The following is a 135,241-nucleotide window of genomic DNA, read 5'->3' on the forward strand; positions in this document are numbered from 1 at the left end:
TGCTTTGACTTCCATAAAGCAGGCAGCAGTTTCTCCAGAATTGCCCCTCAGGGGGTCAAGAGAGGGGCTTTGCCAGCGACCTCTGACCCCCACCTCTATACTAAAGTTCTCTTACATCTACAGTCATCAGCAGGTCACCTTTTCCCACTGCTTTCTTCTTCTGACAAATTTGATTTCTGTCCAGTTTGAGTTTGACTTTCACTGGCAGGAAACATAATCCCCACCCGCCGTGAATCGTGCTCTCTCACCACATCTTTTGGGCTTCGGGGCAGTAAAACTAGGCGAGACGTAGGGTAAAACTGTGCGAGACGTAGGGAAGAAACCACTTCTCTTAATGAAAGATGGAAACGCCTCCAGTCACAAGCATTTGCTGGACAGCTAGTCACTGACTGAAGGGAGGGGCAGCAAACCCAGGGTCCAGGTTTCTTCTTCACACGTGTCATCTTTATTGTCACAACCTTCACACAAAGTAGGGATGAGTGTCCTCACTTCCCAGAGGAAAAGCAAGCAAGGTGGGAGGTGGAGGCAGTTGGCCCAGCCCTCCCAGTGAGGGGCAGGCCTGCAGACCACGTCCTGCCCGACTGCAAGTCAGTGCCCGCAACCAGTGCCCAGCACTGCCGCTGGAGCGGGGCTTGGAAAGGGATCCCAGCCTCCACGTGACAGGTGACCGCAGAGGCCCTGGCTCCAGTGAGGCTCGCAGAAGCTGGGGGCACAGTGAAGGGCGGGCCCTGCCACTGGGAGCGTCCCGAAAGCCAGGCTCCCAGGACCTAACCCCCAAGGGAGGGCTGGAGAGGGCTACCGCACCGAGGCACAGGGCTGCAAAGGCAGGAGGGATCCGGTCAGTCTCATTTCACAGAGGGGAGAATGCCTTCACACTGGATCCTGCCTTGGTGAAAAGCATGGTCAGTTTGGTGATGAGACTCTTGACCATAAGGGAACAGAGATGGCAGGGAGGAGGAGCTCAGCCTGCGCCCATCCCAAGGAACTCTCTCTCTTTTTTTCTTTTTTAAAGCATAGAGGAGGTTTACTGGCTCACACAACCAAAAAGACTAGGGTCTGACTAGATCTGACTGGGTCCAGGGTCTCAAACAATGTCATCAGGAATCCATCTGCATCCTTGTTTCGGTGTCCTTCTGGGTTGCCGTGACTCCCAGATAGGGGTCACCATGTGATGGTAAAGGTGGCTCACGGCCAGCAAGCTTGCATCCGACCAGCTTTAAAACCGCAGCTGATAGTGGGAAGCAGCCGCATAGCACAGGGAGATCAGCTCGGTGCTTTGTGACCACCTAGAGGGGTGGGATAGGGAGGGTGGGAGGGAGGGAGACGCAAGAGGGAAGAGACATGGGGACATATGTATATGTATAACTGATTCACTTTGTTATAAAGCAGAAACTAACACACCATTGTGAAGCAATTATACTCCAATAAAGATGTTAAAAAAATTTTTTTAAATAAAAATAAAAATAACACTAGACTTATTAAAAAAAAAACAAAACACCTCAGCTGAGAGACAGTGCCCCCGACAAACTCTTAACGCAAGCACAAGGACTAACCCCATCCAGTGACATAATTCGTAACAGCCGATGTTTATATAGCAACTTACAACACCAGTGAGGGAGATATTATTACACCCATTTTACAGATGATGAAACCATGTTAGAAGTTAAAGCAGTCGATGAGCAAATGCTAAAGCTGGGATTCAAAGTCAGGCAACCGGGCTCCGGGCCTGGGCCCCCGTCCACTGCACCACACAGCTGCTATTGGGTATGCTTTTGTTTTCACTGGGTATGTTTTCCCTCACAAATATTCAGTGAGTACATATCATGTGCTAGGAACCATTCCAGGCACTGGGGACACCACACAGAACAAAATCTCTACCATTAAGGAGTTTATAATCTAATGAGAGGAAACAGAATGAATAACTCTATGAGTGTATGTCTCACAGGTGAAAATAAAATATAAGGAATGTTGGGGACATGGTAGGAAGGGGGCGGCAATTTTCAACTGGCTGTACAAGGTAGGCTAATATTTGAGCAAATACTTGAAGGAAGCAAGGGAGGAAGTCAAAAGGGTATAATTGATTCAAAATTTTTTAACTTACTTTTTGAAAAAACTTAAGTAATATGCAGCCACTAGTGAAAAACAATGATTCTCTTTCATCTTTTGCTCCTTTAAGTTATGAGGGTGAAGGACGGAAGGTTAGGAAACACATCTCACTCCCGTGACAACTCCGTGAAAGATTGTTTCAGGTGTCCAGGGCTCGCAGGCCCCACTTATTTACAATCAATAAATAACAGTGGCTGATTCCTAAGAGTCACCTTTAAAGAAACATTCCAAAGAATCCTTTCAAAATGCTCCTTAGAGCCACAGTCTTCATGAAAACAACATAGCAACCCTCCCACATAAACAATAAACACACTAATCAAGCAACCATCCCCAAGGATAATTTCACACCTCCCACCCACCAAGCCAATGCAGCATCAGACAGGAGCTTGACAGCAGAATGAGGGGCGAGTGGAGAAGCTGCATTTTTCAAATGCACCGACGAACTGTACAAATGATCTAGCAGCGAGTGGAGACAGTGACGTGGGGCTCTAGACCAGCGGGCAGTGGAACAAACATGTTAGTGACAGAGGCAGAGGCATAATAAGGCTGGTCTTAGAGGTATAATTTTACCAAGGACACACTAGGCTCTACACGCTAGGATGCCAGAGGTAACAGAACTGTGAGAAGACAGGTAGCAATGAACACATATTTGAGGTTGCCACTTTAATTAGCAACGGTCAAAGGAGAAATAGCCTCAGGGGTCATGTCCAGTCAGACAGACCCAGGGGGCTCCCAGCCTTTGGAAGGCTAAGCACCTGAGGTTCTTAGAGTTCCCAAACCTATACTTTAAGCCTCTTGCCAGGACCTCACTAGGATACCTGTGATCTTGGAGCAGTTATAATTAAATAAGACATAAAAATACATAATCCAAAAGGAAAGGGGTCAGCAAGACAGTGCAATTATCTAGAACAGGACAAAACTGCCAGGACCTTCAAAGCTCTGATGTACCATTAAGGACATGTGTAGTGGGTGGTTTTTAACAATCCTTTCCAGAAACTATTTCTCTACCCCTGGGTCTCAAGAAATGGGGGACTGGTGCTGAGGCTACCCAAAGTGTGATTTTAAAAACCGGGGACAGATGAAGTAAATGAAACAAGCTCATATGCTTCTTTCACTCGGGACCTCTTGACGTTGTCTTCACGTAGTACATCCCGTTAGACTGAATAAGTTCAATGGCGTCAAGCCATCTTTCTTTCATGGTTTGTTTCATGGGGGCACCATCCAGAGACGGCATGCAGAGTGAACACGGCAACTGCAGTGTCATGGGTATGGGTCTACCCGCTCTAAATGGCGGCCCCAACACCTGCTGGTAAAAATGAACTCCTGGAGCAATGGCACGTGATAACGGCTCAGGTCACAGGTGTTCCCAGGGAAGGCCAGACAAGTGCTCCCCTGCCCACGCCCATTTGTCAGTAGTGACATCACTTGATGAGCTTTAGCTAGTGGGAACCAACTGCACAGCACAGGGAGAATAGCTTGGTGCTTTGCAACCACCTAGAGGGGTGGGATAAGGAGGGTGGGAGGGAGACGGAAAAGGGAGGGGATATGGGGATATACGTATGCATATAGCTGATTCACTTTGTTATACAGCAGAAACTAACACACCACTGTAAAGCAATTATACTCCAATAGAGATGTTAAAAAAAAAAAAAAAAGAAGCGACACCTCCATGTAGCAGTAACAGAGAAACAGATCTCATACAAATGCAAAAGCAGGAGCCGCTGCCAGAGCAGCCCTTCCCTGCAGGCCTCTCTGGGTCCCGGATGGTTCAGAGACCTCAGCAGGGGCTCTGTTTTTGCACCTTAGTTGCCCCCATTCTCAAGGCTCTGCTCTACTCACTGCCTCTCTTGACTTGCCTTCTTTTATTTATTTATTTATTTATTTATTTATTTATTTATTTATTTATTTATTTATTTATGGCTGTGTTGGGTCTTCGTTTCTGTGCGAGGGCTTTCTCTAGTTGCGGTGAGCAGGGGCCACTCTTCATCGCGGTGCGCGGGCCTCTCACCATCGCGGCCTCTTGTTGCGGAGCACAGGCTCCAGACGCGCAGGCTCAGTAGTTGTGGCTCACGGGCCCAGTTGCTCCGCGGCATGTGGGATCTTCCCAGACCAGGGCACGAACCCGTGTTCCCTGCATTAGCAGGCAGACTCTCAACCACTGCGCCACCAGGGAAGCCCCTGGACTTGCCTTCTTGATTCTCCTCCCGCTACTATCCTTATGACCCCTTTCACTCTGCCTTTCTTCTCCCTCTCAGTTTCTACCAACTCATTGTTTCTCTTTTCCATTTCAACTTACAGCTTACACCAGCGGTTCTCAAACTTCACTGCCCATTAGAATCACCAGGGCAGCTATAAAAATGTCCAAAGCCAGGCTGCACCCTATAACAATTAAATTAGAATCTTTGGCGGCGGGAGCCAGGCATCAGTTTGTTTAACTCCCTAGGTAATTCCGTGTAGCCAAGTTTGAGAGAGACCAGCTTTAAGCTGTTTTGATGCAAGGATGCAGAATTATAAGTTGGCTCGTATTCTAAATCAGAATCATCCAAACCAATTTTTTCTAGCTAACGCACCCTGATTTAGAACTGGGGAAAAGGATTCCACCATAACTTTTGTGTGATCTCAGGACGGAGACTTCATATCCTTCTACAAAGGCTCAAATAGAGCCCTTAATGGCTGGGCATGGAGGGGTGACTCCTGCTTGGAATACATTTGTCTGAAGTAAAACTATGTTATCCCAGGAATGAAACCAGGTCTTTTATCATCAAACCTCCTTCGTGGGGAACAATACAGCATTCCTTTGCATGTGGCTAGAGTTCAGTGCGTAGCCAGTGAGCATATGTAACCCAATGAATAAAAATAGCAGTTATCATTATGTGCTACAGGAAAAATGTCCCTTTTCTCATTACAGTAAGGGAGTCTTATTGCATGCCTCTTAGGAAACCTAATAATGTGTTACATGAATTTTCCACGGGAAGGAACAACTGGTTAGGAAATCAAATACTATACTTCTAGACAGTGACATTCAAACCTAAGACTCCAGGGAAGCCAAAAACTGCTCTGAGTCTGGTCCCAGCAGGATTGAAATACCTCCTCAAAGCATACTGAGCAAATTCCCATGATGCCAGGCCTCCTGGAAAAGTTTCTGGGGGTCGAAGGCCACTGCAGCTGCCTCCTTCCCCTCCTCTCAATCACTTGCTCAAGTGGAAAAAATGTTTAAGGGGTAAGTTACCACAGTTCTCAGTTATCCTGATTTCCTCTCTGGGGAAGTCTAATCCTGGGTCTTCAGATGGGATGCAAACCGTACCGCAGCTTGGGATCTGTATTCACGTCCCAGATATTTGCAGCCTTTGCACAAGTGAAAAACTGGAGAGAGCAGAAGAGCGAAAGGACAAGTGAAGTACCGGTGTGGGCAGCGGGGGTGAGAGGGTCATCACAAGCGTTAGGGAGGCGCGGAGGTGGGAGGTGCCATACTGGCGGCCACCACAACTCAGGGGTCTCGTCAGAGGGCACTGGGACTCGCACAGCCCCTACCTGCACCTCCACAGAGGACTCAGCCATACAGCACAGCATGGGGCCCTCTTTTACATCTTGAGAGACAATTCTTGGAACTTACAGGGGACAAAAATCTTTCTCATGTGGCTTCTGTGTCCGGGCGAGGTAGAAGAAGCCACATTTGTTGTGCACCTAGTGAGTACTTGGAGCTTCAAGAACAGTTTTGTGGGGCTTCCCTGGTGGCACAGTGGTTGAGAATCTGCCTGCCGATTCAGGGGACACGGGTTCGAGCCCTGGTCTGGGAGGATCCCACATGCCGTGGAGCGGCTGGGCCCGTGAGCCACAACTACTGAGCCTGCGCGTCTGGAGCCCGTGCTCCGCAACAAGAGAGGCCGGAATAGTGAGAGGCCTGCGCACCGCGATGAAGAGTGGCCCCCGCTTGCCGCAGCTGGAGAAAGCCCTCGCACAGAAACGAAGACCCAACACAGCCAAAAATAAACAAATTAATAAATTAATTTTTTAAAAAAGAACAGTTTTGCAACTGTCTATCAAAAGATTATTGTTCCTTTTCTATTTGTCCTCGGCTCATGCCTGCCCACCTGAGAATTGTTTCCTGACATCATAATTTCCCCAAACGCTGCGTACTGTGCCAAAGAACACCACCTTTTCCAATTGCTCAGCCTGTGCTACACACGTGTGCCCATAGAACGTGACCATTTAATTCAATGCACCAGGAGATGAAAGACACTTGCCTGAGAACCCCCTTCTGCAGTCAGAGGGTTCTATTCTGTATGCAGTCGTCCCGCCCAGGAGCTTTGACTTGTTTCAGAATCAGAACACTTCCTACTCAAGTTCTCCAGAGAACACGGCCTTTTTCTTTAAATCCTCATTCTGAACTTGGGCCTCGTTGGTACTATCTTTAAAACTACACTTCCTCTTAGCGAAAAGGTTCTAATCAGAAACTTTAAAGCCCTATGTTCTCATCTGCACAAACAAGTCAAATTAGTGCATTAAATAGAACAATCGTAAGAGTATGCAGTCGGGTAAATTTTCTTGAGCTGAGACTATGACAGGAGCTTCTCATGGAATAATGACTCAATATTTTATTCCAATGAACCGTTTTCATATACACTATCTTATTTTCCCCTTACAGGGAAAGATATTATTACTCTTCTCTACTTTAAGAAGAAACTTAAAGTCTCAGAGGGATTGAGCTATCCTCATGGTATCACGGCCAGCACACGGCCGAGCTCCAACTGGAATCCCCATGATATGGACTTCTCTTCCCAGGCTGTTTGCCATCTCACATCTGAGAACCGGCAACTTGGTGCTGCGCAGGCTGGTTTAGAGATTGCCAATTTATAAGGAAAAAAAAAAAAAACCAGATGCTTTTTATGCTCTAGAAAAGTTTCCACCCTCCCTTCAAACTTTGCTGCTTTAAAAGTAGGGAGTTCTGTTCAACTTACTTTTTAAAGCTCTTAATGAACTATTTCTTTAAATTGCTTTAAAACATTTAAAAAGAGACATTAGGTGGTTAAGCCAAGTAAGATTAAGATGATTTAAGAATACAGCTGCTTTTTTAAGGAAATAGAGCCAGGCAGGTGTGTGTGTGTGTGTATATGTGTTTTATAAAATGTAATCATGAGTTAGAAAAGGAACTGATTTGCAAAATCCTTTTTTTATGAATAGTTCATTTTGTATTCTTTAAGAAGGCCTTTAAAGCATTCCGTTCATTACCAGATACTTCTTACAAGATCACTGACTTGCAAATCCTGGGTGAGCTACAGTCTCACAAGTCAATCTAGACGTAAAAAGGTCACAGAAACCTAACACGGAGGTAGCAAGTGTGTGAGCCACCCACCCCATTCCATTCCGATAATGTCATCTCACCCTGCTAACCCTCAGAAATGTGGGATGGTCTCCTCAGGGGGAGCATGGGCTGAGGGCGGTGGTGAACTTAATTTCATCACCATTTTTGTTACGAGGGAGGAAGCAGCTGTAAGGCTACAAGTAGTTTTATTTCCAGAGGCTGATGGAGGGCCTTGAGTCAGCGAGTCAGCGGGGTGCACAAGGCAGTGAGATGCATTTCCTCTGAACTCCCCAGGAAGTTCAAGGTCAGTGGGGAATCGCCTCTCCTTTCAGTTTTTCCTAGATGAATTAAAAATCAGTTTATCTGGGTTTTTCTTGGTTTTGTTTTTCGCCTGTTTTTCTTTTTAATTAATTTATTTATTTTTGGCTGAGTTAGGTCTTTGTTGCTGCGCACGGGCTTTCTCTAGCTGTGGTGAGCGGTGGCTTCTCTTGTTGCGGAGCACAGGCTCTAGGTGTGCGGGTTTCAGCAGTTGTGGCACGTGGGCTCAGTAGTTGTGGCTCACGGGCTCTAGAGCGCAGGCTCAGTAGCTGTGGCGCACAGGCTTAGTTACTCCCCAACATGTGGGATCTTCCCGGACCAGGACTCGAACCCGTGTCCCCTGCACTGGCAGGTGGATTCTTACCCACTGCGCCAGCAGGGAAGCCCTTTTTGCCTGTTTTTTAAGCATCACGAATATTTCTAAATGAAGGAGGCAGCTGGGTGGAAAGCACTAGCTCACTGCTCGAGATGCCAAGACGCCCCAAGACCTGCTTCTCAGAGACCTCCATCCTCATTTTGGCTCTTCGCATGTGGCCTTGGGCGAGTCCCTACACATCTTTGGGTGCAGTTCCCTCATTTCTACCTCTAGGCAGAGCCGTGGGGTGAAAGGGACAAAACCTAGATTCTCACTCTGGCCCCTTCTAATTCTGATGATCCGATTCAGGACAGAAATTTGAGTCTGAACACAGGGCAAGTCACGAAGCCTGGGAGTACACATATTTTAGGCAAATGCTTATTGTTTGTTTGTTTGTTTTTACGAATTCAACCCTCCTTTCTCCTCAATTTCACTTTTCCCAGTAAAATGTGATCTACTTTTACCCCCTTCGTCTCCTCACACACGAACACATACATTCAGTCGAATAAAAAATAAACGTTCCCTTCCAACACGTCAACTCATAGACTAAATGAATGGGAAGGGGAGAAGCAGTATCAAATTTGCAGGGATGGTGGGAAAGTTCAGGAGTAAGATTTCATTTTAAAAAGGGTCTCACGTTTCCCCACCCTCTGTGTACTGTTCTGAATCAGACATGCTGCCCCCTATGCCCAGAAAGACCATTTCCCCACACAGCCTTCCCATTCACTGGGACCTCCAATTGTGTGCTGTGTTTTAGAGATTAAAATGGGCTTCTTTCAAGAGGTAACTTATTTCACAAATATGGAATTTATTTTCAGGAGAGTTTATCCTGTAATCACCTACACTATATACTGAACATACATATTTTCACTTAATTCTCACAACAATCCTCTGAGGCAAGAATCAAATTAAATGACTGTTTTCCAGGCAGCGTCGAACTTGCATCACCATCTCATGCATCCTTTCTCCTAGAAGGAAAGAATCTGACTTTCAAGTGGCTTACGTGAGCCTTGCAAAAAAAGTACAAAACATTTAACATGAAATATACACCCAAATTTTTCTTTGCCAAACCAACCATTGATACCAAACTTAGGAGTAGGATAGTATTCGCCAAAAGTAGCAACTTGATGCAGAAGGTTGAGAGGTTGGATTTACCAAGAAAAATGGGTGGTTGGGGCATTCTTATTGGGGTTACAATGCCCCATTGGTTACGGTGCCTTTCTGATGATCTGAGTCAAGACAGGAATTAGAGTCCCAACTCAGGGTGAAAACATGAGGTTAGATGCATATCCAGCAATTAACCCCAACAGTCTGTTCTGAAAGGGAAATGTAGTCTTTGATTTTTTTAATTTAAAATTTAGGTTTTCTGCAAACAGCAGTGAGTACTCCCTGTACCAAAAGCACCTTGCCATCACCCTCAGGGATTTAAATTAAACCTGAAGACCCTTTCCTTTGTCTTTAGTTTCCATTCATTCTAAATGTTACTGGCTCTAAGACATGCATTTTACACCCATCTGCCAAATAAAGTCTCTGTTGATTTTAGAGAGGGTTTGGAGTATTGACTCTTATTTGTGTACATGTCTGCTTTCTTAATTTACATCCTTTGTACTGTCCTTGCATTCCACGAAGGTCTTCCTTCTTCAGTTTCCCTTCAACTGAGAGATGTTTTTTTTCCTTTTCGAAAGTCTTTTCTTTGGCTCACTTCTCATTTTATCGTTTCTTCTCCATTTATCCACCACTAGCTGCAGACCTTTGTGTACTCAGCAGCAGACATATTCTCTGTCCTCATAAGCATCTACATCACCCCCTTCACTCCCTCCTCCCAGAGGACTAAACTCTGCCTTCTTTATGGGTCAGCAGACCTTCTAAGGTCACTGACCCACAACTCACTTGAGACTTTGCATTTCTCTTGTCACTGTAGCCTTTTAAGAAGGTGTTTTTACTTTTGATTGTTTTTGGTCACTGGGTAAGACACCCTCAAAACTTATCTAAACACCACTACCCTGCTCTGCATTCTTGGCATATTTATGATGGATGAGGAAACCTGCCCACCTGAGGTGCTACCCTCACCCGCCCAAAACTAACTTTAAGAAAAAAGGAGGCAGGTACAGATGGAACTGCTGATATATATACACATTTTCACTAGGCAAATGATTTCTCCAGGAAACAGACCCCCCAGTCACGTTTCCTGGAAGCCACCTCAATCTTTTTTAAAAGTATAGAGATCACTTAGGAAAAAAAGGAAAGCTAGTAAATGAAATAACAAGTCACCCTGTTAGAATCAAGTGTAAGGAAATGAAATCTCTGGACATGACATGGGCCAAGATATAAAGGTAAGACTTCTCAGGAAAGTGACAGCTCTACTAAGTATAGAGCCAGATTAATCCAGAGCATGGGGCTTCTGACCCAGTTCTCTGTAATGTAGGGGAAGAATGTCTATCCATGTCCACCAAAGCATGTTCATAAATCCCCATCTCTAAATATGTGTGAGAAGTAAAGACTGCCTCCTTCTCCCCAAACTCGGAGAGTTCAACTGTAAAAATCAACACATAATAGATGAGATAAGACATATTCAAAAGGCATCTTAGAGACAAAATGTTTCCCACAGCAGAAGCAGAGAGTGCAAGGACTCTTCAGTAACCTTATCGATCCCATTAGCATATCTAAAGAAAGAATGTGTCAATCAGAAAGGGGATTTGATGTGGAGGGCAGAGAAGAAACGAGACTGGAGAGGAGCACTTTGGCAGAAGGATTCCCTGCGGTCCAGAGAGGAAAGGGCTCTGATTCAGCAGCGCGAACGTCTGGCCCGCCTGGCAGACGCGTCTCTAATGGAAAGATGGGCCATCTGGCCATCAGCGCGGATGCCAGCACATTCTGGCGCCTCAGACCCACTCTTTACTCTTGAGTCTGAGATCAGCACGCAACCTCCTGACCTAATTATGGTCAGACTTCCTATGGTCCTTCCTTTTTCCTGTGGGGATAAAGTTTACTGATTCTTGGTCCCCTTGGGATACTTATTCCACTTACAGTTGTCTTCTTCAAAATGAGTTAATGCGTTGACCTTCTGGTGTATATCCTTCAATTTCCTATGAGTTTGGATGATGTGAATTAACATTCCTAAATTCCGTGAGATCCTGGGCACTGTCATGACCGGTTCTGTACTTGTCATGACCAGTTCTGTAAGGCTGTGGACCAGCCCCTTAACGGTGGTAAATTCACGAAGGGAATAAAAGGGTGAGGGCGGGAGATTCTTGATAACCAGGCGTCCAGCATATTTGGTAATATGGCAATAGTTCATATCGCCACATGCCTCTCCAACCCAATTCAGGATAATAATGAGCAAATACTGCACATCTACTATGTACTTACACTTTATACATTAAATCTTCAAAATGCCCTTTTGAGGCAGGAATTATTATTTCCTATTATTATTTTATAAATGAGAAAATTGAGGCTTATAAAGAGGCCCAAAGTCACACAATTTGTGAACGACAAGGACAGATTTCAACCCTAGGATTGTCTGTTGCCTGTTCTGCTGGAAAAAGTAATTCAAATCTCAGGTCACCATCAACTAGAAGGCATAACTGGAGGCCAGCATGACTACTTTTCATAGTAGGGAACAGGGCAGCCCTCTCCAGAGGTTAACCTATCACCAGAGTCCCATCAAAACATACCGAGAGTGTGGATTCCGCTGTCAATCCTCAACAGATAAATGCCAGTGTTCTCAAGTTGGACTTTGGGTTCCAGTGCCAAAGTGAGTTCAAAACCTTCAACACTCTTCTGGACACATGGAACAGACCTAATGGTTCTGAGCCTTGCAACCCATCTATTTGAGAAATCGGCCACTGTGTTTGGGATGACTGCTTGCTTTACTCAAATCTTGACCCACAAATAATGGACCTATGCCTAGAGCTGGCCAATAATAATAAAAATAATAGCAGCACCTGTTGTTACCATGAGTTACCATGTAGAGTATTTCATTAAAGCATTCTAATCACCTTGTAAAGTAGGTATTTTAATCCCCAATTAAAAATAAGGACACTGAATCTTCAATAAGTTTAAGTAATTTGCCCAAGATCACCTAGCTGGAAAATGGCAGCCCTAGAATTTGAACCCAGGCCTGATCTGACTCTGGTGCCTATGCTTTGAGCCACTCTGCATCACTGGCCACCAGAGAAGCAAGCCCTGAAGAGGAACCAGACACAGCCCAGCACGCTGCAGAGAGTCACTAGAGCCTGGGGACAGGGTGGGACCACACCCAAGGCTGTGTTTCTGTGGTTGGGAGTAGCTGCTGTTCCCCTGAGCAAGGGCTCACACCCTCGAGGAGTGAATGCATGCAGGCGCAGATGGACCCCTAAGAGGCGAAATGAGACATGATGAGAAGACCAGCTCACTGTTCACATCGGCATGGTTTGCTTAATGACTCCTGAAGTTCCACCAACTTAAACATTCTCAAGTATTATAACACTTAGTTGTCATGTGATGCAGCCAAAACCTGATTAATGAAGAAATATCCAAACAAGCAAAATATGTAAGCCCAGGACTTAGTAGGTCAAGGTAATAACACTCAAGTGGCCTGGTGAAGTGGAACCAGGAGTATCTAGGCTCCTTTGTCGCTCTTTCACTCACCAGCCTTGCCCTGTAACTTACTTAACCTCTTGCGTATAAAATGAGGATAATGATAGCTACCTCACCAGGTTCTTGCGCAGGTTCAATGAACATATTTACCTATGTTAATATAAAACATCTGCAGCAATGCTTGGCTTGTAATAATGATTGAAAAAATTTTTTAACCTCCTTCCCTTTTCCATATGTAATTCCATCACCATGAGTTGTTTTCCTGGAACTAAGAAGCTTCTTACTCTAAAGCATCATAACCAATCACAAGCCAAACCTTTTCCAGCTGAGGAACCACCACTATCACAACCAGAAAAACAAAACAAACCAAACAAAAGCAGGAATTCACTTGTTTTGACGACGCACCCCGAAAACCCCCGGGTGGGTGAGGCTAACGGAATGCCCCTAAGGCAACAAGCCCATGGCTTTCTCCTGTCCCACAGGGAGACGACACCTCATAGAGTCTGACCACATCGGGGATCAGGGTCATCAAGCCCGGAAATGTACAGGGAATCCTGCCAAGCCAACACCTGCTGGGAAAGCCAGGGTTTCACAAGACAGTAGTGTCTGAAATGTCTTCACAAGCTACAAGACGGGCAAGAAAAAAGGAGAATTGCGCGCGGGCTAGGGGCGGGGGGTACCGTCAGGATCCACGTGGTGAGGTTTAAAGAACAAGCTCTTTAGGGGAGGGGGAGGAGGAGGCGGAGGAGGAACCCGGCGCGCGCCCAGCCTACCTGCGCACCACCAGCCGCAGGGTCTTGTAGGATCCTTTCACCAGGGAAACGGCCTCCCTCCGGGAGCTGCTCAGCGTCACCTCGTTGATGTGCACCACCTCGTCCCCGGCCCGCAGTTTGGAGCTCACCAGGTCCGCTTTGCCCCCTTCTTCGATCTGCTCGGAAAGATGAGGATCCACAGGTGAGTCTCCCGGGGCCCTGCCTGGCCTCCCGCAGAGCCCGCTGCACCGGCTGCAGCCACGCCCTACTCCCACGGCCGGCTTCCAGAAGGCACGGATGGCCTCCTGTCTCCACACCTTCCAGCCCCCAGCCCGCCCACAGAGGGCGCTCGGAAACCTAGGCTGAAGGGGTGAAAGAACTCGGTTTCCATCCAAAACCGCTCACGACCTCCATCCAAAGTCCCTCAAAGCAACTGTTATATTCCTTTAGAAGTGGCGTTCTTCTTACTTCATTTATTTTTTATTGTCTAAAATGCTAACTAACTCATTGGGTAAATAAACTGTGGTACCTCCGGACAATGGAATATTATTCAGCACTAAAAAGAAAGGAACTAACAGTCCATGAAAAGGCATGGAAGAACTTTAAATGCATGTTATTAAGTGAAAGAAGCCAATCTCAAAAGGCTACATATGGAATGATTCCAACTCTATGACATTCTGGAAAAGGCAAAATTATGGCAACAATAGAAAGATGAGTGGTTAGATAGGTGGGAAGAATAGGCAGAGCACATAGGATGTTCAGGACAGTGAAACTACTCTGTGTGACACTATAAGGTTGGATACATGACATCACACCATAGAACATACAACACCAAGAGTGAACCCTAACGTAAGCTATGGACTTTGGGTGATAATGATGTGTCACTGTAGGTTCATCAGTTGTAACAAATACACCACTGTGTTGGGGATGTTGATAATGGGAGAGGCTATGCAAGGCAGTGAGGAGCAGGGGATATATGGAAACGCTCTCTACTTTCTGCTCAGTTTTGCTGTGAACCTAAAACTGCTATAAAAAACAAAGTCTATTGAAAAGCGGAATTCATTCAACAAAGTGATTCAACACTTGCTGTATGCCAGAAATTGTTCCAGGAGCTAAGGCTGTAACAGTGGACAAAACAGACAGAAACCCTTGCTCTTCTGGTGCTTAGGGCAGAGGCAGGAAGCAAGCACTAAACATAATTATCAAGTAACTGATGTGTTATGTTAGAAGTTGGTGAAGTGCTTTGGAAACCAACAGAGCAAAATAATGCTTGATCCTGTGGTGTGTCAATAATGACGAAAGGGAATAAAAAGGGAAAAAATAAAACAAAAACAAAAAACAAGTAGACAAACCTGACCCGTATTTTTTCTTTTTTCAATAATTACTCTCCAGAATTGCCCCCATGTTCAAAAACCTTCAGTAGGTCTCAATATATATAAAATAAACCAAATTCCTATAATTATTTTGTGAATTTGGTCCTCACTAGCTTTTATTTTAGCTAAAAGTAATACTTTATTTTTAAGATCATGTTCACTAATTTATTATTAAATCACTATATATTCATTAGTTTATTATAAAGGATGAAAACAATTCAGAAAGTGTGTAAAGGGAAAGGGAAAAGTGAATCTTACCCTGGCTCCCGCCATGTTACTCTCTAAAGGTAACCACTGTTTACAGTGTAGCTTATGAATTTCATATACAGATGGTCCCTGACTTACTATGGTTCAATTTACGATTTTTCTACTTTACAGTGCTGTGCAAGTGATACTCATTCAGTAGAAACTGTACTTTGCATAGGTTTTTTATTTATTTATTTATGGCTGTGTTGGGTCTTCGTTTCTGTGCGAGGGCTTTCTCTAGTTGCGGCAAGCGGGGGCCACTCTTCATCGCAGTGCGAGGGCCTCTTACTGCTGTGGCCTCTCTTGTTGCGGAGCACAAGCTCCAGACGCGCAGGCTCAGTAGTTGTGGCTCACGGGCCTAGTTGCTCCGCGGCATGTGGGATCTTCCCAGACCAGGGCTCGAACCCGTGTCCCCTGCCTTGGCAGGCAGATTCTCAACCACTGTGCCACCAGGGAAGCCCGAGAAACTGTACTTTGAATTTTGAATTTTGAACTTCTCCTGGACTAGCGACGTGTAGTCATGATGCTGGGCAAGGCAGCAGCCAGAGTTCCCAGTCAGCCACGTGATCACCAAGGTGGATGACTGATACACAGATAACTATTCTGTAACCTTACAACAATCCTGTTTTCACTTGCAGTATAGTAGTCGATAAATTACATGAAATAGTCAACACTATTATTAAACAGACTTCGTTTTAGATGATTTGACCAACTGTAGGCTGATGTAAGTGTTCTGAGCATGTTTAAGGTGGGCTAAGCTAAGCTAAGTGCAGTAAGTTAGATGTATTAAATGCATTTTCGACTTAACGATATTGTCAACTCACAATGAATTTATTTTGACGTAACCCCATTGTAAGTCAAAGAAGACCTGTATATACATATTTTTCTTTTTACAGAAATACCACACTATACACACCTCCTCAACCATCTTTTGGTATTTAACAGAGAGGCATTAAACTGAGGTGGTTAAGAGTTTGAGTCAGACAAATAGCCTAAAGGAGGAAGTCACTTATTCTCTCTAGGCTTCAGACGTCTCCTTTATGAAGCAAGGATAATAACAGCACTGCCTCCCAGCGCTGCAGAGAGGATTAATGAGATGAGCCACGTGAACTGGTAAACACGGTTCCTGGCTTATGGTAGGATTTCAAAAGTGGTAGCTATTGTTATCAAAAATCATGTATCATAAAGATACTTCCATTTATATCAGATTCTACTCTAACATCTTGGTATGATTCATTTAGCTATTCTTTATCGTTGGTCATTTCCCCCTGCTTTTCTATTCATCCTACTATCCCTGCCGACCTTCTGTAAATTCACCTTTCCCCCAAACACACCGGGCCCACTCTAACCTCAAGGCCCCACACCAGCAACTCAGATTTCCCTCTACCTGGATTGCTCCCTGCTACCTACAGCGCCCATGGACACCTATAAAAGCTGCAGTATACCCTCATGGTTAAGAGCTAGGGCTCCGGAATCAGACTATCTGGCTCTGTCACACACTTCCTAGCTGTGTGACTTTAGGCAGGTTATTTAATCTTTTTTTTTAATAAATTTATTTATTTATTTATTTATTTCTGGCTGCTTTGGGTCTTCGTTGCTGTGCGTGGGCTTTCTCTAGTTGCGGCAAGCGGCAGCCACTCTTTGTTGCGGTACGCGGGCCTCTCATTGCAGTGGCTTCTCTTGTTGCGGAGCACTGGCTCTAGGCGTGTGGGCTTCAGTAGTTGTGGCACGCGGGCTCAGCAGTTGTGGCTCGCGGGCTCTAGAGCGCAGGCTCAGTAGTTGCAGCGCACGGGTCTAGTTGCTCCGTGGCATGTGGGATCCTCCTGCACCAGGGCTCGAACCCGTGTCACCTGCATTGGCAGGTGGATTCTTAACCACTGCACCACCAGGGAAACCCAGGTTATTTAATGCTACTGTGCCTCAGTTTCCTCTTCTGTATGATGATAGTACTTACCACAGAGACTGTTGTGAGGATCAAGTGAGTTCACGCAAGTAAAGGGCTTAAACAGTTCCCAGCACATAGTGCGTATTCAATAAAGGTGGGCTCTAATGACTACCCATTCTTTGAGGCCAAGTTCAAGTCCTGTCTCCTCTAAGCATTTTCATGCCTCTCATCAATACCCACTCCACCCCTTTGTACCTGTAATCTGGCTTTTAAGAAGTATCCCCCTTACACACCATCGTAAAGCAATTATACTCCAATAAAGATGTTAAAAAAAAAAAGAAGTATCCCCTTTTCCCCCCATTGTCAGAGAACCAAATAAGGAAAATAACAAACTGTAGTGACATCTAAATAATGTGTTATTTTTATGCGACTTTAACATACTGCTTGTGGTTATCACACCTTGTCTTTCAGCGGAGATATTTCTGTCTGTGCCTATTCCCCGTCCATAGTCCCATCCCATCCCCAGCTTGGCTGTGAGCTCTGAAGATAGGAACCTAGACTCCATCTTTACTTACCCCGGAATGCCTCCCCAGAGCTTTGTGCACAGGACCTCCTCGTATTGGTTCACTCATGCAACAAAGATTCACTGAGCATCTACTGTGTGTCAGCTAAAAGCTGAGGGGACAACGACGAACACCACAGATACAACAGTCCCGTTTAAATTCCAGTTTGTAGAATTGAATCCCCTCCGTATTGTTTGCCAACGTTTTCAATAAGATGAGAACGAAATGAGACCTAGGAAATGACCAATTTCTTACATAAAAAAGGAAGTCAAGAAAAGCTCATTTGTGTAGTTTATATCATGTTCTTCTCATGACTGATTTAATGCGAAAGCAAATGTTATGAGGAAGAATGGCATAAAGAGTTTCGTTGTTCACTGTTCTGATAAACTATTTCCATAACACTTTGTATTTACAGAGTTTCTCATAATCTCTTCACTTTGTACAGAACTTTGAGGCTTAAAATGCTTACTTTTAACAAGTCAGGAAATTCCCTGGCAGTCCAGTGGTTAGGACTCGGCGCTTTCACTTACGGGGACCCGGGTTTGATCCCTGGTCAGGGAACTAAGATTCCGCAAGCCACGCAGCGCGGCCGAAAAATAAGAACAATTATTTATAAATAAAACTGAAAAAAGTGGGGGCTGGGATGATTTTTTGGTATGGTATTTATTTACTAACCATCAGTTGGGCACCTGCTCTACGAATTGTTTCTCAGGTCTCTCCAAACTCTCTCTGATTGATTCATGCTGTCTTCAGGTTTTAATTCCTACCAGAGATGACTTTTAGACCTTTCCTCTAACACTAAGCCCTTACCCTGTACTTTCAGTTTCTTTTTTCCTCTTCCTCCTTTTTCCTCCAAAGACCCCTCCTCCATCATGAAACTTCTCCTTATCAACCCAGATTGAATCTCTCTCTTTCTCCTCTAAACCATTTCTACCTGCCTGGAGACAAGCCACAGCACTTACCTTTGTCATGGGTATTTCTGACCATGCCCTATCCCCTCTTCTAGGTTTTAAACTCCTAGAGGTCAGAAACTCTTTCATCCCAAATATCTTTTGAGCATCTACCGTGTGTCAGGTGCTGTTCTAGGACTGGTGAAATGTCAAGGAAGGGAACAAACTTTATGTTCTCCTTTCTTGGAGTTTACATTCTAGTATGTTCTTAGTATATTTCATAGTTTTGTATTAAAATACTTGCACATTCATGGAGGCAGTTCAGAGAACATATAGTGATCCAAACAAGGCTGGGTTCTTTCTGTTCTTTGTGTGTTTCAATTCATCCATAAACACAACTCTCCCTGGGAGGCCAGGCAATTTCTAGTGAATCATAGGAGTCCTAGGAGGTCTGCTTGGTGCTAGGATTTACCCAGGGGTTCTACCCAGTAGGCCCAAGTGAGCCTTGAATTGAGCCAGTTGGGCACAAAGTGTAGACCCCTCATCTAACTCCTTTCAGCTAACCACATTAAGGGCTGCCATATTAGTCTGTGGGTTACCTGGGACCCCCACGTTGCCCTCCTCCTCCTCTGCCGCTGGCCCTTCTGCTGCCTTCCTATTTGGCAGCATCAGTGTCAGTGGGTATTCTACCTGTTGGTAACTCAGATAGTACACCTGTTTGCCAAGAAAGTTGGAGCTATTGGCTAAAACAGGGCTGTGAATTACCATAATCTATATTGTTGTCTCCAGTTACTATCACAAATGAGAAATTGAGATATTGAGATGCATTTGCTGATGCAGTGGTAACATAATTGAGTTCAATCTATTGAGGCTAGCTAAATACATAAATCTTTTGTTTTCTTAAATCTATGAACCAATCAAGATTCATGAATTTCTTTATTATTATTATTATTTTGGCTGCATTGGGTCTTCATTGCTGCACGCAGGCTTTCTCTAGCTGCAGCGTGCAGGGGTTACTCTTCGTTGCAATGCATGGGCTTCTCATTGTGGTGGCTTCTCTTGTTGTGGAGCGTTATCTCTAGGCATGCAGGCTTCAGTAGTTGTGGCACACGGGCTCAGTAGTTGTGGCTCGCGGGCTCTAGAGTGCAGTCTCAGTAGTTGTGGCACACGGGCTTAGTTGCTCTGCGGCATGTGGGATCTTCCCGGACCAGGACTCGAACCCGTGTCCCCTGCATTGGCAGGTGGATTCTTAACCACTACACTACCAGGGAAGCCCTGCTTAAATCTTAAGTTTATGTCGATTGTGCACACTGTTTATATAAAATCATTATTATAAACTATTTTTAAAAATTCGTATTTACAAAAGATTTAACAATAATTCTCCTGAACGATTCATCAAAGAGGATTATACCTCTAACCTCAAGCTCTGCTGATACTGTCCGTCAATAAGACTCAGTGAAAAATGAAGCTTAGTGTTTTAAACCTTTGGACCAATACTTGAGCAGCTAAAGAGGTCACTGGCGTTGTTTGTCCAATTTCACCTGCAGAGAATTTACTCATTCCAAGAATGTGATTGTCCACAGGTTAAATGACTTCAGATAATGCACCATGTACAACTGGGTGGGAAATCCCTAAGCTAACAAACTAGGGAGAAGGCGATTATACACCTGGAAAATAGCACACTTCTTCCCTTCTCAAATCGTAAATGCATCCACACCTGTAGGATTAAATTGATTTTGCTCTTACGACCATGTGAGGGGTTGGTTTTTGAATCATTTATAGTCTTTCACATTGCGGGACATTTACCACCTAACATAGTGCCTGCACATAATTAGTGATTGATAAACATGTGTTGAGCAAATCTGGGGAAGCTGACTTTAAAGAAATACAATACTGGGTGATACATGCCGTGATAGAAATATATTCAAAATACAGGTATAGGCAAAAAATAGGTAAAGGGGAGAGTTGTCTGTCCATGTCAGCAGCTGAATGAGGCATGTGAAGGGGCAAGAAGTCAGGCCCATCTCCTCCCCTCTCTCTTTTTTTTTTTATAAATTTATTTATTTATTTTTAAAATTTTATTTATTTGTTTATTTATTTATTTATGGCTGTGTTGGGTCTTCGTTTCTGTGCGAGGGCTTTCCCTAGTTGTGGCAAGCGGGGGCCACTCTTCATCGCGGTGCGCAGGCCTCTCACTATCGCGGCCTCTCTTGTTGCGGAGCACAGGCTCCAGACGTGTAGGCTCAGTAGTTGTGGCTCACGGGCCCAGCTGCTCTGCGGCATGTGGGATCTTCCCAGACCAGGGCTCGAACCCATGTCCCCTGCATTGGCAGGCAGATTCTCAACCACTGCGCCACCAGGGAAGCCCTCCTGCCTTCTCTCTTAACCCTGGTAGCCCAATCTAAATGCGGAAGCACAAAGCTGCCATTGGGACGGGTCCTGTGTTCTGCTTCTCCAGGCTTGTGCCCTCCAAAACCAAATGCCTCGACTCTCTGCCCCCCAGTCCTGTCCTTCATCTTATCACACAGCATCAGCTGCAGCATCACCGCAATCAGAAGCACGTCATGGGCAGCAACCTAGCGACCGTGTTGCAACTTCGATGAGATCAGGTCACGCTCCTCCGCATGACCCTCATCTCCGCACTCAGAACGGAAACCAAAGTTCTCCCTGTGCACCACAGACCCTGCTGGATTTGGCCCCCGCACCTTTCCACTTCCTCCTGCTCTCCTCCTTGCTTACTCAACACCAGCCCTCGGTCTCCTGGTGGCATGTGGAGTTTGTCAGGCGCGCTCCCGCCTCAAGCAGGCCCTTGTACCTGCTGTTCCCTCAGCCTGGGATGCTTTTCCCTCAGGTAATCACTCGCCCTTCTCCCTCACCTTCTCCAGGTCTTTACACAAATTCAGCTTCTGGAGGAGGCCTTTCCTGACCACCCCTCTAGAATTACAACCTCTTCTCTTCGTTCCCATCTTTCCTTTTTTTCTTTAGCACTTCAATCATGATCTAACTCACTATACTTTTTGCTTATGTGTCTTGTTTATCACCTGTCTCCCCAACAGAATGTCAGCCCCATGGGGGCAGGGACTTGGGTCTGTTTTGTTCGCTGCTGTGTCCCCAGTGCTCAGGACAGTGGACAGCATGGGGCATAGAGCTTGCTCAATATTTATTGTATGAGTGAATGAGTCCTCATCATCATTGCTAACAGTTGTCGAGTGCCTTCTGCGTTTCAGTAACTTTACTGCATCATCTTAAAAGTCACAAAGCCTCTGTAAGATATTATAATCTCCTTTTTCTAAACAGTAAGGCTCAGAGGGGTTAAATGACCTGCTCAGGGTTGCAAAGTCAGTAAAACAGCAGAGCTGAGGCTGCAAGTCAGAGGCCACGCTCGCCAGCCTGCCGCCTTGAGAATCCCCCAGGTCTTTGTCCCCACACTAACACTTCTTCACTTGTAGGCCTGATCCTTCACGTGCCCAGGAAACCTGACACCCAACACGCCTGCCTTCTGACCCTCCTCTTTCCGGGATCCTAAGAACTCCGGAGCTATTACATGAGCTCACAGGTTCAACAGAATTCACAGCTTACACATGAGAAAGAGTTGGCATTTCAGTGCCACTGGGACAAGGAGAAGACCTGGCCAAGTAAAACTGAACATGGAATGGTTTCCATTTATAATTCTATCTGGAGTTTTAATTAAAATCGAACTCATCCTGTAGACATCTACCACAATTGAATTTCACCTGCGTTCTAACGTCTGAATTCTTGAGTGATTGCTTTTCCTTTCCTGACTACTTTCATTCCTGGATGATCCCAAGGGAGGAGTATGGGGAGGAAAGGGTAATTCAATAACTCACAGTCAACCCAACGAAACATACAATTTGTTTGCTGTTTTGTGCAATTGGTGATTTGAGGAGAGATACACTCTCCATAACTGCAAAAATTATATTAAAGGAATAAGAAAGTATAGAAAGAATAAAAAAATAAGTAGATAAAGAAATCTGTGGGACTTCCCTGGCAGTCCAGTGGTTAAGACTCCATGCTCCCAATGCAGGGGGCATGGGTTCAATCCCTGGCTGGGGAACTAAGATCCTGCATGCTGCGCGGTACGGCCTGAAAACAACAACAACAACAAAGAAATCTATTAAAAATCTTTCAAACAAAGCTGTTGGAGAGCTGCTGCTTTTTTATTCACTTGGAATTATCGTTACAACCTGGTGGGCATTCTTGGTTTTAAGCTGTACATAAAGTAGGGACAATGAAATAAAGTGAAATTAATAAAAGTTCCTCCAAGGAACTATATCTGGTTCTCGGGTCCTATGAAATGAACAAGCATTTCTTGGACCCCAAAACTAATCGCTGGACTTTAAACAAAACAGAGAGACACCCCTACGAGTTGCACTGAGTGACATGAGGATACAGGTATGATGCCTCCCTTTCTCATCACCTGCTTCTTGTCTAACCCCAAATCGTTAGGTTTATACTGTTGAAGACTCCTTTTTCAGGTCATAAAATGATGTGTATTGTAGTGGAAGAAAGAAAACTGGGTTAAGAGTCAGGAATCCTGTGCCCTAATCCAGACTCTGGCCCTTTTTATCTGTAGGGTCCCGGATGAGTCTCTCATCCATAACATGACCTGTTGGTCATCTATTCCCACTTAAGATGACCAGCAAGGAAAATTCCACAGTATTATTTTAAATTGGAATACATATACAACAGTTACTATTTAAAACTATATAGTCACTTTCTTTTGTTATTTTCTAAATAGGAGGTATATTATTTCTTTTTTTAAAAAAATAAATTTATTTATTTTATTTATTTATTTTTGGCTGTGTTGGGTCTTCATTGATGCCTGTGGGCTTTCTCCAGTTGCAGCAAGCGGGGGCTACTCTTCGTTGTGGTGCGCGGGCTTCTCATTGCGGTGGCTTCTCTTATCGCGGAGCACAGGCTCTAGGCACGCGGGCTTCAGTAGTTGTGGCATGCGGGCTTCAGTAGTTGCGGCTCGCGGGCTCTAGAGCGCAGGCTCAGTAGCTGTGGTGCACGGGCTTAGTTGCTCCACGGCATGTGGGATCTTCCCAGACCAGGGCTCGAACCCGTGTCCCCTGCATTGGCAGGTGGATTCTTAACCACTGCGCCACCAGGCAAGTCCCAGGAGGTATATTATTTCTTTTCTGAGGCTCATAGCCTGGATGGAAAGCCCAAGAACAGAGGTGGAAGCAGTGTGGTGTGTAAAAAGTGGGGGCTCGAGAACCAGACCACGTGGGTAAGAATCTCAATTCCAATACTGAGTGTTCTTGGGCAAAATATGCATCATGTCTGAGCATCCATCTCTCTTTTTTTTTTTAATTTATTATTTTTTTGGCTGTGCTGGGTCTTTGTTGCGCGTGGGCTTCCTTTTTAGCTGCTGTGAGCGGGGACTACTCTTTGTCGCGGTGCTCGGGCTTCTCATTGCGGTGGCTTCTCTTTGCTGCGGAGCACGGGATCTAGGTCTGCGGGCTTCAGTAGTTGTGGCTCGCAAGCTCTAGAGTGCAGGCTCAGTAGTTGTGGCGCACGGGCTTAGTTGCTCTGCGGCAATGTGGGATCTTCCCGGACCAGGGCTCGAACCCATGTCCCCTGCATTGGCAGGTGGATTCTCAACCACTGCACCACCAAGGAAGCCCACATCCATCTCTTTAGCCTCAATATGGGAACGAGAAGACTAACCACACAGAGTTAGTGTGAGGATTACATGAACTAACACATTGAAGTTTCCTTACACATAGCAAGGGCTCCGTAAAAGTGTTTCCTGAATTACGGGGTTTTGTGGTTTTATTTAATAAGTTTAATACTTTTCCGACTGTTTCCACCACAAGAATGTGGTGGCAACTGCAGAGACCAAGGGGAAGAAATTTGCTTGGAGGAGGAAACAGGATTTACTTAAAGTCAAAGAACAGGAGTTAACTTGATTTATAAGTGAAACAGGAGATAGTCTTTCCTTTGGAGGGAAGCTTTTATTTCAGAGAGTGGTCCCAGGGCAGGAAGTTACCCAGTGACACCTTATGGACCATCCAAATGAGCTGCAGCCCCTGAAAACCTAGACATGCCCACAATTCTTGATTTACTGCTCCCTGGGCAGAAGGATCTGATCTCAAAGGTAGGATAAAAGTCAAGCTTCACTGAAGCCACCTCAGCCACTCAACAAATCATTATCTTGCCGTTGTGGAGGTCAGAAGTCTAAATCACGTCTCACTGGGCTAACACCAAGGTGTTATCGTAGCTGTGTTCTTTCGGGGGCTTGAGGGACGAATCCATTCTCTTGCCTTTTCTAGCTTTTAAAGGCTGCCTGGTGGCTCGTGGCCTCTTTCCTCTATCTTCCAAAGCCAGAGATGGCCAGTCCCATGCTACCTCGCTCTGACACTGACTCTTCTGCCTCACTCTTTCCTTTATGAGGATCCTTGTGATTACGTTGGGCCCACCCAGATAACCTAGGAGAATCTCCCCAATCTCAAGGCCAGCTGAATTAGTAACCTTAATTCCACTTGCAATCTTAATTCCCTTTGCCATGTAATATATTCCTTGGTTTAAGATGTAGACAACTTTGGGTTGGGGGCATCATTCTACCTATCATAACCACTAACTAGCTGTGTGATGATAGGCAAAGTTATTCCTTTCCTCTAAACCTCAGTTTACTTTCCAGAAAAACAGGGAAGGTGATGATCATAGCACCTACCTCTGGGGATTACTGAGAGAATGAAAGTAAATTATGATAATGAATGAAAAGCTTAGCACAATACCTGACGCGGAGTAAATGATCAATAAATGTTAGCCTTTATCATCATCATCATTTACAGGGGGAAGTAGGTAAAGAGGTTATACACACTCAGTCCTCCACCCCTTATTGCATGCAATAGAATGAGCATCACCATAGAGGCCTGGACCCCTGCCTTTCCCCCATCCTCCCTTTGCCCACCCCTGTTTGGGACACTGAAGTAGGGGAAAGCCCAGCAAACACGATTGATAGACAAGGGACCACTGCACTCCAAGTTGAGCCCTTGAGCTCCTGGTGTCTGAACTCTCTAGGTCAGCTCTCATGTCTTAGAAAGAGACATGTGAGGTTGTTCTAGCCCCACACCAGTTTCTGAGTCCCCTGAGTACGCGGAGGACCCCTGGGAACCCCTAGGCTGTAACATGAGCAAAACTCTCCCGTTCCTGGGGGGTGTGTCTATGTGCCTGTGTGTGCCCACCGTGCAAATCCCTGCCTTCTCAGAAAGTATGCTCCTATTGTTTTCCCTCTCAGTGGAGTCCCTGAGCCCCTTCAGTCATTCTGTGCCAAATCCCAGTGAACTCCGCTGAGCTTCAAAAAGGGGAGGCGCCTGTAGAGAGAACAAGAGGCCAAGGCTAACTGGACCCCAGCCAGGGCTCAATCCCCTGTTTCTGCTCCATTCAGATCAAAGACTTGGGCAAGTACTTTCTTTAAATCTACAGGCGTTTATTTATATTTTATTCCATTCCTCAAATAATTTCAGGCATCTTAGTTAGCATGGTTATTCCATGTTCCTAAGAAAGATCCTTTCAATTGCCCCATTTGCTTACATTCAAGTTATAGTGTTTCCATTCATTAGACTGATTCTGCTGTATTTATTCATGGAAATATACCATATTATGTATAATATACATATATGTATAGAACATCTATTAAAATGAACATATACAGAGAATATATATATAAACCACTTTTCAAAAATGAAAGGAGAACTTCTTTTCATTAGTGACATCAATGGAAAGCTAGGATCTTCGGAAAATAAATAAAATCTACAAATCACACGTGTGTTTCATGTATTTCATAAGTATTCAGAGGAAGTTCACTTCTTGTTACCAGTAAAATAGGAATGGGAATCACAAGCCAACAAGCATATATACATGGACACACATATGAAACATACATGCTTTATCTCATTTTAGATAACAATTTCCAACTCTTCCTTTATCAAATTTATATCGAACTTTCTGACATACTCAAATGATCAGGCTTTAGTTTCATCTTCTCTTTTTTTTCTACTCTTGGGTCTGGAAGAAATTCTAGTGGTCAAAAACTAAAATCAGGGGCAGCAAGAAGAAAAATGACAGATGTCTAGATGTTTCGAATGTTTGAGCATCCACTCCTACAAAAAGTGCCTTAGCTGTCAGATCTCTAGCACTTAGTAAAGATGCCTTAGTTCTACTGTTCTAGGATGAGTTTCATGGGTGCCTAATGGTTCAGTCTTAGGCCAGATATCCTTCTGCTTCCTAAGGAAAAGTCCACCTGAGCCAGAGAAAACAGTATGACATTCATTTTAACCTCATGAACTTTGTTTCCCAAAGATTCCTCTAGGTTTTTAGATTTATGATATTAAGAAAGCTTTAGCAAAAATAAAAAAATAAAAAGTTAAAAAAAATAAAGAAAGCTTAACTTGCAACAAGCAGAATGGTAGGGTGACAAGGGTGGCTATTCTTATTACTATTATCTTGTCTCTGCAACAGAATTCTCAGGGTTGGCTGAGCTAGAAGGACACCGGGTAACAAAACTCACACAAGCTCACCTCCTATACAAGATAATAATAGTATTCTATTAGTCACCGTTTTGAACTACCAACATTTTCAAGCTGCATAACACTCCGAGGCCAGAATGATACCCGAAAAGGAACTGGCCACAGGATTTCTTCACTCAGGAGTTCTGAACAATGATTTATTTACTTATCTTCTACCAGAGCCATATAGTGATTAAGCTCTGGAACCATACTGCCCGGGTTCAAATCCTGCCCCCATGCTTGGAAGCTATGTGACCTTCAACAAGTTATTTGACCTCTCTGTGCCTGTCTCCCTGTCTGTGAGGTAAGGTTAATAATACCCTTCATGGGATGGTTGTGAGGATTAAGTTAATGCATGTAAAGTGTTTAGAAAAATGCCATTCAGTAAATACCCAGTAATTGTTAGTTTCTCTCAGTACTTTATATTCTCTTCTGAAAATTAGGAATACTAATATCTCTTTCATATACCTCACAGGTTATTTCAAAGGTTAGGATTAGAAAAGTTTTATGAAACACTTTGAGACACATAAAGTAAATTATTAGAGTGCCTCTACACCAATCTGGAAGTTGGCTCGATAACTTCCACCATCCCTAGAAGAAGGCTTCTGATTAGAAGACAGACACTAGAACTGCTAAAAGCTGGAAATAAAACAGAAGAAGCAACATCAGCAGAAAGGCAAAAGAATGAAAACAGAAGGAAAAGAACATCTTTGGTCTGCCTACTATCTGTTAGGAGCTTGACACGTATAATATCATTTAATTCTCACCAACACTTATGAGGTAGGTATTTTGTTGACAACAAAACTAAGACCCAGAAGATTAAATAAGCTGCCCAAGGTCACAAAGTTATAAATAGCAGAGCCAAAATCCAAACCCAGATCTGTCCAAAGCCAAAACCCATCACACATTCGCCCACCCAACTATAAAACAAGCAGCACCCTACCATTTCAAACAAATAAAGCCGTCGTTGTGTTCGTGTAACTAAACAACAGAGAAGGCCAATGTGATATCAGTGATCAAGGAAAGTTACATGCTGGTCACTATAGTTCTCCACTTGACTAGTGAGCAACAGATTCTGGGGAAACTCCTTGAAAGGACCCCATCATACAACAGCTGGAACACTGCAGCCCTCCTAAGAGTTAGCTCTGCCGTGCTTGGCTGCATCCACAGAGATGGCCAAATGAATAGATAAAGGTGCCAGAAAAAGTATAAATATGTGTTGCATGAATGAATAAATGAATGAAGGAAAAGTACAATTGTCCCTTAACACTTAAGGATATTTTGTCCTTCACAAATACCCAAATTCCAGTACAGTCTTTCTAACCCCGCCACAGCCAACCCCAGATTTGAACTGCCTGCCACCAGATTCCCACCTGCTATGATGCTTCCTTGTTGCTGTCATCTGCAAACCCTCAGGTCCCTCCTCCTCATTCCCTGAAGATCTTTAGCCCTGGCTCACTGTCAGCCTCTCACCAACATTACTCCTACCAGAACACACGATGCCCATAACCTCAGACGATCCTCTGTCCTCCTTAACTCCCTCCTCCAAGCCCTCGTGGCTACTCGCTTCCACGGTCAGACCCTAGCTGTGTCATTACCTATGTGCAAACCCTCCATAATCCCAATTTCAAGCATCCCACTCTCTGACCACCTCCTCCTATCTTTTTTTTTTTTTGTAACAGCTTTATTGACATGTAATTCATATACTATAAAATTCAGTCTTTTAAAGTGATCAATTCAATGTAGTGTATTCAAAGAGTTGTACAACTATTACCACAATCAACTTTAGAATATTTTAATCACCTCCCCCCAAAAGACACCATACCTATTAGCCTTCACCACCACCACCCCCAGTTCCCCAATTCTCCCATTGGTCCCAGTCTAGGCAACCACCAATCTACTTGGTGTCTCTATTTATTTGTGTATTTTGAATATTTCATATCATACAATACATGGTCTTTTGTGCCTAGTTCCTTTCACTTAGCATGTTTTCAAGGTTTATCCAAATTGTAGCAGAATGAAGTATCAGAACTTCATTCCTTTTTATTGCCAAATAATACTCTATTTATCTATTCACCAGTTGATAGACATTTGGGTTATTTCCACTTTAGGGCTATTATGAATAATGCTGCAATAAACATTTGTGTAAAACTTTTTATGTGATGTGTGCATTCATTTCTCTTGGGTCTGTGCCTAGGAGTGGAATTGCTGGGTCATGTGGTAACCTATGTTTAACATTTTGAGGAACTGCCAGACTGTTTTCCAAAGTCACTGCACTATTTTATAATCCCATCAGCTGTGAATGAGGGTTCCAACTTTTCTACATCCTCCTCAACACTTATTGTTTGTCTCTGTTATTACAGACATCCAGGTGGGTATGAAATGATATCTCGTGTGGTTTCGATTTGCATTCCCTCTCCTCTCTTTTCAGTTCATTTGTTCTGATACTCTGACTCCAGCAGTTTTTTGATTCCATTCATTGTTCCTATGGCTCTTTCACTGTTTCTCACCCATTTCAAGGAAGTGCTCACTTCCTTCCTTATCCATCTTAATGTCCATGGACTATCATTATAGTCAGTCATTTTCATAAACCATCAACTCTTTTGCTCTTCTCTTTCTTCCTCATACTCACCTGGCAAAACCCCAGACTTGGTAGAATCAAGCTCCCCATCTACACCACACTTTTATCTGCACAGTTGAAAGTAGCTGGTCTCAGTTTAAATCCATGACCTTCAACCTCAAGTCAGCCCTTAATGCTACCTGACAATGCTAAACCCATTCACTCGACAATCCCCAAAGCCATTCTTCCTTCCACTCCCCTGGTCAATTTCATAGCTTTGTCAGCTTCAGCCCTTCACCACCAACCTCACACTGACTTTGCTTCCTATTTTGCCAAGAAAAGGGATGCAATCAGAAGACAATGCCCCAAACCCATACCACCACATGGACTTCTCTATTTACTTTATCATCTTTTCTGTTGCTAGGGCTGGACCAGCTATAGCGATGGTCCCTTTTGTGCCCAAGATCCCATCCTTTATCACCTACTCATAAGCTCTATTCCAACCATTGTCCCCTCCCTGGCATTCACACATTTTCCCACTCTATTGGATTATTCTCATTACTGAAAAACATTCTATTATTTCTCCCATGTTAAAAAAAGCAACCTTCCAATCCTACATCTTCCTCCAGCTATATTCCCTTTTCTCTCTATAGCCTGCATCTCATCTGAACTTCAGGCTCATATTTTTTTTTTAATAATTAATTTGTATTGGGGCATAGTTGCTTTACAATGTTGTGTTAGTTTCTACTGTACAGCAAAGTGAATCAGCTCTCTGTATACATATATCCCCTCTTTTTTGGATTTCCTTTCCTTTAGGTCACCACAGAGCACTGAGTAGAGTTCCCTGAGCTATACAGTAGGTTCTCATTAGTTATCTATTTTATACATAGTATCAATAGTGTATATATGTCAATCCCAATCTCCCAATTCATCCCACCACCACCCCTTTCCCCCCTTGGTATCCATACATTTGTTCTCTACGTCTGTGTCTCTATTTCTGTTTTGTGGGCTCATATATCTAATTGCCTGCTGTTGGATATTTATTTGGCATCTCAAATTTTACAAGGCTAAAATTAAACTCCTGGTGTTCCCCCTGAACCTCTTTTATGGCAAATAGCGTCACCATCTTCCAATTTCTCAGACCAAAAACCTTAAGCAGTCTCTTTCACATTAGACGCTGAATCTATCAGCAAAGCCTAAATTACTACCTCAAAAATATGTTCACAATCTGACCACTTCTCACCACCTACACTGCTACTGACCTGCTCTGACCTGCCACCATCTCTCAGCTGGATATTTAGTGGGATCCTAACTGGTGCTCCTGCTTCTGCCCTCGTGCCCCGTCTACTCATTCCACATCCCTACTCCATAAAGTATTTTCTTCCTTCCTTTCTTTTTAATTTTTCCCAGCTTTATCAAGATATTACTGACATACAACATACGTAAGTTTAACATGTACAATGCGGTGATTTAATATATGTCCCATAATGTATTTTCAGCACAGCAGCCAGAGTGATCATTTTAAAATTAAGTCAAATATGTCACTCTTCAGCGTAGCACCATCTAATGGTTTCCCAACCCACTTAGAGTAAAAGCTCAAGTCCTCTTAATGGCCTTCAAGGCCTTATGCAATCCTACAACCTGCCCCTCTGTATCTCCTCGACCTTTCTTTTATCACTCTCCCTTGGGGTTACTCTACTTCAGCCACCCTGGCTTTGCTGAGATTCCCTGAACTGTCCAAGAACACATCTACTACATGGTCTTTGCACTTGATTCAAAGTCTCGATGCAAAGACCAGGCAGCCACACGGTTTGCTCCCTCCCCTCCTTCAGGTCTCCTGCATTTTTCAGAAGTTTAGCAAAGCCTAAACTGATTCTGATTTTCCAAATCAGAAAATTGCTGGGGCAGGGTTAGGGGAGGTTGGAATAAGAGAAAGAAGAGAAAAGAAAAAGGATATTTAAACTTTGAGGTTCTCCTAAAGGCCAGGGTCCAGTTGCTTATTATTTGGCTTAATCCTCAACCTACAGGATGAGGATGATTATATATCCATTTTACAGATCAGATAACAAAGGTACAGGGGCATTAAGTCATAACCCTAACAAATCTCTAGTAAATGGTAGAGCTTGGTATCCAATCAAAAATCGAACCTCAAAACCTATCCTTGGCCCACGACATCACAGATATCCAGTTTCCTATTTAGTTGAGAACAAGTTGGGAATGGATGCCCATTACAAAATTCAAATATTTGCAATAGTAAGGAAATCAATATGGCTTATTTTTACAAATTCTTCACCTTGACTCTACCCTAAAATGAAACTTCTTCTGCGTGCTCAACTGTGGGTTAATTAGATTCCAGAGATTCCTGGCAATCTCTCAAGTAATCATCTGGGATCACTTTTGCATGATAAAAATTCCATAGAGTGGCGCACTGCACCCAGATGCTTGTCAGCAAATTTACCCCTTCCAGTTGCTAAGGAGGTATAAACAGAAGGTCCTGTCGGTGAAGGAAATGGAAGGAAAGTGATTTGTTAATGGCTTTACTCAACAGTGCCATTTCCAAAAGTCCATGCTGGGTGGCCCAAATATTTAGAAATCCGCGCTCTATAGACCTTTAACGATGAGTTGTAAGCCTGGGTCTCGCACAGATGCCTAAGGAAGCTTGGGGTGTCCGGCTCCCCCTGTTACTATGCTGTCGTAACCCATCCCCACATTCATTATCTTTCAGTTATCAGCTCGGCATTTCTTCCTCGCCCCGGCCTGTTCTTCTCCCCTGACCTCTGACTTACGTATTTGCTTTCCCCTGTTTGGAATCCTTGCTCAAACTAACTTCAATCACTCAAAAACTGTGCTGTGAGGATGGAGATGAATGCGGGGGGGAGCAGCGACAACCAAGAGACTTATACGGAATTGTTTGTGCTGTGCCTCCTGATCAACCTCTCCCTCCTGATTTAATGGTGATGGGTTATTCATTAAATGACCATGACCCATCAGTGAGAGGCCGGTTTCTATTGTAGGCTAGTTTTCTATAAACGGTAAATCAGCTAAATAAAATAGCCAATTTGAAATGTCTTATCCATTCTGGTTATCTCTGACAGTTGAAGTTTGGGAATTAAATGGTGGTCAGGATATTATGGAGCAGTCCTCTAAGTTTTATTAATTGCCATCAATAGGGACTTCTCTGGTGTTCTAGTGGTTAGGACTCTGTGCTTCCACAGCAGGGAACACGGGTGCAACCCCTGCTTGGGGAACTAAGATCCTGCATGCCCCGAGGTGCGGCCAAAAAAAAAAAAAAAAAAAAATGCCATCAATATAACGATAACTTCCAGTTGGAAATGCTTCCCAGGTACTAATTAATCTAAGGTTAATCAATTTAACGCAAATAACAATCTTGAGAGGTCAGTTAGTATTGCACCCATTTTACAAAGGAGGAATGTGAAATAATTTGCCCCAAAGTCCAGTATTAAATATGGGGGATTCAGACTCAGTTTAACTCCAAATCCATTAGGCAACACACCTTCTGATGGCTAGCAACATCCAATGAAAATATTAATTTCTTTCTACATGTACTGGTCTATATATATATATATAGAGAGAGAGAGAGAGAGAGAGAGAGAGAGGAGAGAGAGAGAGAGAAACTGCTCTGTCCTGGGCTCAGAACATACAAAAACATTTGATTTTCACTCCCTTGTGATCTAGCTGAAAATGAAAGGCCTATAAAAAGGAAGATAACTAGCATTGCAAGGTGGGTAGTATATCCAAGTGTCAAACATGAATTAGAGGGTTTCCCTGGTGGCACAGTGGTTAAGAATCCGCCTGCCAATGCAGGGGACACGGGTTCCAGCCCTGGTCCGGGAAGATCCCACATGCTGCGGAGCAACTAAGCCCGTGTGCCACAACTACTGAGCCTGCGCTCTAGAGCCCGTGCTCTGCAACAAGAGAAGCCACCACAATGAGAAGCCCACGCATCGTAACGAAGAGCAGCCCCCGCTAGCCACAACTAGAGAAAGCCCGCGTGCAGCAATGAAGACCCAACACAGCCAATACATACATAAATAAAATTAAAAACAAACAAACAAACATGAATTAGAAACAGGCAATGCAGTGTGTGTGTTCAGACCAGAGAAACCACTGAGGCCAGGCAGGACTAGGATGGTCTTCTGTGGGGAGAGGATATTGACCTGTACCTGGAAACCTCCTAGGCCACTTGCTATAGGGTTCTTGAATTATATAAAACTTGGGCCAGAGAGTAAATCTTTTCCATGGTCCGCAAGGAGGAAATTGAAACAAGGACAGTGGAGCATGTGTCATATTAAGGGCCAATTTTTCCTTTTAGAAACATGTTGATGGGTCATGGACTATATGTGCATGGCACAGACTTCAAAACAACTGTCTTAATGTGTAGACATTATTTGTTGTTTATCTGAAATTCAAATTTAGCTCAAAGTCCAGTAAATTTGTTTCCTAAATCTGGCAGCCCTATTCTCACCACCACATCCAGTTCAGGACTGCCTTCCTTGAATGTTTTTATTGACTCTGAAAAGAAGAACCTTTGCACAGGGGAAGAAGATGGTTCAACTTTGCAGGCCAGGACCTTGATTTGGTCATTGCAGCCAGAGGTGAGTTCGGAGGAGAAAACCTCACATGAATCAAACTCATAAAAGACTGACACATATATTCAAACCAATCAGACTTGTGATGTTCCAAGCCACCAAGCTTTTGCCGAGTGCCTGGAATGACTGTCTTCCTATCCCTCACCATTTGCTTAGTAAACTCATTCATCCATTTTTTATTTAGTCCGTTCATTCGTTGAGTCAGTCAGTATCGGTTAAGCACCTACTGTGTGCCAGGTACTGTATTGGCAGCTGAACATGTACACTTCCCTCGCTGTTCAAGCAAAAGTAATCATGGTGATAGCTGATACTTTTTAGGACTTGCCATGAGTTAGGCACTGGACTAAATGCTTTATATCTATTAAGACGTTTAATCTTCACATAGCACTATGGTGTATTTATTATTATTACTCACGTTTAACCAATAAGGACATCGAGACATAATGAGGTTTAAAAAAAACCCCATCTGTTTCCAGTCCAATAGTTAATAAATTGTTGGAGGCAGGATTTGAATCTAGCAGTTTCCGGAACCTGTATAATGTCTTAACACCATATGAAACTACTTTCTCTTTAAAACCCTCCCCTCTTGACTTTCCCTTTCTACAAGTTAGTCATGTCTCCCTCCAGGCTCATGTACCACTGTGAACTTCGTAAATGTCATTAATAAATCTGTTTCACTGCCTCATAGATTCTTAGCTTATATGTCCGTCTCCTCAATCAGACTGTAAGCTCCTCCAGGGCAGGAACGACACCTTATTCATTTTTGCGTCCTGAGCGCCTAGCACAGTTTGTGGCATAAAATAAGTGTTCAATACATGTTGCTGGGTGGATTTCTTGCCAGTTGTGGGAAGTTAGAATGGTTCACGTATCAGAGTCAATCTAGGAAAACGGAAATCACTCTAAGTATTAAAAACAGAGGGAACGAAACACAGGGAATTGGTTGTGTAGGTAAAGGATGAGCTCCCCAGGCACGGCGGGAAGCCACTACACCCAACCCCAGTCCCAGGGGGCAGGGGGTTTGCCCAGTGGAACCAAGGCAGGCAGGATATAATGCAAAAGACAAAACGTTGTCACAGACAGTCTCAGATCAAAAGACAGGAGAAATACCCTGACTCTGCCTTCCTCCCACCATCCAATCCAAGTATCCATCTCCCATTGGCTACACCCTACCAGAAGCCAGCTGACTGGGAAGACTGAGACGTGAAGCCTGCAGGGGTCAGCCAGGACTGGCTTTAGGGCACGAAGACCCAGGACAATGGGCAGAGCACCCATCAGAGATTGCACTTCTCTTGTGACCATCATGAGAAACTATGGGCTAACAATGCTGGCCATCGCGGCAGGGATGTTCCCTGCCGGGTAACAGTGACAAGTTGCCCTTGGGTGTCCCATCGTTGTCTAGGCTCCATGAGGAAACCACTCTTCTACCAACTTACTGTCTCTCCAGGTAAGTCTAAATTCAATTGGCTTGGGCTACATCTTTCTTTACGTTCCAACCAACAATGACAACAATAAACAGTTATTGAGCGTCTGCTTTGCGTCAGAATTTCTGCTAGGTCCCAGGGAAATAGAGGCTCCCATAGCGAGACACCCCACATGGCGAGGAATTCTCAGCCAAGGGGAAAGAGACAACTAAAAAGACAATTCCTCTGCCATGTGGTACGTGCTGTGACCACAGTAAGCACACATATTTGAACTTGGGAGCTCCAATGGGGGTCATGCCTTACCCCCAATAGCTTAGAAATGCAAGAAATAGATTAGTTCATGAGCGTTTAATCTATAAAATCAATGCACAATGGGTCAGAGTAGACAAGCAAAGACAAATGAAGGAGGTGGGATAACCTCTAAGGCACCACCCAGCTCTGAAATCCTGGGACTCTGTGCTCTACGCTCACACCAGAAGACTATCTTATGGTGCACCTACTGCATACCATACACTGGGCCAGGTCTTTCTATGCATAATCTCCTTTACTGGATCCCCAGGTCTCTGAATTTCACTCCATGGACACTTGAACCTTATAAATAATAATTTTATAGGTAGATAATGATGCAAGATTTTCTTCATTTTCCCCAGGTTCATAGAGCTAAATAGTTGCAGAGTAGGCATTAGAAAAGCACTCTCCAGATTCCCATCTCTGCTGTAAGACACTAACTACCCAGACACAGGAGTGCGGTCTGCAGTTGCAAAAATAAAACTTGGCTGAAGTAAGACTCTCTTAACTGCCACTTAACTGACAGCTTCCCAGATTGTGTGCAAACTGCTTTTAAAACAATTAAGTGCGTATATTTGGTTATTATTTTTTACATTCAAGCAGCCAATTGGGTCAAGAAGAGAGGTGGTGGCTTTATATGCTTATCACTTTGTTTTTTTAAATACAAAACCTGTGCAGGGTGTGTTACTTTTAAACATCCTGCCCCAGTTGTGAGCTCACTCTTGGCTTTTCCACAACAGTGTTCTTTTTTCTCCCCCCCTTTAAATTTATTTATTTATTTATTTATTTTTGGGTGTGTTGGGTCTTCGTCTCTGTGCGAGGGCTTTCTCTAGTTGCAGCAAGCGGGGGCCACTCTTCATCGCGGTGCGCGGGCCTCTCACTATCGCGGCCTCTCTTGTTGCAGAGCACAGGCTCCAGACGCGCAGGCTCAGTAGTTGTGGCTCACGGGCTCAGCTGCTCCGCGGCATGTGGGATCCTCCCAGACCAGGGCTCGAACCCGTGTCCCCTGCATTGGCAGGCAGATTCTCAACCACTGAGCCACCAGGGAAGCCCGACAACAGTGTTCTTTAAGGTGATGCCCAGAGACTCTTCACCTCTGTCTTTTGCCCACAGTCACCTATCTGCTGAGCTACTGGAGAAGCCAGCCTCTTGGAGCCAATGGGAGCAGCCTGAAAACAGGCTTTAGAGTCATGGGAACAAGGGTTTCTGACTCCAGCGACATCTGCTTTGGGTTTCTCTGGGAAATCACTAAACCTCCCTTAGGTTTTTAAAGTGTCCATTTCAAGTGAACTATACTTCTGCCTTTTATAGATAGACCTGCCACCTCTCTGACCCTAATAATACCCCTGCAGTCAGCACAGAATAGTGAAGTAAATTCTTATAAGTTGTCCATAAGTAAAACAAAACAAAACGATAGCTCATCAAGACTTGCTATATGAGGAAAGATAAAACCTGGCTCTAATTCTTCCTGTGTATTAAAAATCAACTGCAGGGCTTCCCTGGTGGCTCAGTGGTTAAGAGTCCGCCTGCCAATGCAGGGGACACGGGTTCGAGCCCTGGTCCGGGAAGATCCCACATGCCGCGGAGCAACTAAGCCCGTGCGCCACAACTACTGAGCCTGCACTCTAGAGCCCATGAGCCACAACTACTGAGCCCGCATGCCACAACCACTGAAGCCCGCACACCTAGAGCCCATGCTCCGCAACAAGAGAAGCCACCGCAGTGAGAAGCCCGTGCATGACAACAAAGAGTAGCCCCCGCTCAGCAACAAAGACCCAACGCAGCCAAAAATTAAACAAATAAATAAATAAATTTATTAAAAAAAAAAAAAAATCAACTGCAGCAGACTCTCATATTTGAGGAAATTATTTTATTCCCAATGGAACAGGAGGTTGAAGTGTTTATACTTTCCAGCTACTTACTGTAAAAGAAGGAAGTCTTCAAGAGCAAGTTGACAGAGAGAGCGGGGGTTGGTTCCAATGGCCATCAACATTGACCTTCCTGGAAAGGAATTATTTCTTTGATGGCCTTGCTCATGGCTTTCAGGATTCTTTTTGTGCAATGGAGTGGGAGGTAATTACCTTTCAGACATTTTTCAAATGCTGGCTAAATGGGAGGGCTGGGCAAGGACCTTGTGGATATTCTGTCATTTGTTAACCACTCACTAAGTGCTCTACTGAACACACTGCGGGGGGATCTGCATTTAAGCCTTAAACCAACCCCATGAGGATAAAACAGCTATGATTGACAGATGTGGAAGCTCAGATTATGGCAGTGTTTCCAATCTTTTTCCCATCACAGCACCTCCTTGAGGGCTGAGAGGACCAGCCGCTTGGCTCACGTGTACACCTCTCATGGTGCATTGGAGGGAGAGCTCGAGGTTGGACAGGGTTAAGTATCTTGCCTGAGGTAAGAATGAGGCTGAGCGGAGTTTAATTTTGTTTTTTTAATCTTATTTTATTTTTCTTAATACAGCAGGTTCTTATTAGTTACCTATTTTATACATATTAGTGTATATATGTCAATCCCAATCTCTCAATTCATCACACCACCACCCACCCTTGAACTGAGTTTTAAACCCAAGGCTGTGACTATAAAAACTGGGCTCTGGGGCTTCCCTGGTGGCGTAGTGGTTGGGAATCTGCCTGCCAATGCAGGGCACATGGGTTCGGGCGCTGGTCTGGGAAGATCCCACATGCCGCGCAGCAGCTGGGCCCGTGAGCCACAACTACTGAGCCTGCGCGTCTGGAGCCTGTGCTCCGCAACAGGAGAGGCCGCGATAGTGAGAGGCCCGCGCACAGCGATGAAGAGTGGCCCCCGCTCGCTGCAACTAGAGAAAGCCCTCGCGCAGAAACGGAGACCCAACACAGCCAAAAATAAATAAATAAATAAATAAATAAATAAATAAATTTATAAAACAAAAAACAAAAAAAAAACTGGGCTCCTAATCACTACCCTGTACTAGAGTGTACCATCAAATTATAGGTATGGCGTTATAAAATTCTCACAAACATCCCCAAAGGATGGATTATACTTGTCTTTATCTTAAGAGTGAATACAGATGAGTCCCTCTGTGACGCTGGTGTTGGGACATTGGCCAAACCCTCACTTTATTGGGTTATCCTATTAGATTATATTTTCAATGTTCAGTGCTTTTAGGGTTACCATTTGACTAATGTTTTAATGGAAATCTCATTGGCTACCTTGCAGGAAGTTTCCACTGTATGGTCACTCTGAGTGGGAGGGTATTGGAGGTGGAAATTGCAAAGCCAAGCAAACAGCACAGCCTCTACTACACCAAAAAGATGGGGAATCACTCCTTCAGGCTAATTTAATGTACCCCAGGGTAATCTGGGAAAGTAAGTACATTCCCTGGCAATTTTTCCTTTTTATACATCTGAGTCCACTGAGAAGCTGGTAGGAGGATAAGGAGGATATTCCTCCAAAGACCAGCTAGTCAGTATCTATCCTCCCACATGTGACCATCCCCGTCCACAGGATACAGATACAAAATGTGAGCAGGGCTTCTCATATGAGTTTTACTTGTTAGTCTGGTCCTCCCTGTTCTGTGTTCAGTTGACCAGAAGCTTGTATGGGTGTGAAAGATAAAGATCTCATGTGCTTTGTCCCTCTACCTGGAGACAAAATCTTTCCCTGGGTTTTCTTCCTCCAAGTCATATTTTTCATCTTGTGAGTGTTTACTGCTTACTCACCTAAGAATGTTAGATTCAATGTCAACAGAGAAAAGAGGAAAAGCAACTAAATATGTTAAGGATAACAGAACTACACACAAGTTTTAATCCTAAGGAAACTCCTCCCATTTCAGTGGTATTTACTCTCAGTTAAGCATTGAAGGAAGCAAGAGGTGTGTATCTATTAACAAGACCTTGAAGGATGGAGAGTCAAGCTGTGGCTGTGAGCTGCCCATCACAGCAGCTGACCTAGGCCTTGTTCAAGGAGCCTAGAACTTGGAGGTGCCTCTTCATGAAGCCGATTCCCCAGCAGAAAAAGGGACATGGACACAAAGTTGCAACACCCCACACTAAAAGTATTTAGCCAGACTTTACCCAATGTTTACCCAACAATTCCTTAACCTGTGCCTTAGAAAACTGGCCCATTACTGGCAGCAGAAACAGTTCTTGTTTACTACTAAATGCCTTCCGGTTTGTCTTGAAAGCAGGAGCTTTTTCAGACAAGGCCATTTTTTTTCAATGTTAAAAATGAGAATCTCTGAAGAAAAAAGTGAATATCCGATCTCTATATATCACTACTCACCTCAAGAGAATTGGACCAGGATCCCCACCCAGCAAAGGGGAAATTGTGCCAAATGTGTTTCCAAGAACAAAATCAGTAAGAGATAAAACTGAGTATACCATTCTGTTCAGTTTGTGAGAAAGTTCCATTGCATTGTTAAAGCTGAGAAAATGGTTCCAAATCACATGACTATAGTCAATGCCCAGACCTAGAGCAAAACTACTAAACAGTAGGGGTTACACCATAACCAAGAGATTTAAAAGAATGAAAATTACGTAAATCTGCCCCTCCCTCCAAACTTGACAGAGAGGTGATTTTAAAAAAATAAAACAAAGAAACTTTGCTTTTGCTGGGCTGAAAGAAAAACAAGAAAAAGAACAAGAGAGTAAATCATTGGTCAGGATGGCTGATGGAAAGTCCAACTGCAGGGGTAGGAGGGAGAGAAACCCTCCAAAGGGTTTGAGGATCTGGGAGCAGGAAGACTTGTGCCTCCATACCAACGGAGAGTCCTGCAAGGAAACATTCTCACAGAGAGCCCTGTGGCAACATGCAGGGCCATCCCAGAATAGCAATGGCCACAGGGCAAGTCCAGCCAGAGGGACTCTCTGAGATGGACGCCCCCCCCCCCCCCATTTCCTTCAGCATCAGAGCAGCTCAGAAGAGCAGCAAACGTCTTCCCATGGCTTCCCTCCTCCACTTCTCCCTGAGATGGGGCAAGAGTTTGGCTGAGAAAAAGACAATGGACTGAGAACAGCGTTATAGTGGATAGACCTGGAAGCCACAGGGAGGGGTAGACTACAGACATCAGCAGTGGGTGGCAGTGAGGACAGATGCCCAAAGCCAAAGCCAGCTCAGAAGAGGCTCTTCCCAAGAAGGACCTCTCAGGTGCTCATCCCCTAAATGTTAAGGTCATACATAAGAGTGCCAGGAACCAAGATCATTCTTTGGGAGAAAATTAAAAAAAAAAAAGTGGGAAGAGAAGAAAAATCTTGACTAAGAATTTACTCAAGGACTGGGTTTCCTGTGTCTAGAGTCACATCCTGATGGCTCTCATCATGGTGTGCTGAAGCCTCGGAGAGCACCTGCTGGTCTTGATTCACTGGCGAAGGCAATCAGTGCCCCCAGTAGTGCCCAGATCAGAAATGCCCTTGCTGGCTCCTAGATAGAGTGGGTTGTCAGGCACCTTTCCTCAAACCCCTCAGGAGGTTGGTACCTGGCATGGTGTATTAAGGACCCTATTCTCTTTCTTCTACAGCTACTACAAAGTTCTGGGGAAGGAAACGTTCCCAAAGCAGACTGCCATGGCAAGGGGCAAATTCTCCAGCAGAAGAGCTGAGAAGATTACGGGTATGTATGGGGGCTTGAAGTCACGTGGAGGGAGGTTTGTTTAAATGCTAACCTGTGGCATTTCCCTGGTGGCGCAGTGGTTGGGAGTCCGCCTGCCAATGCAGGGGACACGGGTTCGAGCCCTGGTCCGGGAAGATCCCACATGCCGCGGAGCAACTAAGCCCGCGCACCACAACTACTGAGCTTGAGCTCTAGAGCCTATGCTCTGCAACAAGAGAAGCCACCGCAATGAGAAACCTGTGCACCGCAACGAAGAGTAGCCCCTGCTCGCCGCACCTAGAGAAAGCCGGCGCGCAGCAACGAAGACCCAACACAGCCAAAAGTAAATAAATAAATTTTTTTAAAAAAGCTAACCTGTGTTTTTTTTTTTTTAAAAAAGGCTAGGATTTAAACCATAAGTAATTGAATTTATCTTGAATTAGAGAAATTTAGTTTTCTATTACCACGTAGAAGTTAGGGCTCATGAGTTAATTTAATTCAATTACAGAGAATAAAATTACTCCTCAGCTCATTGACATTTGTGTTAGTAAAAACTTACTCTCTCGATATATTTTAATGTAAATTCACTGTTACTGTTTCAATTTTATCTCAAATTTCAGGATGAGAGGCTTGATGCCCTCTTAAAGGAGTTTTCACCCTCAATGCAGGAATCAGAGGGGCCTTTTTAGAAGACGTAGTGGTGGGCATTGCAGTTGTCACCCCAGGATCCACGCCATCCTTCCTTCACTGTGAAGCAGCCCTGGTGATTGCATCTCCGGGTGAGCCCACCTCCACACTGCAGGGACCGGTTCAGGAAAGCCAACCCTCAGCCAGCTGGCACATGACCTTTCCCAGGTCAGAGGGGCTGGTTATAGGCGACCAGCCAGCCCTGAGGACTGGCCTCCTCTCTCTGGAGATGGACACTGAAACATGGAGCCGATCTCAGTTTGAAATTGTCACCATAGATGGTAAAGAAAAGATGTCTGACTAAATCAAATTGACTCTGAGACCACTGTTTCTGACCTTTCTAGTGCTGAGTCAATCTATCTCTTTTATTGTTTAACCCAGTTTGAGTTGGGCTTTGTGTTACGTGCAACCGAAAAACCCTGAAATGTTGCAGTTGGAGAGGGGACTTTCTCAGCTCCTGAATCTGAACGTATGAGTAAGGCAGGGCCTCACAATAGTTACCTCATACTTTAATGCCTTTTTTCTAGAAGAGTATTCAGTGAGAAAAAACAACAAAGGAATAAAAGCAAATTCTATGAAGTGAAAACCCCAGGGTATCCCTTATTTTCCATACTTATCTTCCCTCCAACCTGTGGCATAATTCTCCCAGTGACCTCTGCCCAATGGATCTATCTTGCTTTCCCTTCCTCCCTCTTCTTTTCTTCCTTAAAGACAGGAGTGGAGGAGGAGGACGGGTGTGGGGAGGAGGAGGGGGAGAAAGAGAGAGGAAGAAGGCAGGTCGGCAGGCACCTGCTTCCTGCTTCTGATGAGGTGCACGGAACATTCCTTATTAGCTCTTACATAAAACTAAGAATGTGTACGCCCATTGTTTGGGGGTATTGGGTGACTCCAAGAGAACAATCCATTCCACAAATTCCACCAACAACTCATGACCAGGTGATGCAAGCAGGCGAACACAATGCACACTGATTGTTCCATCTGTCAGGGATATCAGGGCTGGTGGCTACGGGATTATTATATTTCACTCACCCGGTTTCCCTCTCACACACCACTCCTAGACTCTTCCAGTCACCTCCCAGGCCAGAGTTTAGAACAAGCCACTGGACAGGACACTTATCAAAGTGCAAACATTGACTTTACAATGTGGCAGTTAAAAATAACTTGCCAGACCTCCAAGTGCGTCAAGGAAGGCTGTTGTCCTGTGTGGTGTGCCCAAGGCTTCCTCCTCAAGGCCTCCTCTCCCACACTCTTCTTCTTTTCTATTCATTTAAAAAAAAACTTTTTTTTATTGAAGCATAGTTGATTTACTATGTTGTCTTAATTTCAAGTGTACAGCAATGTGATTCAGTTATACATACATACATTCTTTTTCATATTCTTTTCCTTTACGGTTTATTACAGGATACTGAATATAGTTCCCTGTGCTATACAGTAGTACCTTGTTGTTTATCTGTTTTACTTATAGCAGTTTGTATCTGCTAATCCCAAACTCCTAATTTATCCCCTACCTTCTTTCCCTTTTGGTAACCATAAATTTGTTTTCTATGTCTGTGAGCCTGTTTTGTAAATAAGTTTTGTAAGAAAGTTTTGTAAATAAGTTCATTTGTGTCATATTCTAGATTCCACATATAGGTGATACCATAGGATATGTGTCTTTCTCTTTCTGTCTTGTGTCACTTAGTAGTGCACATTCTTCTATTTCCTTTCTGTGGCCGCAAAATGACGAAAGTCAAAGGGGACCACTGTCTTTAGGATGTCAGATTTTTAAGTTTCTGCCCTTTCCCATTGACTCTTTGCCTTTTTGGGATAGCAGACAAATCCCAAACTGGCTGGGGCACAGAGTAACAATGCACAGGAACCTACTAGCATTTATTTGTTTGTTTGTTTGTTTACTTATTTACTAGCATTTCTTTATTTCTTTATTTTTGCATCCAGAGGCATGTGGATCCTGGAAAAGAGGTACAATTCTCCAGACTTGGTTTCAGTTCCAAAGCTGACGAAGAGGTCAGGAGGACATCTGAGGCTAAAGCAAATCAACTATACTTCAATAAAATTTTTTTAAAAATAGCGCATAACTGGAAACAACCAAAATATCCCTCAGTAGCTGAGTGGTTAAACACACTGTGGTACATCCTGTAAAAAATTAATAAACAGAAACCTCAATTAAATAGAATCCAGAAGGGGGAGCTCTCACGCCCTGGAAGACAGCCACGCTCAAAGGGAAGAAGAAAAACTCCTTTCTTTCCTGTCAAGGACTCAGCCAATGAAAAGCCATGGACTCTCCGTTTACTGTAGCCTTCCCAACCTCCTCTTCCTTCAGTAAGTATTCATCCCTTGCCTGGGGACTTGCACGTGGCTCACCGAGGTTGCAAACCCCAAAATGCAATTCTCTGCTGATACCAAATAAACCCATCTTTGCTGGAGAAATAATCTGGCGGTCTATTTCTTTTAGGTCAACAATCCATACCATGAAATACCACTCAGCAATAACAGGGAATGACATTTATATAACATTCTCAAGATGAGAAAATTAGAAATGGAAAACATTAGTGGTTGCCAGGGGTTAGGGATGGGGAGAGTGATATGACATACATGGGTAGAATAAGGGGGATCTTTGTGGTCATGGACTAGCCCTGTATCTTGACTGCACTGGTGATTACATGATTTTATATATGTGATAAAATGGCATGGATTTATACACACGCATTTGTACCAATGTCAAATTCCTAGATTTGATAATGTACTGTAATTATGTAAGATGGGGGGATGACCGGAGGAAGAATTCACCGGATCACTTTGTACTATTTTTTGCAAATTCCCGTGAACCTATAATTTTTTTTTTAATACATTTTTTAAACCCTACTAAGAGTTCCTGGACCTGAGCCAGACGCTGTGAATTCTGTAGTTTGGGCTGCCCAATGCCCCTTCACCAGTGATCTCCTGTTCACTGTGCCACTCTTTGCCACTCCCAGCCCAGGGTTTTCCAAGTACCTGAGGGATGAGGCAGGGAGAAGTCATGTTTCATTAAGGGGGAACACTGATCGCCTGCGTTGATAACATGTAGACCCCCATCCTTCCCTCCAAGTCCACATTTCATTTTGCCTTTTCACTTTCACGTTGTATCTGCTGATCATTTTGCTTCCAAATGCCCTCGTGTGTAGCCCTGTTTCCACCTCCTTTGGTTACCCCCTCCGCCTTCTGTCTCCTGTCTGCTCCAATCATAGCCTCCAGGGGTTCTGACTCGGCCTGGTCTCCATCCTCCTCTCCCTTGTCTCTCATGAGGCCCCGAGGAGGTCCCAGGCCCACACCTCCCCTCTCCTCTGGCCCCCACCTCACCATCTCCGTGAGAACGGGGTTCCCTGTACCTGCGCCCCAGGTGCAAGTCCCCAGCACTCGCTGTGTCAGTGATGTCTGTTCTCTGCTGTCTTCAGCCTGACCTCCCTGCTGGCTTCTTCTCCGCTGACACACAGACTCAAGTTTCTCTCCTCTTATAAAAACTAACATATGCCCCAACCCTTTGCCTCTTGCTAACCATTGCTCTACCTCTCTGCTCTTGTCGGCCAAGTTTCTGGTAAGAATCTTCTGCCCTGTTTGGCTCTGTGCTTCCTCCCCTTAATGAAACACCCGGTCCTCGGCCATCTGGCCTCTGCCTTATTGAAACGGCTGGGATTCCTGATTGCAAAATGGAAAGGACTCGTGTCAGTCTCATTACCCTTGGGCCCTGTGTGCCGTCTCACGTTGCCATCCACTCCTTCCCCAAAGCACCCTCCTCTTGGACTTCCTGACGTCAGGCTCCTGGCCTTCCTCCCACCTCTCCGTCCACTTCTCCTTGGTCTCCTTGGCTGGGGCTTCTCCTTCTGCCCTGCTTCTCAGGTTCTATGCCCAGCCTTCTACTCGTCTCTACACTCCAACTAGGAAATCTCAAAATCCATGATTTCACTTAACACCAGTAAGTGCATGAGTCACCAGGCTAGGTCCGTGTTTCCTGCGCTTCAGGCACCTCCCTGAGGCCTCCGCCTGGCCCTTCAAGTCCAGCACGTCCAAACTGAGCAGATCCTTTATCCCCTCCACCACCCTCCGTCTGCAGCCCTTCCTTCTCTTCCTCCTGTATCCCCTGAAGGGAAGGGTGGCACCAACCAGCCGGTCACCCTGCCTCCCTCTTCCTCAACCTCCATCCAAACTAAGCCCTTCCAGTTTTAGCTTTCACAGCTCTCCCACACGCTCCCCTGCTCTGACATCCCTTGTTCGTTATCTGGCTTGTTCCACCAGACTCCCAACTGGTTTTTCCCCAGGCTTCTCCACACAAACAAAAATTTGGTCTGGTTATACTTGCTGAAAATCTCTCCTTGTCTCCTCCTGGTCTTCCTGGTGAAAAACAGCTGTCTCGATGCAGCATCCTCGAGGTCATGCTTCCTGCCTCTGTCCAGGCTCCACTCCCATCACACACACGCCCTTGGCTCCAACCATTCTCACCCGCTGGCAGTTCCCCAAGTGCACCCTCACCCCTGCCACTGACTCCTGCGCTAGCCTTCAGACTCGGCTCAGTTGGGTGTCGCTTCTCATGGAAACGCTTCCCAAGGTGCCCAGACTGAGTTTGCATTATTGTCTCTGCTCCTGACGCAGGTACACTGAGGTCGCCATGATGCATATCTCCACTGTGTCCTCCATGACGCTGAACTAGACTCACGGGCAAGGGTCATGTCCCCCACCTTTTTTTGCATAGCACTTTTTCCCGGATTTTATTTTATTTTGAAATACTTCAAATCGTTAGGAAATTTGAAATAATGGAACAATAAACTTTTATATACCTTTCACCAAAATTCACCATTTGTTAACATTTTGCCCCATTGTGCACGCTTCTTCATCTCCCACTTGCCCCCCCCCCCAAAGCCTTTATAGACTGTACTGGGTTGAATAGCATCCCCCCAGAATTCATGTCTACCCAGTACCTGTGAATATGACCTTATTTGGAAATAGGGTCTTTGCAGATATAATCAAGATAAGATGAAGACATACTGGATTAAGATGGGCCCTAATTCAATGACTGGTGTCCTTATAAGAAGAGAGAAATTTGGACAAAGACACACAGAAAGAATATCCCATGAAGACAGAGGCAAAGATGTAGCTGCAAACCAAGGAATGCCAAAGATTGCTGGCAGCCACGCGCAGCCCAGCCGGAAGAGGCAAGGAAGGACCCTCCTCTACAGGATTCAGAGGACACGTGGTCCTGTCACCACCCTGATTGCAGACTTCTAGGCTCCAAAACGATGAGAAAATAAACTTCTGTTGTGTTAAGCCACCTAGCTTGTGGTAATTTGTTACAGCAGCTTTAGGAAACTAATAAAATAATCTTATATGTGTACACACATATATATATATACAATATAGATATTAATATATCTATTAGTATAAAATATAAAATCAATGTATAAAGAAAATAGATACTACTATATTAACAGATATATTTTTTTTTTCCACTGAACCATTTGAAAGTAAGCTTTAGGCATCATGACATTAGCTCGTAATACTTTAGTAATATGTATCTTCTAAGAATAAAAACTTACTCCTATAAGTTACAATATCATTATCATACTGCAAAAATGTAACATTTATACAATAATATAGAATATATGTAATATAGACAATATATAATATAGAGAATATAATATATAATAATATGATATAGAGTAGATATTCAAACTTCCCAAACTTCCTAACAATGACATTTATAGCTTTTTTAAAAAATTCAGGATCAATCAGGGTTCATTCATTGTATTTAATTATCACGTTTCTAGAATCTCTTTATCCTGAAGTAGTTCCCTGCCTTTTTTCTTTTTTCTTTTCTTGACATTGACATTTTTAGAGTGTCCAGGTCAGTTTTGTATGTCACCCCCAAATTTGGATTTGTCTAATCGTTTCCTTGTGATTAGATTCAGGTTAAGCAAGTTTGGCAGGAACTACCAGGGTGATACTGTGCCCTTTCTTGTGCATGACATCAGGAGGGACATTGTGACATTTGATTTGATTACCAGTGTCCATTATTGGAATTGGTAAGTTTGATCATGTGGTTAAGGTGGAAGACTGTGTCTTATTGTATTCCCAGTACTTATCAATAGGCCTGTGAGCCCTTAAATGTTCATTAAATGAATGAATGAGACTGATGGATTACAGTGGTCTGTACTGAAACTAAAAATTTTGAAAATTTGGCAAAATATGCAATTTCTTATTAACCATCTACATCACCTCTTATTCGTGGACATCACTGGGGCACAGTGACTTTGCCATCCCCACTTCTACAATGTTATGTTCTACACTAAAGTGTGCAATCTATTGTGCAGGCAGAGTGGTATTGGCTTATATAAAACTCAACTGTGAGCTTAGGAGCCTTGGAGCATAGCTCTCTGGATGGCTGCATGAAACACTCAAAAACAAAGCAAATGACGTCTTACTGACTTGAACATCATTATTTTCTTCCAAGATATTTTATTTGGGTCCCAGCAATTTAGGCCAGTTTCCAGAGTTACTTAATATGTTTGTAATAGCAACATTATGAAATGTTAATTCTGAAAATTGTTATGTTTCTCTTTCAATACACATCCAGCCTTGCTTAAAACCCCAGGGCTTATTGCCTGTAAATCTGCTTCTGTTCATTGTATTTAATCATTGGTCACTATTTTCACAAAGACTCTCAACTTTAATCAGATCCTTAAAGGGAATGTCAGGCATTAGATCATGAACGATTTCAAAAATAAAAAGCTCTTGTTTTAGAACCAAATACTAATGAAGCCATGTGATTTAGCCAACTCTCCTGAGTTGAACGGCAGCTACAGAAAGCTACCCGGGATCCAAAAATGATGGACCTTGACTGCTTTAACAGAAGTGGTCGATTCTCACGCACATGGGAATGTTCTTCTATGATTTGTGGTTCTTAGTTTTAGGTGCTCAGATACGGGGGGAAAAGCTGTAGTGATTGTTCTAATTGGCTTGGTCTGAGTTAACTTCACACATTGAATGAGGCACAGGCAGAACCACACTGGTAAAGAGAGTTGATGAACTCCCCTTTGCTTCAGTGTTTACAGGGTACCTACCGCATGCAGCTCATGGAAAATTGGGAGGTGTTAATAGAAATTTAACTGAGTAGAAAACTGCGATCCATAGACAGCGCCTGTAGCACCGTATCCGCTCCTGGACATCATTCTAACAGAGAATGCAGACAGCCTGGATCACATTAGAGGAGTGTCACCTCGCAACGGTGTTAAGAGGGAAGTCTTAGGAGCCAAACCACCTGATTCAAAGTCAGGCTCTATTACTCACTAGCTGTATAACTCTGGGTACATTACTTAATCTCTCTGTGCCTCATGTATAAAATGGGGATAATACCAATACTTACTTCCTAGGGTTGTTATAAGATATTTATGAATTAATATATATATAAGCTGCTTAAAATGACACCTGGCATATAATATGTAACCAATAAATGTTGGTTATTTATTATTTCTAGTGTCATCATTATCATCACCAGGAACAAATGGTGAGAAGAAAGCAGGGGACAATGAGACGTGTAGGGACATAACTCGTGTCTTCAAAGGCTTGAAATGCTGCCAAGAGGAAGAGGGATTAGATGATTTCCATGTGACTCTGGGAGCACATATACTACTTCAAAGGGTATAAATTACAGAATTCAGAATCAGGCTCAATACATGGGGAACACCGTTTCAGTGGTTAGAATTATCTGAAGATCAGAGGCTTGCTCTTAGAGAGAGGTGTCCTAGGTTACTGGGGTATTCAATACCACCCTGGATGGTCCTTTGTGATTTAAGAGTTAGCTGGAAGACTAAATCAGATGGTTCAAAAGAACCTAGCCTTGTGAGTCTATCCTTAAATACACCATTACAGCATCAACCAGAATTTTAAAGAATGAGTAAAATATAAGAAACTCTACACAAATGAAAAACTCCTCTGTTGCAATAATGTCACAACTTACATCTCCCAAACCCACTCATTAGTCATTCTTCCCATTTCTACCAGATACCCACACAAACAGGAAAGAGCTGCAGTAAAGAGATTTCAACTGAATAATACATTCAGATGCACCTACAAAAACATAAGAAGCGCCTTATCTTATAGGAGTTTAATTTCTAAAATCCATCAGTGTATATGGTAAAAATCACATATAGACAAAATTGCCCAGAGAAATCTAGGAAGGCACCACCTTGGCAACTGCCTCTTTGTAAGCCCAGCACAGTTTCCCTCCAGTGTTGGAAATGATGTCTGCTTTTCTGACACAGCATTAAATAAAAGAGTTGGCTTGAATTTAAGTGCCAAGTTCTATGAAAAACATATATATTTAAAGAGTACACTTGGTCAGGGGGAAGAGATATTTGTTCTGTGAGGAGATGAGACCAATGAGATTCATGTCACCCACGCATTCTCATGTTAGGACATATACTCAGTGGGTGGAACGTCAAGCTGAATTCATTGCACCATTTATATTGCTATTTTTCTATTTCTTTGCTTTTTTTCTACTTATCCAATTGCACAGAGTTGCAGTTGCTGAAGTTAAATGCATTCCTCTGAACATTTAGGAGCAAGCCAGGGCTTCTTAGTCAGCAATCACTCTCTTTCAGTCCACGGTTTCTATGACTACTCCCTGGTCCCTGGAAATGCACTTGATTGCTTATCCAGCACCCTCCTTTCTTCCAGAAAAGGCATCCCTTCTTTGAGGGGCACTGCCCCTTCCCCACAGCAGTCGGTGATTCTAGGCTGCCACCAACCATAGTGCCTCACTGGCCACCTGAGAAGGCATGTGACCCAAGTCGGTCCAATTAGAAGCCTCCCCTGGGATTTCTGCGCTTGCAACCAGAGGCTAGTTCTCAGTCTATGGGTGTCAGGAAGACAAAGAAGCAGAGAGAGACAGTGTTGAGAGATGGAGAAAGGGTTCCTGGCTCCATTCCTGTCCTGGTCCCAGTAATCGCTATGGTCCAGCATGCCCCTGCCCTTCCCATGATGACCCAATAAAAATCTTTTTGCTTAACTGGGTTTACATTACTTCCAATAAAAGGAGTTTCAATACAGCCCTCAAGAATTTGATTCCTTGATCGGCACTGATCTCAGTATTCTCTAGTAAATGAGAGAGTACACAGAAATAGGCTTGGATGCCTGGTCCCATACTTGATACAGCACATGTGTGGAAATGTGTTCATTTTTAGGCAGGTTCCGTAGAGCCCTGCCAAATATGAAGCGTTGTTTCAAATCCTTTCAAATTATTTAGAGTATCTAATACATGGAAGGAAGGAAGGAAGAAAGAAGGAGAGAGAAAGAAAAAGAAAGAAAGAAAGAAAGAAAGAAAGAAAGAAAGAAAGAAAGGATGGAAGGAAGGAAAAAGAAAGACAGAGGAGGGAGGGAAAATGAAAGGAAACCATGGCTTAATGAGAACCCACTCTGCCTTTGCCTCTGTCTTTCAAAGTCTTCAGAAAAAAAGGCTCTTATTTAACCACAACAAACATTTCCTGGGTGCCTGCTGTGCGCAGGTGCTGACGTGGGCTGGAGGAGAACTGTCCACATGGACACACGCAGTCCCGCCCTCGGGGGGCTCAGCACCCAAAGGATTCTTGAGTTTGAGCCTCCTCAAATTTCCCTCTAACAGGTTCATTGATTCTTTTTCCCCTATTTATCGGAAACTGAGATAATTTGATATTTGATATGATTCTTAAGAGTCTAGTTCTCACTCTTCAGTAGGAACACACATACACACAATAGCAGAATAACCATCGTGCAATTTCTGAGAATTATGTGAGTAGACATTGACTTAAACTAAATAAATCTCTCACTTTCAAAGTTGTCCTTCTGGATTGAAAAAAGAAAACAAACCTGAATTAAGGAAACTTACCACCAAAAATTCACAGCGTTTACTTTGGAAGGAAAAAGGCTTCACATCCCCTTCCTACATGCAGTGTAGTAGATCGTTCAGTCTAATTCCTTTTACAGAGGCCTTGGTTCCACAAGTGGTCCAGGGTCACGTGGTTACAAGTTCCTGGCCCAGGTCCTACTCTGCAACCCCCTGGTCTTTTCCTCCCTCTGCTAGTGAACACAAGCCCTCATGGATCTGGGAATTGACAGAACACATCCCAGGATGTTGAAGAAATTTCCAAGCTGACCTCAGCCACTGACTGAAGCCTTAATGTCCAAAAATAAACCCTAAAAATTCTCTAGTAAATCAGCAACTCAACCAAGAGAAATGCTTTAAACTTCACTTGCATGGACAAGAATCCAAAATCTTACCTCTCCATCTAGCACATCATCTGAAAAAATGACAAGTTAGCCAGAGAGGAATTCTGAGAAGCCACCCAGTCAGGGCTTAGACTAGCAGAGCCGAGAACAGTCTACCAGGCACACAGGCTTGGGAATGTTCTGTACTTGGGACCCAGTTTTACTGCTGGGGACGGGGGAGGAGGGAGGGAGGGAGGAGGCCTCTCTGGACATCCTGTCTTGAACAGTCCAGGTAATTTGCCTACACCTATTCAATGCCCACTGCGAGCAAACCGGGGTGACTTGCCAGTTCCTAGACAATAACGGTGTCGTGTAGGATAGGCAAATACACAAACTCTTCTCTACCCGTGCCCATGGCAGGCATTTTTGAAGCCCAGGCAGTTGACACTTAGAAGAAACCTTACTGCTACCTTTGGATTTGTCCTTTGGGCATTGAGTATCTAATCCCTTTGTAAGATTGGGGGTGAGAAATTTACCAGTTCTGCTGTGTAGCACCAGGAATCCTGTTTGAAGACAGTTTTTTTTTTTTTAAATGGGAATTATTTATTTATTTATTTATTTATTTATGGCTGTGTTGGGTCTTCGTTTCTGTGCGAGGGCTTTCTCTAGTTGCGGCAAGTGGGGGCCACTCTTCATCGCGGTGCGCGGGCCTCTCACTATCGCGGCCTCTCTTGTTGCGGAGCACAGGCTCCAGACGCGCAGGCTCAGTAGTTGTGGCTCACGGGCCTAGTTGCTCCGCGGCATGTGGTATCTTCCCAGACCAGGGCTCGAACCCGTGTCCCCTGCATTGGCAGGCAGACTCTCAACCACTGCGCCACCAGGGAAGCCCGAAGACAGTTTTAATGATAATGAAATGAATAGAAGTCTCACAGGGTGGGAGAGGATTTTCTCAAGTGAGAACATCAGTAAATCATCATTGAATGCTGGGTATGATGAGAGTTTGGCTAGAAATAAAACTGCGTTGGCTAGCTCAGAGGAGGTTCCCAAGCCTCCCTGTAAAACTTTTTTTCACACATTTCCCTTGTGTTTGTGGGACTGGGACCGGCACTGCGGGTAGCAGATGTGATTCATGAAAGGACCAGGACCAGAACCTCAGAGAACCAGGACTGAAGACCAAACTCAAGGGCATTTATGGACTGGACTTTCTCCAGGGAAGAGCACTGGGAATGTACACTGAGACTCTGTATTTCTGTGATGTGCTTACTGCATAATATCTATTAGCCAATGGTTTTGGTTTCCTTTTTTAAAAAAAAATAATACTCTTTTTTTCATATAGCGTGATCAAAATGCTGTTACTGGAGATGGCGCTGACCCAGGCCATTCCGTGCAGGGATTCTTCCCAGTGCCCAGGTTGGGGCTCAGGTAAAGTAAAACCTGATGGCCTTGCAAGGGAACCCCAGTCTTTCACACCCCAAGCATCTCAGCTTATAGCTTCATCTACTATCAACACCGGGAACCAATAGGGCAAGGACATAGCATGATTTGGACTTTAGAAATATCATTTTTGTAATATGAAAGATGGATTTTAGGGGAGCATTATTAGAGACTAGAAAATTTATTACAAAGCTATTGTAATTGTATCTAACTTGGGAACATTTTGATCACCCCAAAAGAGAGCCCATATCCACTACTGGTCACTCCCCATTCTCCCCTACACCCAGACCCTGGCAATCACTAATCTACTTTCTACCTCTATGGATTTGCCTATGCTGGACATTTTATATAGATGGAGTCATACAATATGTGGCCTTTTGTGTCTGGCTTCTTTCACTTAGAATAATATTTTCAAGGTTCATCCATGTTGTAGCATGTATCAGTACTTCGTTCCTTTTTTTATGGCTGAATAACATTCCATCATGTGCATATACAAACTTAGGTTATCCGTCAACAGTTAACAGACATCTGGGTTTCCCTCCTCACTTTTTGGGAATTATGAATAGTGCTGCTATAAGCATTCATACGAACACTTGTGTGGATATATGTCTACATTTCTCTTGGGTATTATTTCTAAGAGTGGAATTCCTGGCCTCAGGGTAACTCTATTAACTTTCTGAGGTTCCAAATGGTTCTCCAAAGTGGCTGCAAAATGTTACTATGCTTCATATTTTCTCCTTAAATATTTAGCCAGTGAATGGCTTTCAGAAATTAAAAAAAAAAAAAAAACTCAGTTAAGTTGCCCCTTGCTTCCCATCAACCCTTCCTTGATTTTTTTTTTAACACCTTTATTGGAGTATAATTGCTTTACAATGGTGTGTTAGTTTCTGCTTTATAACAAAATGAATCAGTTATACATATACATATATCCCCGTATCTCCTCCCTCTTGCATCTCCCTCCTTCCCTCCCTCCCTATCCCACCCCTCTAGGTGGTCACAAAGCACCAAGCTGATCTCCCTGTGCTATGCGGCTGCTTCCCACTAGCTAGCTATTTTACCTTTGGTAGTGTATATATGTCCATGCCACTCTCTCACTTTGTCCCAGCTTACCCTTCCCCCTCCCCATATCCTCAAGTCCATTCTCTAGTAGGTCTGTGTCTTTATTCCCGTCTTGCCCCTAGGTTCTTCATGACCTTTTTTTTTTTTTTTTTTAGATTCCATATATATGTGTTAGCATACGGTATTTCTTTTTCTCTTTCTAAGTGACTTCACTCTGTATGACAGACTCTAGGTCCATCCACCTCACTACAAATAACTCTATTTCATTTCTTTTTATGGCTGAGTAATAGTACATTGTATATACGTGCCACATCTTCTTTATCCATTCATCTGTTGATGGACACTTAGGTTGCTTCCATGTCCTGGCTATTGTAAATAGAGCTGCACCTTCATTGATTTTTAATGTGGGTCATTGGTTCTCAATCCACTCAAGTGTTCTCCCCTGCTCCAGGAGTTGAAGCAGTGGAACTTTGTAAATGATCGGTTAATGACTGTACAGTAGTGGATCATTTTTCAAAGATCAATGTCTGACCCAGAGAAGAAAAAGCAAAGTCCCCAAGTCTTCTAAATTTCCCCCTTATCCTTAGCATTTTCTCAGTGCTTACCAGGTAAGGTCAGAGATTTGTCTCTGTGGATGTTTGCTAAAGACAATGAAATCATTTTCTCTTAAAGGCTTTACTTCAGCAATTACCCAGCTCTCCTTTCTCCCTTGAAGTAACTACCTGTAAATGTGATCAACAAGATAGAAATATTGTCTTTCCCCCGAACGTTAGAAGTGGAATAAGCCACCAGCTTCCCCTTCTCCCACAGCCAGCCTGAACAGATTTTTCTTGTGTTTAGCTGGGATTCTCTCCCTTAGAGGGTACAGCACACATGAAAACATCTATTAGGGAATCATGAAAGGCGTGGCAGTACAACAATTCCACGGAGGGTCCTCTGAGGTCAACGGAAATCCAGGATGTGCCTTTGATACAGAATCACCCACCTGCCCCAGTTCCCCAGATGGGAGCTGGGAGCCCAGCATCATTAAGGTAACTTAGCACCGGGCTGGCCTGGGGGTGGGTGGCTCACTGCAAAGTGCCAAAGCATTTTATAGGACTTGTTCACACAGACGTGGGTGCGCTTACGGTTTGGGTACTTTTACGAAATTGCCAACAAAGTCAGTTATGATCAATCCCCCTTCTTTCTTCCATTTTCCGCTTTAGCCCCTCCATAAAGCTCTCCCCAGTTAGTAACAGTTCAGGTCTGTGATAAGGTCTTTACCAAACTTTCTGCTAATTCTCCCTCCCTGGAAATGCCTCACCAACTTGTAAGAGAAATGTGTGACTCAGTGTTCGCGTCAGCGCTCCCCCTGCCCGGCCCGTTAAGGCCACGTTAGGTTTTCTTTCCTCTCCCCACCCGCACTCATTTTGGAGGTAATTTGGGTAGTGGCTCCCCTAAAGGCCACCAAATTCAAAGGTTACGCATTTTCTCGCTTTCTCCCTTGATCCCCAAGCACCCTGCAAAGGGTATGACCTCTAAAGCCAGCATGAAAAACAAGGGAATTTTATAAAATAGTCCACATTCCAAATCTACTAGTTTTCCTCTCTGCTTTCCTTGATTTTTCTGTTCTTACCACCTAGCAGGAAGAGAAGGAAAGAAGGAGAAGGATTTTCTCTGAAAATCAAAGCTCAGTTCATGGCCTGCCCTCCTCCTCTTGTCTGGAGATGTCCTCCCCAAGAAGACCTGGAGCATCCCAAGAATCTGCACAAATTCACAGTCAATCACTCTTCACCATCATGAGGAGCGAATCTCAGAAAATGAGTTGCGTGCCACTGAGGGGGATGATTAACGCAGCCTCAAGTTGCTCCAATCGTATGGCATATGCTTAAACCACTGAACAACTTCAGCCTGGTATTTATGCATCCATTTCCTTCTAGTCTACGTGCCAACTCTTTAACTTGACCCTTGCCACTACCTTTTCAGTCCTTCCATTCTACGTCCACCTGCCCCACTCAGGCCAACCTCTGTCGTGACGTCCTCTAGGTCCTTGGAGAAGGGTGATCTTCCTATTTAGGCCTCACACCACTCCCGTTCTCCTCCGGTTGAAATTCCTCTGCTAAAGGTCACCCAACCTGCACCTGAAGCAGGCTCCCGACCTCTGCCCCTAGGGATCCTTGGAGGCACCTCATCTAGATTCTGAGGGCAGGTCCCTTATTCTGTTTCTGCATCAGTGCTCCCCATCCCGCTCTATGGTCTGCTTCCCGTCTTCTCCCCACCCCTTCCCAGCCCACCTGGCCAGGGGCCACCAGCCAACGAAGGATCACAGTGTCCCAACACCCAGCTCTGCCTCTCCTACCACCCTTTGTAACTGGGACACATTGGAACAGAACGGTAACACAAGAGTGTTTTATTTGAAATTTATTTTCAAATAATGGGTGAACACTGCCAGGCCCCCATACCTCAAATCCTCCCAGATCCCAGAAGAAAGAAGTTTTTGTTTGCACCTCGTAAAGCACACAGTTGCCAGCCTACCATGCAGCCCCCAGCTGATCACAGGCGAGAACTCAGCAGGTATTCTTCTGAGAAGCCACAGCCATGATGCAAAATGCCTTGGGGAAGGGTGGTGTGTGTGTGTGTGTGTGTGTGTGTGTGTGTGTGTGTGTGTCTATGTCTGTGTGGATGCGGGCGCAGTGCAGTACTGAATGGTGGGTCCGTACCTTCTGCGGACATACTTGAAAAACAAGAAAATCCTAATTATAGTGATATAAGCATCATTCTAGGGATATTAAACCTTGGCCTCTTAGAAACCACTAGGAGCAGGTGGTGATCTTAAGCCATCTGCATCCTTTACATTTTGTAACACGGTGTAAACCGGGGGATATCAGCGCATCCTGCCCGGTGTAGCAAATGGCAGTCAAGAGTGTTGTCTTTTGCTGCCACCTTGTGTTTAAGAGAAGAAAGTCTAAATTCATGGAGTTGCCCTGGCAGTGAGAAACTGGCATTTTCGAGCTGGAAGAGACCCTAGAAATTCTCTAGTCCAACTCCCTTCAATTCAACGGATAAGGAAACCAAGATGCAAACTGGAACAAGAGGCCCTTCCTCCTTCCCCTGGGCCACCCCGCTTCGCTGGGCAATTACACGCACAGCATATGCACTCAGGTCAAGTCCTCAACAACTCAGGCCATCCACGAATATGGCAGCAAAAACCAGTGTGTCTAAATCTGTACGTGTCTCATCCAGTAAACACATTTCCAAGGGATTGCAGTCATGTGTGACAGGGCCAAGTAAACAATAATAAGAGCTAACATTTATAGAGTACTCACTGTGGATCAGGAACTATGTGAAACAATGTACCTATTCTCTCAATTCTTCCAGTCACCCTATGAAACAACAACTATTTTAATCCCCATCTTAAAATTAAGGAAACTAGGCTTAGAGTGGTTAAGTAACTTGCCCAAAGTCACAGAGCCACATCTGGCAGGGAGAGAATTCAAATTCAGATCTGTACCGTACAAAATCTACGCTTTTAACTCTTTATCATTATTCATCACCTTGATGTCACCCCATATAGCTTCACTTCACAAGAAAGGTTCAGACTAGGAGAGAACCCCTAAGGGCCCCGTTTACTTATGACCTTTCTTTGTTTGCATCCTGTGATCTCCCTTCCTTTTGCTCTCCTGTCCTCTGGTCCCCAGACTAGCAGCTTCCCCACCATTCACAAACTTGTTAGAAATGCAAATTCTCAGCCAGCACCCCAGCCCAACTGAATCAGAAAATCTAGAGGCTGGGCCTGACAAGTGGAGTTTAACAAACCAGCAGGGTATTCTGAGGCGCTCAAGTTTGCACTGCTAAAGAACATCTAGGCACTTCAACAATGCTACGACGTTAAGGAAAGAATAGACATAGTAATTTAGATCTCTGTCTAACAGCAGAAAACAGAGAGAATGTATTTATCAATAATTTAGGTGAGAGACTTCCCTGGTCGTCCAGTGGTTAAGACTTCGCCTTCCAATGCAGAGGGTGCGGGTTCGATCCCTGGTCGGGAAGCTATGATACCACATACCTCATGGCCAAAAAACCAAAACATAAAACAGAAGCAATAACAAATTCAGTAAAGACTTTAAAAATGATCCACATTAAAAAAATCTTAAAAAAAAAATAATTTAGATGAAGTCAAAGTCTAATCTTATTTAGCTAGAGGGAAAAGGCTCCTGGAATTTTTGCAGTTTCCTCCAAATCCCCCTTGATTCCTTGCCTTTTGGCCTTGAGAGATAAGGGTCTGCCACCCACCAAGGGAAACAGAAAAGGAAGAGCTGCCTCTGGGCATAGGAGGAACCAAGAGAAGAGGAGCCTGGGGCTGGTGTTCAGCACCACCATCATAACGTTTCTATTTGGTGAGGGCGGGGCAAGGGGGGACAATGGCAAATTGCTTATCAGCAAAGCTCCCAGGGCTTTTGGACACTGTTCTAAATTCTCAAACCACTTTTTTTTTTTTTTTCGTGGCTTGAGGGATCTCAGTTCCCTGACCAGGGATTGAGCCCGGGCCCTCGGCAGTAAAAGTGCAGGCTTCTAACCACTGGATCACCAGGGAATTCCCTCAAACCACTTTTTTTTTTTTTTTTTAAACATCTTTATTGGAGTATAATTGCTTTACAATGGTGTGTTAGTTTCTGCTTTATAACAAAGTGAATCAGCTATACATATACATATATCCCCGTATCTCCTCCCTCTTCCATCTCCCTCCCACCCTCCCTATCCCACCCCTCTAGGTGGTCACAAAGCACCGAGCTGATCTCCCTGTGTCATGTGGCTGCTTCCCACTAGCTATCTATTTTACATTTGCTAGTGTATATATGTCCATGCCACTCTCTCACTTCGTCCCAGCTTACCCTTCCCCCTCCCTGTGCACTCAAGTCCATTCTCTACATCTACATCTTTATTCCTGTCCTGCCCCTAGGTTCTCAGAAACACTTTTTTGTTTTTTAGATTCCATATATATGTGTTAGCATACGGTATTTGTTTTTCTCTTTCTGACTTACTTCACTCTGTATGACAGACTCTAGGTCCATCCACCTCACTACAAATAAGTCAGTTTCATTTCTTTTTATGGCTGAGTAATATTCCATTGTATATATGTGCCACATCTTCTTTATCCATTCATCTGTTGATGGACACTTAGGTTGCTTCCATGTCCTGGCCATTGTAAATAGTGCTGCAATGAACATTGTGGTACATGACTCTTTTTGAATTATGGTCAAACCACTTTTTAATAACATATTTTTCTGGTGATAAAAGTAATTCAAGCTAATAGTCCTAAAACTTCAGAAAAATAAGGAAACTATAAAGAAAGTTAAAATCATCATTCTCCTATTCATCAGGGATAACATTATTAACAATTTGGTATATTTTCTGCCAGCCTTTTTCTATGCATAAGTATTTTTAATGGCACATTTAAATTGATCAATATTTTTGTACTATAAAATAATACTGATGAGGTCTTTATGTGTAAATTTTTTTCTGGATATTAGAATTTTTATGATAGATTTCTAAAAGGGGAATTATAAGGTTAAAGATTATAACCTTTACTGAGGCTTTTGTTATTGGCATACTGATTTTCAGAGCACATGTACCATTTTACAGATACATCAATACTACATGAAAGTACCCATTTTGACCCTTCCTCATCAACACTGGACATGTTCATATTTTCTCAGCTTTGCTGAGAGTAGCCTGAATTTTGGCAATAGTCAAGGATTTGGAAGATAAAAATAACATGTGTCCCATCATCCTTCTCTCTCTGAGAATTCCAGACATAGGGTAACCTAAATGATTAGATAAGAACAAGTTCACTTTGGGATATATTAAACTCTATGTGGAAAAAAATTAGGTGAGTGTCCAAAAATTCCCAATGGAGTATTTAAAGAGCCTAAGAAGTACCTGCTAATTATCCTTACTAACCCATCTACATAGAAATAACATTTTAAATGCTTTAAATCAGGATTTGAAAACTCAAACACTCTCAGGAGTCAGGCAGGTAGACAAATTAGTAAAACAGATCAGAGAAATAAAATGGACAGCAGTTTGCAGTAAAAGTAGACTGTATATAGCAGAGGAAAGACAAATTCATACTTTAAAAAATAATCTATATACACTTGCAGTGAGCAATCTGAAAGTGAATTTTAAGAAATAATTCCATTTATAATGGCATCAAAAAAGAAACGCTTAGGAATAAATTTAACAAAAGAAGTACAAAACATATACTCTAAAAACTACAAAACATTGTCAAAAGAAATTAAAGACTTAAATGGAAGGATAACCCATGTTCATGGATTGGAAGACAATATTTTTAAGATGACAATATTTCCCAAATTGATCTATAGATTCGATGCAATCCCTATCAAAATCCCATTTTGATTCTTTGCAGAAACTGACAAGCTGAGGCTAAAATTCATATATAAATTCAAGGAATCCAGAATATTCAAAATAATCTTGAAAAAGAAGAACAAAATTGGAGAACTAACACTTTCTGATTAAAATTTACCATATGGTCTTTAAGACAGTATAGTACTAGCGTAAGGACAGACATAAATTGAATGAAATAGAATTGAGAGTCCAGAAATAAACCCTCACATTTATGGGCAATTGATTTTTGACAAGGGCACCAAGATACTTAAATGGGGAAAGAATAATCATTTTTCAACAACTAGTCCTGGGACAACTGGATATCCACAGGTGAAAGAAGAAGTTGAACCCTTACCTCATACCATATTCAAAAATTAACTCAAAACATCAAAGACCTAAATAAATGTAAGGGCTAAACCTGTAAAGCCTTTAGAAGAAAATAAAGGTGTAGATCTTCATGATCCTGAATTAGACAATGGTTTTTTAGATATAATAGCAAAAGCACAAGTAATAAAAGAAAAAAACAATAAATTGGACATTATCAAAATTTAAAACTGTTGTGTTTCAAATGACACCATCAAGAAAGTGCAAAGACAGCCCTCAGAATGGGAGAACATTTTTATAAGTCATATATCTGATAAGGGACTTGTATCTAGAATATATATATATCAATATATGTATATATATACATACATATATATAAAATTCTTAGAACTCAATAATAAAGGCAACTCAATGTTTTAAATGGGCAAAGGATTTATATATACATCTCTCTGAAGAAGATATACAAATCACAAATAAGTACAAGAAAAAATGTATCACATCATTAACCATCAGAGAAATGCAAACCAAAACCACAATGACATAGCATTTCATATCCACTAGGATTGCTGTGATCAAAAGAAAGATAATAACAAGTGTTGGTGAGAATGTGGAGAAACTGGAGCCCTCATACCCTGCTGGTGGGAATGTGAAAATTGTACTGTTTAAAAAACAATTTTGGTAACCTAATATAAGGTCAAGTTTTGCATTGCTACTCATACCTGGTGACACGAGCCTATCTGGGGTCACATTTGGATTTATCTTCATGACATTATTCAAATCTTCCACATCCTTCTTAGTTTTCCTCAGTTGGATCAGATATGGACTGACAGAGGTGATTAAAATCTTCTCTTTTTGTTCTTCCTCACTATTGTTGCATAAAGTTATTTTTAAAACTCGATTGTCACTGTAAATTTTAACCTTTCACTATAAATTTCATTTAAACGTATATATATATTATATATTCATTAAAAATTTATCTCCTTGACTCATTTAAGACTCAAGTTCAGTCTTGTCCAACATTAATAATGTGAATTTAGATTTCTTTTGCTAGTATTCATCCTTTCTGTGCCTTTGTTCATAATTTTAGTTATTGTGGAGAAAGTAAAATATACAAATATATAATTAAATTATTTTTACATAAATGGGATCATAAATGGGAAAGAGTGGGAAGGATGGGGAGGATGGGGGAATATTATAAGAAAGCTAAATTTTCATCTTCCATAATAGAAAGTCAATAGATAGTACCTACATTTGAAAAAATCTCAAGAAAAAGCCATATATGCATGTTATTAAAAATATGGTTATAAATATAAAAAGAAATAGTTAAGAGTTGAGTGGTTGCCTCAGGGAATCAAGAATGACGTAGAGTGGGGTTGGGGGAGGAGAGGGTACTAGTATCTGTAGCCAAGTTGTTTTAGGATACTGTACTCCACTATCTTTCCCTGCCCTCTGGGTTCACTGTTAAGATTTTTGATAACATTTACAGATGATATTTATTGAGAATGCACTATCTGCCGGGCTAAGTATTATTTGTATATAAAGCGGGAGTAAAGCCAAGCCCTGGGAAAGGGCTGTAGCATTGGGTCCTAAAGTCAAAACAGAAGTGGACATCTTAAAAGATCCAGAAAAAGTATTTGATGAAACTCAACACTGATTCATACTTTCAAACAAAATCTTAGGAAACTAGGAATGGAAGGGAACTTCCTTAAACCTCCTTTAATATGTTCAATAGCCTTAATAAGGTGAGTAATATTAGTATTGCCATTTATCAGCTAAGGAATCTTAAGTTCACAGGGCTTGTAAGTGGCAACGCACTGCCTGGTTCCATGACTTGAGGTCTTTCTACCATCAGGTTCACCTTAGATTAACAGGACACAGATACATAAGTACACCTTGGAGTGCAAAGAAAACTATTATACTCATATATTCTCTCATGTCCACAAGAGGGCACTAGGGCTCATTTAAATTCAACTCCAGTGTTAAGAGAATAAAGTGGTGTTTTATGGATGCTATTTCAATGATTTTCAACAGGAAAAGAGTGGTGAGGAAGAGTACTCTTCTAGGGAGAATGGATCAGACTTGGGGTATGAGTGAATATTGTGTATAAAGTTTGAAAAAACGAAACAGTATTAAATTTTATACTTGAAAAATTGCTTACTGTTTCTATAATACAAAGGTGTGAAGTTTTTCTTTCATGTTATCCAAAGGAGTTTTAAAAATTGAGAAGTCTGGCTCTATCTCATTCAAACCCATTTGAAACTATACAAAATATTTTACAGAGCATCAAGATCTCTCTCATTCATCTCCTCCTTTCTGTGTCTACTGCCACTTCCCTTGTATAAATCCTTGTTTGTCCAGTTTCTATTCATCAAGTTTTGTGAATGTGAGGGTAGAGCCAAGCCCAGAGAAAGGACTTGGGTTCTAGAGCTGAGTCAAAACAGAGGTGGATATCTTAAGAGATGCAGAAAAAGCATTTGATAAAGGTCAGCACCCGCTTGGTTTTAAACAAAATTTTAGGAAACTAGGAATAGAAAGATACTTCCTTAAACTAATAAAGGATAGCTATCATACTTTATTGAATTTACAAGATCACTAGATAAAGTCAATATACAAAAATCAATTATATGCATATAAATTAGCAACAGAGAACACATTTTTAAAAATAATACTATTTATTATAGCAAATCAAACACCTAGGAATAAATACAATTAAATATGTATAAGACCTCTCTACACTGATTACTACAAAATATTATTGGACAAAATTAAAGACCTAAGTAAATGGAGAGATATACCATGCTCATGGATTGAGAGACTCAATAATGCTAAGATGTTAATTTTCCATGAATAAATCTATAGGTTCATCACCATATTAATCAAAGTTGAAGCATATTTTTTCATGAAAATTGACAAGTTGATTTTAAAATACATATGAAAATGCAAAGGACCAAAATAACTGAAGCAATCCTAAAGAAGAACAAAGCGAGAAGACTTCCACTTCCAGATGTCAAGACTCATTATAAAGCTATAATAATCAAGATTGTGCAATACTGGCACAAGGAAACTGACCAATGGAGTAGAATACTATGGAGTCCAAAAATAAAACCACACATGTATAGTCAATTTATAAAAAGGGTGACATTGCAGTGAACTAAGGAAAAAGGTTCTGGGTCTACTGGATAGCCATATGAGAAGTAAAGTATCAGGTTTCTAATCTTACATCACAAAGACCAATTCCAGATAAATTGCAGATCCCAATGTAAAAGATAAAACCATAAAATATCTAGAAGAAAGCATAGAAAAACACCCTTATGATACTGGAGTAGCAAACATATCTTTAAAAACTATAAAAAGTGGTAAGCATAAACAATAAAAATTTATAAATTAGAGTATATTAAAATTAAGGCTATCTAGTCATTAAAAGACATTATTAAGAGAATGAAAAGTCAAGCCTAAGAGTGAAAGAAGATATTTGCAATACATATCTTTGACAAAGGATTTGTACCCAAAACATATTAAAAAATTTTCACAAATCAATAAGAGACAGGCAACCCAATTTAGAAAGGGGGAAAGACCTGGACATTTCACTACAGAAAATATCCAAATGGCAAAAAAACAAAAACAAAACAAAAAACCATGAAAAAGTATCTAACTTCTGTGGTTCAGAGAAATGCAAATTAAAACTACAATGAGATACCACTATATATCCACTAGAATGGCTAAAATGAAAAGGGCAGAAAATACCAAGAGTTGGCAAGAGTGTAGAACAGCTGGAATTCTCATACGCTGTTAGTGGGAATATAAATTGGTAAAACCACTTTGAAAAACTACTTGGCTGTATCTATTAAAGATAAACATATGATTATCCTATGACCCCAAAATTCTACTCTTCACAAAGATAGGGAAGAGTTAAAGGAACCAACAAGGGATGGTGAAACATTTCTTCCTTCATAAATTCGGTTAGAAAATACAGGTGTTCTCAGGTTCCATCACACAAATGCAAGAGGCAGGTTTGGTGAAACTGCCTTCTATGGGACTCAAATTTCCCCTTCTTCAGTTTCATGGGTTACAGTGAAGTCAACAAGAGTGTAATTTGTGTTTGCATAAGACCAGAACACAAAAGAAAAGATCCAGGCATTATTGAGTATTCCCATACCGAAAGGGCGAAGTTCAGTTTTGTTAGTTACTCTCATTATTCAGCACGTATGCCTCTTATCCTCTGGTAATATCCCAGTGCCAAGTCTCTCTAATGTTCCCACTGCTTCTGGGAGATAAGTAGAAACCTAATTACTATTTGGTTAGGCTAGAATATATTTGATTATTCAAGAGGTGGAATTAAGGTAACAATAATCCAACTATGCAATTTCTGAACTCTAAGTTTGTAATTCACAGAGAAAGAAAAAGTTCACCAGTCCTCCTTGCATGCTGCCTAAACAAGGAAGATTTCTACTTCATCCTTTTCCTCTCTACTATATATCTATCTCTCCATCAATCCATCCATCCATCCATTTCTACATCCATCTATCTATCTATCTTTCTTTCTTTCTTTCTTTCTTTCTTTCTTTCTTTCTTTCTTTCTTTCTTTCTATCTTCCTTGAGCTATCTATCCATTTGAGCCTTAGTCCAGCTCAAAAAAAATGTAGGCATACAGATGGAAATTGCAATTAGGACAAAGCGGTCACCCCTATCTGTGTGAACTCCCTGGGAACCAAAAGTACAAACTCAATCTACAAACATGAAGTAAAAACCTGCCCAAAGAAGCAGCCTATCTCTGATCATATAAAATTAGATTGTTCTGTCTCACTACCCAGGAAAATACACATCTGCATGACTAGAGTCAAGAAGACAAGCTAGAATTCACAACAGAGGAAAGGACTGAAGACTGCAAATCACGCCACTTTGTTCAAAATCCCTCAGTGGTTCTCCATCTCACTCAGAGGAAAAGCCCAAGTCCGCAAGTTGGCCAAGGCTCCCAACATGACCTGGCTGCTCACGACCATCCTCCTCGCTCTGCTCCAGCCACTTGGGGCCTCTTTCCTTATCTTCTGGCATGTCTGGCGTGTCCTGCTGAGGGACCCTGGGACCAGCAGTACCCTCTGCCTTGAATATTCTTTCCTCAAACATCCCCATGGTCCACTACCTTATCTCCTTGTCTTTCTATTTCGTTGGTTCTTTACTCTGATCTTTTTCATTACCTCTTTTCTACTTACTTTGAGATAATAAATTATTATTTAATCCACTAAACATGGGACTTATTTGTAACTTAGCAATAGCTTACCAAAACACTAAGGAAAAACAGTTTTTCTACAAATAAGCTACTTTAAGAAGTTCCAGGAGAAGTTGTAGTTAGTCCAGACATAGTGCTGGGGTTAAGAGTTGTTAAGGTGTTTGGCTGATACGCTGTGAAATCAGAAATCATACAATGTTAAAATGAGTAAAAACGTACTTTGCTCAGAAAGCTGAAATGACTTGTCCAAGATCACAGAGTATGTAGGAACAGATCTAGAAATAGAATTGGAGCTTTTCTAACTGTCAGCTCATCATACGCTTATTTATTTGCTCTACAAATATTTATTGAGCGCATTCTTTACGTAGGGTGCTGTGTCAGGAGCTAGGGATACAGAGATGGTCCCTGTCCTTAGAGAGGTTACATTCCAACAGGTGACACAGACCTTAAGCAGTGAATTACTTAACTTTTTTGTTTGTTTAATTACAACTGTGATAAGAGTCATATGGGGAATAGGGCGCTTTGAACGTATATTATGGGGGAGAGTGTTCTGAAATAGTCTGGGGAGAACAGAAAGAGACAGTTAAGCTGCACCCAAAGGACAAGTGAAAATTAACTGAATGAAGAAAGGAATGAGAACATTCCAGGCAGAACTAGAGGCATGAATCCTTTCCACTACATCAACTGCTTCTCATATATCATGGTGTTCCTTATTCTTGAATGCCTGGGTCAGCAAGATCATTAGGAGATAAGAATAGCAAGTGAAAATACAGAGAAAAAAAGGGAAAATCAAATGAGTGGCATTTTCCTAACTGAGAGATTTAACAGGAAGGTTAACTAGTCCAAGGGGATGTGGGACACCGTGAAAACTGAAAGTTGGGAATTATTTAAGCTGTTAACAAATGGTTTGGGTTATACACCACCAAGAAAGAAGGTCTCACTAGGAATTCCTGTGCCTCCAATAACTTGTCTGTGCCCAGTGCCTTCATTAGGGACGCCTGCTACACAAAGGCTCAGGTACAAGAAGTGATGGCATCTCCAGGGCGTGGGGCAGGTAAGAGCTGCATGTTCAGTGCGGATTTCTGGGGTCACTACCACACCTCAGTGCTGACAACATCCCTGAGGACGGCTCCAACTCCCTAACACTGCATTGCTTTGATCTCTTTACCAGAAACTTCCCACCTACTTGATTCAGACACCTGTGCCCCTGGTGGATCTAGACCTGTCATTATGCAGAAATGCTCTAACCCTTAAATCTTAAATTCTTGCTTTCTAAACTCTGAACACACCCTCCTAGCCTCCTAATCTTGCCACGTGTTCTCTGGTTGGTGCCCATCACACATATTTTTCAATCTTAACCATATCTTTGGTCCATTGACACCTCCATTTCCTCCCAAACTGTTTGTTCCTTCCAACCTTCAAGTCCTTTCTTATCATGCCTGGACCATTATCTTCCTATGGCCTCCCTTTGTCAGCACTACAGCCATGTGCCATCTGCTTCTGGTTTTGTATCTAGGCTGCTGAGTGCTGAAGCTAATGATACCACAATATAGATGGTGCCACGAAAATATTATGGTCTCTCACCTAAGCTGACAATCAACGCTGCTCCCATTCCCCACATGAGGCACACGCCCGCCATCAACGTTCACCAATCTCCTCAACCACCTTGTCTACTGTGTCTCCCATGTCACAGAAAATAAGAGCCCACCACTGCAGAACCACATCAACTTCCTGCCCCTCTACCATCAGATGGGGTTTCCTAGACACAGAGCCAGAGGTGAATTCATGTGCCAGTGATTTACTGAGACACGTTTTGGGGAGTTACCTGTAAGGAAGTGAGGGAGGCAGGATGGCGCAGAAGTTAAGACGTGGTTCCAGCTGAAGTCTGCTCTCAGGCTGATCCCACAGGATCTCTGGAGCAAGAATAACAGCACAGAGTTCTCCACTTTGAGGCAAGGAAGCCAGATTTTTGTACTGTCTCATCAATCAGCCATTGGCTATAAGGCATCCCTGGGGAAGGGTATACACCACCTGGGCATTTTCTGATCCTTTCAGCAGAGGGCAGTTTACCCTGGGAGAGTGCAGCGGGGAGCCCGCCAGCCAGTGTCCCCAGCAGCTCAGGGCTGGGGACACCAGTCCAGTCAAGGGGATCTGGACATGGCACGCACAGCGGCTCCTACAGCCTCCAAGCCCACAGCCTTACCTACATCTGTCATCTTCCTCTCGTTGCTGAGCTCCTCAATGTCCCCCACCCCTGGACACAGGCCTAACTATCAGTGTGAACTATCACCACAGCACTCATTACATGGGTAAACTCTAGTTCAACCATCAGCTTACTTTACTTGATAAGCTCCCAGACAGTGGGGACCATTCATTCTTCTCAGGATCTCTGGTGCCCAGTACACAGAAGAAAGCTGGCCTGAACAAAGGTTTTGGGTTCTTTAGTGGTTCTAGGGGTGGGAATTTCAACCATGTAGGTAAAAGTTTAAAGAGAAGGGCCTTCCACTCTTTGAATCAGATTGCACAGAGGACAAACTTAAGCAGCCCTTTCAGAAGTGGCCTTGACCCATGACCTCCATCTGCCAAATTCCACAGCTGGCATGTTGGGCCCCAAAGGCTACAACACTGGGGACCACTGAGAGCACCACGCAGAGGGCACCCCAAAGAGCCCCTCCCGCTACCATCCTCAGGATAAATAACTAAAAAGCCAGGATTTGTGGCTGCTCTCATTTGCCAATATTTGGGGGGGGAGTGGGGAGGACATCCCCTTGTCATTAGATTCCCACCCCAGCCATGTCCTGTACCATGTGTGTGGCAGTCTCAGCATCTCTTTTTCCTGTTCATTCTTCTGCTGCTTTTACTATCAGGGCCCTGAAATGCTTAGCATCTGGGATCAGTGTCCTCCGTTTCTCCAGCTCAGCAGTCCTCTAGCTTCACAGGAAAGCAGTTACCCGACCCAGAGGTGTTAAGTGATCTTGTTTGACAAACAGGAACAAACCAGCAGTGCACAGTGTTGATTCCACCTCCGCAGTGCTACAGGCAGCAAGCCACACACCGGGGTCAGAACCGAAGTGCAATCCCGTCCCTCTACGTGCTGTAAAGAATCTTGCCTTTTGCTTCCTTACAGACGTGTGATGTGGGTAAAGAGTGTACAGACAACTGAAGGATGAGTATAAAGAAAATCTGAAAAGGCCCAGAAATTTAGAAATGGGTTTGAGAAATTTGGCGTTCATGTTTCTACTGAGAAAGAGCAAGTCCACAGGGGAGGAAAAATCAATCCGGGGCACGCACCAGCAGAAATCAATTTAATTAGGGAGGGGGCAGTGAGCATGGAGAACGAGGAAAATAGACCAAGGCCCACCCACTCATTTCAAAATTCAGAACAAGGACCAGGAAAAGGATGACATAACTACAGCCTATAATAAAAAGTTAATAGTTTCATTTTCATGAAAACCAATTAAGGGTGAAAGAGGGAAAGGGGGTTGAAGAGATGTTCAAGGTCAAGTGAGGAACCAGGAGTGGGAGGACTCCCTGTCCCCCAGTTCCTGACACATACCTCAGTCTTTCACTCCCCTCACCTTTGGCTGAATGCACTCAGCCCCTCGCCGGGACAGCAGATCTATCAAACCTACAGAAGCCTCCTGGAGCCTTCCTTTATCCTCTCTTGAGTAACTTAGGCTGATGTCATTACCATCAGTGACTTCTTGCAGAATTTGGGTTGCTGGATTTCGTAAATCCAGATATAGGACTCCCAGGTAAATTTGAATTTCAAATAAAATAATGGATATTTTTTAGTATAAGTATGCCCCATGTAGCAGTTGGGACATACTTATATTAAAAAAAATAAAATTAAATTCTTGTTTACCTGAAATTTAAATTTAATTAAGTGTCTTGTATTTTACCTGGCATCTCCGCCAAGAATCCCACCATCAGAACCAAATTTTATTTTATTTTATTTTTTTCTTTTTTGCATTCAGGCTCACGTACCTTCAGTGACATGGCTCTTTTTTTCTCTTGCTCTCTTTTTTTTTTTTTTTTAATTTATTTATTTTTTATTTATTTATTTATTTATTTATTTTTTTTATGGCTGTGTTGGGTCTTCATTTCTGTGTGAGGGCTTTCTCTAGTTGTGGCAAGCGGGGGCCACTCTTCATCGCGGTGCGCAGGCCTCTCACTATCGCGGCCTCTCTCGTTGCGGAGCACAGGCTCCAGATGCGCAGGCTCAGTAATTGTGGCTCACGGGCCCAGTTGCTCCGTGGCATGTGGGATCTTCCCAGACCAGGGCTCGAACCCATGTCCCCTGCATTGGCAGGCAGATTCTCAACCACTGCGCCACCAGGGAAGCCCCAAATTTTATTGACATTATACTTCTAGCAAGATTCTTTTTTTTTTTTTTTTTTTTTTAAAAACTATTATTTATTTATTTATGGCTGTGTTGGGTCTTCGTTTCTGTGCGAGGGCTTTCTCCAGTTGCAGCAAGCGGGGGCCACTCTTCATCGCAGTGCATGGGCCTCTCACTATCATGGCCTCTCTTGTTGCGGAGCACAGGCTCCAGACGTGCAGGCTCAGTAGTTGTGGCTCATGGGCCTAGTTGCTCCGCGGCATGTGGGATCTTCCCAGACCAGGGCTCGAACCCGTGTCCCCTGCATTGGCAGGCAGATTCTCAACCACTGCACCACCAGGGAAGCCCTCTAGCAAGATTCTTATTTGTCTTCAGGCGTGTTCCCCGTGAGGTGTGTAGGTAAGACCCAAACCCTGCCCCGCCCTCCACGTAGAACATGACCTAAGAAGTAGGAACTCTGAGCTCATGTGGACAGGATCTTACACAAGATTTAGTCAAATATTTTCACTGACAAATACGGAAGCTTGGAAACATTAAACAATTTTCCCTCCTGGGTGGCAGAATCAGGACAAGAATCTACGTAGCATGTTTTTCTCTCTTCTTCCTCTCTGACAAGAATTTTCGTATCATAAACTTTATATACAACACACAAAAAGCTTCAGGAGCTAAATGGTGAAGTGGGTACAAAATTCTAAAATAATTTGGTAAACTTAAAATGAATAAAATGAGCAAAAAAGAAGAGTATAATAAAGTGTTTGGCCTTTGTGAAATCTAACTTTATAATGTACCTTTTGAATCTCATTTTGAAATTCTGCAATCAATTACTTTTCAATCAATCAGTCATCCAGACCTTCCAAATGCATACTTGCTCCAATTCAAAAGCTTCACAAAGCAGGCTAAGTCTCGTTAGCACATTCATCACTGGGCTGAACTTGCCTCCCTGCCAGCAGACACCAGCAAATGCAAGGAAGGTGGGAGGAAGAGAATGGAAAGAGCAGCAGCTCTGAAAGAAGAAAATGCTTCCTTCGCCCCGTGTGTATCTAGGGGCTTTGGGATGCTTCAATTTACTAATGAGCCCTGTTGTCATTTGAGAAGCACACAGTAATACTGAAACCTAACAGGGACTCTTACCTAGCAGCAGACTGGGTCTAAGATCTGGGCCAGGCTGTATGACCTTTAGAGACTTTTGTTAAAAAGCCCTCATTTTCTAGAAATGGGATCCAAAGCGCATTCTCCTTTTTAGGAACTCCTACTATTTTAAAGGCTTCAGTGGACAATTCTGATGTTCACTCCCCGTATGGTGTTTTCCCAAAATTAATGTCCAAAAGAGAAAGTACAGCCAGTCTTGGATCCCAAGGTAATCTGGGACCTGCATAAAGTCTATATCAGTTGGGATGCTCTGGCTACAAATAACAAAACACTCATCTAAAAGTGGCTTGAACAATGGGTTTTTTTCCCCACATGGTAAGTTGAGAGATGGATGGTCCTGGTGGTGTTTCAGGAGCTCCCCAATGTCAGGGCTCTGAGTCAACTTCCCACCTGTTTTCTCCACCTGTGCCTCAAGGCTACAAAATGGCTGCAGCAGCTTCCTGTAAGATAAACTTGCATTTGAAATCCAAAGCAGAAAGATATTTTTCTTACTAGATTTTTTAATCATCAAAGAGAAAAATCTTTCCTAGAAACCCCCAGGAGGTATCCACTTGTGTCCCATGACCAAAGCTGGGTCATGTGCAAGGGAGTCTAGGAAAGCAAGAATCCAGGATTTTTAGCTTTTATGTAGGGAGACAAAGTCTCTGACCTCAACGAAAGACTAACTGGTATACATTGCACACTAGCGTCCTGCCATCACCGGAGGCCCAAAACATCACTGCAGGCCTAAAAATCTTTGCAAACTGCTTCATCTCCTAACTTCCCTATTTCTATTTATGACACCAGCAATCTCTCTGTCACTACTCTGGAGACCTCAGATTCACTGGTTCTCCTTCCTCTCCCTAATTCCCACAACCAATCAGTCCCCATGTCTCAAGGATCATCCATTTGTTCTCAGGGAGTCTTCTATCTCTCTTCTCTTTTTGGTTCTAACCTAGCATACTGACTCAGATGCTTATCACTTCACGGCAAAATGAAAGTGTGAAAGCTAAATGGGACTTCACTGGTGGTCCAGTGGTTAAGACTTTGCCTTCCAATGCAGGGGGTGCGGGTTCGATCCCTGGTTGGGGAGCTAAGATCCCACATGCCTTGCGGCCAAAAAACCAAAACATAAGACAGAAGCAACATTGTAACAAATTCGATAAAGACTTAAATAAAATAAAGTGCAAAAGCTACAAAACCATTCTGCCCTCATCCCATATACCACTTTTTTATAAGTCTCCTGTTCCGAAAACTTTCAAGGATTCCCCCATTAACTGCAGAAGATATTCCGAAACCTTTAGCCTAATCATTAAGGTCAGCCATGATCAGCTGCGGTGGTTAAGAAAATAGACTTTGCAGTTAAATGACTTGTGTGAGATTTGGCCATTGACTTAACTCTCCAAGGTTCCATTTATTCATTCATAAAATGGAGGTGATAATAACACATAGCATACATGGTAGGTGTCAATAAATGGTAGTTATTAATTTTGCTCTTTTTCTTGTTCCTAAGTAGCAGGCACGCTACTATGGATTAGGATGTAGGGGCGGGTAATATATACATAGTGGCTGCCCGCGATGAGCTAATTTCAGTTGCTGAAATAAAATTCAACCATTCTATTGGCTGAATGCACCTCTAATCCACCAGTCAATATGCATTTTTATAAACTGATTCTTTGTCTTTCTCTACTTGACTAAGGACAGTACCAAGGGTAGCACCATTTTGGGCTGTGCTCATTCTTCTAGAAGCTTCCGCTAGAATCCTAAACCTCATTTTGTCCCCAAGAAGACCTTCATTTGCTCTGAGGCCATAAACCCTGGCTCATGTCTTGATTCATTCTTTCAAAGCACATTATGCTTCCACCAGACGCTGTCAACAGTATTTATTTATCTTCATCCGACATCTGTGCAACTTCGACAAACAGAAATGAAAAGACATGGTGGCTCTTTATTTTATTAGGCCACAGTTAGATAGTTTCAGTAAGTTTTAAGTACCAGAGATTAAAAGTCACACTAGGGAGTAAACGGACACACAAATTACATTCTTCTCACTTTGCAATGGTCTTGTGACTTAGCTTTTTCATCTTTACATCTCAACTCCTCTTAATTTGACTCTTTTGCCAGTTTCCACAAACCTGCCATAATAAAAGACAATATTGTATACAATAGCACTCATTCTCTGTTTAAAAAAAAAAAAGAGGTATATCTTTAAAGATAATCTAGATCTACGCCCTGCTGATACCTTCTGGCCACAGAAGAATTCCATACAACTAATGCTTCTTTTGCCGTCTGAAATTATCCAAGCAGTGAAAGGCCAGGAGAATGCCTCAGCTCACCAGTTCATTTCTGCAAAATGCTGACAGGGAACTGGGCCCCTGCCCTCCCTCCCTTCTCCAGAGGCAGGGGTGAGAGTTTCTCCGTGTTTCCAGGTTGTGCAGGGACACTTAGTGGTTAAGGACACTGACTCTGAAACTAGACCACCTGGGTTCAAATCATGATTGTGTGACCTTGGGCAATTCTTTAACTTATTTGTGCCTGAGTTCCTTCATCTAAATTGAGGGTAAAAACCAACTGACCTCATAGGATTGCTATGAGAATCACATGAGTTAATACATGTAATGTACTTAGGGCACTGCCTGACATCATTAAGAGCTCTGTAAGTGTAAGTTGTTGTTATTACTAATACTCTTTCCCTTGGCTTGGCCACCTGTCAACAGTCTTAATGGTTTGCTGGAACACTTCTTAAACATTCTCCCAAAGCTCTCTATTCAAAACCTCAGGCCAGCCTATGAATCAACCAATTTCATTCTGTAGAAAAGGGTCCAAGAAGAATTAATGGGGAATGCTGGATACGGTGGGGCTAATGTTTTATCAGGTTCTTAAGAAATCTGGACAACAGAAATGAAAACTACTTTGCTTAAAGGGAGTCCATATTTTATTCCTCTCCAATGAAACAACGTTCTCCTTAAGAGTCAAACAGCATCCCTCTCACTGCCTACTCTTTATTACCTTCTACTCACATACACATGCCACTAAGAAAACTGTTAAAGTCTGCAGAGTTCAAATAGCTTTGGCTCATTAAAAAACCAGACTTTTGACAAGTTCCTTACTCCAAGGATCTCAATTCTAAGGTAATGCTCACTTTGCAAAGTCATAACAAGAACACCTATGTCTAAAGTTACTATTATGATGAAAATACAGTCTATTTTAAAAAAAATCATTCCGGTGGTCCTTTTTCTTACTTTGTGACCACTTTTTAAAAAAACAAATTCTATAATTTATGCACTTAAACAATTTGCTTCCTTTACTGTAAGTTCTTTTTACCATCCTTAATAATAACTCTGACAGCATAATACCAGAAACTAAGAATAGGTTGAAAGAAGCAGACTGTAACTTCTTCAGAGTTTCAGGACAAACAACACAATTTACAAGGCACATAAAAACCATGATGACAAACCTATTATAAGTTCTTTTCACCTAAAGACTATAAAAATACTTTGGCTGAGATATCTGTGTTTCAGGTCTCTTAGTTTAGTAAGTGGCACTAATGAAAAGCAAAAAGGCCAAAAAAAGAAGGATGGCAAGGAACTAAGAAAGCAAAGGCCCTAGAATAATCTGAAATTGGCTCCAGCTATCCTTTGAGGGTTGACTGATGGAAACAGGGAACCGCTGTTTCTACTCTATAGATCCAATTCTTAATGAATACTATCTGTGTTCCAAGTGCAGTAGCAAAATAATAAATCAGAGTGAATTCAATGGAAGTATGACCCTATTCAAAGAGACTAAACACTTAGTACAATTCACTTTTCTGTGGTTCACCTACTGGCTCACAACATGTGTGAGGGTGGGGGGTGGAGGGTTGGTGTAGGACCAAGAATTACCAGCCAAGCCAGACACACACCACTGAACCTTCCTGCACTGTTGGTGGGAATGTAAATTGGTGCAGCCACTATGGAGAACAGTATAGAGGTTCCTCAAAAAACTAAAAATGGAACTATCATATGATCCAGCAATTCCACTCCTGGGCATATATCCAGACAAAACTATAACTAGAAAAGATCCATGCACCCCTATGTTCACAGCAACACTATGTACAATAACCAAGTCATGGAAGCAACCTAAATGTCCATTGAAAGATGAATGGATAACGTGGTATACAATGGTATACAAATACAATATACAATGGAATATTATTCGGCCATAAAAAAGAATGAAATAATGCCATTTGCAACAACATGGATAGACCTAGAGATTATCATACTGAGTGAAGTAAGTCAGACAGAGAAAGACAAATACCATATGCTATCACTTATATGTGGACTCTAAAATAAGACACAAATGAACTTATCTAGGAAACAGAAACAGACTCACAGCCATAGAGAACAGACTTGTGGTTGCCAAGGGTGGTGGTGGGGGAGAGAAGGATTGGGAGTTTGGAATTAACAGATGCAAACTATTATATATAGGATGGATAAACAACAAGGTCCTACTGTATAGCACAGGGAACTATATTCAATATCCTGTAATAAACCATAATGGAAAAGAATATGAAAAAGAATATATATGTATAACTGAGTCACTTTGCTGTACAGCAGAAATTAACACAACATTGTAAATCAATGTAAATAAAACATTGTAAATAAAAACATTGTAAATAAAAAAGGACATATACCATTAATAAGATGACTTTTAATATAACAGTTAATAATGGAGAGATTACTAAAGTAAAAATTGCCCTTTCCCCAGCAATTCTACTCCTAGGTACATCCAAGAGAATTGAAAATATATGTCCACACAAACAATCTGTACATGAATGTTCATAACAGCATTATTCATAATAGCCAAAATGTGGAAATAACTTAGATACCCACTAACTGATGAATGGATAAATAAGATGTGGCATATCCATACAATGGAATATAATTTGACAGTAAAAAGAAATGAAGTACTGATACGTGCTAAAACATGGATGAACCTTGAAAACATGCTAAGTGAAAGAAGCAAATCACAAAAGGTCACACAATGTATGATTCTCTTTATATGAAATGTCCAGAATAGGCAAATCTATAGGGATAGAAGATAGATTAGTGGTTGCCAGGAGCTGGCAGAAGGAGGGGACAAGGAAAGTCATAACCAGAACTCCAGAACAGGGCGTGACTGATAACGGGTATGGCATTTTCGGGGGAGAGTAATGAAATGTTTTAAAATTGATTAGGGTGATGGTTGTACTACACCATAAATATATTAAAAATTACTGACTTGTACACTTGTAAAGGGGTGAATTTTATGATATGGAAACTATATTTTAATAAAGCTGTTCTTTTTATTTTTATTTTTTTTAATTTTTATTGGAGTATAGTTGATTTACAATGTTGTGTTGGTTTCAGGTGTACAGCAAAGTGAATCAGTTATACATATATGTATATCCACTCTTTTTTAGATTTTTTCCCATATAGGTCATTACAGAGTACTGAATAGAGTTCCCTGTGCTATACAGTAGGTCCTTGTTAGTTATCTATTTTATATATAGTAGTGTGATGTGTCAATCCCAATCTCCCAATTTATCCCTCCCCACTCCCTTCCCCCCCTGGTAACCATAAGTTTGTTTTCTACATCTGGGACCCTATTTCTGTTTTGTAAATAAGTTCATTTGTACCATTTTTTAAAAAGCTGTTCTTTTTAAAGTTGCTTTTCTCTTACTTCTTCACCAAATAGATATTTATTAATTACTCAGTACAAGTTACAGGGTTAATAGTGAAGTATATAAGGTACACAGTAGACCTTTGTCCTTCACAAGGGATACTCTGGAAATATTTCCAAATCACCAAATAAATGATTACCACTAGGGCTGAGACATTGCACAACTACAGGGGGTGTCATTCATTTTGGAATCTATGTGAATGGTGACACCAGGAGTCATGCAGAGCAAAATCTGCATGGCCACACATGGTGGTCCTGGCTACCACTAAGACACTAGCATGTGGCTTTTTGTTTCCTGGAACTCCCCCTCCCAGTACCACCAAAGAAGTAGTTCTTTTTTTTTTTTTTTAAACTTTACAAGAATTATTGAATAAGTGCCAATGGATTGGGATACACATAGTGGTTGGGCAGCCAGGCAATACGGTTTATTCCCAACAGGCATTGCCAGCCCTCATGAGGATCTTAAAGTTCCATGACCAGCCCTCCCATCTGGACCCCATCTCATTCAAATGTTTACAAAAGAGGTTCCAGCCATGTGGTTATGAGCTGTCTATCTTATTTAGAGGCAAAGAATCTTTTTCTGCATATTCTAAACATCCTTCTCAAAATATACTAGTTGCCATCCACTGTCTGCTCTGGCCTTTTTGAATTTCTAATTAAATAGGCAACTTTCTGTGCTTTTGCAGTAGGTATAGTTAGCATTGCAAATACTTAGGCTTACTCATCAAACACGTGTGGTCACTTCCATCCCATCCCACAGAAATGGAAGCTGCTGATCTTTAAGCAAACGGCAGTGCACACATATTTTCTTCTGTAAGTCAGAGAGAGTGGGAAGCAACTAGACACATCCGTAAAATTCCGTTTATGTTTGTTTAAGGAGTAGGGAAGCATAAAAAATGGAAATGGCCAAACTGCTACCATGTTAGTACCTACGCAAATGAATCACTTGACTATATAGGACTAATTTCTCCAAACCATTTGTTCTATTTAGTTTTTACAGACATTTAATTATTATGATACATTTCAGACATATAAGGCATAAAGAATCATGAAGCATCCCATTGCCTACTAAAACCCTACATAAGCAATAAATGTAATCAGAGCCCCTGATCACATTATTCTCTCCACTATTTATTTTCAGGTGATTTGGGAAAGAACAAAAAGGTGTTGCATAGCAGATTGGTTCAAGATGGAGGAGAAGAAGGACGTGCTCTCACTCCCTCTGCGAGAACACCAGAATCACAACTAAATGCTGAACAATCAACGGCAGGAAGACACTGGAACTCACCAAAAAAGATACCCCACATCCAAAGACAAAGGAGAAGCCACAATGAGATGGCAGGAGGGGCGCAATCACAATAAAATCAAATCCCATAACTGCTGGGTGGGTGACTCACAGACTGGAGAACACTTATACCACAGAAGTCCACCCATTGGAGTGAAGGTTCTGAACCCCATATCAGGCTTCCCAACCTGGGGGTCTGGCAACGGGAGGAGGAATTCACAGAGAATCAGACTTTGAAGGCATCCGAGGTTTGATTGCAGTACTTCGACAGGACTGGGGGACACAGAGACTCCACTCTTGGAGGGCACACACAAAGTAATGTGTGCATCGGGACCCAGGGGAAGGAGCAGTGACCCCATAGGAGACTGAACCAGACCTACCTGCTAGTGTTGGAGGGTCTCCTGCAGAGGCAGGGGGGTGGCTGTGTCTCACCATGAGGACAAGGACAGTGGCAGCAGAAGTTCTGGGAAGTACTCCTTGGCGTGAGCCCTCCCAGAGTCCGCAATTAACCACAACAAAGAGCCCAGGTAGGCTCCAGTGTTGGGTTGCCTCAGGCCAAACAAACAAAAGGGAGGGAACCCAGCCCCACCCATCAGCAGACAAGCAGATTAAAGTTTTACTGAGCTCTGCCCACCAGAGCAACAGCCAGCTCTGCCCACCACCAATCCTTCCCATCAGGAAACTTGCAAAAGCCTCTTAGATAGCCTCATCCACCAGAGGGCAGACAGCAGAAGCAAAAAGAACTACAATCCTGCAGCCTGTGGAACAAAAACCACACTCACAGAAAGATAGACAAGATGAAAAGGCAGAGGGCTATGTACCAGATGAAGGAACAAGATAAAACCCCAGAAAAACAACTAAATGAAGTGGAGATAGGCAACCTTCCAGAAAAAGAATTCAGAATAATGATAGTGAAGATGATCCAGGACCTCAGAAAAACATTGGAGGCAAAGATCGAGAAGATGCAAGAAATGTTTAACAAAGACCTAGAAGAATTAAAGAACAAACAAACAGAGATGACCAATACAATAGCTGCAATGAAAACTACACTAGAAGGAATCAATAGCAGAATAACTGAGGCAGAAGAACGGATAAGTGACCTGGAAGAACGAATGGTGGAATTCACTGCTGCGGAACAGAATAAAGAAAAAAGAATGAAAAGAAATGAAGACAGCCTAAGAGACCTCTGGGACAACATTAAACGCAACAACATTCACATGATACGGGTCCCAGAAGGAGAAGAGAGAGAGAAAGGACGAGAGAAAATATTTGAAGAGATTATAGTTGAAAACATCCCTAACATGGGAAAGGAAATAGCCACGCAAGTCCAGGAAGCACAGAGAGTCCCATACAGGATAAACCCAAGGAGAAACACGCCAAGACACATAATAATCAAATTGGCAAAAATTAAAGACAAAGAAAAATTATTGAAAGAAAGCAAGGGAAAAACGACAAATAACATACAAGGGAACTCCCATAAGGTTAACAGCTGATTTCTCAGCAGAATCTCTACAAGCCAGAAGGGAGTGGCATGACATATTTAAAGTGATGAAAGGGAAGAACCTACAACCAAGATTACTCTACCTGGCAAGGATCTCATTCAGATTCGATGGAGAAATCAAAAGCTTTACAGACAAGCAAAAGTTAAGAGAATTCAGCACCACCAAACCAGCTCTACAACAAATGCTAAAGAAACTTTTCTAAGTGGGAAACACAAGAGAAGAAAAGGATCTACAAAAACAAACCCAAAACAATTAAGAAATAGGTAATAGGAACATACATATCGATAATTACCTTAAATGTGAATGGATTAAATGCATCAACCAAAAGACACAGGCTTGCTGAATGGATACAAAAACAAGACCTATATATATGCTGTCTGCAAGAGACCCACTTCAGACCTAGGGACACATACAGAGTGAAAGTGAGGGGATGGAAAAAGACATTCCATGCAAATGGAAATCAAACGAAAGCTGGAGTAGCAATACTCATATCAGATAAAATGACTTTAAAATAAAGAATGTTACAAGAGACAAGGAAGGACACTACATAACGATCAAGGGATCAATCCAAGAAGAAGATATAACAATTATAAATATATATGCACCCAACATAGGAACACCTCAATACATAAGGCAACTGTTAACAGCTATAAAAGAGGAAATCAACAGTAACACAATAATAGTGGGGGACTTTAACACCTCACTTACACCAATGGACAGATCATCCAAACAGAAAATTAATAAGGAAACACAAGCTTTAAATGACACAATACACCAGATAGATTTAATTGATATTTATAGGACATTCCATCCAAAAACAGCACATTACACTTTCTTCACAAGTGCGCACAGAACATTCTTCAGGATAGATCACATCTTGGGTCACAAATCAAGCCTCAGTATATTTAAGAAAATTGAAATCATATCAAGCATTTTTTCTGACCACAACGCTATGAGATTAGAAATCAATTACAGGGAAAAAAACGTAAAAAACACAAACACATGGAGGCTAACCAATACGTTACAAAATAACCAACAGATCGCTGAGGAAATCAAAAAATACCTAGAGACAAATGACAATGAAAACACGACGATCCAAAACCTATGGGATGCAGCAAAAGCAGTTCTAAGAGGGAAGTTTATAGCAATACAAGCCTACCTCAGGAAATAAGAAAAATCTCAAATAAACAATCTAACCTTACACCTAAAGGAACTAGAGAAAGAAGAACAAACAAAACCCAAAGTTAGCAGAAGGAGAGAAATCGTAAAGATCAGAGCAGAAATAAATGAAATAGAAACAAAGAAAACAATAGCAAAGATCAATAAAACTAAAACCTGGTTCTTTGAGAAGATAAACAAAATTGATAATCCATTAGCCAGACTCATCAAGAAAAAGAGTGAGAGGATTCAAATCAATAAAATTTGAAATGAAAAAGGAGACGTTACAACAGACACTGCAGAAATACAAAGCATCCTAAGAGACTACTACAAGCAACTCTATGCCAATAAAATGGACAATCTGGAAGAAATGGACAAATTCTTAGAAAGGTGTAATCTTCCAAGACTAAACCAGGAAGAAATAGAAAATACGAACACACCAATCACAAGTAATGAAATTGAAACTGTGATTAAAAATCTTCCAACAAACAAAAGTCCAGGACCAGATGGCTTCACAGGTGAATTCTATCAAACATTTAGAGAAGAGGTAACACCCATCCTTCTCAAACTCTTCCTAAAAATTACAGAGGAAGGAATACTCCCTAACTCATTCTTTGAGGCCACCATCACCCTGATACCAAAACCAGACAAAGATACTACAGAAAAAGAAAATTACAGACCAATATCACTGATGAATATAGATGCAAAAATCCTCAACAAAATACTAGCAAACAGAATCCAACAACACATTAAAAGGATCGCACACCATGGTCAAGTGGGGTTTATTCCAGGAATGCAAGGATTCTTCAATATACGCAAATCAATCAACGTGATACATCATATTAACAAATTGAAGGAGAAAAACCATATGATCATCTCAATAGATGCAGAGAAAGCTTTCGACAAAATTCAACACCCATTTATGATAAAAGCCCTGCAGAAAGTAGGCATAGAGGGAACTTTCCTCAACATAATAAAGGCCATATATGATAAACCCACAGCCAACATTGTCCTCAATGGTGAAAAACTGAAACCATTTCCACTAAGATCAGGAACAAGATAAGGTTGCCCACTCTCACCACTATTATTCAACATAGTTTTGGAAGTCCTAGCCACAGCAATCAGAGAAGAAAAAGAAATAAAAGGAATCCAAATTGGAAAAGAAGGAGTAAAACTGTCACTGTTTGCAGATGACATGTTACTATACATACAGAATCCTAAAGATGCCACCAGAAAACTACTAGAGCTAATCAATGAATTTGGTAATGTTGCAGGATACAAAATTAATGCACAGAAATCTCTCGCATTCCTATACAATAATGATGAAAAATCTGAAAGAGAAATTAAGGAAACACTCCCATTTACCAATGCAACAAAAAGAATAAAATACCTAGGAAGAAACCTACCTAGGGAGACAAAAGACCGTATGCAGAAAACTATAAGACACTGATGAAAGAAATTAAAGATGATACCAACAGATGGAGAGATATACCATGTTCTTGGATTGGAAGAATCAATATTGTGAAAATGACTACATTACCCAAAGTAATCTACAGATTCAATGCAATCCCTATCAAATTACCAATGGCATTTTTTACAGAACTAGAACAAAAAATCTTAAAATTTGTATGGAGACACAAAAGACCCCGAATAAACAAAGCAGTCTTGAGGGATAAAAACAGAGCTGGAGGAATCAGACTCCCTGACTTCAGATGATACTACAAAGCTACAGTAACCAAGACAATATGGTACTGCCCCCAAAACAGAAATATAGATCAATGGAACAAGATAGAAAGCCCAGAGATAAACCCATGCACCTATGGTCAACTAATCTATGACAAAGGAGGCAAGGATAAACAATGGAGAAAAGACAGTCTCTTCAATAAGTGGTGCTAGGAAGACTGGACAGCTACATGTAAAAGAATAAAATTAGAACACTCCCTAACACCATACACAAAAATAAATTCAAAACAGATTAAAGACCTAAATGTAAGACTGGACACTATAAAACTCTTAGAGGGAAACATAGGAAGAACACTCTTTGACATAAATCACAGCAAGATTTTTTTGATTCACCTCCTAGAGTAATGGAAATAAAAACAAAAATAAACAAATGGGACCTAATGAAACTTAAAAGCTTTTGCACAGCAAAGGAAACCATAAACAAGACAAAAAGACAACTCTCAGAATGGGAGAGAATATTTGCAAACGAATCAATGGACAAAGGATTAATCTCCAAAATATATAAACAGCTCATGCAGCTCAATATTAAAAAAACAAACAGCCCAATCCAAAAATGGGCAGAAGATCTAAATAGACTTTTCTCCAAAGAAGACATACAGATGGCCAAGAAGCACATGAAGCTGCTCAACATCACTAATTATTAGAGAAATGCAAATCAAAACTACAATGAGATATCACCTCACACCAGTTAGAATGGGCATCATCAGAAAATCTACAAACAACAAATGCTGGAGAGGGTGTGGAGAAAAGGGAACCCTCTCGCACTGTTGGTGGGAATGTAAATTGATACAGCCACTATGGGGAACAGTATGGAGGTTCCTTTAAAAACTAAAAATAGAATTACCATATGCCCCAGCAATCCCACTACTGGGCATATACCCAGAAAGAACCATAATTCAAAAAGACACATGCACCCCAATGTTCATTGCAGCTCTATTTACAACAGCCAGGTAATGGAAGCAACCTAAATGCCCATCGACAGACAAATGGATAAAGAAGTTGTGGTACATATATACAATGGAATATTACTCAGCCATAAAAAGGAACGAAATTGGATCATTTGTAGAGACGTGGATGAATCTAGAGACTGTCATACAGAGCGATGTAAGTCAGAAAGAGCAAAACAAATATCGTATATTAACGCATATATGTGGAACCTAGAAAAATGGTACAGATGAACCGGTTAGCAAGGGAGAAATAGAGACACACATGTAGAGAACAAACGTATGGACACCAAGGAGAGAAAGTGGCGGGGGGTGGGAGTGGTGGTGGGATGAATTGGGAGATTGGGATTGACATGTATACACTAATGTGTATAAAACTGATGACTAATAAGAACCTGCTGTATTAAAAAAAAAAAAAAAAAGAAAGAAAAAAAAATGGTGTCGCATAAAACCTTTTCAGGAACTGCAGGTCAAAACATGGGTCATAGCCGAGCCAACATTCTATAAAGATACTGGCCTTTCTGATACAAAGGGATTACCTGGCCAAAGCTAACCCTGCTCCCTCGAATCCGTACTGCCAGGATGTCTCAGATGCTCACCACTCCTTCCTCTTTTATGCTAAAGCATCAAAGCTTCTGTACAGAGATGAATGCATATCCCTTACCCATTTTATTGGATATCTGCAGGAAAACACTATGAATGGTTCTATCTTTGAATATTCATTTCTGAAACAAAATGTTCCACCATACATACAACTCTTCTCTCAGAAATGACCTATCAATTTTTCTATTTATACTTAGGAAAAAAAGATACTCATTTAGGGGCTTATCTACTTTCTAATCCATCTTACCAACTCTAGTCAAAGAGGATTTAAATCTTCCTTTTCAATGGAAGAAACAAAAAGAAAAAACCCATAGACCAGGCTATTTGCAGGCAGTGAGAGGCAGGAAGGTGAGGACACAAGGTCAGGGGAGCAAGAGATTGTTGACTGCTTATTCGACATAACTCCAAAATCCAGAGAACACACAGGACATTGAAACAACATGGAAAGGTGACCACAATGGGTTTCCTACGTGATCTGAGAGCTCTGCTATTGTCTAATATTTACTGTGAATTTATTTATTGCATTAGATTCTCTCTCCTAACAGGGCTGAGGAAACAGGACACCGGACGGTTAGATTTTGATTGGAGAATAGAGAAGAAGGGGTCAAGGGCTTGAGTGCTTTCTCGATGTGACAGGCCTGGCTGGGTGGCATGAGAACTTGGGTCCTAGAGAGGGAAGTGGGGGGCAAGGGAGGGAGACAAAAGGGCCGTCCCTGTCCGTTTTCTCAAATGTCAGGCCCACCGCCCAGGCTCTGAAACTTCACTTGTAAACACAGCCCTCTTACTTTCTGTTAACAGATGTTGAGTCTCCGGGTCACTGCAGCTCAACCACAATTTTGCAATTGGAGTAAAATCCCTAGTATTAGAAAGAAAGGAAAGTTGAAAGGCTGATCCTGTTGAACCATAATCAACTCTCACAAGACCTATTTTTTTGTTTGTTTGTTTGCTTTTGGTTTGTGTCGTCTTTCTATGTGCCCTGTTCATAATGAGCTTTAGTGTTCCCTTGATATAAAAGAAAATGCTAACTAAGGTTATGGACAGGAAAAGAATCATCCTGCACACCTCATTGTTTTTTATCATGCATTCATTTCTTACTTCTTTCCAAAAACAATTATAGATGACTTTATAAGAAAGAAAAAAAAGTATGTATACATATATATGATATATATATGCTATACATATATATACACACACATACTCACCTATTTATCAGTTATGCCAACTATTTATACATATATATGATAAAGTAGAAAGAAAAAATCATGGCAATGATTTTAAAATTTTAAACTTAATACAGTCTCTGTAACTGAGCATTAAGAATGGTTTTTGAGGGGCTTCCCTGGTGGCACAGTGGTTAAGAATCCACTTGCCAATGCAAGGGACACGGGTTCGAGCCCTGGCCTGGGAAGATCCCACATGCCGCGGAGCAACTAAGCCCATGCACCACAACTACTGAGCCTGAGCTCTAGAGCCCGCAAGCCACAACTACTGAGCCCACGTGCCACAACTACTGAAGCCTGCCCACCTAGAGCCCGTGCTCTGCAACAAGAGAAGCCACGACAATGAGAAGCCCGCACACGGCAACAAAGAGTAGCCCCTGCTCACCGCAACTAGAGAAAGCCCACGCACAGCAACAAAGACCCAACACAGCCAAAAATAAAAAATAAAATAAAATAAATAAAAAATTTTTTTAAAAAAAGAATGGTTTTGAGGGGACTTCCCTGGTGGCACAGTGGTTAAGAATCTACCTGCCAATGCAGGGGACATGGGTTCGATACCTGGTCCAGGAGGATCCCAAATGCCACAGAGAAACTAAGTCCATGCACCACAACTACTGAAGCATGTGCGCCCTAGAGCCCATGCGCCACAACTACGGGGCCACGCACCACAACTACTGAAGCTCATGTGCCTACAGCCTGTTCTCCGCAACAAAAAAAGCCACCCGTGCACTGCAACAAAGACCCAATGCAGCCAAAAATAATAAATAATAACATAAATAAATAAAATAATGGTTTTGAGCCTCCAGACAATTCAAGGCAAAAACAGAAAAAGGTCAAATATACATAGTCTTGCAGCAAGTTTGAGTTTCCTCAGGGGGCTGTCCTTTTCTCTTTCCACATATCAAGTTAAACCAGATCTTATTTAGTTTAGGAAATGTTGCTCCCAGTCTCTTATTTCAGACACATGAACTAGTTAAGATATATTTTATGAATATTCTCTTTCACCCTTATTTTTCCAAACACATAGGAGCTCCAGACTCAGAAATTGTAGCCGAGTCTACTCCAGCTCATCTGCAGTCACACACGTCGTAGAAACACATGGCACATTCCCAGAAGCATTATCTCAATGCAGTAGGTTATACACAGGGGATTAAGAGATGAAAGGAGAGGCTACATATCCTAATTCTTAATCTTCTGCTATTTCTGCTTGAGGAAAAAAAAGACATTTCAGTAGAACAAAAATTTTTTTTAAATTACACACATCAAATATCTGAGACAGGACAAAGGGTTATATGGTCAGATCTTTTGAAAGTAAGTAAAGTTGATAACCAAAATGTCCATGGACTTATTTGCAGCTCTTCTTTAACCAAGAAACAAAAAAAAATAGAAGGGCTCAGTTAAAAAACCCCAACATCTAGAGATGAACTGGATTTTGTTGCCGCTAAGCTGGTTTACAAGAAATGCAGTAATCTGATGCTCAGAGGTCAAGTCTCTTTAATAATGGATGGATCAGCATTTAGGAAACTATAGGAAACAGATCCTAGACCAGACCTTCTTCTGTCTGGGGTGGAGGTCATATAATCGAAGGAAATGGCTTGGGAGTCTAGGAAAAGAGTAGCGATCATCTCTCCTTGTGTATGAAACACACATGCTTCTGTAACTTAATTAGGTAACTGACTCCTTCAACACCAAGAATTTTCAAACTACTCTAAAAACCTGCTGCCTCCAGATTCAGATCCAGGTGTCCCCACCAAAGTCTCGTTTTCCTCGATATGCTAGCGCTCAGCATACTTCTTGACTCTGCTGGCACAGCTGCTATAAAAGTGTTTTGTATGCCCATGCAGTTCAACAGGTTTAAGTGAAATAAAATATAATTGGAATACAGGCAAGACCATTTCATGTGATTTCTAGAATAAGGGGATTTTTTAAAAAAAGAACAGTATTGTTTTGTGTTGATTAAACCACATGGATCCCAGGGAATATTGTAGAAAACACTAGGAGAATTCACTACTTAATGTTTTCTCATTTATTGTAAATTTTTTTCCCACCATAGAATATTAGATCAAAGAATGCTGGTGTGGGGCTTCCCTGGTGGCGCAGTGGTTGAGAATCTGCCTGCCAATGCAGGGGACACAGGTTCGAGCCCTGGTCTGGGAAGATCCCACATGCCGTGGAGCAACTGGGCCCGTGAGCCACAACTACTGAGCCTGAGCGTCTGGAGCCTCTGCTCCGCAACAAGAGAGGCCGCGATAGTGAGAGGCCTGCGCACCGCGATGAAGAGTGGCCCCCACTCGCCGCAACTGGAGAAAGCCCTCGCACAGAAACGAAGACCCAACACAGCCAAAAATAAAAATAATAAATAAATAATAAATTTAAAAATTAAAAAAAAAAAAAAAGAATGCTGGTGTGAACAATGAATTTGCAGTTAACATACTTCACTGAATCTGTCCTTCTGAAAAACTTCATTGAGAAAGTTAAGCGCTATGTATAAGCGATTTGCTTAGGATTCGTTAGCATTCTATTTCAGCTTGTAGTTTTCAATCCAAAAAGCTAACATTCGCTTTATAAGCTTTCAAAACGTCTAGTAAGCCTATACTCAAAAATCCACGTGGGAAACAGATTTTATACATTTTCTGCATTTAATATTTTATTTTACAATACATTTCTTAGAGCTTCTAAAAACTAATTTGATCATATTTTTAAAAATTCTGTAAATCGTTAACTCGTCCACAACTGACTATGGTAAAATACCGAGTAAAAAAGCCCTTTGTCTCTGACCTAGGAGTCTTGTGTCTTCTACCAGCATCTATCAGGTTAGCTTATTAGTAGGGTAAATTTTCCGATCCTTCACAATTCTTGGTAACGCTCATTAAATTATTATAATACAAATGTTCTGTTGAGACCTGGACTAATACACTATTTTCCCTTTCCTGTTCTCCAAATCAGGGATGTGTATTAGTGAACATGACACAAAAATCTTGCTTTCATCTTCTATCACTTCTTTGTTATAGAAGAAAGTCATGCTATATATATATATATATATATATATATATATATATATATATATCCATACATGTATCAATAATGTTTTATATAATAAAGGTTTATATAATTGAATTTACCAGGCCAATATGATCAAGTCCTTTGGGGGAAAATTTCTAAAATCATATATATTCCCTAACACAAATGAAACTACCAAGTATAAAATCACTCGTACTCTCTACTACAAAGCCTAGGACAGATGCAAAGTTGATGCTGAAATTGATGCAGGACTAAATTTCTGAATACACTCTAATCACCTTACTCGCTCCCTAAATAACCTGTAATGGTTCTCCATGGCCAGCTTCCTGATAATTGAAGCCCTTTATAATATGATCCCATTTTATATTTTCAAATTTATTTCCTATTACTTTCTTCATACACTCTACAATTTAGTCAAATATAACCACTACAAAGCATAAAACTGTCCCATACTTTGTATTTTATTTATTTTGTTGAGGTATAATTCACCTACCATGACATTCACCTTATCAGAGTGTACAAGTCAGTGGTTTTTAGTACATTTACAGAGTTTTGCAACCATTACCACTATCTAATTCCATAACATTTTTTATAATCCCCAAAAGGAACTCTGTACTCATCAGTAATCACTTCCTAGTCCCCTTCTCCCCTCATTCCCAGCAACCACTAATCTGCTTTCTGTTTCTATTTTGGACCTTCTATACAAATGGAATCATACAACCTGTGGCCTTTGTGACCAGCTTCATTCACTTAGCATAATGTTTTCAAGGTTCATCCATGTTGTAGCTGAAATCAGTACTTCATTCTTTCATATGATTGAAAAATAATCAATTATATGAATATACCATATTTTGTTTATCCATCAGTTGATGAACAGTTGAGTTTTTCCCCCCATTTTTGACTATTCTGAATAGTGCAGCTAAAAACATTCATGTACAAGATTTTGTGTGGACTTAGGTTTTCATTTCTCTTGGGTAAATACCTAGCGGGTGGGATTTCTGGGTCATGTGGTAACTCTGTGTTTAACTTTTTGAGGAACTACCCAATTGTTTTCCAAGATGGCTATACCATTTTACATTCCCATCAGCAATGCATGACTGTTCCAATTTCTCCACATCCTTGCCAACATTTGTTATTGTCTGTCTTTTTCATTATAGCCATCCTTGTGGGTGTGCAGTGGTACCTTTGTGGTTTTTATTTGCATTTCTCTGATGACTAATGGTGTTGAGCATCTTTTCATATGCTTGTTGCCCACTTGTATATCTTTTTTGGATAAGCGTCCAAAAGCTTCAAAGCTTTTACTCATTTTTAATGGAGTTGTCTCTTTTCATTGTTGAGTTTTAATGGTTCTTTTTTTTCTTCTTTCATTTTATTTTTTAATTTCAGCTTTATTGAGGCATAACTGACAAATATAATAGTTTTCTATATATTCTAGATACTAAACCCTTATCAGATACATGATTTGAAAATACTTCTCCCACTCTGTGGCTTGTCTTTTCACTTTCTTGGTACTTTCCTTTGAAGCAAAACTTTTCAATCTTGATTAAATTAAATTTATTTATTTTTCCCTTTGCTTGCTTGTGCTTTGTGTGTCCATCTAAGAAACCACTCCCTAATCCAAGGTCAGGAGTATCTCATAATTTTTTAATTGAGATATCATTCACATACCACTCTTACGGACTTTTTTTATTGTGAGTATAACAGACACACCAAAAAGTTAAACATAAATGTATAGCTTAATTAGTTATTATAGAACCATCCCCCAGGTCAAGGAACAGAATATTGCCAGCACCCCAGAAGGCTCCCTCGGTGCCCCACCATTGCGTCCCAGTCATAGCACCCTCTCATCTTCATGGCAAGACTGTGGTTCTTGAAGGCAAGTCCCAGATCAGATCCATCTTTGATAGCAAATATTGTTGAATGAATTAGCAAAGAATGGAAAGTCAGTTAATTTACTATCTAATAGCATCTCCTGTAAATTTTTGACTGGTGAAGAGGTCTAAATTATTGCACAAAGCTGTGTTTCTCCATCTGTTTTTGTCTTTTGTTTGTTTTGCCCCAGTCCATCTTAGGTACATGACACATTTTGATCAATTAATGGCTCACTCTAGGTAGGGGAAGGAAAAATAATAATATCGAAAAATAAGGAAAAATAATAATATCAAAAATAGCTGGGAATTCCCTGGTGGGCCAGTGGTTGGGACTCTGCACTTTCACTGCCGAGGGGGCGAGTTCAATCCCTGGTCTGGGAACTAAGATCCTGCAAGCCGTGCAGTGCGGCCAAAAAAAAAAAATTTGCTGATAGACATTTATTGCATGCTTACCATATACCTGAAACTGTGCCAAGCATTATGTCACTCTTCACAATACCCTTGATGAGATATATATTTTTTCTCTCTCCCCTTCTCCCCTCTCTATCCCCCACTCCCCATTCCTTTATTTTACCAACAGAAGCACCAAGGTTTATCAAGACCAAGTAACCTGCCCCAGGTCACACAGCTATCAAACAGCAGAGAAAGAATGCAAAACCAGGCAATCTGACTCCAGAGCCTACATGATACAACCCTCCACTCTTCCCAAGTAATTGTGATTCCCAAAGTACCTGAGAGCTGCCCTTAAATCTGATCAGGAGAAAAGATGCTCACTGGACCCCTGGTGTCTTTCTCAGATGTTCTTTCAGATGTATAGATTCTTAGAACAGGAAGTGTTCGATAAATGGTCTGTATCGTAACACATTTTCTTATTGCGATCTTGGCCCCATTCTTGATGCATTTGTGTGTCACCTCCTGACTGGGGTAGCAGGCTCTATAGGTGTGAGGACTCTCACTTTGGGTAACATTCCAACTCTCTCTGCTTTTAGATTTGCTAAAATCTAAAGGGAAAGCATGTGGCCATAAAGAGAGAAGGAACTAGTACTTATAAGAGATAGCTATCTTCAGGTAACCTTAGAGATGTGTGATTTTATAAAAAGATACCCATAGCAGACTGAGTCACTCAGAGGTGCTCTTTTTTCGTCAAGACATATACCCGTTCTTTTTTGGGTATGAAGATAAGTGATATTTCACAACAAAGTAGTGTATACACACACAAACACACACACAGCCTTTTACCTCTTCCTCTTAAAAAGGCACAGACACAGCACAAGATAGGAACTTGATATCCTTGGTAAGTTTTTGCACCAGCGTTTAATGGGAGGAATACCAAGACTTGACTGAAGAACTATCTATTAACATCACCACTTTCTGTTTATGGCATTACTGACAGGCTGTCACCTGATCATAGGGTATTTGTCTCATTTATGGCACACAAAAGTGAATGTATTAGATGAATTAAATTCTGCTTGAAATGTGGTATGCTAAATTACCCATGGTTGGCTTGGTGGCAGTCCTCTAACAAAATAATGAATTCAGTCTGGGTCTGGAGAACACATCCTTGGCAAAAGGCTTCTTGGCATTTTCAGCCTCATTCGTTAAGTGGGGATACATTTTCCAAGAGCTTCATTAGCAGCTGAAGGTAGGAACAATACACTAGGTCATGCAATTATCCTCTTACAGCCAGGTCAGTCCTGTTCTAGAGACTGTTCTATACAATGCGGCAATGCAATCGCAGTTTTCAGCTCTGTGAAAAATTTTCACCCCATCAAAAAGGTCATTTTTTTTTATTACAACCTATCTTGATTATATGTCATTTTTTCCTTTTTATCTTTGTGTTTTTCTTAATACGTTGCCATCCAAAAGTGTTCCTCTAATCTATGGTTAATTTTATTTTAGTTTTGACAGTAACTTGCTTTCCAACTACTGTATTAAAAGGATTGTTCCATAGAGTAGAGTGAATAACGTTTTCTATCTCTTGGAAACTGGCTTTCAAGTATCTAGTGCTTTGTGGTTTTCAAAGTACTTTCACACACAGAAACTCACTTGATTCTCACAGAAACCCTCTGAAGTAGACAGAGAGACAGAGTACAGTGAGTAGCTCTGAGTCTGGGGTATCGATGAGTTCAGCTAAAGGTTTATAAATTTTATCTTTTCAAAGAACCAGCTTTTACTTTCATTGATCTTTTCTATTCTTTTTTTAGTCTCTATTTCATTTATTTCTGCTCTGATCTTTATGATTTCTTTCCTCTACTAACTTTGGGTTTTGTTTGTTCTTCTTTCTCTGTTTCCTTTAGATGTAAGGTTAGATTGTTTATCAATGTTCACAGCAGCATTATTTACAATTGCCAAGAATGGAAGCAACCTAAATGTCCATCAACAGATGAATGAATAAAGAAGATGTGGAATATATACACAATGGAATACTACTCAGCCATAAAAAAGAATGAAAATTTTGCCATTTGCATCAACATGGATGGACTTAGAGAGCATTATGCTAAGTGAAATAAGTCAGAGAAAGACAGATACTGTGTGAGATCATTTATATGTGGAATCTAAAAAATACAACAAACTAGTAAATATAACAAAAAAGAAGCTGACTTACAGATACAGAAAGCAAACTAGTGGTTACCAGTGGGGAGAGGGAAGCGGGGAGGGGCAGTATAGGGGTAGGGAATTAAGAGGTACAAACTATTAGGTATGAAATAAGCTACAAGGACATATTGTACAATGTGGGGAATATAGCCAATATTTTATAATAACTATACTTGGAGTATAACCTTTAAAATTGTGAATCACTATATTGTACACCTGCAACATATGATATTGTACAGCAACAATACTTCAATTTAAAGATATTAATTAATTAATTTAAAAAACTTAGCTGGCCCATTCTTGACATTTTTCATCTTAAATCTCAATATTCCTTCCTGTAAAGCTCTGTATCTTCAACTGTCCATTGTCTTGTCTCTTCACATAAACCCAGCTTCCTACTTTGACCTACTAGAATATTTCCTAACCCCAATCCTCTCACCCATCTAGGGTACTAAGTTAAGAGGTTAGGGGCAAAAAAGAAAAAAGTGAAAGGAGATGATTGGGAATTTACATGGAAGACTTGGGCGGTGGGAATTTAAATGGAAGACTTGTAATAGCTTATTACACAGCCTCCTATCAGCAGCTCTTTACTCACTCCCCACCTTCCAACACCTACAGGACTCTACAGGGGTTGGCCTTGACACTTCTGAAAGGAGTGGACCATGACCTATAGGTACAACCAAAATTTCTTTTATTATATGTTGCAATACTTCTTATGCTACTCCCTACATTGAATCATCATGACAAACAAAACATTGACCCACCTTAAATTAGAAATAGCTTTAACAACAGTGGTCAATTTAATGTGTGAATTTAATTTATATATATGTTTATCATTTTTTACATGTTTATATATACACATATACATATACAAACTGTTTTGTTTTGGCTTTATCATAATAATTACGAATTAATCTAGTAATTTTTTAATGAACCCAACCAAGTTCATTATAGAAAATAATAACTAAGTGATAGCAACTGAAAACCCTAAGAGAGAATTATAAAAACTGTGCAAAAAAATCCTAGTCAGGAGACAAGAAATTCTACTATTTGTTTCCTCTAAGAATGCTGCAGTGAATGTCTTTGTATATATACCACTATGTACGTGAATGAGTATTTCTTCAAGTTCAAACCCTAGAAATGGTATTGCTGGGTTAAAGAGAATGTGAATTTACAATTCCAGTAGATGCTGCCAAAATGCTCTCTCTGTGGATGTTGTGTCAGTTTACACCTCCACTAGCAATGTACAGGAAGGTCCCGTATATGTGGAGTGTTTCCCCCCAGCCTTGCCAAATCTTGGCCAGTAGGATAGGTGAAAAGGAATCCCAGCCCTTTGCGTGGAACCCTGTCTCTCTGCCTTGTAGTTGAGAGCACACTTTTCCAGGGGGTTCAGTCTGATCCTCTGAGCCATCACGGGGGTCTCTTTGTGTTCCTTTATGTTAATTCAAATACAGATAATTTCCTCATATTCCACCTTCTAGAATAATGGAGTCAGCCCAAATCAAGCCCAAGCTCCTCATCTCCATTTTTTTTTTTTAAGTAACACTTTATTATTATTATCATTATTTTAGCTGCGCCGTGCAGTTTGCAGGATCTCAGTTCCCCGACCAGGGACTGAACCTGGGCCACGGCAGTGAAAGCCCAGAATCCTAACCACTAGGCCATCAGGGAACTCCCTCATCTCCATTTTTGAGAGTAGGTATTGGAAAGTAGGGTGTGCTCCTTGGAAGTCAGCCTTATGATCAAGTCATTTCTCTAAGTTCTGGTTCTAACTTCCCCAAGCCACTGCAAATGAGAGTTCAGTGTGCCTCAGAGCTCAACAAAATTATTCAAATTATGACTAGGTTCAAGACTACATATCTTCATCTCGAGTCTTCCTATGCTTCCCCTTTATACTCCCTTAGTTCCTTGAAGATCACCAATTGAAGTTTCAGCATCTTCATGTGCAAGGTCTCGCAGATCCTGGGTAGATTAGCAAAGCACACTGTAGGCGATCACCAAGAGCCTTGGCCTTTGGTTGTTCTAGGCTGGAACCCATTACTTAGCTGCCTCAGGTGTTAGTTCCTCTTACCAGCATTTGCTGTCTTTTAGAGTTCCATGATCATTCTCCTTCATCCATAATTTAAAGTCAGACAGGCCTGGGTTTGAATCCCAGAGGGACCACTAACAGGCCATATGATCTTGGGCTAATTTAACATCTCTAACCCTCAGTTTACTCACCAATAAAATGGAGATGACATGCTTCCTTTTCTGACTTCTGGAGAGAACAAAGATTTTATGTATAATATATTTTTATATTTATATATATACACATACCTCATCCAGTTAGAGTTAAGGTTTTATATATATATATATAGTGTGTATATATATATATATATATATATATAATTTTATATTTATATATATGTGTGTATGTGTGTATATATATATAATATATATATATATATATACACACACACATATAATTTAGCACAAGGGTTAGCACAAAGCACAAATGCAACAAACAATTATCTCCTTCTGTTACTCTCCTGGCAGAGAAGCAAAATACTATTTTAGCAGTATTTTACTTTCTCTTAAGCCTATATTGTCATTGCCTCTACAGCCCCAAACCTAGGCATTTCTTCCTTGTCTCTTATTATTGCTAAATATACAATTAAGCAAGCAAACAAACAAAAAGAGATTCTTTTATTGCCCTTAAGACTTGGTTTTTGTTGATGTTGTTCATTTTATTTAGCTTGATTATTTTTTGCAAGGCTTCTGCTGATTCTAGACTTGGACTTATTGCTATTACTATTACAAGATGAATGTTTTAGATTCTCCCAATATTAAATGCATCATTATTATTGACTGAAAGCCTAAAGCATCCAGGAAACAGTAGGGCCCCCTTTCCTGCATTAGGTAAAAAATATTTCAGACTTGGTGGTGCCACAGTGGCCAAGGCTCCCCAAGGCTGCTCTGTTCCTGAGGAAGTCTGTCTACAAGGCAGAAGACAGTTGATTCCTATAACTGCTGCTGTAACCAAAATCTCTACCTCACTAATAACAATGAATTGTACTATGCCTTGAAAATTCACAAGGCAAGTTAGAGCAGAACATGAAAGAGGAAGAGCATGAAGGGGCAGATGCCGTGGGAGAAGAGAAAGAGAATTTTGCTTTCGGTTTATCTGATTAGGCTGTGATAATGCCCTCTACAGACCTGTCCATCACTGCCGCGCTTAGGTCAGACAAGAGTCTGACCCGAATGCCTGGGCAACAAAGGGCAAACAATGCCAAATTCAATTTTAGCTGATTTTTGACAGAAGGAAAAAATATTCTTTAAGGAGCCTGTTGAGAGCACCACACGAACCTCACATTTTTCATTTTTGACACCTTAAATCTTGTGTTAACACTTCATAGAATAAAACAGAAAGCAAAATATACAGCGGAGGCAGACAAACAGGTAAATGCTGTCTGGGTTCCCAGTTTCTGCTCCTAATCCCAGGAATTTAATCTCTTCCCTGGATCCACTTTAAAAATTGATTTCCAAAAGCAACATTTGCTCACCTAGGGAATAGATGTTTTTCTAGGGGAAAGAAACCAACTCTATTCAGGCATATTTAATTATCTTTTTTACGTATGGCATATTTAATTATCTTTTTTTTAAACTTTCAGTTATTAGGAAAAAGTAAAATTATGCTCTCCAAGGCCCAGAAATCTTATACTTGTCAACAATCTAATATTCAATGGACTTCAGGCTTTTTTGCATGATTAGTTCAATTCTGTGTCAGCTCAGATCCTCTGAGAAACAAATGCCAAAGTGGAACAAGATGTGGAAGACATGTACTGGGGGAAGCACCTGTGGAAGATAAAGGCGAGAGGGGTCAGGAATAGGAGGTGAGAGCCTTCTGACCATAGTGCAAGTCTGACCACTGTGAAAGGAGGGAGGGAAGGAAGGAGGCCTGAGTAGGAGGAACTTCAGCCTGCAGTATAATTCTGAGAAGGTCTTGGCCAGGCTGAAGGGGAGCCTCAGAGCAAAGGTCGCCTGTCATAGCAGGCATCAGACATCAGCTAGTATATATACATATACTAGCTTGGAAAAGCAAGTGATGTGGATCAACTTTGCTAATAAGATTTAAGTGAAGTCTTGGCCTTTTTATTGAGGGAAATTAAAGAGTCTATAGATTTTTGAAATTTTCTTCATACTAGTTCTGAAAGGATGCTAATTCCTGGGGACCCAAAACACCACTGGAGATCAGTATTCAGAGAGAAGACTTATGGTACTCAGGTGATACATGAGGTTTGAGCTCAAGACTATTTTACAGGACCTACCTGTAAGGAAATGGTTATTTCCTTAGTGCTTGGGTGTATAATTGATGTAACTGGTCTAATCTCCACACTGGAATGTGGCAAAATGCTGTAGGAAGGCCAAGTGGAAGCTCTTGGAATTCCCTCCACCCCATTCCCGACAGTCAACCAAAGCAATACCACATCCCTAGGAGAATTGCCAAGATTCATGCCAATACCAAAGACTTAAAAGATGCAGGTGTGGCAATTCCTAACATTCCCATTTAACTTTCCTGTTTGGCCTATGCAGAAGATGTATTCATCTTGGATAATGATTATGGATTATTGTAAACTTAATCAGGCAATGCCAATTGTAGCTGCTGTTCCCGATGTGGTAACTTTACTTGAGCAGATTAACACAAGTATCTGGCATCTGGTACACAGCTATTGATCTAATTTTTTTTCCCTTCAAACAATTCTCAAGGATCACAAAACTTTTGCTTTCTACTAACACAGGACAATAACACACCTTCACTGTCTTACCTCAGGGTTATGTCAATCCTTCTGCTTTCCATGTAGTCTCTGCCACAGTCCCCAGAGGTCTTAACCATCCTGACATCCCACAGAACATCCCACAGAACATCACATGTGTCTCCTTCATGGATGACACCATGCTAAATTGCTCATCATGGGCAGAGAGTAGCAAATATCTTCATGCTTATTCCCTATAGTAAGTTTCCTCTGCTGACATAACTAGTGTAGATTCTATTTTCCTGTCTGACTCAACTCTAAATCCCACTTTCCAAACCAAAAATTATAGACCAGACGTCTAAACCAAACAAAAAATTATTGCTGGGGAAATAATGTATAGACAAAATAATAGACAAAAATAGACAAAATAGACAAAATAATAATGTCTATTATTTTTCCATGGAAGTCTGGGTTTCTCCATAAATGTCAGATATCTTTCATATGATTGATATAAGTATCACAAGAGATATTCAAACAAATTTCACCACTGGCTTCAAAACTCCCTTTGATGCCTTTATATGATACTGGAGTAAATTCTGGTCCTTTGGCTAGTTTCTCATTGTCTATGAAGCGAAAAGCATGTTGTGGGCTGAATTGTATCTGACCCCCATTCATATAATAAATCCCTAACTCCCAGTACTTCAGAGTACAATGGTATTTGGAAATAGGACCTTTAAAGATGTAATTAAGTTAAAATGAGGTTGTTAGAATGGGTCCTAATCCAGTATGACTGATGTCTCATAAGAGGAAATTTGTACACAGAAAGAGACGTCAGGGATGTGCACACACACACAGAGAAGACCACCTGAGAACATGGTGAGAAGGTGCCATCTGCAAACCGAGGAGAGAGGCCACAGAAGGAACCACACCTGCCGACACCTTGATGTTAGACCTCTATCCTCCAAAACTGTAAGCAAAATTTCTGTTGTTCAAGCCATCCCGTCTGTGTGTGGTATTTTGTTATGGCAGCTGTAGCGAACTAATACACAGCCTATGGTGTAAAGAGGTAATATGGCTTTTAAAACTTTCAGTAGTAAGAGACAAAGATCACAAGACAAGGGTGAAAGTGTCTTTGTCTTTCTGTCTGTTTTGGTGTGTTTGTGCATCTTTGTCTCTATCTGGATCCCTACTTCCCCACTGTCTTTCCCTCTCTTGATGACTCTTTCCTGTTTTGTTTTGTTTTGTTTTGTAGGGGGCAGAGGGTTTTATTTGACCCCCTCTTTCTCCTTCCTTCCCCCAAACTCTCTTCCAATTAATTCGTTAATAGTAATGATACTTACTCTGTGTTAACCACTATTCTAAGAGCTTTACTTCTATCAACTCATTAAAACCTCACAATGAACTTATGAAGTAATTACCACCTTTTATCCCAGTCTTATAAATGGGGAAATAGAGGGACAGAGAGGTTAAATAACTTGTCCAAGGCACATGGTTAGCAAGTGACAGAGTTCAGAGGTGAGCCCCAAAATTCTGACTCAAGAGCTGGTGCTCTTAATCGCTATGCTAAGCCAGATTTCACGTAAAAGAGAAGGATGACTCTGGATATGTCCATTCCTAAATATGCTATTTTTATTGAATTGAAGACAAATGGAGAGAGTATTTTATATCTTATACCTAAGTTAAAGTCACTTTGGAACTTTTATAGCCCTCATTACTTTTCCTTGGGTAATATTAAAAAGTTGTCTCTTTTGGTAATGGCTGAAGTCCACACACACATAATGCAGAAGAGTCATATACACACAATTTCTAAATTCAAATATAAAAATTCTAATGATAATGAATTAGAAGTATGCCTTGATATTGTAACAAATACACGAGTGAGTCACTTTAATCCTCACAGGAAACTTGTAAGTTAGAAGGAGCTGGTACATTACCCATACTTTACAGATGAGAACATCGAAGCCAGGAGACACTGAGGACAAGCTAGACTACGAGGCCATGAGAAGGAACCTTGGGTATCAACTGCAGGGCCCCCAGCTCCCTTTACACCACTCTTAATGCCGCTCAGAGAAGAAGTCAAGTATGCTGCAACCCTAGTGCCAGCATTTGTTCAACTGTCACGACATCACTTCAGCCAAAGCACAGAGAAGATGCAATGCAGTTAGAAGGAAGATTTTACAGTTTTCTGTGCCTTGGCCTGGATAGCATCGTGACTCAGAAAGAGAAAAGTGGATCATGGCACCATATCTGGCTGCGTGAGATTTTCCTCCATTGATTTTTTTTCTCCATCTACTGCTCCAACTTGATCCTGTTTAGTGAATGAGCCTGACGGCAAACCCAAGCCTGCATAAAAAGCTCCCTGCTGACGCTCTGTCACAGCCGCTCAACCTAGGCTCCCAGGAACTTGGGCAAGCGGAAGAATCCTTTGTCTTCAGACTATGACAAGAGTGGAAAAAAATCCCAACTATTCGGCTGTGTAGCATCATTCGAGCATGCCTTAATGGGGAAGGTCTAATGAGGAATGCAGCCTTTGAAAAATCGAGCTTTAACAACCCCCAAAGCATTCTCACTGTACAATTCTACACCATTATCATTAATAGGATTCAAACTACAAATCAGAGATTATGTTACTATTTTACCCAGTTTGATGGCCACGGATGCTTCTTTTCTTTACTGGTTACGTTCAAAGAGATCTTGGCCTGTTATTATAATCAAATGTGCCGGAGCAAACATCCCTATTCTTCGTGGATTCTATGGTGGTAGCAGGAATAAGAGAATAAAAGAAAAGCCAATTTTAAACTACCAAATGAACCGCAGCTGCTCCAGGCCCCTTCCAATCCCCCCTTCCTCTCCTGTTATTGACCTAGTAATGGATTCCTGTTCTTGAGCTTAACTCAACTTTCAGAGGGGAGCTGGGCCTAAAACCAGTTGGAATGGTTTTTGAAGGTACCCAGAGGTCCTTTCCAAACACAGGGCACAGGTTTCTGGGAGGTAAAATTCACTTATATTTTTTCCTCTATAATTTCTCCCAAAGCAATTCAAGAGCATTCACCTCCAACACTGTACTTTGTGCATGGTTAAAATGTTTCCAGTTAAAAAGAAGAAAAAGACAAGGAAGGCTAAAATACTTCAAAAGTATGTGTGTGGTGGGAGATTTATACGGTATGTGTATTATATCTCAATAAAATTGTTATTATTTTTAAGCATATATGTAGTTGGGAAGGGGAAAGAATGGATAAACATGACTGAATATAGAATACTCCTGATTTTAAAAGGCACCACCAAGGGTGTGGGTAATGGGAAGTTAATGCTTAATAAGGACAGTTTCAGTTGTGGAAGATGAAAAAGTTCTGGAGATGGATAGTGCTGACGGTTGCACAATAATATGAATGTACTTAATGCCACTGAATTGTACACTTAAAAAATGGTTAAAATGGTAAATATTATGCGCTATATATTTTACCACAATAAAAGTCATCATTTTTTTTTTTAATTATTTATTTATTTATTTATTTATTTATGGCTGTGTTGGGTCTTCGTTTCTGTGTGAGGGCTTTCTCCAGTTGCGGCAAGTGGGGGCCACTCTTCATCGCGGTGCGCAGGCCTCTCACCACCGCGGCCCCTCCCGTTGCGGAGCACAGGCTCCAGACGCGCAGGCTCAGTAATTGTGGCTCACGGGTCTAGTCCGCTCCGCGGCATGCGGGATCTTCCCAGACCAGGGCTCGAACCCGTGTCCCCTGCATTGGCAGGCAGACTCTCAACCACTGCGCCACCAGGGAAGCCCATCATTTTTTAAAAATTAACAAAAACCATTACTACATCAAGACTACATGTTTATTGTAGAAACCTTAGAAAAAGAAATGAAAAAAGAGGAAAATATGAATCCCTCAAAATCCCATTATCTGGACACAACCATTTTTTAATACTTTTGTATATATAGCCTCCAAAATTTTGTCAGAAACATATAAGTAAATAAAACTGGGGTTGTACTAGGTGTATTATTTAGCAATCTGCTTCTCACTCAAAAAAAAGAAATATATGTATATATATCTTTCCATGCTTAGATAGATAGATAGATTACAGGTACAGTTGGCCTTTCATATCTGCAGGTTCAACCAATCATGGATCAAAAATATTTAAAAAAAAGATTCCAGAAAGTTCCAAAAGGCAAAACTTGAATTTGCTGCATGCTGGCAACGATTTGCATAGTATTTACATTGTACTTATAACTATTCACATATTATTTACATTGTATTAGGTATTACGACTAATCTAGAGATAATTTAAAATATACAAGAGGATGTACGGAGGTTATATGCAAATATAAGGCACTTGAGCTTCTGAGGATTTCAATATCCAAGGAAAGGTCCTGGAACCAGCCTCCCTTGAGGACTGAGGGATGACGATATACACGTGTGTGTATATGTACACACTACATTTGCATCATCATTTTTAGTGGCCCCATAGTTGTTGACATTTAGATACTTCCAGCTTTTTCTTCTTTCAGATAACGTTATCAGTGAACATCCTTGTACATACATCTTAGATGATTTTTTCTTTAGGATAAACTCAGAGTTATATAATTGTTGAGTATGCACATTTTTAAGAGTTAGTACTTGGTGCCCTCCTGAAAAGACTGAACCAATTTGTATTCCCATGGAAAATGTGTGAAATTACTACCACCAAGTGCATGTTGCTACTCTTCCTCATCTTTTTCAGAATTAGAGGTTTAAAAAAAGTTTTTAGTGAAATAAGTCAGGCAGAGAAAGACAAATACTGTATGTTTCCACATATATGTGGAATCTAAAAAGTAAAACAAATGAACAAATGTAACAAAACAGAAACAGACTCACAGATGTAGAGAAGAAATTAGTGGTTACCAGAAGGGAATGGGGTAGGGGGAGGGGGCAAAACAGGTGAAGGGGAGTTTTACAAACTACTAGGTATAAAATAAACAAGTTACAAGGGTGTAATGTACAGCACAGAGAATATAGTCAATATTTTATAATAACTTTATATAAAGTATAATCTATAAAATATTGAAATACTATTTTGTACACCTGAAACTAATATAATACTGTGAGTCAACTATACTTCAATTTTTAAAAATTCTAACTCATTTAAATTTTTATTTCTTTAAATACTAAGGAGAATAAATGCTTTTCCTAGATATTCCACAGCTCCCTGTTATTCTTTTCTTGTGAATTGCATGTTCATGTCAACGCTTTTCCTACATATTCCACAACTCCCTGTTATTCTTTTCTTGTGAATTGCATGTTCATGTCCTTTCCCAATTTAGCTTTTGTGTGGGTTTTTTCCTTATTTGTATGTAGGAGTTCTTTTATATTAAGGATCTTACCCCTATCATATCTTTTATCATATCATTTTAGCTTATGGAGCTTCTGCCATGAAAATATTTTCAATTTTTTCATAGTCAGAGCTGTTACCCTTTCTTTCCCTTATAATATTTGCCTTTGGCTATCGTACTTTCCTTCCTCCAAACCATATCAATATTATCTATATTTTAAAGCGTGACATAATAAAGGCCATATATGAAAAACTCACAGCTAACATCATACTCAATGGTGAAAGACTGAAAGAAAGCTTTTCCTCTAAGATCAGTAATAAAATAATGATGCCCATTTTCACTACTTCGGCATAATATTGGAAGTTTTAGCCAGAGCAAATAGGCAAAAAAAAGAAATTTAAAAACATCCAAGCTGGAAATGAAGAAGCAAATTATCTCTATTTGCAGATGACTTGACCTTAGATGTAGAAAACCCCAACAAGTCTCACACACACACACACACACGCACACACACACACACAGAACTAATAAACAAATTCATCAAAACTACAGGATACAAAATCAATGTACAAAAATTAGTAGTGTTTCTATGCCTAGCAGTGAACGATCCAAAAAGGAAATTAAGAAAACAATTCCATTTACAACAACATCAAAAAGAAAAAATATTAGGAATAAACTTAACCAAGGAGGCAAAAGACTATACACTGAAAACTGCAAAACATTGCTGAAAGATTAAAGAAGACATAAATAAATAGTAAAACAGCCCATGTTTGTGTATTGGAAGACTTAGGCTTGTTAAAATGTCAATACTACCCAAAGAGAACTATACATTCAATGCAATCCCTATCAAAATCCAAGAAATTTTTGCAGAAAAGTCCAACCTAAAATTCATGTGGAATCTCAAAGGACCCCAAATAGCCAAAAAAATCTTTAAAAAAAGAACAAAATTGTAGGTCTCACAGTTCTAGGTTTCAAAACTTACTACAAAGCTATAGTAATCAAAACAGTGTTGTCCTGGCATACAGACAAACATATAGACCAATGGAATAGAATAAACAGCCTAGAAATAAACTCTTACATATACACCCAAATGATTTTCTACAAGGGTGCCAGGACCATTTAATATTCAAAAGACAGTCTTTCCAATATATAGTGTTGGAAAACCTGGATATTCACTTGCAAAAGAATGAAGTTGGACCCTTACTTTACACCATATACAAAAATTAACTCAAAATGGATCAAATAATTAAATGTAAGAGCTAAAACTATAAAACTCTTAGAAGATGCAAAGGAAAAGCTTCATGACATTAACTTTGGTAATGATTTCTTGGATGGGACAACTGAAGTGTATGCAACAAAAAAAATCGTGTGCTTCATCAAAATTAAAAACTTTTGTGCATCAAAGGACAATATCAGCAGAGTCAAAAGACAATGCATAGAATGGGAGAAAATATTTGCAAATCATATATCTGATAAGGGGTTAATATTCAGAATATATAAAGAACTATAAAACAACAACAAAACAATCCAATTTAAAAATGGTCAAAGAACTTGAACAGACATTTCTCCAAAGAAGATATACAGATGGCTAACAATCTCTTGAAAAGATACTCAACATCATTAATCATTAGGGAATGCAATCAAAACCACAATGAAATACCACTTCACACCAGTTAGGTGAGCTATTATTTAAAAGAAGGAGGAGGGGAAGGAGAAGAAGAAAATAACAAGTCTTGTGAAAGAGGTGGAGAAACTTGAATCCTTTGTGCATTCCTGGTGGGTAATGCAGCTGTGGAAAACAGTATGGCATTTCCTTAAAAAATTAATCATAGAAAATAAAGCATTTTTCAATTACAAAAAAAATAAAGCATTTTTCCAGTTTCACGTAGAACTACCATGTGATCCAGCAATTCCACTTTTAGGTATATACCCCCCAAAAAGTTGAAAGAAAGTATAATGGACTGATTGTTTGTGTCTCCCCCCACCCCACCCCGCAAGTTCATACCCATGCCTATATTTGGAGTTAGGAAGTGATTAAGGTTAAGTGAGATTATAAGGGTGAGGACCTGGTGTGATAGAAGTAATGTCCTTATGAGAAGAGACACCAGAGAGCTCCCTCTCTACTCCATCTCTGTCTGTAAGTCAGGAAGAGAGCTTTCACCAGAAACCAAATGGCCAGAAACTTGATCTTGGACTTCTAGCCTTCAAGGACTGTGAGAAAATTAATTTCTGTAGTTTAAGCAAGCCAGTATTTTGTTATGGCAGTCCAAGCAGACTACGACAAAAGGTACTCGAGTAATATTTGTACACCTATGTTCATAGCAGCACTATTTACAATAGCCAAAATGTGGAAACAACACACGTGTCCATCAACAGATGAATGGGTAAACAAACTACAATGGAGTATTATTCAGCCTTAAAAAGGAAGGAAATTCTGACACATGTTACAACAAGGATGGACCTTGAAGACATTAATGATAAGTGAAATAAGCCACAGAAGGACAAATACTGTATGATTCTACTTAAATGAAGTACCTAGGGTAGCCAAATTTATAGAGACAGAAAGTAGATTTGGGGGAAGAGGAAAATGGGGAGCTGTTTAATGGGTACAGAGTTTCAATTTGGGAATATAAAAAATTGTGGAGATGGATGGTGCTGATTGTTGCACAACAAGGTGAATGTACTTAACACCATTGAAATGTACAGCTAAAAATAGTTAAAATGGTCAATTTTGTTATGTATATTTTACCATATTCAAAAAAAATTTGAAGTGTGCCTGCTAAAAGTATTTAAACAATACAGAAATACATGAAGTAAGCTTATGAAGTAAATTTATTTCATTATTTTATATGTAAACCTTTAATTCATCTGGTTTTATTTTGGTGTTAGGAATGAAGTGGATCCAGCTTTTATCTTTCCTGGTCACAGTATTATTATTAAATAATCCTTCCTCCCCCAACACCCTTGCTGATTTAAAGTTTCTCTTTCATCATATACTAATTCTTATCTATGTAGTGGATCCATTTCTAAATTTTCTATTTTGCTCCATGGTGCCATTGGCCCGTCAATTTGTTCCTGCCTCGCAGTTTAAAGTATCACACTTTAAGGTGTAATTTATATGATATAAAATGCACAGATCTTCAGGATACAATTCAATGAGTTTTGGCAAATGCATACATACACATAGCCCATACCACTATTAAGATATGAAATATTTCAATCACCCAAAAAGATGGTTTGTGCCTCAGTCATTCCCCAACCATCCCCATCACAGAAGCAACCATTTTTCTGATTTCTTTCACTGATGATTCATTTTGCCTGTTCTAAAAATTCATGTAAATGGAATAATTCAGTATGTACTCCGCTGTGTTCTACTTTTTTCACTCAGCACAGTGTTTCTGTAGTTTATCCATGTTGTTGCACGTACCAGTAATTTATTCCTTTTTATGGTCGAGCAGTATTCCATTGTGTGGATGTGCCACAATTTCTTTACCCATTTCCTATTGTCAGATATTTAGATCGTTTCTACTTTGGAGCTGTTATGAATACAACTGCTACAAACATTCCTGTACAAGTCTTTATATAAACATATATTTTAGTTTTCCTTGGAGAACCATACTTTTAGATTACTATAGCTTTATAATAAATATTAATATTTACTAGAGACATTCTCCACTCATTATTTTTATATTTTCTTTCTTAAAATGGGCTATTTTTACATTATTCTGCCAAAACATGCCTTTGGGAATTGTTGGAATTTGATAGATTCGTTTAAGAAAAACTAACATCTTGATAACATTTAAGCTTCCCATTCCAAAACATGTTACATTTTTCCATTTGGTCAGGTCTTCTTTTACGTTCCTCAATAAAGTTTTAAAATTTTTATCAAAAAGTGCTGCACATTTCTAGTTTAGTTAATTCCTAGGTAGTTTTATTTTTTTATTACTACTGAAAATTGGTACCTACCCAACCCCCCACCCCCTGCCCATTATTTTTTCTTATTATTATTGCTTTTCCACAGGAGGGATCTCAATTTCTTTCTTTTTTTTTTTTTAATTTATTTATTTTTGGCTGTGTTGGGTCTTCGTTGCTGCACGCGGGCTTTCTCTAGTTGTGGCGAGGGGGAACTACTCTTCGTTGTGGTGCACGAGCTTCCTATTGCGGTAGCTTCTCTTGTTGTGGAGCAAGGGCTGTAGGCGTGTGAGCTTCAGTAGTTGGGGCACGTGGGCTCAGTAGTTGTGGCACACGGGCTTAGTTGCTCTGCGGCATGTGGGATCTTCCCGGACCGGGGATCAAACCCATGTCCCCTGCATTGGCAGGCGGATTCTTAACCACTGTCCCACCAGGGAAGTCCCTCGGTTTCTTTTTAAAATTGTCTTGTATCCAGCCACCTTATTGAATTATTCTTCTAGTTATTCTATTATGAACTATTTTAAACATTTACTTTGCGGAGGATTTTTTTCTCTGAAGAAAATGGAAAGAAAATTATCTCTTTCTAAAGCCCCGCTGGATTGCTTTCCAATCCTGCTTTCATTGTCACACTCCCTTATAATCAGTGATGTGACCTACCAACAACCCCAACCAGCATCTCCTTTCTCTTGTGTTGACTATAAAACTTTAGGGAAGTCAATCGTCAATAGGAAAGTGACTTATACCATTCAAGAACACATTTTGAATTAAGTCTAGCGCACGTGAGAGCTAGAGTCTATAACAGAAAAACAATGGGTTGTTGTTGATTAGTTAATTACACAAGTATCCATCATCTTTTTCCATGAAGAAGCAGCCACTACACATTAGCAACAAACATGTAAACGTTCACCATAGATCCCCTGGATCTGAGACAATTTTGATCAGCAGATACTGGAATGGAGGACGATAGCAAGGACTTTTGTAGACATTTGAGAGACTCTTCTCCCACATGTCATGGGTCCCCACGAGAAGTCAGAGTGGACAGCCAGGAAAGTTACCATGGGGCAGAGAGAGCAACTGGGCATCATCCGTGGTCAAAACGTTCCTGCTCTCAGGTGGCTCATGCCTCCCACATGGCTTCGTAAAGTATAAGATGGCCCTCGTGAAATGCTTCCTCACCCCTCACTCTGAAATGCTTCTTTTCCTTCTTTATAATCTAACCAGTTCAGCAGCTTACTCACCTTTATAACCTCCAAAGGGGTAAGACTTCACTGATTTCCATATCTCAATGAACAAAAATTTCTCATACTCGATTGCTAGCACCCCTCCTCTTCTGCAGTATTAACATTTTTTTCTGTTGCAATGTTAAATGCCTTTGTGTCCTCAAACTCTACTAAAGAGTGAAATTCTATCCTCAGCAATTTAGCAAAAACTTCCATATTTTACGTTATTCTGCTTTCCCAGGACACTGCACCTTTATTTCTCAAAACATGGGCAGAATTAAACACATTTAAGATCCTGACATCTGACAACAAGGAAGGCACTCTTCCTTCAGAGAAGATCCTAGAATCCACTGCCTAGGTCCTCTGAACGTGCCATATCAGGTCTCATTTCCTAAGTTGTCTGATTTTTTTTTCTCTTTTTTTAAAATTGAAATATAGTTGATTTACAATGTTGTGCTAATTTCTGCTGTACGGCAAAGTGACTCTGTTATACGCATATATACATTTTTTTTAATATTCTCCTAAGTTGTCTTACGAACAACTTTTTAGATTGTCCTGATTCCCTAAATAATTAGGGCACTGCAATGTTGTTTAGAGCTTCATTTTTGTCGTCTTCCTCTACTACTTTAAATTTCAGTTAATGAAATCAATACTAAATGCTGAACATGGTGAGTAATATCTGTTTGTGATTCTTCCTTATTTATTTTCTTTCTCCTTTTTTGTTTCTTCCACTTTTTATTACCGGAATAAAAGTGGGTTTTTTTCTTTACAGTTCAATGATTTTTAATATAAAGTTGTGCACCCGTCACTGCCATCTACTTCAAAACATTTCCATCACCTCAAAAAGAAACTTTGTACCATTTACAGTTACTCTCCATTCCCATCCCTAGCCTTAGGCAACAATTAATCTCCTTTCTGTCTCTATAGATCTGCCTCTTCTGGACATCTCACATAAATGGAATTACATAATGTGTGTTTTATTGTGTCTGGCTTCTTTAACTGAGCTTAATACTTTTGAGGTTAATCCATGTTGTAACATGTATCCGTATTCAGTTCCTTTTTATTGCTAAATAGTATTCTGTCATATGGCTAGACCATGTTTTGTTTAACCAGTTGGTGGGCATTTGGATTTTTTCCACTTCATGGCTATTGTGAACAACGCGGCTATGAACATCTGAGTATGTCTTTGTATAGACACACGTTTTCATTTCTCCTGGTTATATACTTCGAAGTATAATTGTTGGGTGATATGGTAATTCCATGTTTAAGAAACTGCCATCTGTTTTTCCAAAGTGGCTGCACTGCTTTACATTCCCACCAGCAATGTATGGAAGGGTAGATTTTTTTTTTTTTTTTTTTTTTAATTTATTTATTTATTTATTTTTGCTGTGTTGGGTCTTCGTTTCTGTGCGAGGGCTTTCTCTAGTTGCGGCGAGCGGGGGCCACTCTTCATCGCGGTGCGCGGGCCTCTCACTATCACGGCCTCTGTTGTTGTGAACAGCCTCCAGACGCGCAGGCTCAGTAGTTGTGGCTCACGGGCCCAGTTGCTCCGCGGCATGTGGGATCTTCCCAGACCAGGGCTCGAACCCGTGTCCTCTGCATTAGCAGGTAGATTCTCAACCACTGCGCCACCAGGGAAGCCCCCGGAAGGGTAGATTTTTAACCTCTATGAAATGACGGAATAAATAGGACAAACCAAGGAATTCTGACTAAGAAGAATGCATCTCTTACCCTGCTTGAGAGATGGGAGGTTGGGAGATGATTTTCTTCTGTGCTACTTTCTGAATCTATTTTCTGTTCCACAGGTTCCCTGGAACTAGAGTGGGCATGAATGTGCTCAGCAATCAATGCCATGGGGTTAAAATGAACATCGACTTGCCAAGACCGCCTTCATTATAATGAAATGCCCCTCCCTGTGCTCACATACAGAAAAACGCAATTTTTAAAAAATGCTTGTTAATTCCCACTGATGCAAAGAAGCAAATACTTATCTTCCTCACCATCTCTTTTTTTGATAGCATATATGTTTATTGCTCTATTACTCAGAGTTCAGACTGCTGTAAAAGTGCTTTAACTGAAGGAGGGAACAATGCCTTTGGCATTATTCTATTCAAATAAGAACGTAGAAGAGAGAAGACTGGAATCATATTTAGTTTCCTTTGAGCTGCCAATTCCATATAGCTGACAACATGAATTATATTACATAGAATCTATTCATTATTCTATCCATTCAAGAGCAACTTGAGGTTTAAGGCAGACTAATGGCTGTCACATGAAGCTACTGTTTGTCAGTCTTCAGTGAACTCAAGCAAAAAACAAGGAAATTGGGAACGGACAACATAGGGAGTCAAAGAATATTCATACTGTGGGGAAACAGCTCCAAAAGAAAAGAAGCTTCTTGTATTGAATTTGGCAGTGGTACAAGTTACACCAGGAAACTGCATTTCTGTGTTGAAAAGTTATTCTGTTATTTTGGGGTTGGGATGGGTTGGAAATCATTTTACTGCTTATTTAGGTACCAAACTTCATACCATTGACAGGTTATACTGTCAAATATTCTGGACCTCAAAATATGTTGTTCATTTTTCTTCTTGTGCTATATTTATAGAATGAATTGAGAAAGAAAATAAGCAACATAAATAAAATTCTTGAAAAGAACCTATGCTCAGAGGCCCCCCACAAAAATCAGACAGAAAAAAAAATCTTCTGTCTGTTCTGCTCATGGGGCCCCATTTTCCTTAACCACTAAGCTACATAACCTACAGAATAAAAGAACCCATAGAACAAAAGAGAAACTGGATTCTCCTCTCAGAGGGGAGGGGAAACTCTCTTGGTGCTTGACTGATACAGAAAAAAAGAAATAAGGATAAAAACAGTGAGACTTATCAACCCATTCAATGGAGAAAAAAGAGAAAGGCAAGCCCATCAGTGAGAGGGCAGAAGATGAAAGAGAGAATTGCAAAACATCATATCTAGGAATGAATTTCTCCTTTTCTTAGCACCCAAGAAAATATTAGGTCTAAGAAAGTATGGGATTCCTCCTGCTTGAATTTCAGAGCAGAGTAGAAAGAGATCTATTGTACGTTAGATTTTAGGTTCTGGCTTTCACTTAGCAAGCATCCTCTAAATGGTGGTTATCTTGGTTTGGGTTTCCCCAAGCAGACTCTGAGACAAGAATTCAAATGCAAGGAGTTTCACTGGGAAGTAAAGAAAACTGAGAGGGAAGTGGGCAAAGGAGGCAGGGAAAGGAAGGCAGTCACATTATCAAGCCAGCTACAACCGTGGGCAACTCCAGGAGCTAGTGGAAAACGTGCACCTCACTGTTATCCCATCCAAGGGATGAGAGAGTTGGACTGGTCACCTTCTGACTCCACTCAGTCACGGGTGGAGGGTTGCTCCCAGAGTCATTAACCAAAGGGGAGGCAAAAGAAAGTCCATAAGCGAAGAAATGCAGATGCTGACAGTTGGAAGTCAAGCCTCTGTGCACAGCAGTGAAAGGTGAGGGAACGTGGGTGTGGCCGTGCCTGGGTCTGCTTCACGTGGTATAAAAACAACCAGAAACACCTCCCTCTTTGGGTGCAGGGACCTTGTTTGCTGTTGTTTCCCAATTCTGTCATATTTTAGGCATTCAGTAAATAATGTGTTAACTAAATGTGTTAGTGAATGCATGAAATAGCTTCAAATCCTGGCTCCATCATTTGTGAAAAACCTCTTTTCTCATATATAAAAACAAACCTTGGGACTTCCCTGGTGGCGCAGTGGTTAAGAATCCGCCTGCCAATGCAGGGGATGCAGGTTCAAGCCCTGGTTCGGAAGATCCCACGTGCCATGGAGCAACTAAGCCCCTGCGCCACAACTACTGAGCCTGCGCTCTAGAGCCCGCGAGCCACAGCTACTGAAGCCCATATGCTTAGAGCCCGTGCTCCGCAACAAGAGAAGCCACCGCAATGAGAAGCCTGCGCACCACAACCAAGAGTAGCCCCAGCTCGCTACAACTAGAGAAAGCCCGTGCGCAACAACGAAAACCCAATGCAGCCAAAGATAAATAAATAAAAATAAATAAATGTTTAAAAAACCTCATTCTACGAAATAATAAATGACATAACCTAAGATAGCACCTGACCCACAGTAGGAACTGAGTAAATGTAGTTCTTATGTATCGATTTCCTTCTTTCTGCCATGCAGTCTTCCCTCCTTTATTTTGCTTTTGTCTCATAGAAAGGAAAGGTGGCTGTAGCATTTGATAGTGCCCTAGTTCAGAAATTTGAGAAATTTGCAATGTATCTTTTTTTTTTTTTTTTTTTTTAATTTATTTATGGCTGTGTTGGGTCTTCATTTCTGTGCGAGGGCCCTCTCTAGTTGCAGCAAGCGGGGTCCACTCTTCATCGCGGTGCGCGGGCCTCTCACTGTCGCGGCCTCTCTTGTTGCGGAGCACAGGCTCCAGACGTGCAGGCTCAGTAATTGTGGCTCACGGGCCCAGCCGCTCTGCGGCATGTGGGATCTTCCCAGACCAGGGCTCGAACCCGTGTCCCCTGCATTGGCAGGCAGACTCTCAACCACTGCGCCACCAGGGAAGCCCTGCAATGTATCTTGACCCAGTGGAAGGGCCCACACCAACAGTTTCTTCTTAAAAGTCAAATTCATTGACTTACATATGTAGGGGAAGCTGTGATAGCGGTTCTTTCAAGAGAGGGCCAACACTTTAATTGTAAGTTTTGAGCCAAGAGCACCACTATGCAACTATGAATGCAATCCTGAAGAAGCACACTAATTCTTTTCACCTGCCTGCTGCTTATATTGAGGTCAATGGCTGACTTTTTTTTGACCTGATGCTCATCAGTAATTACCCCAAAGTGAAAATATGAAAAAAAAAATCAAGGAATAATATGAAAGTGTCAGGTATTTTCTGCCTTCTCATTCCCCAAATTCACTCACTCTCATACTCTTTTAATGTTTTATCTCAACACTCAACATGTGTATTTCTTTCTAGAACTCAGCCAGATCCCAGGTCTGAATTCCAACAGCTCATTTCCCAGTTTCCATGAAACAAGGCCTGAAAAATGTGAACTTCTCAGAGGACTGCACACAAGAAGATAAAAGCTTAAATTACACCCATACAACTTCCTCCATTAAAATTTATAACTTTTCAAAGGAAAAGAGTAAGTCAATTAGTTCTAGAAATCCAATCTTTCTTCTTACCTTCCAACAAATGTGTGGCTCAGGATATAATTTAATACCCAAAGTGCTAGGCACTTAGTCCAACTAACCTGAAGAGTGCTTATTCCACTTAACTTGCCTGTGTTTTGACATCTTTTTAAAATGTTGAGATCTTTAGAGTTCTAGGATCTGTCTAAACTACATTTCCAGGAGCCAAGTAAAGGTGAAGGTTGAGGCCAGTTGATGGACGCTCCTCCATGAAAGAACATCTGTTGTGCTGCTGAGCTTATAACCAGGTCTCTTCACCAAGTTGGGGGGCATGAACTTGAAGCCTCCCAGAAAATCAGTCCTCTACCAGTTTGAAACTCAAGTCTGACTGTGATTCAAACGTAGGCTTTTTCATTGACCCTGCCTGGGGTCAAACCTTTATCTTTCCTTCCTTCACCCTTTGCAGCCTTTTTTCCCCTCACTTTCCCTTTCAGTGCTATATTTTATCCTCTATGTTTCTGAAAAACACAGTGGGCTAAATGAGATAGTGTATTCGTTTCCTATTGCTGCTGTAACGAACTACCACGGACTTGGTGGCTTCAAACAACAAAAATTTATCATCTGACAGCACTGGAGGTCAGAGTCCAAAATGGGATTTATTGGACTAAAATAAGATTTCAGCTGAGTTGTGTTCTTTTTAGAAGCTCCAGAGAGGAGTCTTTTCCTTGCCTTTTCCAGCTTCTCGAGGTCACCTGCATTCCTTGGCTTGTGCCCTACATCATTCTGACATCTGCTTCCATCTCTCTCCTCTCCGACTAGTCTGATCCCTATATTAACTGGATCCAGCCCCTGTTAGCTATAAACTGTTTAGTGTTCATTTAGTCAATTCGTGTTTCTCCTGGGGTAAAAGGCTTGATTTGAGGGTTAAGGTTTTATCATGGCTTAACGATGTGATGGAGTGTATCCAGCCCAAGAGGTAAGCCCTAGGGTTTAGGCTAGTGAGAGGGGGAAGTTTAAGTCAATTGAGGAGACAAGGGCGTGATAGAAAAGCAAAGGCAAAGATGATGACTGTGCATGGAGATGAAAACACAAGATCTCAGTTGAAAAACAACAATCAGAGAGGTCAAATGAGACCAAGGTTAGAACCTGACAGAAATAAAAGATAGCAGGAAGCAGAGTCTGGGAAAGTGGGGGGAGTCCAATTTAATTCTTGAGGTTGATATCTCAGTCACACCCCTCATTTCATGGCGCAAGTGACCTTCAAGATACCATTGAGCTGCCTGACTTCACAGAGTTCACACATCCCACTTCTTCCCCCAGTCATCATGACATGGGACAAAGTAGATGGAAGGATTCTTTGGAATTATAAAATGACAATGCAGTTTTTACTTTAAAAGGTATTTTTTAGGCTTAAAGTTTAAAAGGTCTTCAATCAGCCCCTAGCTACTTTTATGACCTTAAGCAAGCTTCCAGTTTCTTCACCTATAAAGTGGAATTAATAGTAGAATCCGTACCTCACAGAGTTTTGTGACGCTTATGTGAACTAACATGCCAGTTACAGAGCAGGATATCAGAAAAGTGAGTCATATTGCTATGACAAATCTTGTTGTCTTTAAGTGAAAAATAACCCAAGTGATCAACAGTTATGAGGTGGAGGGGGAGAACTTTCTCCCAACTAATTACAAAAAGAATATTTACTGTTTATTTATGCATAATTCCATAAATCACAATGAATTTTGACAGTTATCTTTTGGAAGCTTCTGTCTTGTTGTACACCCAGGAAGTGCCTTAGAAATGTATGAGGGAGAGGAGAGGCTGGCTTTAAGAGTCAGCATAGGGACTTCCCTGGTGGTCCAGTGGTAAAGAATCCACCTTCCAATGCAGGGGACACGGGTTCGATCCCTGGTCAGGGAACTAAGATCCCACATGCTGTGGGGCAACTAAGCCCAGGTACCACAACTACTTAGCCCGCGAGCCTCAGCTAGAGAAGAGAAAAACCAGCACGTCACAACTAGAGAGAAGCCGGCGCACTGCAACAGAAGATCCCACGTTCCGCAACTAAGACCCGACGGAGCCAAAAAAAAAAAAAAAGCACAAAAAAATCACCCAGAGTTTAATTACATGCAATTGGCCCATCCCACCATAAGTAGAGAAAGAATTGTGGTGTGATGTACCTTTCCTCACACCCTGCATTTAAGTTCAGTCCAAGGTCCTTTCTACAACCTACAAGGTCCTGTCTGATCTGACCCCTGCCTCCCTTTGCATTTGATGTCATACTGCTCTCTCTCCTGCCTACTGCTATATACTGAAAATGTGTCCTTCCCAAATTTCATATGTTGAAACCTATACCCCCAGCGTGATGGTATTTGGAGGTGGGGTCTTTGGGTGGTGATTAGGTCATGAGGGTGGAGTCCTCATTAATGGAATCTGTGCCATTATAAACGAGACCTCACAGAGCTCCCTTGCCCCTTCTACCATACGAGGACACAGGGAGAAGATGAGATCTATGGACCAGGAAGTGGGCCCTCACGAGATAATGAATCTGCCAGTGCCTTGATCTTGGACTTCCCAGCCTCCAGAACTGAGAAATAAATTTCTGTTTATAAGTCACCCAGTCTATGGCATTCTGTTATAGCAGTCCAAACAGATACCTACTATACTGCAAAAACATCTTTCTTCATATTTCTGAAACATTCCAAGACCTTCTTACATCAGCCTAACTTATAAACCTCTTTTATATGTGATTTCTTATTTCTCATTAATCAGGTCTTAGCTCAGAAGTCATCTTATTGGAAAACTCTTCTCTAATCATCCTACTTAACATAAACCCTGCTCCCCATACCTCTACCTAACAGATACTACCATTCTGGAACTCATCTTTTTTTTTTTCATAATAACCCTGAAATTACCATATACAAACATATTTTCCGCCAGTCGATTTCTACTGAACTATGAGCTCCACAAGGGCAGGGAATTATCTGTTCAGGTAGCAACTGTTGGCCATGATACGGAAAATTAGCCAAGTATCATCTTTGTTATTTGAGTTGCTAACCTCTGTTTGGTACCTACTACTCTCCCACCAGTCCATAACGTCATGTCATAACTAAACTTCGGATGTGTTTTGTCATTTCAAAGCATTGTTATATAATTTAATCCCTTGGATACTTATAACAACTCCATTAGGTGAGAATGTTCCATTTTTATAGATAAGGACACAGATTCAGGAAAGCTAAGTTACTTGCCCACAGTCACACAGCCAGTTAAGACTATGGTAGAGATGAAATTTGTTTATTTTCACTCCAAGCCTTAGAGTGTCTGGGATGTGTGTTTTGCTACACTAGACAGCCTTGCCTAAAATGAAAAGAAAAAAGATAACATAGAAATTACAACCCCAGAGACTCCCCTGGTGGCACGGTGGATAAGACTGCATACTCCCAATGGAGGGGACCTGGGTTTGATTCCTGGTCAGGGAACTAGATCCCACATGCATGCCGCAACTAAGAGTTCACATGCCACAACTAAGGAGCCCATGTGCCACAACTAAGGAGCTGGCGAGCCACAACTAAAGAGCCTGCCTGCCGCAACTAAGACCTGGTGCAACCAAATAAATAAATAAATAAATATTTTTTAAAAAACCCGAAGGCATTACTAAAAAAAAAAAGGAAATGACATATATTTAAAAAAAAAAAAGAAATTACAACCCTAAATCAATACAGACATACCAAAGGGCATTAAATATAAAGGCTTTAGATAGATCTTATAAATCTCTAAGGTAAAATGCAGTTCAAGATGGAGAAGGATATAATGAATAGATGCATGAATGGCTGAGGAATGAAAAAATGCAGTTGATTTAGAAAAGCCTCCTCTGAAGGCAGGAAAGAACTGTCACTTCCATTCTACAGATCGAGCCACACAAGTTCTCTTTTGTGGGGATAGTCATTAGAAGAGGGGAAGAAACAGTGCTTAGATTTAGCAGAGTCTTTGCCTTGTTTCATTTCGTTTCGTTGAGAAGGGCCCAGGTTGTCAGAGCATAAAAGATGGATGGACTCCTGAGATGGACCCAGTGGGAAAACAGTGACTCTGCAGCTCTTTGGATCAAGATGTTTGCTGTTTGGAAGTACATCAAAGGGAGAGACGTGGAAGATTCTGTCTGTGGGTTAGTTAAGATCCAGAATGTCCTTTAGGGTTTTGTTTTTTTCAAAGATTGATAGAAAGCCTCGCATTACGTGTCTCCAATCACATTGTGGGTTCACTAAAATGAGACAGACAAATATTTCCTAAATTGTGTTCCCTACATAAGAGGCAGTGCCTTGGGAATCTATTACCTTTAAAAGAAAGCAGAGTTCTTACAAATGCTAAGAGCCATCTGGCACATCACCTCAGCATGCTGCTTGAATAAAAGTTAGTTCCAACAACATTGATAGGATCACAAACTTAGTTTTTATCTAAAAACACATAACCTTTAAGCAAAGTTTACATTGTTTCAAAAAGTTAAATCAAAAACACAAATTTCCTTTTTCTCCCCAATCAATTAAATTCAACAGACATTTACAAACATTATATATGTGCAAGACATCATTAAATTGAAAATCAAACTCAACTTACTTAATTTTTTAAGCAGGGTTTTCTAGTATATACTACCCTTAACATCTTTCTAATAAAGACTTTAAAGAAGATCCTCTTTAATATTTCATTTGTCTTCCTCTTCATTAATATATTTTCATTTTCATCATTGTTATGCATAGTTTAAGCATTGTGGATAAGAGAAAGAAAAGAAGGAAGAAAAGGAGGGAGGGAGGAAAGAAAGGCCCTTAGCTTCCAGAAGTTAGCAGCCTAACTGGGAGCTAGGAAAGTGTGAATGGCACAAGCAGAAAGCAATTAATTATTCTCTCACTAGCTGAGCTTTGCGTGCACACACACACACACACACACACACACACAAATTTGTTTGCTATGGCAGAAACCATCTTGGCAAATAACTGAACTTTACTGTATCTCAGTTTTCTCTCTGTATAATGAGGAAGTTGGATTAGATGATAGCTGAGATTCTTTATAGCTCTAACCTCCTATAGGTCATTCAACATTTATTGAGCATTTGTTGTGTGTGAAATGGGAAGTATTTCGCTAGGAGAAACAGGATGTACAGCCTGAGTAAAACTCATTTGGCTTTAAAGTGATTACAATTTACTGGCCAAATGCAAACAACTACCTGTACTAGAAGATGGCACAAATAAAGGTGCCGGGAACATGCGAAGAAGGAAGACTTGATGCAAATGCAGGACGGAAGGCGATGGAAAAATGAGGGACCAAACAAATTAGTTTAAGGACAGCAGACAGATGAGGCTACCCTAGTACGAAGGGCAAGTGATGTTAAAGGAAAGAGCAAGAAAGGTAGGGAGAGAACCTCAGAAAGGACTGGCTATTTTAAAAGGTCAATAACAAGCTGATCTAGCTGGGTTCTTGGAAGGAGATGAAAAAGATGACTTTGGGATGAACTAAACCAACCAGCCCAAGGTCTTGGGAAGCTGCCTAAAAGTCAATTTCACATTGAACTCAGAAACCGGCTATCATAAACTCATAAAATAATCCTTGTTTTAGTGCAGAAGAAATGGGTCAAGAGAGATTGTATGGCTGATGTTGGCGTGTTGAAACTGAGGATCACTAAGGAAGCTAGAAGGTTGTAATGTGCTCAGTGTGGACAGATGGATATAGACAATCCAGAAATGAGGAAATCTCAACATGGTCATCCAGACAACTTAAGTATGCTCCAAATGAGTCATTTCCTAACCTAAGGGCTGTTTCTATTTCCAAGGCTTCTCACAATGTAGTAAAGCAGCTCATTTCATCTTGAAAGGGCAGGTTGATTGGGATGTTTTGGATGATTCTCTTCAGAGGAGGAATTATGAAGAGGATTCAGGGATTATCTCATATCACTGAGGCTAGAAAAACCCAATGAAAATATCCATTTTAAAATCTGAGTAGTGTCAGCCATTAGGAAGACAGGGGGCATAAGTTTGAGGTTAGCCTCTGATGTCACCTAGCAAACACACCCCCTTACAGATAAAGAATGGAGAGATGGGGTTGGGATAGGGGTAGTGAGCCAAGCCTTGGTAGGGGAAGGCTGAGATTTAGATTGACAGGAAGAGGATGATGGTGTTATAGGTGGTAGAAGCAGATTCAGAGAAGGAGGGGTAATGGCGTGGAAGATGGAAGCAACGGGATTTACTTGTGAGATGTCACAGAAGACAGTCCAGCCAGAGCAAAGATACCTCCCAGGCAGGTAGGAATCAGGAGCATTGATGACATAAGAGACAATGGCTGACCTTCAACTCTGAAGCCCAGGATTTTTTTTTTTAACACACAAGAGAAAAAGCCTTTATTTTTTTCTACAAAGGACATCAGAGGGTAAAAACACAGGACCAGGAGACCAGGTGTGGAGCACCAAGACTCCTGTTGTAGCCAGTACTTCTTAGATACATTGTCTCCAACCCAGCCCTCTGACGCATCCAATTTTGGGGGACAAGTGCAATCATTTCCAACAACAGGGCCATTCAGAAACACTTCACTTATCCAAAAGCTCTTCAGAGAGGATCTCTGCTTGACTGCTTCAAGGAGCTCTCTGCCAGTGACAGCTTTTCTGTGGTTGTCGAAGGACGGTCTAGTTGCCTCCAGGCTAATCTGTTCCAGTCGCCAATTCTCCAGAAAGCCCAGAGCATCCAAGACCCAGGAGCACCCACTGAAGTCTGGGTGGGTTTGCTTTAGGGTTTCCCCCAAATAACTAAAATAAGCCTCCTTTTCCCTCCTCTTCTTCCCAAGGGCTGAACTGGTACACTCATACTTCTTTTTGGCTAGAGTATACATTTTAGTCTTCTTCCTAGGGAAGACCATGTAAGCACATAAAGTACATGTGGAGGTTTTAATCCTTTGAAGTGCACAAAAAAGGTGCCTCTCCAGGTGGAGACACCACAACAATACTTACTAAGAAATGGTAAGTGGCCCCTCCTTTTATGGGTCTTGAACTACTTAAAGGAGTTCCTGTACCTATTTTAGGGGACCCTTACAGGACTAAGATTTTTTTTTTTTAACATCTTTATTGGAGTATAATTACTTTACAATGTTGTGTTAGTTTCTGCTGTATAACAAAGTGAATCAGCTATATGTCTACATATATCCCCATATCCCCTCCCTCTTGCGTCTCCCTCCCACCCTCCCTATCCCACCCCTCTAGGTGGTCACAAAGCACCGAGCTGATCTCCCTGTGCTATGCAGCTGCTTCCCACTAGCTATCTATTTTACATTTGCTGGTGTATATATGTCCATGTCACTCTCTCACTTCGTCCCAGCTTACCCTTCCCCCTCCCCGTGTCCTCAAATCCATTCTCTGCATCTGTGTCTTTATTCCTGTCCTGCCCCTAGGTTCTCAGAAACACTTTTTTGTTTTTTTAGATTCCATATATATGTGTTAGCATACGGTATTTGTTTTTCTCTTTCTGACTTACTTCACTCTGTATGACAGACTCCAGGTCCATCCACCTCACTACAAATAACTCAATTGCGTTTCTTTTTACGGCTGAGTAATATTCCATTGTATATATGTGCCACATCTTCTTTAACCATTCATCTGTTGATGGACACTTAGGTTGCTTCCATGTATAGGACTAAGATTTTTTGTTCTTGCCACACTGTGCAGCATGCAGGATCTTAGTTCCCCAACCAGCGATCGAACCCAGGCTCCCTGCATTGGGATCGTGGAGTCTTAACCATTGGACCACCAAGGAAACCCCAAGGACTAAGATTTTCAAAAATCGTTTTCTCTAATAAATTTTAAAACATATATAACAAAAGATTAATCCCATATTTTACCCAGATCATGGCTCTAGAATCTAGACTGAGCCGAATATTTGGCAGGCAACAGTGACTGAACGGCAGAGTACGTCAAGCGCGTGGACTCTGGAGAACCAGGATGCCCGCATTCAAATTCCAACTCTAGCACCTTCTACCAGCCATGAGAGCTTCAGAAAGCTACTCAAATTCTGTGTCTTGGTTTCTCATGTATAAAACTGGCATCATAATATTACCTTCCTCATGGAGTTGTGGAAATTAAATGAGTTAACACACGTGGACCTCTTGGACTAGAGCTCAGCACCTAGTAAGCACTTAGTAAGTGCCAGCATTTACTGGTGGTTGTTACTGGTTGTTGTTTGTTGTTGTTCTAGTTGTTATTTGATTATAAATCCTAGGGGCAGGTGCATCACCCACAGCAGGTGGAACCACTTTTCTCAGCCACAATACGGAGTGAGTCATAATAAAATCATGCTGCCAACTTCCTGAACTATTGAAATACTTGAGCTTCTACATACAATCCTTATTTTTTTTTAAAAAGTTACCCTTTCTTTTTGAAGTTTACAGAGGCTCTTTCCTCAACTCCACCTTTCCTTTTCAAGGACATTAAATCCCAAAGAAAGGGATTTGGAAATGATTTCTTTTACTGCCACACTTTTGTAGCTCCTTTTCCCCCATTCATTCTCCTGCCTCATTTGTACCTAAAGAAAAATGATACTTCATTCATTATATTGTCATACCTGGCAGTTTATAACTGCTTTGTATAAATGTACCTGCCTTTCATATCAAAGACTTAATGTGTACTATCCCTTCCCTTCACTTACAATGGGGGTCACCCTACATCAGGGGAATAGTGAACATTTGGTGAGCAGCATATGAGCTAATGGGCACTTTTTTCATAGTCCTAGAAAAAAGGTCTGGGATACACACAATCAGCCACTAAACTTAACTTTTGTCTTATCCTTGGTATTGTCTTAATTACATGGACTTTCATCAATGTTCAAACTCCCTGTTGGTTGGCAAAATAAAGCCCTCTCCCCCCAAAGACATCCACATTCTAATCCCTGGAACCTGTGAATATGTTAGATTACATGGCAAAAGGGAATTAAGGTTGCAGACAGAATTAAGGTCATTACTCAACTGATCTTAAAATAGGGATATTATCCTGGTGGGCCCAATGTAATCCCAAGGGTACTTCAAATTGGAAGAGGGAGGCAGAAGTTAGAGATCAGAGTGATGCGATGTGAGGACTCAACCTGCCATTGCTGGCTTTGAAGACGGAGGAACGGGACCATGAGCCAGGGAATGGGGGTCGCTTCTAGAAGATGGAAAGGGCAGGGAAACAGAGCCTCCCCTATAGCCTCCAAAAAGGAACACAGCCTTGTTGACATCTTAATTTTAGCCCAGTGAGACCTGTGTTAGACTTCTGACCTACAGAACTGTAAGATAATAAGTTTGTGTTGTTTAAGCCACTGAGTTGGTGGTAATTTTTATGGTAGCAATGGGAAACATATATGTTCCATGTCTGTAGATCTGCCTGGCATCCTCATCTCATGGGACTCTGCATCCCTGCTTAGACTGCCCCCCTGCTCTGTTTTGTCTTTGCCTATTACTTCAATAGAAGTTATCGAGCACCTACCCTGTGTCAGGCACTCTGCTAGATCTTGGAAATGCAAGATGAATAAGACATAGCTCATGCCTTTTCATTTACTCAACAAATATTTGTGTACCCGGGCTGAGTTAGATGTGGTAGAGATGAAAAGAAAATAGTCGCAGCCTTTCAAGAGGCTTTCAGACTGCTGAGAAGACAGTCAACATAAATTTTAAAATTATGATTTGGTGTAATGAATGCATGTTATTGGAGTGTAGAAGAGAGATCACCTAACCCAGCTTGATGAAGTCAGGAAAACTTCAGAGAGAGGAAGAAATGGAGCTTGGATGAATATGAGTTTGCCAGACAGACAGGATGGGGAGAGAGATTCAAGAGCTTCGAAGCAATGTGGCACTTGAAATCTGGCTGGTGGATATGAGAAACAGAATTTAAAATTGTATTTCATTTTAGTTACTTTTTTAAAATATAAATTTATTTATTTATTTATTTTTGGCTGCGTTGGGTCTTCACTGCTGCCTGTGGGCTTTCTCTAGTTGCAGCGAGCAGGGCCTACTCTTCATTGCAGTGCATGAGTTTGTCATTGCGGTGGCTTCTCTTGTTGTGGAGAGCGGGCTCTAGGCGCGAGGGCTTCAGTAGTTATGGCACGCGGGCTCAGTAGTTGTGGCGCACGGGCTGAGTTGCGCCACGTCATGTGGGATCTTCTAGGACCAGGGATAGAACCCGTGTCCCCTGCATTGGCAGGCGGATTCTTAACCACTGCACCACCAGGTAAGTCCCATTTTAGTTACTTTTCATTGAAATGGACCACATGTGTCTGGTGGCTACCATATTGGACAGAGCAGATTATGCCAGATTATACCCTTGAAAGGAAGGAGATTGTCTTCTCTTTTCTTTTTCCACTTCTTACGGACTGGAAAGCAGATGTTGGGACAAGTCACCTTGCACCATGCAGACGGGGCATCAGGATGAAAGTAAGAAAGTAGAAGGCACTTGGGTCCCTGACCCCTTGCAGCCATCTTTCAGTTTGGCTTATGCTCAGATTGTCATGTGAGAGAGATATAAATTCCTATATTGCTTAAGCTACTGCTATTTTGGATCTTTGTAGATCAGACAAATCTGTATCCTAATACAATGTCTCTTAGACTAATGAAAAGCAATAGTCATAATCTTTGTTAAGATTTTTTTCTTTTTTTTTTTTGAGCTCTTTCTGTGTACCAGCCCCTATGCTAGCTGTTCTAAATACACGGTCTCATTTAATCCCCACACATTCCAATAAAGGAGATAATCGTTTACCCCCCATTCTGCAGATAAAATGGAGCCTTAGCAGAGTGGCTCATTAGTGGTAGGATTAGGCCTGTTTGATAGGAAACCATATTCTAGTGAGCAGATACATAATATCTTAACATTAAAGACCAGGCAAATTGAATGTAAACCAGAGTTTTGAAATGCAGAGATGATATTTATGTCTGTGGCAGACATTCTCAACTGTCTACCCAGCACCCACTCCCTCCTTCTTCCTGAAAACAGAACCTCAATTTGTTCAAATAGTGGGCAGAGATTCCTTGACATCAGGAAGGCTAAGTTTCTATCACAGAACCCAGGAGAGAAATCCTGACTGGTCTAAACTAGTCATGGTAGTCTCATTCCCCTTGGCCAATAATCGGTCTAAGGATAGGTATGTGGCACAGTTCTGGTCAAGATGTAAGCACAAGTTTGATGGGGAGGGTTCCAAACCAAAAGCCAAAACCCTGCCCAGAATGAAGATGCAATGGCAGAGATATGGCATCCATCTTGCCACCATGAAGACAAAAGTCAACATCATAAAGAAGGCAGAGTGGAGAGCTAAGTGAAATTTTTGATGACATTATTGAACTGCTGCTCCTTGCCTGGACAACCTAACTCCAGACTTCTTGTAATATGAGAAAAACTAACCCCAGTTTACTTAGGTTACTATCAGTCGGGTTTCCAGTTACTTTTAGCTGGAAGTCTTCCTAACTGATACACATATATGTATACATATCTTTTGTTTTCTTAGGAAAGATAAGGAAAAGTCACACAGTTTACAGTGCTATTCTGCACGTTCTTGGCTGACTGCTGGAAAACAGTACCCACTGGCTCACCCACAGTAAGAGTCATTTGTCTCTCTCAAAACACACATTTTGGTGGGATATGAAAACTAACCTTAAGTAGGTAATAGAGCTCAGGCAAAATGCATATTTACCTCTTTCCCACTCTCCAACTAAAACTAAATTTCCCCTCAATTACAGATGTTTCTTGAGTAATGCTAAGGTGTGAAAAGCACTTATATTCTGTTGTTTTAGACTGTTAATATTCTGAAATTTTAAAAGAAATCTCTGGGGACTTCCCTGGTGGTCCAGTGGGTAAGACCCTGCGCTCCCAATGCAGGGGGCCAGGGTTCAATCCCTGGTCGGGGAACTAGATCCCGCATGCATGCCGCAGTGAAGATCCCTCATGCCTCAACTAAGACCTGGCTCAGCCAACATAAATAAATAAATAATAAATTAATGAATAATTTTTTTAAAAAATTATTTAAAAAATAAAAATAAAAGAAATCTCTGTAATCTTTCTTAATCTCTGAAGTTTTAGAGAAAAGCAGAAACAATAAACCTAATGCACAAAAAGGATTCATTCAATGGGTATACCTATCCACACCAAAGATATATGAAGAATTGAGGCATGTTGCAGGATGACGAAGGTTTAAAAATTGGCTTAAATACATAGATAAACAGAAGAGGCAGAAATGCTGTTTTGCCCTTGGATTATATTGAAAGCTGATTTAATTCTCCTGAGTGTGCAGAAAGCAATAAATAATATGTGTGCAATCAATTATCCAGAATTGCAAACAAATTCTAAAATATTTTGGAACGCTAGATACTTCCAGTTGAAAGGAGAAAGAGAAGATAGTTTTCTAGCCATATGCTAAATAAAGGCACTCATACACAAATATACACCATGCCACTACCTTAACTATGCTGTTAATCTTTAATCTGATTCATAACTGAAAAGATCATGTGGTAGCTGGTTTTATACTATTTCATTCACAAAAAGAGATTATCCATTAAACGAGCACATTTTTCCCTGGGATTTCACAGAATAAATGCGCGAGACACATTTTTCTTTCAAACACCAAGCTATGCAAAATATGTCCAGATATAATCAGAAAGGTATGAAACAGCAAATTAAGCAATATCCAGGCAATCCTCGGCATTATTTTGTGTTTTTGACAGACCTGACAAAAGTTGAAAAAGCAATTTCAATAAAGACAATATTGGAAAAAGAAACATACCTTAGAGATGATTAATGGTTCTCCATGCTCCAGGCCACCTTTCAAAGTAAAACCCCAGGGAGCTCCTCCCTGCAGGAACGCTTCCAGATAAACGTACCTTCCCCTGGGGGTCCTGTTAGGGTTTAGTGTGGCACTGGTCTCAGCGAAGTTCTCCGTGGTCCTCATCATGCCAAACACATGAACCCGCAAGTTAAATTTTAAATGCCTGCAGCAGATTCAAGAAAGCGGTGCTTGTATAGCACATTATCCCATCCTTCATGATCCACGCTGGCCGAAAAAGAGGTTTCCAGGAACAAATTCTTTCAGATGTAAAGGGTTCTTCCGAGCTTAACTCCAAGATGCTGAGCCAGGTGGATTTTTCACTTCAACATTTCTGAATGTAAACTCTCCTCCTGGAATTCCCGGTTCTCACTGAAGCCCCGGAGTGGTGTATCTCTCTCTACCCTGTTCAAAAAAAACTTCTTTCAGTGTCACTCTCAAGACTGCCTTTATTTCACACACACCCACAACAACACTTTTCCAGAGAAACTTCAAGTCATCTCACAATGTAGTAAGAAAATTGCAAAAACTCAACTGAATCCCTCAATTCTGATTGATTATCAACCCTTTCTTCCTCTCCGAGTGAAATTTACCATTACAATAGCTCCCCCCCCCCACTCTTCCCAGAAGTAGCTTTAAAAGAAAGAAAGCACTTACTATGCTTCTGCTCGCTTCAGGAGTTTCTAACTTGTCCCAAACTGAGAAGCTGTGCTAAAACTTTTTGCCTCTGTTTTTCAGCAATAAGTTCAGTTTGTTTCTTGTAAAAGAAAAAAAAAAAAGTTTTTTCCAGGATGTAGAGAAAAATGGAAAAAAGCATGGTAAATTAACCTTCCCTGGAAAAAATATCCAGGAGGCAGCTCAGTTCTTTCTTTGGCCCTTTCAGTGATGATCAGCCACCGCAGCTGCGGAGGCAGCCACTTGCCTCCTCTGAGAGAAAGAGTAAGGAAGTGAGAGGAAAATGGATCAAGGCAAACAAGAGGCACCGCAACCTTTCTGCCCAGTAAGCACTGCTATGCGGAATTCAGTTCCCCACAAAGACCTGACCAATCAAAACAGTCTTACAGCTGATAAAACGTAGACAGTTAAAAATACCATACAGATGGCTAATTAGCAAGGAGTAGAAAAATAGTTGATAGATTAGCCCCACCTTGTTCCAGTTAAAGCAGAATCCCTGGGGGTGAGGCACAGGCATTGACATTTTTTTAAAACCTCTGGGCAATTCTGCTGTGCAGCTAAGTTTGCAAAGAGGATTTGGTAAACATTTAAGTAAGTGTCAAGGTGGTAGCACAAGGGCTTTATTTTGTTCATTGGAAGAAAATGCCAAGTAAAATATATGACCGGCCTCTCATCTTGAAATAGGACTCTCCAGTCAAATTTCTCCTTGTTTGATTCAATACAAACAGGAGGCAGGCTTTCTTCTATATTTTGATTTTTATCTACTGCAAGACAGTTTGTTATCCATTCTTTAAATGAAAAGAAATACTTAATATCTGGCAAGTAATAGACACTCAAGGCGGAATGTTGTTCTGATTTCAGGTTAGCAATGGAATTTTGTAATAATGTTATATAAAATTTAACATTAATACTGTCTATTAAAAATTTAAATAGTGCAAGATAACTATATCTTTTACCCAGAAACTTCAGTTAACAAGTTATTGGAACAATTTAGGATTATTTCCAAGAGATATTTTGCTAAAACTTTTTCTGTTTAAAAGTACTTGATAATGTGAATTATGTTGGAAACTGACATTTTAATATCAATTTAATTTGGGTGTTTGTACCCACAGTTAATGAAAAGTTAATATAATAGAGAAGCAGATATAATATGCAAAGAAGTCTAGATGATGTTTAATGTACAACACATGTCAAGTGTTATTTGCTTTTCAGTAGCAACTTTATCTGTAGGGCTCAAAGACAAAAAAAAAGTAAAATTTCATTTTAATGTAATGATAGTACTTTAGTGGAAACAAAAGGTGTACAAAATGAAAGTAGATGGTAAATATTGTCTGATTCCTAAGAGTAATTATGCAGTTTTTATTGGGGCTTCCTTTTGCAGCTTAATTTATAAATTAAGAATAAAAGGAGAAACGCTGGTTTTTCTTTCACTCCATTATTAAAATCTATATGTATATACATTTAAATAAAATCCTAAGTAAATGAATAGTTTTTTTCTGAAAATTATTTTTTATGGCACTTATGATCTTGCTCCTGATTCATTTTGTAAAAAATGGGATTTCACAGAATCAACATTTACTATTAAAAGTAATAAAGCCAAAATCAAAAGGCAAAGGAAATAAGAACAAGGTAAACAGTGATGAATAGAACTCAGTGCTTGTGGACTAATGAAACCTCTATTTTACATTATCACCAAAAATATTTGACATAAATATTTAATGAAAATTTATATACAATCTGAAAAAAAACCATATAGAACTTCATTTGGTGGACATTCATTGTAGCAACTGATAGATCAGAGTTAGAATAACTTTTTCCCCATCTTCCATTGCTCACAATCAACGAATGTATCCGTTTTTAGAGGTAAGGACATAGAGGCCATGAAAAGCCTAAATAATCTGACCAGAGTCATCCTGCAAGCAGCATAAGTGAGCATAAAATTAAAATTGTCAGACACTCAGGAATGGAATCTCAGTTTATGGTAGGTCTTTTGCATAATTTATGTCTCTGTGGCCAGCATTGCTAATTCATATGGATAACTTCTGTTAGGGTATGTGATTTGGACTCAAACTCTAATTAGAGTATGAAATTGGACCCTCTCTCCTCCCTATAGAGAGAAAAACAACCCCATTGTCTCAAGGTGCTGATAGTGGAAGGCACTAAGACTATGTCTTAGTATTATTATGAAAATTGCTTTGACCTTGCAGACCCAAAAGGGTCTCAGGGAACTCTCCAAGATCCCCAGAGCACACTTTGAGAATTGCTTTCCTTAACCAGATACAGCCATATCTGAAGCTACCCCATTCTTACCAGTTTGGTAAGCCTATAAACACATGTGTACTTTTTCCTTAAATAGCTGGAGTTGGGTTTCTGTTACTTGCAACCGAAAGAGTTCTGAGTAAACACAGTGAAACCTTCATTGTTCTTCCTGATTTAGGAAAAAGTTTAGGGAAGCTTAGTGCAGTCTCAAAGAGGTAGCTTCGAATCTTGTTTTCTCTCTACTTCTTCCCTCCTTCCTTCTGCCTCTAACTTAGGATTACTCCTACCTTCTTATCAAGTTCTTCCCTTCATGATAAATAGATCCAATGCACCTCACAACTTTGCTTTCTGTCTCTATATGAAAAATTCCCAGTGTCATAATTGAGTTCATGTTGCTCTGTTACTGTGAATATGGTCCCAAAGCAGAAAAATACTTCAATCATATTGCCTCTCCTATTCTTCTGGCACACTTATACCAAACACTGTTTTAAATGTAATTTGCCTAATCACTGTTTTGACTTTTTAGAAACCACTCATCACTCTATTTGTTAACTTCACCTAAGGAAAAATTAATTTGTTCTTTGCAAAATTCTCATTTCTTGATTTTAATTTTTCATAGCAACCCCTGTGTCCTTATCTTTTTCAGCATTTTAAATGTGATTTAACTTTTTGGATTTTTTGGAATGCCTTTAAATTTAATATTTCAAAGATTGAAAATGTCACTAGGTTGTCTCTGAAAATAAAAAATAATAAAGTCAGAGTGACATCTAGTGGCTCTTCTGGCTTACTAAATCATCATCAAAGTAACTGTAGACAATAAGTTGTTAAATTGTAGGTTTGGAAGTTTATTCAGTTTTTCTTAAAAGGAACGTCTCAGAACCATCCCAAATAGACAAAAATCAACCTTATTTTAAACTTTTCAGTCTCTCTAGGCAACCTCTCAGAGGCAAAAAGAATTATCTCTTCATGTGTCTCCTTCTTCAGAGTGAGGAAAACTTCCAAGGCGACCTTCCCACCTTCCCTCATCGCTAAATGCCAAGAAGCCTCACCTGAAAACAGTCACTTGAAAGAGGACTGAAAGCCCAAAGATTAGTTTAAAAATCATCAGGATGCACCTGCTAGACCTTCCCCTGAAGCAATGTCATAGCTCTGTAGAATGCTGTGTTGAATATGCAAAGTGGGATTCTCCGAGAAAAGAGGAAGGGGAAATGCATGCTGCTTATGCAGTTTACAGCATCTGCTTCACTAACCACCCTGAGGGCTGTCATAAAATTATCAGAGCACGATCAATTCAGATCTTTTGGGAATGATGAAAATGTTAGTCTTGATTGAGGTGGTAGTTTCACAGGAGTACACAGCTGAACAACATGAAGGTTAGGGGCACAGATTCCCCCCACCCACGCAATCGAAAAGCTGTGTTTAACTGTCTAGTCAGCCCTCTGTTTCCTCGATTTTGCGCCGAGGATTCAACCAATTGCAGATCGCAGATCGTGTAGTACTGTAGAATTTACCATTGGGAAAAAATCCACGTATAAGTAGACCCGCGCAGGTCAAACCCTTGTTGTTCAAGGGTCGAATGTGTATCTATGAAAACTCATCAAACGGTACACTTTAAATAAATGCAGTTTAATAAACAGAAATTATACCTCAATAAAATTAGTTTAAAAAAAACTCAAGAACTCCATAGATGGATGAATGGATAAACAAAATGTGATATGTGTGTATATATATATATCAAACAATAGTGGAATATTATTCAGCCTTTAAAAGGAAGGAAATGCTGACATATACTACAACATTGTTGAAACTTGAGGACATTATGCTAAGTGAAATAAGCCAGTCACAGAAGGACAAATACTGTATTACTCCACTTATATGAGGTACCTAGAATAGTCAGTTTCGCAGAGACAAAGTAGAATGGTGGTTGCCCGGGGCTGGGGGGAGGGCGAATGGAGAGTTAGAGTTTAATAGGTACAGAGTTCAGCTGGGGGAAAAGTTCTAGAGATGGATGGTGGTGATGGTTGTCAAGCAATGTGCATATACTGAACTAAACACTTAAAATGGTTAAAATGATAAATTTTATGTTACGTACATTTTACCGCAGTAAAAAGGTTTTTTAAAAGGTACTTGTAAAAGGTGAAGAAAGATTATAAAATATGACACTATAATTAATCGGTTCATCACTTCACCATGCTGAGCATGGTTGTAGGTGGATGTCCCAAAAACTGCCAAATGCATAAAGAACCAAATAATAATAATACCTGATAGCATATACTACATTTTAGATACCTGGCAAAAAGTATAACTGTTCTAGGAATTAGCATAATAAGTTATTATTCTAAAAAACTGGTAGAAATATATCCATAACTTCTGAGAAGTAAAGGATTTTAATAAGAATATAGCTCAGCAGAAACAGCAGTATTAAAATCTTAAACAATAGATGGTTATGATAAAGGGCACAAGTTTATTTTGGAAGAACCGGAGCCAGCTTCAAAAACGCTAGTGACAACGGTGATTGACCACAACGGCAGAAACAGCCCAGAGGAGAAAACGCAATCTGCCTTAATTTTATTAGTTATTTGGCTTCAATCTCCTACTTCTATCCCTTTTAATTCTTCTGTAAAACAAAGTCTTCATCCTCAAAACTCAAGGACTTGCATTTTTAAAAAACTTAACTCATATCAGTGTTGGGGGGAGAGGCTGACTGCAAAGGGATGCAAAGGAAATTTCTGGGTCAATGGAAATGTTCCACACCTTGACTGGAGTGCTGTTTACTATGTATGTATATTTCTCAAAACACATCAACCTGTACACTTAAAATGAATGAATTTTATTGTGAGGTATATATCAATAAAGTTGATTTTAAAAACCTCAATCAACTCTAAAGAGCAAATACATTCCTGCACTTAGGATGGTATATGAAAGTCTTCTTTTAAAACGTGTTTAGAAAGTAACCACAAGTTAGAAATTGCTCATTTCCCAGTCCACCCCGTCAGGCAATATTTCTAGAAATCTAATTGCAACCGCACCTGGGAAGCAGGTGGGTCCTCCTCTGCTCTATTTGAAGGTCCATACATCCCACACTCCCTCTTCCCTGTCTCCATAGCATTCACCATGTTCAAATATGTTAATTAGGACAAGTGTTTATTTATGATCTGTTTCTCCCAACTAGAATAAGTTCCATGAGGGCAGGGTTTGTCTCTTTTGTTCACTGATGTTCTTGGCATATAGTTGGTGTTTAATAAATATTTGTTGACTGAGATCAAACTTTCTTTTTTTTTTTAATTAATTAATTAATTTATTTATTTATTTTTGGCTGTGTTGGGTCTTCGTTTCTGTGCGAGGGCTTTCTCTAGTTGTGGCAAGTGGGGGCCACTCTTCATCGCGGTGCGCGGGCCTCTCACTGTCGCGGCCTCTCTTGTTGCGGAGCACAGGCTCCAGACGTGCAGGCTCAGTAGTTGTGGCTCATGGGCCTAGTTGCTCCGCGGCATGTGGGATCTTCCCAGACCAGGGCTCGAACCCGTGTCCCCTGCATTGGCAGGCAGATTATCAACCACTGTGCCACCAGGGAAGCCCCAAACTTTCTTTTTTAAAATATATGTTATGGAAGTATAGTTGATTTACAATGTGTTAATTTCTACTGTACAGAAAAGTGATTCAGTTATACATATATATATACATGCATTCTTTTTCATATTCTTTTCCACAGGTTTATCACAGGACACTGAATATACTTCCCTGTGCTATACAGTAGGGTCTTGTTGTTTCAAACTTTCTTACTAAATACATTTCTTTTCTTGTAGTCTTCGTGGAAAGAAAATGTTAGAACATTAACTATACAGTCTCTAATGTTTTATACCATATCTATTTGAAAAAATTATTGGAGGTGATTTGCCATTTATTTCCTCCACAATATATATTGAGTCACTTCTATGTGTCTGCATTCTACCAGGCACTGGGGAAATATGGCTGTCAAATAGCGCTTGAAATAGAAATTTTTAAACCATAATCAGAAAGAGAAAATATCTATACCAAAATCCAGGCCACTCTGTAACTCTGGTTTAGCACTGCATTTAGTTTTGAAGACCTTTGGCAAAAAATCTTTAAGGTTGAAGTTATAAAGAAAACACATGGTTAAAAATTTTTATATAATCTACATTTTTTAAACTACCACTCATTTACAAAACTGATTGTGTTGGGTGAAACAAGATTTTTTTTTTAACTAAGCAAATCATGAATTAAATTTTAAGTGACCCTACATATATATCATGTATGGGATGTCTGAAGTGCTTTCTTAGTACACTTTTAATTAGTGCTACTGTACTAAGATAAAGTTCTATTTTTTGGTTTTATAGAATCATAGTGGGGTTTTTGGGGGGTATTTTGAGTTAGAAATATCTCTTGTGATAATTTCTACATCTAGCATTTTGCAGATGAAAATACTAATGCTCCAACAGGTTGAATGGCTTGCCCAAGGCTATATAGTTAGTGACAAAGCTCAGACCAGCTCTGGGTTCCTTATTCCTGAACCATCCTCTAATCAACCAACAGTCCTTAACTGCACCTCATAAAGGCCAGCAGCCATTCAACAATAAGAAGGACACTGGTTATTTGAGGGCGGAAACTGGAGCTTCTTTGTATCTTCCCCCAGTGCCCAGCATAGGGTCTGGTCCAGAGTAGAAACCCAAAAAAGGGAGACAAATAACAACCCTGGATTGATGCATGGACTCTTACTAACGAGCTCTTGGTGACTTGGGCCTTATATGACCAGAACCCCCAAGCTCCTCTGGCTGGTCCACTCTGCTCAGGGCAAGCTGGCTTTTTGGCTGATTCTTAAATACACCAAGCACACACTTGGGGAGCTGTGTTCTACAGTATGGCTCCTCCTTCTAGGAGGAGACCTCTGTTCAATGTCACTTTATCAATAAGTCCTTCTCAGACCACACTACGAAATTAACCTCCTTACATGGCTCATTAACACTTATCCCCGTCTGACATATTTGAACTTCCCTCTCTGCACATTGCTCCTCTTCTTCTACAACAATGTAAACTCCACTAGGGTAGGGACTTTTTTTTCATTTACGGCTATATTTTCAACACCTTTCCATCAGGTGCTCTGTGAATATATGTGAAATGACTGGATGAATGGAAAATTAACTCTGGACCCCTTCCTTTATCTCTAAATTATTTTAAAAGCTAAGAAGCTCTTCTATATTCAATATCAGAAAAATATCATGAAGTAAGACTGCAAGATACTTCAAAATGCAAAGAATGTTACAATGAAGTTATAATAAAATAATAAGAGAGGGCAGACAGCAGAAGCAAGAAGAACTACAATCCTGCAGCCTGTGGAACAAAAAACACATTCACAGAAAGATAGACAAGATGA

The 135,241-nt window shown here is 41.1% G+C and overlaps 1 non-coding gene and 1 pseudogene across 1 annotated transcript; one reads left to right on the forward strand and one right to left on the reverse strand.

The window, feature by feature from the left end:
• Nucleotides 1-41,058: 41,058 nt before the first annotated feature.
• LOC132366788 (small nucleolar RNA SNORA3/SNORA45 family) lies at nucleotides 41,059-41,186 on the forward strand. The gene has a single exon (XR_009503515.1). It is a non-coding gene; the product is annotated as a small nucleolar RNA SNORA3/SNORA45 family (small nucleolar RNA).
• A 25,595-nt stretch (nucleotides 41,187-66,781) lies between these two features.
• Nucleotides 66,782-121,025, reverse strand: LOC132366222 (histone H2A.N-like; annotated as a pseudogene).
• Between the last annotated feature and the right edge of the window lie 14,216 nt (nucleotides 121,026-135,241).

The sequence above is a fragment of the Balaenoptera ricei genome, chromosome 5 (genome assembly GCF_028023285.1).
Source record: "Balaenoptera ricei isolate mBalRic1 chromosome 5, mBalRic1.hap2, whole genome shotgun sequence".
Lineage (NCBI taxonomy): Eukaryota > Metazoa > Chordata > Mammalia > Artiodactyla > Balaenopteridae > Balaenoptera > Balaenoptera ricei.